Here is a 110347-nt window from a genome sequence, read left to right as displayed (position 1 = left end):
AAGAACCAAATAAACTGTTTAAAACTCAAAACAAAGTACAAATCCTGATGATTGACTGTCATTTCAATAACTGAACCGAATAACTGCCATGGAGATCATTCTTCTGAAGAACATCCTCTTTCAGCTTTTTGGTTGCACATATCAAGCACAATAAAAAGGATCTAATCTAAATCTAACCTGAAGTATACAAAACAAAGACCAGATTCCCCACTATTAACCAAAGATGAAGCCAAAATGGAAAAGGCTTCATGTGAAGCTCAACCCATAGGATCTCAAATAATTTAAGAAGGAAATCAGCAGCCAGGTGCCACTGATAAGATGGTCTTCATTAATCTATCACCATCAGTGTGTGCAGCTCTACAAAAGCAGGAGTTTTAATAGTTTGTCTGGAGCATTAAGGCATGTGTTAACACAATGCCAAGATGGAAACATATCAGCAATGACCCCTGAAAGGCAACTGTTGCTGTATCAGAGAATTTCTCAAACACCTAAGAGCTCCACCTCAGACTCTGCAGGCCTCAGTTATCTTATAAACAGCAAAGTTCATGACCAGACAGTTAGAAAAAGACGTATTAAGTATGGCTTCTTTGAAAGGGTTGAAGGAGAAAACCTCTTCTCTATAAAGAAAATGGCAGCGAGTTTGATTTGCAGTTTTTTATCTGAATGAAGCACAACTCAGCATATCTGTTCAAGCAACTCATACCAACTGTAAAGCATGGTGGTGGAGGGTTGATGGTTTGGCTTACTTTGACATAGGAACCTTACAGTTATTCAACCGACCACAAACCACTCTGTTTTTCCAACTTTCTAGAGTTTAACGGGAGGCCATCTGCAGCAGGACCTAAACAGGAGCCAACCACAGCAGCAGAACTACAACGGAATTAAGGTGTAGAAATGGCCTAGTCAAAGTCCGGACCTAAACCTTATTGAAACCTTAAAGAAAGTGAAGCAACATTGGACAGAAAAGTGCGCTAAAATGTCTCCACAATGATGCTAGAAACTGATAAAGAACTGCTAAGAGTTATTGGAGCTAAAGATGGTTCAACAGGTTGTTAAATCATGGGGCGTACATCACACACCATCACACCAAGCTCTTCCGGTTTGGTCTCATCTTTGTTTAATAAATGAAGACAGTGCTGAATCTGCTGTGTGTTGCGGGGTTAAATTTACATGATTTTAGAACCTGGAATAAAGAACAGGAAGTGAATGTTTTATATTGTCCCTATACGTAAAATCCTGGAAGTTCAACAAGCTGGTACTTTCTGTTTATGACTACATGTTATATATGTTCCACCCCCAATTCATTACAGATTGATGGAAGTGAGAAGAGACAATCTGTCAGCTGTAGGATGAACTGTCTAAGATTCTTATCATTATGAGGTTTCCAACAGCTGTAGAAATCTTAAAAAGGAAGTAAACCCATAGACCTCCTCAGATTGAGGTTTGCTGCACATATTTTGTTTAATCTTACAGTGATTATCTGACGTCCTTCTGCTGGATTTGCAGTACGAAAGTACAACCACAGACCATCTGTCCTCCATTCTGCAACAGATTAGCTGTCCAGCGGTGAAAAGGAAAAGTTGCAGAAAGTTTCAAAGCTCCTTGGACACCATCTAAATAAATCCCTGAAGACAAAGTTCTCTTTAACTGAGACACTATTTCACTGCCAACATCTGGGTGGTTTTGGTGTCAAAATATCTTCTTTCTGGATTCCATGTGCAAGAAAGAAAACGCCGACTATAACTACAATCCATGAGTAACCAAAACATATTTTATTCAGATTATATCTGGGGCTGACAGGCCTATGTGAACAGGACGTTAAAGACATAAACAGACAGGCAGAGCTCATCCAAACCATGTTCCATTTCAGACCCATTCCTAACATCTGTGCCAAGATGTTTAAAAGTAGATCTACAAATAATAAAATCGTCAAATGATTGTTTCACATGTGGTCATGGTGTCATCAGAGAACTTTAACCTGCAGTTTCTGTGTCAGATCGATCAAATCTTTCAGCAGATTCTTCAGCAAAGTTCTGCTCATTGCAAATTTGCTTCCTTTGCCTCGACTGTGGCTGTCGTGTCCAGCATGCATGTATAAGTTCACCTTGATCCGATACTCACACTTGATGCATGAAAAAGACAAATCTGATATGGGGCAAATAGAAATAAAGTTAAAAGGTCAGAAGAAAGGTTTAAAGTCATTAAGGAACATCCAGAAATATAAACAGTTAAATATAATCTCCTAGTGAGCTGGAATTATTAACATTGTTCCAGAAATAAGCATCACTGGGCTTTGCAGGCTTTAGAAAAAATAAAGCAATAGTAAAAATTGTAAAATATTCCTTAAAAGTCCAACTGAAAACACAAGTTTCTGTTTGTAGTTAAAAATAATTTGAATATTCTAAAGATTTAAGAAATTAAAATCTGTTCTGGCAACATAAGGATGAGGGTCCCTTATGTTGCCAACCTAAAGCGAAGCACAGGAGGATTTTGTTGGGCAAAAGTCTGTCAACTAGGAGGACTGACCTGCTTCTTTAGGCCTCTTTCACACCAGAACCAAACCACGCTACATGAGAAACCACCCAGAACAGGAATAGTATCTGAAAAGTCTTTTAGAGGACTTCATGGGTGCTTCAAGAATACATATCTATGCATATATAATCTCTCAAGCCTCAGGTTTTGCTCTGCAATTAAGATTCCTGCAACCTTCTGAAGAACTTTATCAAGTTAGACTTTTATTTTCAAAACTCTGCTCTTACACTCGGGAAAGTCCTGCTTGCTGACAGATACTCTCTATCAAAGCTTCTTGTGCTCGGATTTAATGCCTCTTGCACAAATTTTCACATTACAAAGCACGGTTATATCTAGTACGTTTCCCCCCGTCTGGGATGAACTCTGCTGTAAAACAAGAACACCACAAAGGAAGCAGTGGCGTCACAGTCGTAAACTGCAAAGCTATAAACTGGAACAGTTAGTAGGTGGAGATACCACCTTTTATAAACCTGCGCGGGGAGGATAGAAAAGGATGCAAACAAGAGGAGAGAAAATGTGTGCAAGATGTACGAAATCTGAGCACAGAAACAAAGTTTTGAGGGAGAGCAAAGTGCATCTGTAAGCAATAGGCAGTTTTTAGAGTGTAACAGCAGAGTTTTGAGGGAGAGCAGCACAATATTACAGACCAAAAAAAGAGAATCTTCTTACATTTAAAATGCATGTTCTTAAATTTTAAAAGAATATTTCCCTCACAATCTGCTGCAGTTCATTTCAAACCACCTTGACGTTTCAGGAAACCATAGAGTGGTCTTGGTAAGGTGTGAAGGCGGCCATGGATACTTTCTCTGCAGGACCTTCGTGGAGCAGAGGAGATGCCAAATAAATACGAGGACACTGTAGACAAGTCAAAAATAATAAACAAAATTTCCCAGCAGAGCAATGGTTAAATTATTTGCTGAGCAGATCTTTATCCAAACAAAAGGGAATGAAAATGTCTTTCAGCTGGAATTCAAAATGAATAAATATTTGTTTTAGTGGTGCAATAAACAGTAGACTTCTACAATTCCACTAACCATCGCTTTATGGCTTTGTTGTGAGTTTCCATGGAATTAACTAAAATGTAAATGTAGAGTCTGTGGGCTGCAAAGACAAGTGAGTCCTATAAACAAACCATGCAGTTGGTTTTATCCCAACTTAGAGGATACAAGGTTGACATCATTTAGATTCAGGTGGTGATTGGGTCAAGTTTGGGACTGGGGGAAGTAGCTGTGATGTTACCATGAGGATCTTCACAAATACTTAGGCAAAAAAAGCTATATATGAGAAGATTTGTGTCATGGAACATTCCTGGAAGACTGAGGTGGCATCTGAGGGGACAAACATCATCACATCAACAGAACCTGAGAGCTGTGGAGACCCTGGGAGAGAGCAGCAGCGCACACATTCAGACATTAACAACATTGTTCAGTATGAAGGACAGATATGTGGAAAATAAATCAAAGACCAAATCCAGTCAACAGCTTGATGTAAGAGAAGACTAGAGCAGATGAGCTCCGTTTTCAGCCCACAAGACCTCATTCATTAAAAACACAACAGATCTGTGCTTATGCATAACGTGAACAGGATTAGGATATGAAAACAACTAGATCAAAATGACATTCAAGTAGATTGTTCAGATATAAAAATAGAAGATGTAGCCTGTACAGTTCCTCAAAATCTGAGCGCTGTAATCTTTATGTTATGAATAGTTAAATTATATTTTAATGAATGAGGCCCCTGGGGAATCAAAGCTTTCTTTCACAAAACAGTTCAACAACATGGCTGCCAAGACAAGCCATTGTTTAAGCTACCTCTGGAAGTTCATAAATCCCTAAGTCCTGCAACACTGGGAGCTTCCTCTAAAGTACAGAGCACTGTGCAAGAAATGCGTGTCAGGAATATAATGGAGAAGATCATTATATTCCTTTCAAAACAACCCTCGCTGCACATGGCGCTGTACTTTGCGTCCGAGTGTTAGCTACTCAAGTGGGTCCATACATCAGCACAGCTCCTTTTCCAACAAAAGTCCCAGGATTTAAATATCCAGGATTTCTTGTTTGCTGGGTAAAAGGAACCCCAGCTAATTTATGTGCTTTCTGTTTCCTCTGCTCTGAAGGCAGTGGAAAATTAATTAAAATCTGCCTAACGACGGATGGGGGAGCTGTGAAGAAAACTGCAATACACTTCCAGTCCAGTGGGTGGTAATAAGATACCAAAGGCCAAACAATCCTGTCATTTGTTCACAAAAAAAGATGGAGAATGCACAACTGGCTTTTATGCTTGTGGAGTTATACCACATTATAGAAATGTGCGAAGGGCTTTCATAATCCAGGGGAATGGCTGAAAGTCCCTGCAGGGTGAAAGGGTCTTATGTTGCATATAAACGTGGCAGTCCCCTATTAGGCATTACAACCTATGGTGATTATTGGCAGTGTGAAGGTAAACTTAAAAATATTTATTAAAATACACGATGTGGCGGGAAATTCTCAAAAGATTCTCAGATTAACACTAAACATGAGTGAAACCATTTAATTTATTTCCATGTCCCTGGAGGGTATTTAATAATAGTTTTCATAGTATGGCTCCTGAATTCACTAAAAATACACAGTATGTCAAAAGAATCCCAAAATATCCTGACATGAACAACTCCATGTGTGAAACAATGTTTGTCACATGGCGTGGTACCTTCACTAAAGCGAGTGGATATTCATCAAAAAAGACAGAACATCTGCATAGTGCACCGTGACATTAGGTAATATTATCAGATCATTGTTGCAAAATCTGAGTAGCGCTTGCATAAAATCTGTAGCATTGGCTGTAATGGGAAAATATAAAACACACCCATTGTTTGTGAGTAACAGGATTGATTTAACTAAGTGTGTAGCTGTTTTATAGCATGTTACGGTGTGTTTTAATGGAGCTCTGCAAGGATAGTCTGGCATTTTGACCCCGAGGTCACGAAGAGGGGTTCGTTATATACAGGTCCTTCTCAAAATATTAGCATATTGTGATAAAGTTAATTATTTTCCATAATGTCATGATGAAAATTTAACATTCATATATTTTAGATTCATTGCACACTAACTGAAATATTTCAGGTCTTTTATTGTCTTAATACGGATGATTTTGGCATACAGCTCATGAAAACCCAAAATTCCTATCTCACAAAATTAGCATATCATTAAAAGGGTCTCTAAACGAGCTATGAACCTAATCATCTGAATCAACGAGTTAACTCTAAACACCTGCAAAAGATTCCTGAGGCCTTTAAAACTCCCAGCCTGGTTCATCACTCAAAACCCCAATCATGGGTAAGACTGCCGACCTGACTGCTGTCCAGAAGGCCACTATTGACACCCTCAAGCAAGAGGGTAAGACACAGAAAGACATTTCTGAACGAATAGGCTGTTCCCAGAGTGCTGTATCAAGGCACCTCAGTGGGAAGTCTGTGGGAAGGAAAAAGTGTGGCAGAAAACGCTGCACAACGAGAAGAGGTGACCGGACCCTGAGGAAGATTGTGGAGAAGGGCCGATTCCAGACCTTGGGGGACCTGCGGAAGCAGTGGACTGAGTCTGGAGTAGAAACATCCAGAGCCACCGTGCACAGGCGTGTGCAGGAAATGGGCTACAGGTGCCGCATTCCCCAGGTCAAGCCACTTTTGAACCAGAAACAGCGGCAGAAGCGTCTGACCTGGGCTACAGAGAAGCAGCACTGGACTGTTGCTCAGTGGTCCAAAGTACTTTTTTCGGATGAAAGCAAATTCTGCATGTCATTCGGAAATCAAGGTGCCAGAGTCTGGAGGAAGACTGGGGAGAAGGAAATGCCAAAATGCCAGAAGTCCAGTGTCAAGTACCCACAGTCAGTGATGGTCTGGGGTGCCGTGTCAGCTGCTGGTGTTGGTCCACTGTGTTTTATCAAGGGCAGGGTCAATGCAGCTAGCTATCAGGAGATTTTGGAGCACTTCATGCTTCAATCTGCTGAAAAGCTTTAAGGAGATGAAGATTTCATTTTTCAGCACGACCTGGCACCTGCTCACAGTGCCAAAACCACTGGTAAATGATTTACTGACCATGGTATCACTGTGCTCAATTGGCCTGCCAACTCTCCTGACCTGAACCCCATAGAGAATCTGTGGGATATTGTGAAGAGAACGTTGAGAGACTCAAGACCCAACACTCTGGATGAGCTAAAGGCCGCTATCGAAGCATCCTGGGCCTCCATAAGACCTCAGCAGTGCCACAGGCTGATTGCCTCCATGCCACGCCACATTGAAGCAGTAATTTCTGCCAAAGGATTCCCGACCAAGTATTGAGTGCATAACTGTACATGATTATTTGAAGGTTGACGTTTTTTGTATTAAAAACACTTTTCTTTTATTGGTCGGATGAAATATGCTAATTTTGTGAGATAGGAATTTTGGGTTTTCATGAGCTGTATGCCAAAATCATCCGTATTAAGACAATAAAAGACCTGAAATATTTCAGTTAGTGTGCAATGAATCTAAAATATATGAATGTTAAATTTTCATCATGACATTATGGCAAATAATGAACTTTATCACAATATGCTAATATTTTGAGAAGGACCTGTAGGTTAGGAGGACAGCTTGATCCTCCCAGATGCTAGAGAGAAACAAAGAATCAAAGACCTAGTTTCTTCCGTTTTATGTCTATTTCTTTGATTATGTTTTTAAATCTTGACGCTGACTGCTCCAACAAAACACCACAAAGATTAGACCCACCTGCTACAAAGCGGGCTCACACTTCCACAATTTGAATATGATGATGCTGAGACGTCTAGATCGGTGGTCCAGAGGCGTAACAGCAGTGGGAAGGCTTCGTCTCCTTCATTAGAAATCACAAAGAGACACCGAGAAGGTATTCCAGGTTGAGGTTGAAGTGTTTTGTGAAAGAAGCTATAGATTAAACATCGATATGGTGTGAGAAACCAAACCAGGAACCCAACATCAGCCGTGGTTTTTATGTCACATGTGATCCCAAATGAAGGTCGCAAGATTCAAACACAAACTGTAATGACCGTACTGCCATTAATTTATCTTCTGCTCTTTTCTTGTCTGGAACCATCAACGTTTTGAAAATTAGAACTGAACAGTATTGGTGCTGCTTCATCCATGGTTACTTTAAATGAATGTGTTGATGGCGCTGCTTGGAGACACAGCAAACCCAGGTGAATTTTCACCAACAAAGTGGAGAAACACTAACTTTATCACTGCCTTCTGTCTCGATTTCTGAGGACTGATAGGAGATAGTGGGCCCTGTTTCCACTTGCAGACAGACAGATAATTACAGTAGATAGGACAGGCAGAGAAGACATACAGATACAGCTTTTAGAAAAGAAAACCAACATGGAACAGTATGAGCTACGTTGTACCGTGCTATCAGCAATCAGTAACAGCCTTTAAGTTAAAGTGATGCTTGTGTATCCCCTACGTTAAAAAAATTCAGCCAATTTCAGTTCTCTGAAACAGTCAGTGACTGCATCTGGTCTAAAAGTGACTCAGGAAAAGACAAGACGAGTCCTTTTCCCAAATCGAATCAGTCCTGTCCGACGCATGAGTGAGCCGGGGTCAGTGTTTTGCTCTCCATCCAAACACAGCTGCTTGGTGGACAGTGTTGGAGTGAGGAAGAGGGGCCCCCACCTTCTGTCTGTGGCCCTGCCTCCTGTCCTTCCAGAGTTCATAGGTTTTAATCCCAAAAGATTTGTCACCGGGCTCATTTCTTCTTACTGGACTTCTCTGAGCGTTTTCCGTCCGACTTTCCTGCCCGCTCTGACTTCTCTGATCGTTCCCCTCTCTCCCTCTCCTTCTCTTTCTCCTTTTCCCTTTCCTTCTCTTTGTCCACCCGCTCTATCCGATCTCCACGATCGGAGCGCTCGCCGCCTCGTTCTGACCTGTTGTCCAGCTTGCTGCCATCTCGCCGAGTTCCTTCGTCGGTGGATGAGGTAGTTGGTTGGGGCTGACCCCATTTGGCAATCTCCTCATGTTCTGAAATACTGGTCGTGATGTTGTTCACCCATACTTTAAGGTCCTCCTGTTAGGAGAAGGGACAGATGACCAAAGGGTGCTGTTTGGATTCAAATATTAAAAGTCAACACTGAACAAAAAGTCTCACCTCATCCTTTGCATGAAACAAAAATTCACTGCCATCCTTCGTTCTGTAATGAGAGAAATAAAAACATAATTTTTCCAATAATGTAGACCAAGACTACTAACTAATACTTTTTTATGTTGATATGTTTAGAAGAATTCCTCATTCATTGAAATATCAGTTTTGAACTTTAATGAAGACTTTAATAACTTTCAGAATTCAAAAGCCTTCCTACACGTTTTCATGCCAATTTTCCAGAGTTCCCAGTCCCTTTAGCCCATTTTAAAGTAAAAACACAAAAGGTTGTAGATATGAAACTTAAAAAAGCTGATGGATGGATGGAAGGAAGGACAGACAGAAAGAGATAAGAAAGGATGTATGGAGGAATGAATACTTCTTACAGCCAGTAGGCTGTTTTCAAATCTATACATACTTCATTACTCATCGCTTGGTTGAAAGCTTTATACGTCCTAATGAGATTATTGTTAGGTCTCTGAGAAGGCCCATGTAGAAACTTACTGCTAATAAAAACTCTTTGGGAAAATAACCCTGCTGATGAAGTCCAAGTTTCAAATGCAGATTTGCTGATTTGAGTTTAAAGAATTTGGAGGAATTTTCCCTTTTTTTCTGGAAAAGAAACAGCTTCACAGCATGATGCTGCCACCACCATGCTTTACAGTCTGTAGAGTTCTCCTATGGTTGACTTGCTGGTACTGTCACATCATACATTGGATTTTGTGAGGAAATGTGTGTGCAGACCAAGACCTTTTGCCCATGCAGCAATAAACCATGGTTCACTTCACATCTGAGGAAGCTGTGCAGGAACAAGAAGGCTTACAGCAGTGGGGACCAGGCCCTGTAATACTAGGCCAGGAACAAACTGACTAAGGAGATCAGGGCAGCTAAGAAAAGCTACAGTGAGAAGCTAAAAAGCAGCTGCTTAACAGATGATCTAACATCAGTTTGGAATGGTCTGAAGGACATCACCAAGTAAAGGAGCCCATCCCCAAACCCAGAGCAGAACCCTTTGGCATACGACCTTAACAGCTTCTACTGCAGGTTTGAAAAACAGCCGTTCACACATACCACCAACCTCACTCTGACAAGAAAGCTCTCCACACACCAACCACCCTCCTCTCCTTAGATTCCCTACCTGGATTTAAGATCTCAGAGGAAGAGAATAGGCTCTTTTAGTGCCAGAAGACCAGGAAAGCGTCAGGACCTGATGGTATCTGTCTGAGAGCCTGTGCTGACTAACTGGCTCCCATCTTCACTCATCTTTTCTCAGAAGTCTCTGGAGCTGTGTGAGGTTTCCTACAGCTTCAAACATCCAACATCATCCCGGTCCCTAAGAAACGCATCATCACAGGGTGAAATGACCACAGAAATGTAGCCCTGATGTCTGTGGTCATGAAATCCTTTGAGCGACTAGCATTGAAGCATCTGAAGGACATCAGAGGTCCTCTGCACGGTAAGCAAAAAGCAGGGGTATTTGCTTACCATGCAAACAGGTCAGCTGTAAATTTGGGACTATACTTCATCCTAGACCACCTGGACCACGCAGGGGCGTACGCCAGGATCCTGTCTGTGGACTTCAACTCGACCTTCAACACCATCAACCCAGACTCCTCCACCAGAAGCTCATCCAGCTCACAGAACTGGTCAGTGGATCACAAGCTTCCTGACTGACCATCAGCAGAAAGTGAGGCAGGGGAGCATCCTCTTTGGTAAAAAAAAAACGAAGCTTGCAGGCCTCAACTGCAAAGTACGGTGGTGGCAACATCACGTATTGCCGGTGTTTTGCTGAGGATGTGCTACATAAAGTAGATAACATCATGAGGAAAGAACATTAAGATGAAAAACTGACAACATCTTAAGATATCAGCCAGGAAGTGAAAACCTGGGCTCAAATTAGTCTTCCAATCAAAACTAGTCAAAGCATGCTACTAGATTAATTACAAAGTAGCTTAAGGACGACAAAGTCAGTGTTTGTCAAGTTGCTCACATCTGCTGAACCTTAAGGCCACGTTTGCATAAATGAGATGCTGGAATGAAACAGATTTCACTCTCCATTAATAAAAAAAAAAGAAAACATCTCCTCACTTGAGCGTGAAGACATTCTTCTTCTTCTTGTATCCATTGGTGACATCGCAGTGGCAGTGGGAGAGGTTGAGCAGGGGCTCGTTGTTGTAGGGCGTGGTGGTGTTCTTGGCATCCTTGTAGAAACCCAGCTCCCCTTTGTTCAGCACGCAGTACAGGTTGACCCAGGACCTGCTGTGGTGTGGGCAGGCAGGGGGAAGGTGGAGGACGAGGGAGGAAGGGGAAGGTGAAAAGTGAGGAGCAAGGGGAGGGAGGGGCAGGTAGGAGGGGAGATTGGGAGGAGTCAGGAAGAGCTGCAGAGTCTCTGTTGCTAGGCTAACACCTGACTCACCTGACCAGAGCAGACAGGTAGGTAGGCGGGATGGACCAGCCCCAAGAAGGGAGGAGGATATACACTGCTGAACAAACACAAATGAACGGACGCACACACGGATGACCTGACGGAGGAGGTGGGGATGGAGGGATGGGGAGGGGAGGCTATGTATGTACGGCATGTGTGATCCTGGGTGTGACGCCTAAGTATGACTTACCTTAGAGGAGAACAGAGGGACAGCCGGAAGCACAACGGGAAAGAGACAAAAACACAAGGAGAAAAGTTTGGTTAAATGCAATTTTTACAGGAAAGCTCTGTTACATTCGTTAAAGTGACCACATACATGGAGCATATCCATTAAGAGGGGGCACTTAAAGGGAGTACTGTGCAAAGGTCTTAGGCATGTTAGATATTTGGTCTGATCCAGCTCTGAGATTCTCTGATTTTCCCAAAAGGCAACAGCCAAACAACCAGATGTATTAATAAAGAACATTTATTTGCAGAGGTGGTCTCAGTTTGACAGAGTCAGTCAGGATACAATGAAGACAGTAGAAACAGTGTCCTGACTTTAAAAAAGGAAGCTGAGGGCCTTCTTCAATGCATTTTATAAGTGCCTATAAGTTTAATGTAATTTCTATAGCATTCAAGGTGATAATAAACAAGCCTACCAACTTTTGTTTAAGATGAAACAACCATTTCCCAAGCTGCTTGCTTTTCAATGAGAAAATTAATGCTGTATTATAGAATAAATAAACTGCATAATCACTAGTGCCTTAAACGTGTGCACAGTACTTAAGGTAAACTAACTGTGCAGCTTAATATCCTGATAAACAGACCTGCAAATGGGTAAAAGAGAATCAAGAGGACAAAAACCTGCAGTGCATGTGAGAACATTGTGTTTATATTGAAATCTTGGTCCAAATATCTACTATAGAACGGTTCCAATTAATAAAAGATTTTGGTGAGCAAAGAGCATGAAGCCAAAAAGCTGTGTGTGAAAAACTAAGTACACCCTTGACATTTCCATAGTATTTAAGTGAGAAGCAGCCTGATGCTGCCAATTAAATGCAGTTGATTAACTGATCTTCTTCAGACTGAGTACCTTTATAAAACCAGTCTGAAACACACAGGTGTGTGTTAATACAACGGCAAGATGGAAAGACATCAGCAATGACCTTAGAGAAACAACTACTGCGGCCCATCATTCTGGAAATTATTTTAAGGTCATTTTCAAACAACTTGGCGCCTATCATGCTGCCATTAGTGAACCATATTCGCCCATAGGTCAGACCATGTAATACTCAGCGAAACTGCAAAAAACTAAATAACTCAATTTAATTAATCCCTATAGAGTCTGAGATGGTTATGACAGAACAGTTAGACAAAGAACCGCAAGCCTTTTGGAACAACAACCTTTGCACAGAAGGGACCTAAGTTAAGATGTATGGACAAAAACTCACATAAACCCAAACACAGCTTATCAGCTGTGGAGAAGTGATGATTATTGCTTGTTTTGCACCAACATGACCTGGGCACCTTGCAGTCACTAAGTCAACCTCTGTTCACCAAAGCTTTCTAGGGTCAAACATGGGACCATGGGTTTGACAGCTGAAGGTTGGACCAAACTGGGACATAAACAGGACAATGATCCCAAAACACAGCAGTAAATACATCCAAATACAAAAGAACAGCTAAAAAGGAAAGAATCAAGTTGTTGCAATGGCCCAGTCAAAGTTCAGACTTTAACTCGATTGTAATGTTGTGGTGAGGGTGTACTTACTTTTTTAAACACAGTTTCTATCTTTGTTTAATAATGACAGTATGCAATTGATTGGGTGGTTTTGTACACTTGAGGCTAAATTTTAACAATTTAAAAACCTTATTAAAAGCCGAATTTCTTCTATGTTCTGCCGTGTAAACTAAGGGTGCACCGATTGCAATTTTCTGGCCGATCATGATCTTTACAAAGCCTGATCTGCCAATTCCAATTTTCTTTACCCCTGACGCTATCAGGTGTTATAAGGTCACAAGACACCTTCAGTGTTCCAATCTTATGTTGACAACAGCTGTGAACCGCGCACCTGCAGACATGACCTAGTGGCCAGGCCTGTCAGTCAGCCTTCTTTCACAGCAGAGCATTAGGTGACTGTGGGTGATTTTCAGACCTTTTGCAGAGGTAGACAAGATCAGTTGATAAGATTGGTTTCACATGTAAGTATTGGGCGATTACTGATCACCCAAAATTAAGGAAATCTGGGCCGATCGATCGGCCGGCCAATCCAACGGTGCACCCCTAATGTGAACCCTTAGAACTAAAGAAAGGTGTAATTTCATTTTCCATGACTGCATATGAGTGAATTAAATTTAAATGGGTCAATTACATTTCAGAAACAACCTATATGCACCATAATCAGAAACACAGGTTTTGTGAGTTTCATCAGAATATTAATTTGCACAGAAACACAAAATAATAGTTTGTAGAGTCATGATGTAACAGTGACAGGTTGAATCTCAATGTTCTCCTCACGGGCCGACTGTTTCAATGAGCCCAACAAGGAGCAGTTTGGAGATTTCACTGGATTCAAGCCATTCACAGTTATGTTTTACCTTTCCATGTACATAACAGGGCATGTACATATGATCACATTCATCCACTGCTTTGAGTGGGCTCATGAGTGGGTCTCATCCATTGCTGGATGTGGATGAGCTTTTGGCTGTACGTGATCAGGTCAGCCACCAGAGGGCAGTGAAGAGAGGCACTGTCCCTGATGTCTCTCTGGAGGAAGGAGGGAGGTCGCCTGTGGATGGTCGGGTGGTATGAATGTGTGGGTGTGTGGGTTTGTGGGCATAGCCAGCAGATCAGTCCACTCTCACTGCATTCTTCATCCAGCCAGTTAGTCTGCGAGTGAACCAACCGCCTCAGCTGTGTTTTGTTCAGGAAGCAGATTAAGCCTCATGCATGAAGTTCTATCCTGCTGTGGGGTTTCTTGTTATTGGTTATTCATGTAACTGTTGTCCCCACATTTTAAATATAATAACATTTAATAAATGTTTAGATACTGGTATCAGAATAAAAATACACAGCACCCTTAACAGTAATTACTACCCCTGGTAAGCAGCATAATCTCACACAGGAAAAGTTCAGAACATTTTCTTTTAAGTCACTGGTGCCACAATCAAAGATCCTCCAAACAATTTCTTAAATCAAATGTAACTTCTGTATCAGTTATACTAATTAATCTGAGTGTCTCAGAAATTGTAACTAAAATCCTTAAGTTAAACATGACAGAGACTCAGCTTTCATCAAATCCACTCCTTAAAATGGGAAAGACAACAAACCATGCCGTTCAATTAGGGGAGATGTGTGTTAACCTTCATAGGCCAGGTAAGGGCTGCAAGAAAATAACTGCTTTCCCAAACTTACGTGTCAGACCAATAATTTAAAGGTTTGTAACAATTAGAAATGTTGCAATCTAGGCTGGACGAGGACCCATATTCATGATGCCATTACACACAGAGAGGAGGTCAAAAATCCTCCAAAGGTCACTGTTAGAGAACTGCAGCAAACAATGGCATCTTTGGTTCATCAAATGTATAAATAACAACTGTTGCACATCATCTACATAGAAGCATGCAAGGAAAAAGAAAACAAATTTTCTGTCCTACTATCACAAACAAAAGCCTGGGAATTTGTTGAAAATCAACTCATGCCTACTGCTAGGTATGGTGGCGGATCTGTCATGCTGTGGGCCTGATTACCATCACAACACCTTGTGAAAGATTTATTCATTTAAAAACTTTACTACACATTTTTACCAGGGGTAAAGTAAGTGTGGAGGGTGATGTAGCTACATGGTAATGACTCTTCAACATCTGCTTAAATATAAAAGAGAAACACTGAGCGCCAAACTCAAAAACTGGCAGAACTACTTAATTAGTGAACTTCAGTTCATTAAGCCAGCTTGAAATGTGACTTTAATGGAAAAAGGAAGACCTAACAAGTCTGCAGTAAGACGCTAATATCATCAAGTGACCGGTGCTACAGCTAAACTTTGATTTGGTTGCAGCTTGTAAGGACCACACATCAGCTGAGTCAGTGTCCATCATGCATCCTCCAACACATCAGATGCAGTTGCAGTCGTAACTCTGCATGCTTAATTTGCACCCCGTTGCCATTGATCAATTAATAAACACAACAGGGATTAATGACAGAAGATATTAAAAATATTGCCGAATTTTAACCAGTTTGTTTAAAATAAAATCAGTTTATAAGCAAAACTTTGAGAAACTCTAAGATATTGTGTAATTTAGTCATCAGATTTCCTTAATTTAGATCCTCATGACACCAGGGGGCATCCTCCGTCTTTAAGACCTCTGTCATTTACTCAAGGTACCCCTTATGACCCTGAAGACCCACCTATTGGTGCTTTTCTTCATGCTCTCGATGTCCAGCTTGCGGAAAAGGAAGCCCTCATGGTGTGCTGTGTGGGTTGGTGGTTGGGGGGTTGCTTGGCTGCTCTGAGCTGGAGCAGATCGGGACCTCCGCGTGGTCTCTCCTGGCTCTTTGGGACGTGGCCTTCGTCTTGGTTTGGGTCTGTCCCGGGCTCTGGGCCGGTCAAGGCGGGAAGACTTCTCTGGTAGACCGTTGGGCAAGCGGGGCACCTCACCACGAGCCTGAGGGAAACGAGGATGGGTTGCTTGTTGAATTTAGTTGATTTTATGAGATTACTTGAAACTACTGGGTAGTTTGCATGCAGTCAAATGTACTCCAAGCTCTTAAACAAGAGTTTTTGAGGCATTCTGAAGGTTTTTCTTTGGATGGATATTACCTCTTGTGTTGTAATACAGAACACTAAGCCCGATTCCCATTTCCAAGTAGACCCTTGATCTTGTTTATTTTTTACAGACAAGCCAACAGTTATCAGAATTTTTGTGGCCAGTTTCTATGGGGTAAGAACGCTGTCAAAAACAATGTGTATGTAAGGATGGAAATGTGTGCACATTAGTCAATAGTTGTGCAAAAGTAAAATCCAAAAGAGGTATTATATATTTTCTCTATAAGAATACAAAATAAAATGTTACAGCTTCAGGAAATTACAAACACAAAGTTCAAGTTCACAGTTGTGGTTTATTCTTTATGAATACAATATGCTATAACAGTTTGAGAATACGAATTTACATCAGCGACTTGGCGTCACGTGATCTCAGGCTGGTTAGTGGAGCACAGAGTTAGTCGATTCGCGTTGCACATGCGCTGTCACACTCCTCACCGACAGTAAACGTAGTGCCGGGATTGGATGACGGACAACGGTAATGGGAGATAATTCAATCTAAAAGGAATATTAGGAACAGAGTGGAGATAGGGGGGAAAATCAAGAGTATTCTAAATAAAGCATTATTCTTATTTTTATGAAATACAAAACTAAAATCAATCAAGAATCCCTCATGAGGACGAAAATATCGAGGCACGTGACGTCGCCCGGTACGGTGGAGCTGGGGTCCCACCCTGGAGCCAGGCCTGGGGTCGGGACTCGTCGGAGAGTGCCTGGTGGCCGGGTTGCTCCTCGTGGGACCCAGCCGGGCCAAGCCCGAACTAGAGACGTGAGGCCATCCCCCAGTGGGCCCACCACCTGCAGGGGGGAACCGTGAGGGACCGGTGCAAAGAGGATTGGGTGGCGGATGAAGGTGGAGACCTCAGCGGCCCGATCCCCGGATGCTTAGGCTGGCTTTAGGGATGTGGAATGTCACCTCGCTGGGGGGGGAAGGAGCCTTAGCTTATGCGGGAGGTCGAGAGATATCGACTAGAAATAGTCAGGCTTGTCTCCACGCACAGCGTGGGCTCAGGAACCCATCTCCTTGAGAGGGGCAGGACTCTCTTCTACTCTGGAGTGACCCACGGAGAGAGGCGGCGGGCTGGTGTGGGTTTGCTTGTTGCCCCCCAGCTCAGCCGTCTCGTGTTGGGGTTTACCCCAGTGGATGAGAGGGTCATATCCCTGCGCCTTTGGGATGGGGAGAGGTCTCTGACTGTCGTCTCGGCCTACGGGCCGAGTGGTAGTGCGGAGTACCCGGCCTTCTTGGTGTCCCTGTCGGGGGTGCTGGATAGTGCCCCTCCCGGGGACTCCATTATTCTGCTTGGGGACTTCAACGCCCACGTGGGGAACGACAGTGACACTTGGAGAGGCGTGATTGGGAGGAATGGCCTCCCCGATCTGAATCCGAGTGGTGTTTTGTTATTGGACTTCTGTTCTAGTCACGGATTGTCCATAAAGAACACCATGTTCAAACATAAGGGTGTCCATCAGTGCACTTGGCACCAGGACACCATAGGCAGGAGGTCAATGATCAACTTTGTTGTCGTATCATCGGACCTTCGGCCGCATGTTTTGGACACTCAGGTGAAGAGAGGGGCTGAGCTGTCCACTGATCATCACCTGGTGGTGAGTTGGATCCGCTGGAGGAGGAGAAAGCCGGACAGTGAGGGTCTGCTGGGAATGCCTGGTGGAGCCCTCGGCCAGGGATGTATTCAACTCCCACCTCCGGGAGAGCTTTGACCAGATCCCGGGGGATGTTGGAGACATAGAGTCCGAGTGGACCATGTTCTCCGCATCTATTGTCGATGCTGCTGCCTGTAGCTGCGGCCGTAAGGTCTGCGGTGCCTGTCGCGGCGGCAATCCCAGAACCTGGTGGTGGACACCGGCAGTAAGGGATGCTGTCAAGCTGAAGAAGGAGTCCTATTGGCTGTGGTTGGCTTGTGGGACTCCTGAGGCGGCTGACGGGTACCGTGAGGCCAAGCGTGCTGCGGCCCGGGCTGTGGCAGAGGCAAAAACTCGGGCCTGGGAGGAGTTTGGTGAGGCCATGGAGAAGGACTACCGGTTGGCCTCGAAGCGATTCTGGCAAACCGTCCGGCGCCTCAGGTGGTCCCCCTTCATAAGAAGGGTTCCAACTACAGGGGGATCACACTCCCCAGCCTCCATGGTAAGGCCTACGCCAGGGTATTGGAGAGGAGAGTCCGGCCGATAGTCGAACCCCGGCTTCAGGAGGAGCAGTGTGGTTTTCGTCCCGGCCGTGGAACACTGGACCAGCTCTATACCCTCTACAGGGTACTCGAGGGTTCATGGGAGTTTGCCCAACCGGTTCACATGTGTTTTGTGGACCTGGAGAAGGCATTCAACTGTGTCCCTCGTGATGCCCTGTGGGGGGTGCTCCAGGAGTATGGAATCGGGGCCCTTTATTAGGGGCCATCCGGTCCCTGTACGAGCGGAGCAGGAGTTTGGTCCGCATTGCCGGCACTAAGTCGGACCTGTTCCCGGTGCACGTTGGACTCCGGCAGGGCTACCCTTTGTCACCGGTCCTGTTCATAACTTTCTGGTTTGGGAGACCAGTGGATTTCGTCTCTTCGTTTTGCAGATGACGTGGTCCTGCTGGCCCCCTCTAGCCAAGACCTACAGCATGCACTGGGGCGGTTCGCAGCCGAGTGTGAAGCAGCTGGGATGAAGATCAGCTCCTCCAAGTCCGAGGCCATGGTACTCGACCAGAAAAGGGTGGTTTGTCCTCTTCAGGTTGGAGGGGAGTTCCTGCCTCAAGTGGAGGAGTTTAAGTATCTCGGGGTCTTGTTCACGAGTGAGGGAAAAATGGAACGGGAGATCGACAGACGGATCGGTGCGGCTGCCACAGTAATGGGGGCACTGTGCCGGTCCGTTGTGGTGAAGAGAGAGCTGAGCCGAAAAGCAAAGTCCTCAATTTACCGGTCGGTCTACGTTCCTACCCTCACCTATGGCCATGAACTTTGGGTCATGACCGAAAGAACGAGATCCTGGACACAAGAGGCTGAAATGAGCTTCCTTCGTAGGGTGGCCGGGCACTCCCTTAGAGATAGAGTGAGGAGCTCGGCCATCCGGGAGGGGCTCGGAGTAGAGCCGCTGCTCCTCCACATCGAGAGGAGCCAGTTGAGGTGGAGAGGGCATCTATACCGGACGCCTTCCTCGGGAGGTGTTCCAGGCACGTCCCACCGGGAGGAGGCCCAGGGGACGGCCCAGGACACGCTGGAGGGACTATGTCTCTCGGCTGGCCTGGGAACGCCTTGGGCTCCACCCGGAGGAGCTGGAGGAGGTGTCTGGGGAGAGGGACGTCTGGGCGACTCTGCTGAGTCTGCTGCCCCCGCAACCCGGTCCCGGATAAGTGGAAGACGACGAGTACGAGTACAAAACTAAAACATAGAATATAGTGGGTGGAGATATACAATGATGTACAGTAGGTGGCGGTATACACCTCTGAATTTGTTGCGTACCACCAGCAGAAGAAGAAAAAGCAGAAGCAGCACTATCACCAAGATAATGAACCAAGAGCATATATTAACGACATTAAGACGTATATAAACTTTTTAACATTACCTGGCTTTGTACCGTAGTTTCTTGGTCCGTCATCTTAGCGCTAGTGCTGCTGCTTCTTCTTCCCTTCTTCTGCTGGTGGTACGCAATAAATTCAGAGGTGCATACCGCCACCTACTGTACATCATTGTATATCTCCACCCACTTTATTTCCACTAATTTAGTTTTGTATTTCATAAAAATAAGAACAATGCTTTTTTTCATAATACTCTTGATTCCTCCCTATCTCCCCTCTGTTCCTAATATTCCTTTTAGACTGAATTACCTCCCATTCCGGCACTACTTTTAGTGGCGGTGAGGAGTGTGACAGCGCATGCACAACGCGAATCGACTAACTCTGTGCTCCACTAACCAGCCTGAGATCACGTGACGCCAAGTCGATGATGTAAATTCGTATTCTCATAGAAAAGAAATTGTATTCACAAGCTGTTATAGCAGTTTGTATTCATAAAGAATAAACCACAACTGTAAACTTGAACTTTGTGTTTGTAATTTCTTGAAGCTGTAACATTTTATTTTGTATTGTTATAGAGAAAATATACAATACCTCTTTTGGATTTTACTTATGCACAACTATTGACTAATATGCACACGTTTCCATCTTTACATACACATTGTTTTTGACAGCGTTCTTACCCCATATGTTTCCCATTAATTATTTGTAAAGCTAGAGCCAGATTTCTCTTTAAGGAATATAATGAACAACATACTTTTTACCTATTTTCTGCACTTATTAAAAATAACTGACAACATGGCATTTCAGCTGAGTCCTTAGAGATACAATTGGACTCTTTGATGTAATACATCCTGTGCCTTTTCTAGAATTAGCAGCCTGAATAAGCAACAGACATTCCTTTCTAGAAGCTTTCTGCACCTTCTCTACTTCCTCTAACTTCAGCTTGAAGATCTCATTCATACTGAAAATAGCAAAAGTTGTGGTTTTTTTCCTTCCGTAACAACTTCCACACCAAAGTAGTGTTTTTAGTGTAAACTGTTAGTATTTTGGTATGGTTTGTTCCATTGACCGATCATCGATCAGGGTCTGAATCTGAATCCGATACAGGTCAGCAGCCAGTCAATACTGGTCAGGCTCTCGATTACCTTCATGCAAACAGGTGTTTGGTTTCCATTAAAGGGGACATATCATGCAAAATCTACTTTTTTAGCCCTTAAATACATTTTGTTGTATACTTGGAGTCTGTAAAATTGCAGAAAAGTTGAATTTAGTCTCTAAATTTAGTTTTTAAGTTGGGCCAATTGGCTTTTTATGGTTGTTTGCAGCAAAGAGGAGAAACTTAAATGTCTCCAACACCTGGAAACATTTTCAGTGTTTGAACAGCTCTAGGTTTTAATATTCTTTAATTAAAAATAAATTTAGGAAATTACATATTATTTAACATTCCACAGATGCATAGTCCCACTTGTTGCCAAAAATTAATTAGAGAAAGAAACATATGTAATAATAATAAATGAATAATGATAAAGAAAGTAGAAAAAGAAAAAAAGGGGGTGTTTAGTTTTGTTTGAACAAAAAACAAAATACAACTGGGCCAAAATCTCCACACCTGTGCTGCTTCTCTTTCTTGAAGTTGCTCTACAATCTCTGCCATGGTGGTTCTCTTCTCTCTGTGGACAAAAATAACAATTATGATTAGAAATAGAAAAAATCTTATTTATAAAAAATGTGTTTTTGTTTGCAAAAGTCACAAATTTCCATGTCTCACCCTCCTGTGGAGCGTCTGTCTGAGTGCTCCCTCCCCATGTCGTTGTCACTGGACTCCTGCCTCTCCCCCCGGTGCCGGTCCCTTTCTCTCCGCCGGCCCTCGTGGCCCTCCTGTTCGCTGGATGTTTGCCTCTCCAGGGTCCGCCTCTCCCGCCTCTCTGCCTGTTCCCGCCACACCTCCTGAGGTAGCTCATCCCTGCGTGCCTGGATCAACTGCTCACTGGAGTGCTGCCGATGATACGTCTGGACCTGAGGCTCTGCATGGCCCAGAGGGTCGGTCCTGGATCCCCGAGGTCCTCTGGTGGGTTCACTGTGCAGACGCTCTCGAACCGGCTCCTGGAGCACCACCTCAGCCATCACCGCCACCTCTGCTTTTTCCATTCCCATCTCCCCCACTTTGTCCCTTTCTCTCCCCCTCTCCCTGACTCTCTCCAGTCGGCTAGCCACGATCAGAGGCGTCACAGCATCGTCCAAGTGTTTGATTTTGGGTTGCCGTAGATACGGCGAGGATTTCCCCTCCAGTTCCCTGCCTGCCTGCCCTGGCTGTAAGTAACTCATCGCTTTCGTGGCCTGGTCTCTTGTAGTGCTGGCACTTTCTCGCATCTGATTGGCCGACACCAACATGGCTGCCGTGGCAATAGAAGCAATCGAAGAGGGAGCTGGCTGGCCTAGTCCAGCTGCCACACCCACCATTCCACCGTGCCGCGTCTCCAGGGTGTGGCGGTAACCGGAGCCGTTCATCACCGGGGTGTAGCTGGCGACCGTCGACCCGAGCCGCCGAGCCACAGTCGATGGAGAGGGCGTTGGCGTGGCAGGTGAGGGAGACGGAGGAGAGCTGGCTTGATTCTGCTCGTAGATGGTCTGTCTCATGACGGGGGAGACCGGGAGGCGGGGGAGGGTTGTTGGACCGGATAATGCATCTTGCGGATCCAAGAAGACTTTACGGCCCAGGAGGGGTGTCGGTGGTAGTTTGCTTTGCTCTGCTTTCAGCTTTTCCACCTGCGAAAAATAAACAAATATGAAAAATCCACACGGTTGAGCAACCTGGCTGCATTAGTTTGTACAGAAATATTTCATTATTTAATCTTTGCTTGAAGTAATCAATAGGTATGCCACATCCTGACTTGGCAGTCATTACCCACTCTACCTCGTAAAAGACTGTGAGGACATCTCTTGTCTGCAGCTCTCCTCAGATGACCCCCCAAGACTGGACCCCACTATCAGATATAATTGTAGAATCTGGCCAGGCTTCTCCAGAACTTTCATTTTGTTCTGATAAACCCCTTCTTTTGTTGGTTTGGATGTTTTATTTTTAGGGTTGTAGCGGATGCCTGAGGGCTTTAGGTCAAAACTGACAAATCTGTATTTGGATCATTTGCTCCTTTAGCGTTGCTGTCAGGCTCTTTGCAGCCTTCCTGACCAGTAACTGTTTTCTAAAATCTTTACTGACTGCCTTCAATGTGTCATGGTGTGTTTATAATGCTGAGGAGGTTTTGCATCCTTCTTCTGACTGATACCTTTGCAAATGATATCATTTTGATCTTTTGTAACCTCTTTGCAAAAGACCAACTGTGAGGAAAATCCAACCAGAGGAGCTGAACTTTATTTGAGGTTAATCAGATTCACTATACAGGTCCTTCTCAAAATATTAGCATATTGTGATAAGGTCATTATTTTCCATAATGTCATGATGAAAATTTAACATTCATATATTTTAGATTCATTGCACACTAACTGAAATATTTCAGGTCTTTTATTGTCTTAATACGGATGATTGTGGCATACAGCTCATGAAAACCCAAAATTCCTATCTCATAAAATTAGCATATTTCATCCGACCAATAAAAGAAAAGTGTTTTTAATACAAAAAACGTCAACCTTCAAATAATCATGTACAGTTATGCACTCAATACTTGGTCGGGAATCCTTTTGCAGAAATGACTGCTTCAATGCGGCGTGGCATGGAGGCAATCAGCCTGTGGCACTGCTGAGGTCTTATGGAGGTCCAGGATGCTTCGATAGCGGCCTTTAGCTCATCCAGAGTGTTGGGTCTTGAGTCTCTCAACGTTCTCTTCACAATATCCCACAGATTCTCTATGGGGTTCAAGTCAGGAGAGTTGGCAGGCCAATTGAGCACAGTGATACCATGGTCAGTAAACCATTTACCAGTGGTTTTGGCACTGTGAGCAGGTGCCAGGTCGTGCTGAAAAATGAAATCTTCATCTCCATAAAGCTTTTCAGCAGATGGAAGCATGAAGTGCTCCAAAATCTCCTGATAGCTAGCTGCATTGACCCTGCCCTTGATAAAACACAGTGGACCAACACCAGCAGCTGACACGGCACCCCAGACCATCACTGACTGTGGGTACTTGACACTGGACTTCTGGCATTTTGGCATTTCCTTCTCTCCAGTCTTCCTCCAGACTCTGGCACCTTGATTTCTGAATGACATGCAGAATTTGCTTTCATCCGAAAAAAGTACTTTGGACCACTGAGCAACAGTCCAGTGCTGCTTCTCTGTAGCCCAGGTCAGGCGCTTCTGCCGCTGTTTCTGGTTCAAAAGTGGCTTGACCTGGGGAATGCGGCACCTGTAGCCCATTTCCTGCACACAGCCTGTGCACGGTGGCTCTGGATGTTTCTACTCCAGACTCAGTCCACTGCTTCCGCAGGTCCCCCAAGGTCTGGAATCGGCCCTTCTCCACAATCTTCCTCAGGGTCCGGTCACCTCTTCTCGTTGTGCAGCAGTTTTCTGCCACACTTTTTCCTTCCCACAGACTTCCCACTGAGGTGCCTTGATACTAGCACTCTGGGAACAGCCTATTCGTTCAGAAATTTCTTTCTGTGTCTTACCCTCTTGCTTGAGGGTGTCAATAGTGGCCTTCTGGACAGCAGTCAGGTCGGCAGTCTTACCCATGATTGGGGTTTTGAGTGATGAACCAGGCTGGGAGTTTTAAAGGCCTCAGGAATCTTTTGCAGGTGTTTAGAGTTAACTCGTTGATTCAGATGATTAGGTTCATAGCTCGTTTAGAGACCCTTTTAATGATATGCTAATTTTGTAAGATAGGAATTTTGGGTTTTCATGAGCTGTATGCCAAAATCATCCGTATTAAGACAATAAAAGACCTGAAATATTTCAGTTAGTGTGCAATGAATCTAAAATATATGAATGTTAAATTTTCATCATGACATTATGGAACATAATAAACTTTATCACAATATGCTAATATTTTGAGAAGGACCTGTAATTGGTGACAGCTGTGAACTCTAGAAAAGCCGCTGTAGATGCTGATGGCTATGGGCAGGAATGATCTTACAGCAGATCCGAAGATCTTTAGGGGTGTACATACTTGTGCAGCCAGGTTATTGTGACTTGTTTCTTTAGATTGTCCTGCTAGCTGATTTGATTGTTAGTTAAATTATACAGAATATTTGTCACATTAAATGGTGATTGATAATTTTTTACATCACAAAACCTGACCTCTGATTCACTGTCGCCTTCCACTGAACGTTTTCCACACGGTGCCTCGGCTTTTGTCAAACAGTTTCAGCATTTTTGAAACACATTGTGTTGATAGCAGATTTTACCGTAGTGAGACGCCGCAGTGAGCTGAATCTCTCCTCCCAGGTGGCGGCAGCTTTCCGGAAGGCTTCGTGTCGACGTATGAGCTGCTCCACCTCGTCCACGCTACCTCCCAGCTCCTTGCTGTTGATCAGCGGTTCCTGAGCGGTCAGCCAGGCCTCTGCCACCATCGCCTCCTGGGCAAACTGATGAACCTCCAACACTGATGGCAGAATCGAAGAAACAAGATGAATATTTGAGAACAAACACGTGATAACGTCTCCATTTATATGCTAAAGATGGGTGTGTACCCACATTGCTGTAGGACCTCCCAGTGCTTGTCCCACTTCTCAGAAAGCTCCCGCTGCTTAACAATCACCTTCTCCAGCTTCTCTTTGATCTAAAATTCGAAATCAGGAGCACAAGAATTAAAACATCTGTTTGATGAATGAAGGGAAATCTAGGTACAGTTGAAACCAAATGTTTACATACATTGTGATGATAACATATATTTTTTTTAGTTTTAGGTCAGCTAAGATTACCAAAAGTATTTCTATTTGTTAAAATTCAGAACAGTGAGACAGAGTTTCTTTAGAGAAATTATTAGCATTTTCTTCAAATTTAAAAGTTTGTACACCCTAAGACTGCTCATCAAAATCAAAAGAAATCCAGGAAGACATCAGGAGGAGAATGGTGGACCTCTAGAAGTCTGGCCCATCCATGGCTACAATTTCCAGAAGCCCGAAAGTGCCACGTTCATCTGTCTAAACAATTATATGCAAGTATTAATATCTTAGTACTTCACAAAGTACTTCATAAAGTTGATGACATCATGTGGAAATGTTAGAGGAAATGTCAACTTTTGAAACTAGACCAAGTACAAATATGGAAAATTTAATCTGATTTAATGTCAGACAGGGAGAAAAAACGTAATGTGTCTTTTTATATGTTGTATGTAAATATCTGGGTTCAACTGTACATTTTAGTTAAACAGTTAAAAAAAGCCCCTTGATGAAAGTTTTCATATAGATTTTATTACAATCCAGTTAAAGTCATGTTTACATTTATTTACGAGTTTTTTTCGGGAATAAATGCTATTGGGTGTCAACTATGTTTTACCACAGAGGTTAGAGTCAACCAGAAATTGTATTTAAAAAGCTTTTCTCAGTAAACCTGCAGATCATTTTCTCCCAATTCTGAAATCAGGCCAGTCTGAACGTCTTGACCGATGTCCACGTTTAATATTACAGCATCTTTGGGGTAATACTTGTTGAGAATTAAAATCATGTACTTTCCTGCTATTAGTTTAGTTTGCATGTGAGAACATTAAACTGAAATTTAACATGAGTGAACCTTGAGAAGAGAAGACAGATCACAGCAGGGGTCAGGATGACACATGGGTGAAACAGAGGTTAGAAAGTTTTCAACAGCTGCAAGCAGTAAAAGCTGGCTGTAGGGACAATAAAGCAATAAATGTCAACTTTTGGCCATGGTATAGATGCCACAAGGGAGATTGGCTGATTTACAACACCTGATGAAAAAAGGGAAGGCACAGTCAGTAAGCTTTGAAGTCAATAGTATAAAGATGTTCTGGAACTTGTAAATGACAGAGACATCGGGGTAAAGACAGCCATGCTTTGCTGAAATCTGCGATCTCTCTCCGTAAGGGCCATTATGTAATATTCTTTCCGTTATGTAATGTTCTTTCTTGTGTTATTTTGTATATTCATTTTGCATTAGAAATCATTGGACTTATTATCTTCCAAATTAAACTTGCGTTAATCTTAATTTCTTGCTCTTCATCTGTTCTTTCTCACAACATCCGGACTGGGAGAGGTTGAGGCCGCAAGAATATCAGTGATAGCATTATTTTACCTCAACATACTGATGCAAGATTGTGTTATTGTTATGTATGAGCTCATCTCACCTCCTCAGCTGCAGGGTTTCTAGCAGCCAGCAACATTTTTCCCATTTCGATACATTCCAGGGTGCTCTGGCTGCGGGCCTCCACTTCGCTCTTTAGGCTCTGGTGATAGTTCATCAGCACCTCCACTGAGGACACGTCCCTGCAGGTAAAGAGAATCCTGATAGGCCAACACCGACATCTAACTGGTTAAACCAGTCGGATGATTTGTTCTGAGTATTTTTCAGAACAAATAATTTTATCACAGTTATAAGTAAGGAGTATGTCGGACTCTGAACTAGCAGAAAACCAGACCTTTAACTTACAAGAGCAGACTTCCACAACGGACTACATCTAAATGATCATCAACAAACATGAACAAAAAGGAGGATGTTACTACCATAAGGTATGTTCTCATTATGCTACCCTGAACCTTCATCCTTACCGGAATCTAATTACCCTGAAACCTTAGTCTGTGTTGAGTGACTCAATGGCTGCCAGCAGGGATGTTCCTGGATCAGCTCCCAGTTTAACAGTGGAAAACTTGTAAATGAAGCAACCAAAACATTTAAACTTCTATCAAGCATCCAGCTTCATTCATCCGGGAAACGATATCGCCCCCTGCAGCAGCAACTCCAGAAGGCAACACAAAAAACTCAATCAGACCAACAAACTAACCCCTTAACCCAAAGCATATATCACAAATGGTGTCAGGGAGGTTATAGTCTGAAACATCAGTAAAAAAGACTCAAACTTTGTAAAAATCTGTAACTGTAATATGTCTTAAATAGATTACACAGATCCAGATGTCCTGTTTTCAGATGCCTGATTGAAGTAGAGAAATAAAAACAAGCTAGTTTGTGAATATGAAACCTGATATTCTACAGCAAGAAAACTATTTATCCACAGTGATAATATGTCATACCTTTTGAGGAGTCATATAGTGAGTTTTAAATGCATTTAACAGATGCATATTTCTACTTCGACTTGGATTTGAAGGTCTGATCCAGATCACAACCTGTAGTTCTAAAGCGATTAGCATTAAGCTATTATTCTTTTACAGTGACTTAATGAGTTAAAACTTCGATAACTAAAATATAATGCTGAAAGAAATTAACCAATCAGAAGTACTTAGCACCCTCCCGCGACAAAGCTCCACCCAGTAGCTTCAGGGAAGAACCAGACGTATTTGACCCCCTTCACCAGTGTCGTTCTCTGGGGTTAAGTTCTACCCTGATAATCAGCTTTTTGCTGGTAGATGCATTAGAAAAGCAGGCTGAAGAATAGCCCTGAAAAAAGTAACCTGGTTCTTAGAAAAAGGTTCTTGAAGTTGAAATGGACTTTTCATGGTTTCCAGGAGCTCTGTTCAGCACTAGCAATACAGGCAAGTTCCAAATATTTACTCTGCCAGCTGTTTTCACAAGGTCAATTATATAGAAGGAAAAAATATATTTAGAATTTCTACTCATCTAATTATCTAATTTATTATGATAACAAACCTTCACCTGTGGGAACATTTCTGTATTAATACCTGGGCTTTTCTCCTGTGCCTATCTGACAGATGATCGACTCCATCCACATGATCTGATCCCGGACCATGCTGAAGAACCTCAGCTTGTCCGTCTCGGTGGTGATCTGCAGCCGACACTCTTCGCAAGACGTCAGCAGCTCTTTCCAGTACTGCATAACTTCGTGCTCCTGACAAGCAATGGCTTCGGCCTTCTCGCCCGCGTACACCGTTCTCAGCTGGGCTGCACTCTCCTGCAGCTGACGCACCTGCCGGGTGGGGGAACAATGCATAAACAGCAAGAGTTTATTTTCCGCATGACGCACTGAACACAGCTGCTGGGCCTGCTGTGTTTAGGCAGGAGCTCATGACATTTTGGGATTCTGTTATCAAAGCTGCACAGAGCAGCTGTGGTTCTGCTTGGCTCTTCAGTAAAATTAACCACTTTTTTGTACTGCAAGTTCTTACAAAGTAATTTGGTAGTTTTGCCGGAACAAACTCAGACTCAAAAGACTCTAATGATCATTTAATAAAGTATATAAGTACTGCAGAAGTTCTATATAGAGAACTGCAGTATTTTAAAATTTTACTTCAAAGAAGCTCAACCTTGTTTCTCTTTAGGTTTGGGCTGGACTGAAAATCAGGGTTAAAAGGTCTAAAGGAAAACCTTCAGAAGGCCTGACAAACTCAATTAGTTTTCAGAAATAAAGCATAAATGACGGAATAAGACGAGCGGCAGTCAGGCAAAGCTCTGTCTCATCTGTTTATGTCCATGTAGCTGCTGTACCTGAGTGACCAGCAGCTGGATGTCCTGTTCGAAGCTCTGCAGGAGTCTCTGCAAGGTGCTGGTGTTGGAAGTGCTGCCCTGCCGAGCCCGGACTTCTGGTAGTCTGCGATGCTTGTCCTCAATCTGGGCCAAAACCTGGAAATTAATAAATTGCAAGGGATACATGTTACATGAATCTGCTGAAAAGAAAACAAACCGAGACCAAATACATTTCTATCATATAGCCAGAGTGCTTTGCAAGAACTGTAAAAAGGGTCCTTTATGAAATTATCATAAGGATAGCTGAGGCTGCAGCATCTCTTAAAGTCTATGTTATATTAATAATCTCAGCTCAGAGTCTTACTTCTTTGGAGTCAGAGAAGAACTTGTGCAGCTGGTGTGAAGCAGCGAGCATCTGCGCTCTGGTCTCCATCAGCTCCAGCAGGTCGGCCCAGGCCTCATTGACCCCATCCTTCCATTCAGCGATGGTGGCGGCCTCAGAGTGTCCATAGTCTATGAGCTCGTCCACCATCTGATTGACGGCCGTCACACGTTCCTGTCCCACACTTCCCGTCTCTGACGCAAACTCTGTAAACTTTTCTTGGAGGACCTGGAAGCATACCAGGTGAAGAGAAAACAAATATGAAACATTTAGTCATGTTATAGTTTGAAATAAACTACTGTTTTAATTATTCATGTGCTTCCTAGAGACTATTTACCAGGAGATGGCCTACAGAAGATAATTAGACATTTTTTGAAGAATGTTTTTGTTTTATTTTCACAGCAGCACAAAAAGAAAAGGTCAGCAAAGCATAACACAGATTTACATCATGGGTGGTGAAGTAGGCTGTGCACATGTGAATGTCAGAGGTGGTGGCATAACTTCATTCATAAAAAACAAATAAAGAAACAAACAAACAAAGTAATACGTAAATCAGCCAGAAAAATAAATAAATATTAACTAAAAGCTAGATAAATAAAAATAATCACAAATAAATAAATGCCGGAGAAATAATATCAAAGTCAGAAAATTAATAAATCAGCCACATAAAAAACCTGCCAACAAATAATCAATAAAATAGCTGGAGAAATGCAAGATCAATACAGCTATGGGGGACAAAAGCAATTCTAAGACCACAATCATCAGAAGTGACAAATCAGGTGTTTTAGTCATCTTACATTTCTGGAACATCTCTGGACCTCTAAAGGGCTAAAGCAGAACTCAAGATCCAATATGGGACTTCTCCCTGAGACCACATGAATTGGATCTGACTGTTTGATATTTTATCTGAAAAATCCCCCGACACTGAGGTCCCAAACAGTCGATCCCCTGCTGCCTCTCTGTTCTTTCACATGTTGAGTCTTCATACTCTCAGTGCATCGACAGATCTGAACAGTAAAAAGATCTCTCAAGAGGTTTCAAAGAGCACCAATGTTGGGACTCCAGCTTCCTGTCCTAATAGATATTACAGCCAGGTCCTGATGTCTTTCTGTCTACATGAGTGACTGTTGAAGAGCATCCCTGTTATACAAGAAGACATTTCGACATAAGCCACCCCTATTCAGAAAACGTATTGTATATCTTTTCTTGGGGATTTCAATGCTGACTTTCAAAGAGGTTCTCAAGATGAAATATATGAATGAGGAAGCTGCTGAGTCACTGGTTGCTATGGTGATCGCCTCCTTTCTGAGGGAGCTCAGGAGACGCAGAAGGTTGATGATGGAGAGAGTGCTGCGGTTGTTTTAGTTTAGTGTAAGAAAGTCACATTCCAAACATAACTTCTGCTTTTGTGTTTAAATATTCCATGTAGTATAAAATGTGGTCATGAATTTTTTTTAAATAAAAAGAAATGTCAAAACATTTCACTATTTCAAAATCTAGAGAGCTTGAATTTAAATATTTAAATTGCTCTTCTACAAAACAAACAAACTACTGATTTGGCTACCAAAACTCTGACGTCTTTAAAATGAAAACTAATTTGTATTGAGAGAAGTATAACTGAGAGGCCAACGGATGGCTGTTAATCATTGTTTTCTTTATAATTTGTTGCAAATTTTATCAGCCTGTACTGCAACACTAAGAGTTACAACACATTATTCCCAATTGAACCACATCGCAAATTATTATTTTTTTTTTTAGTATCCAAAAATACTGAAGGTAACAAAATAAGAGGTAGACAAAGCCCATAAGATATGTTGTTGGATTGTCAAAAATAAGCAAAAATATCCACTTTACCCACAAACATCTGAAAACAAACTTACAGAGACATGCTCAAAGTCTTGACCCAGTTCAGGCGAGCTGGCAACCACCTCCCTCTGGGCGATCCACTGCTCCAACTCGTCCACCTCCCTGTTGAGCTGATACAGCCAGTACTGTTGTTCCAGGCGGCTCTTTCTCTCCTCCACCAGGTCCTTCAGAGATACGTAGAGTCGGTCTATCTGTGACTGACGCTTGCTGATCTGCTCGCTGTGGAGAAAAACACAAAGATAGGAAAAAGGACAAATGACGGGAGACTCGCACTATATCTAAACCACTTCATACTCAGTGAAGTAATTACTAACTTTAAATTTTCTTATATTTTACAATATGTACCACAATAAGTAGAGGTGGAACATAGAAATCTGGTGACCGAAATAATGCAGTATTCATCTTGATCAATGCTCATGATGCTCAAGAACTCAATCTTTTTATGATCAGTGAACACATTGCGCCAAAGCACTACCATGTCAGATTGACAACACTTCTGTGTGGACGCTGTGACTGAGCTAAGTAGAGTAGAAGTTGGCCACACTCAGCAGCATCAGTGTTTAAAAATGAAGTCAGAAGAAGCACCAAAGGTATAAGAAGCTACTTAAAGGGAAATCGGATTTACTATGGCATGTCTGCAGTTCTTTAAGGCTACAAGGCAGCGAGAGAGAGCTGCATAATTAGTGGATAACATAAAGGCTAACCTAAAAACCAGATTCTTTTGGGTTTTCTAACCTCTGTCATGAAATAGGTTGGATTTAAAAATGCTGCTATCCTTTGGCACATCTCAGCATTAGGATACTAAGCTACATTTGCTAAAATATATAGAGACTGCTGTTTCAGTAATGCTAGCAGCATAAACCACACTGACATAAGATGCTAACGGTAGTTTAAATGGTCAACTCTGTAATCATTCAGTCTTTCTTTTAAAAGAAAACAACCTCTCTCTCACACACACACTTGAGTTTTTCTATCCTTATGGGGACTCATTTTTCATTCAGTTATATGGCCTAACCCTAAACTATGCATTACTAGTACATACCTAATCCTGAACCCTAACCTAAACTTAATTCACAACGTAACCCCTAACCCAACAACAGCATGTTCCTCCATAGGGACCAGGTGTTGGTTCCCACAAGGAGCAGTGGGTCCTCACAACGTAGTGTATTTTTAGAAAACGGGCCTCATCATGCAATAAAAACAAAGACACACACACACAGTGTGAAGTCGCCTCCGCTCCTCTGTTGTTATTTATGTGCCAGAGTTCCTATAAAACAAGTTTAGGATAAGGATGATGAATCAGTAGTATCATTACCAAATCCTTAATTATTAATTTTCATTTGGGATTATTGAATCAGTGCATAAGGAAGTTATTTTATTCTTTTTTTATAGGACTATCATGTCGATATTATGTTAATTAAGAGCACTTTGCTATATTTTCTTACTGATTGCTAATTCAGTAAATTGCTCTAATTGTTTGTGATGTGAGACAATCTGTCAGATTTAGAGCTCACCTGTTTGGATGTCCCATCTCCAGCAGCTGTCGACACTGTTGTGACAGAAGGCCGATGGTCTCAGCGTAATCCTCGATGGTTTGCTCCAGGAGCAAATGTTTCTTCAGCAGCTGCAGCGTGCTTGGCTCATCCTGTAGTTTAAATTGGTTGTTATTCACTGAAACATTCACAATGTTTTTTTATAAATAATTATCCCACATTAAAGCGATCAAACATTTTTATTTCCTTAAAATGTTCACCTTTCCCTTCTCCTCATTCATCATGTGCAGCTCCTGCTCACTCAGCCAGGCCTCGACCTCGGCTGTGTCGAAGTAATACTGCTGGGCCTGATACATGGCATCCAGAATCAGCTGCCTCCTCTCCGTCTCGGCCCACAGCAGAGCCCACAGCTGGGCCAGCTGGTCATGACCCGCCCTGACGCAGTCGGCTTCTGGGCTCCTTATGGAGGCAATGATCCCTGCCCTCTCTAGGACATCTTCAATTCTGCTCCTGTGGCCCTCAAGTTCCCTTTGAAGTGTCTGCATCAAGACAATAAACATTCAAATACGGCTTTAGGTATGCATTTGGATGAATGACAGCCTATCTTTGTGTAATTTACTGTGGCAAAAGGAATCTTATTTCTAAAGACTAGTGCTGTTTTTGATACACAATATAAGTTATTAAGTCTCCTGAATGTTGGTGGAAATTGTGACTCGGGGAGGACACAGAGAACTCAGCCAAATATCCGCTTTTACAAAAATAAGGCAGGAATTCAGCCAGATATCGTTGCTAAAATCTCTGTAATTCCTTCATAAATTGGTCAAAATGGTTCTTTTTTGGTACTTTAGATATTAAAACAATAAAGTTGCATATAATTTTAGAACATTTACCATTAGAGCTTTACATGTAAAAGTTAATAACCTGGACACAAAGTAATTAACTGTTCCTTAAGACAGAGTAAGATGTTTTATTGGATACCTCTCAGTATCATCTCCAGAGAATCTCTGTCAAAAAACTGTCAAAAAATCTGTCATACGCATTTGTGAGTGTGTGCTTGCACCAGGGATACCATTAGACCTATTTGCTTTGTAAATTAGAGGCACAAATGATGCACATCATTTACACTAAAGATGGGCCCAGCTCAGTGTTAGTGAATTATGCCTTTACTGTAGAATTACATGAGAAATTACATAATTAGTTAAAGTACAGTTTAAAAACATATCATGTCATGATCTATGTCATTTTAGAGTTTTGAGATGTAGACAAAGCATCACAGAGGCAGAGCTCCATGCAGTCACAATAATAAGTGCTAATGTATTCACCTGGTTCTTCTTCATAAGCTGCTGGACAGCTTGCAGCGATGAGCCATGCTCCTGGGACATGGCCAGAGGGAGGCGTTCCTGGACCCACAACTGCAGCAATCACAACAGAACACGCAGAAGTTAACATTCGTGTAGCAAAGGGAAAACCCAAAAAACGAACAAAAGGTCATGATAACAAAGATTTGATATTTAAAAGGCTATGAAATTAGCTTAAACTAATCTCAAGTGTGCAAAAACAGATTTTAGACAGATTATTTCTCAAACAAAAGTAAACTGAATAGGAAAAGGTGTTTGTAGAAAACTAAACGTACGCCAATGATTCAACAGCTTGTAGAAACTGAATGACTTTATCAGCCTCTTACTTTTTTGTTTCCAACCTTGCTCCAATGATTGCAGGGTCTAGTTTGGGCCACGCCTCAGCAGTCCAACAGATGGTCTTACATTGATTTTAGAATACTTTAGTATACAGACTCAGTTGGCCCTACCTTGGTATGTGGCTGCAAAACAGGCCCAAATCATAAAAAATCCCCACTTTGGTCTCATCTTTCCAGTGGACGTTGTTCCAGAAGTCCTGTGGTTCAATCGGATGGAGCTTTGCAATGTCATTTTGATGGCCAAACCCATGGCCACACTCCATTAAAGTCGGTAATTCCCTTATGCACTATTATTTATTCAAACACAACACCACTTTAGTTTGCAATAAAATGTTTATTGGTGGTTTAAATACATTTGTTGTATTTGTTAGTGCGCACTTTTAGTTGACTTATGTATTTTTCTCAACCCATGGTTCATCTTTGTTTGTGCTTCTGATTAATTCTTGTTTCTTTTACCAGTACTTACCTGCTGTGATCCCTGGGAGTTGCCTGACAAAAGATGCTGGCCAGATCTGAGCACACTTAAATACAAACGACTGATTGGACTGCACTGCATCACCAGTTCCTGCTGGAGAGGGGGGACTTGGAGTTTTTTAGTTAAACAAGCTTTTTCATTTAAGTTAATATTTGTATTTAAAGTCTGACTTTTGCTTTCTATTTTTTGGCGTTTAGTTTATTAACAAACTTAGGGTAATTCCTGTGACTCCTCCTGTTTTCAACTCGGTCCCCCACAGTCATGTTGCAAACAAACCATACTTGTCATGACGTGTCACATTTAACATGCTAACTGAGGCCTGTGGAGTCTGAGATGGAGCTCATGTATGCTCCAGAGCAGCAAACTGCTTTAATAGAGATGCTCACGCTGATAATGGTCAGTTAATCCTGCAAGGTTTAGGAGCTTTTTTTTTTGGATAATTCTGGACCATTATGAGGTCAGACACTGATGTCGTACTAAAAGGCTTGGATCACAGTACAGCTCCAATTCATCCAAAAGATGTTGCAGCAGCTTGAGATCAAGGCTAAGGCGAGTCACGTTCTTCCACACCATTACCTGCTCGTTCGTGTCTTTGTGGACTTTACTTCGTTGCTCCAGAGAACCTACCTCCACTGCGCTAGAGACCAAAGATGGATAGCTTTACACCTCTGCATTTGACACTTTGGCGCTGATTGAGCTGTAACATTTCATTTCCCTCTGGGATTAATAAAGTATTTTTAAATTGGATTGTCAGGTTTGGATGAAACTGACCTTTGAAGCCCATTCCATGATGCTCTCTACGCAGTGTTCTTGAGTTGATCTGAAGGCCACATAAAGTTTGGAGGTCTATAGCTATCAACTCTGCAGAACCTCTCCGACCTCTGCGCAGTGCGCAGATTGTGCTGACCCAGCTCTGTGATCCTACTTGGCCTACCACTTTGTTATAATACCACTAACAGCTGACTGTGAAATATTTAGTAGAGAGGAAATTTCAGGACAGTATGACCTATTTGTTTAACAAGTGCTTGTGGAAGCAGGCTGCATGCTTTATTTTACACACTTGTGGACACAGAAGTTACTGGAACACCTAATTTCAATGATTTGGATGGGTGACCAAATACATATGGCCATATATATTACATTGCTCAATAGAAGGTAGAATTGCCTTTTATTTCCACGCTAACACATTTCTGCACATTTTATTATAGTATAAATTTACTGTAATAATTATCACAAAGTGAAGGAGTTACAGGTTTAATTTTCTTCCCATGTCAGATATCTGTGCAAGTCTCTTTGTGTTGTGTCCAACTCACAATCTCGTCCTCCAGGTCTCGCCCCACTTGATGAACCTCCTTAGATGCCAGAAGAAGGCGCCGTCTCTCCTTCAGCGGCTCGATCAGTCGGGCCATCCTGGTCTCTACGGCGGTCTGTCGCTCCACCACCGTGCCCTGGATCTGCGTCTGCTGTGGGATGGAGGCCGCCTGAACCTGGAGCTGGCCCACCTCCCTATACCACTCCTCCATGTGAGTCTCCATAGTCTAACAGAGAGAGAGAGGAGGAGGAAGATGGTGGATGAGTTAGGGCAAAGAATGAAAGTTATCTAGAAATGTTATATTCACAGAAGTGTACCATTTTTGTTCCACTTTAACTTTAAATTTTAATCAAAACAACAGGAGATAATCCCACAACGTTTACAAGTTAAAAGTAAAAATGTAAGCAAAAAGAAATTAAAACCGTGAATCAACAAATAGCTGATTGACATGAGGTGTAATGAAGGTTACTGTACCCCTTGGCAGGATGGCTGTTGGGTAATGGAGTTTGTTTTGGAGTTAGGATGGTGTGGTGAAGCAGTGCTAATGTTGGGCGTGTCAGAGGAAGCTTTATGCAGCAGTGTGAGAGTACCAGAAAAGATAAAGAAAGAAAAAAAGAAGTTCTGCTTCTGCCAGAGTCCTCCAAACAATCAGTGTTGGAGATCTGGTAAAAGTAACAATTCAAATGCTAATATTTGTCTTAGCGGTTTGTGAACATCATCATGTATAGTTTATAGCTGTCACAATAAATCAAAATTGTTATGATGATAAGAGGTATTATGGTACAATAACTGTCCATCTGTAGTGGCGATGCTGTTCTTCAGCACCAGCAGTGAAGCTGGTCAGAGTTGATGGAAACACGGGAAGAAAACCTGTTAAGACGCTGGAGATTTAATTCTAGAATTGCCCTGCTCTTTGTGGAAGCCGGTTGGAGTGGCTCTGTTACTTTTTATTCTGATTAATTCGTATTATGAACTCAAACTCCTCTTGTTGTAGATAAATATATTTTTTGGACGATTATCCACTCTGGCTAGGCTGGTTTAAATCTTATCTGTCTGACAGATTCCAGTTTGTTCATGTAAATGATAAATCATCTTTAAACTCCAGGGTTAATTATGGAGTACCACAGGGTTCAGTACTTGGGACAATTCTCTTTACTATATATATGCTTCCAATAGGTCAAATTATCAGGCAGCATGGGATACATTTTCACTGTTACGCTGATGATACTCAGCTTTACTTATCCATAAATCCTGATGAGCCCAACCAGTTAGATAGACTACAAGCATGTCTTGAAGATATAAAAACTTGGATGACGTTAAATTTTCTGCTTCTAAATTCAGACAAGACAGAAGTTGTCGTCTTTGGACCGGAGTCTTTAAAAAAGAAACTGCTTAGTCAATCACTTAACCTGGATGGCATTAAATTGACCTCCGGTAATAAAGTAAAAAACCTTGGTGTTATTTTTGACCAGTACATGTCATTTAAATCCCATATTAAACAGGTTTCTAGGATTTCCTTCTTTCATCTCAGGAACATTACCAAAATTAGAAATATCCTATCCAGGAGTGACGCTGAAAAACTAGTCCATGCATTTGTTACTTCAAGGCTGGACTATTGTAATTCTTTACTATCAGGATGTCCACAAAATGCAGTTAAAATCCTTCAGCTGATTCAAAATGCTGCAGCAAGAGTTCTGATGAAAATTAAAAAGAGAGATCATATTTCTCCTATTTTAGCTTCCCTTCATTGGCTCCCTGTTAAATCCAGAATATAATTTAAACTTCTCCTCCTCACATATAAAGCCCTTAATGATCTAGCTCCATCATACATCAGAGATCTGATTGGTCCATATGTTCCTAACAGGGCACTTCGTTCTCAGGCTGCAGGTTTACTGGTGGTTCCTAGAGTCTCTAGAAGTAGAATGGGAGGCAGATCCTTTAGTTATCAGGCTCCTCTCCTGTGGAACCAGCTCCCAGTTTTAGTCCGTGAGGCAGACACCCTGTCTACTTTTAAGGCTAGGCTTAAAACTTTCCTTTTTGATAAAGTTTATAGTTAGAGTGGATTAGGTTATCCTGAGTTATCTTCCTTATTTTTTACCTCCGTCTTCTTCCCTCCCTGTTGGTTGGAGTAAGGGGGAGTCAGGTTTAGCCTAAACCGGCTCAGTTATGGTTGAGGTGCAAACACACCCTCCATTTCTGCTACCTGTATGACCCCTTCTCTTTTCCAATGGTTATAATCAGTCTGACAGAGGGAGGTATCCAAATCGTTGTGGTTTTTAGTATAACAATGACCATCATTGGGCTCTAGATGGACAAACTGTCTACTTTTAAGGCTAGGCTTAAAACTTTCCTTTTTCATAAAGCTTATTGTTAGAGCAGCTCAGGTTATCCTGAGCTATCTCTGTAGTTATGATGCTATAGGCTTAGGCTGCTGGAGGACATAATGACCACTTTCACCCTCTTCGCTACATTCTTACACTACTCTCCAATTTTGCATTATTTGCTGTTATTTCAGCTTTTAACCTTGTTCTCTCTATTCTCTTCCTAGAAGCTACACCTGGCCTGGCTCTCTGTCTACCTGTGGCACCTTTCTGGAGAGGGGAATCGTCCAAACTTCTGCTGGCAACAACTTAATGCTCACCCTCTACCGATGATCCACATGGCCCTGTCTTTCAGTGTTTAACCCTTTCTCTCTCCTAGACATGGAAATTGACTGAGCTTCTACTGTGAATAACTCTATGTGCTCTCTTTCAGACTCTAACCTTGAAAACTGGCTCAGAGTTTATCTGTTCTTTCTTTCTAGATGAAACGACTAACATTTACTTTTCCTTCCCATAGAAAGTACTCCTGGATCAGTGCTTCTTTGTTCTCTTTGTGTCTCTGCTCTGTTCTCTCAAACCCCCAGTCAGGGGTTCACAACCTTGTTTTTCTCTGCTCGAAATATAAGCCCCTTGTTCAGAGGCAACCTGTAATAAAGAGAACTGTGACAAGATGGTCAAAGGAAGCTGAAGAAGCCCTGCAAGGTTGCTTCTATATGTTTGCCTTCAACCATATCAGAAGATGGTGATGCTCCCTTTGCCTCCCCATTCCACCTGTGTGTCTCAATAAGTCAGATGAAGAGAAAACTAGAAAGACTGAACCGGAATAAGGCTGCAGGTCCAGATCATGTCAGCCCTAGAGTCCTGAAGGCCTGTGCAGAGCAGCTCTGTGGGCTTCTCCAGCACCTCTTCAACCTTAGCCTTCTTCACCCAGAAGAAGGTTCCAGTGTTGAGGAAGACCTCCTGTCTTGTTCCGGTACCAAAGAAAACTCACCCATCAGTCCTCAATAACTATAGGCCTGTTGCCCTGACATCACACATCATGAAGGTCCTAGAGAGACTCCTGTTGGCCCACCTGAGTAAGCAAACAGTAAACCATCAGGACCCCCTTCAGTTTGCTTATCACTGTGGAGTTGGAGTTGAAGATGCCATCATACACCTGCTTCAACAAACCCACTGTCATCTGGACAAAGCCAGCAGCACTGTGAGGATCATGTTCTTTGATTTCTCCAGAACATTTAATACAATCCAACCTGATTTGCTTTGTCAGAAACTCCAGAAGACTCAGGTGGAGGCCTCAACAATCTCCTGGATCAAAGACTACCTGACAAACAGACCACAGTTTGTGAGACTGAAGGGTAGCAGCATCAGAGGCAGGGACTTAAAAAGCTCAACAAGCTTAATAAAGAAGGCTGGCTTTGTTCTGGGGACTCCTCTGGAACCTCTGGAGATCATTGTGCAAAGAGGTATTCTTCATAAAATGAAGAACGAATAGAATGAAGTCTCTTCATGAGACTGTCATACAACAACAGAGTGTCTTCAGTCAGAGGCTTCTTCAGATCTGCTGTAAGACAGACCGCTACAGGAAAACACAGCCAGGAAACAAACTGTTTATATTTTACCTACTGGTTGGTGCTACAAACCAGTCACCACAGAGACAGTTTTTTCCCCCAGACTGTCTCTCTGATGAACACAGTCCAGAATCCATACCATGCATATTTGCACTAATTCAGGCATATCTTTCTTTATCAGTAAAAACACTGTATATGTACATACAAAAACTATATTTTTATTTACAGTTTTGTATATTTATATTTTAAACATCTTCACTAGGAGCAAAGTGGAACCAAAGTCAGATTCCTTGATTGTGTCAAAAACACGGTGAATAAAGCGGATTCTGATGTTAGACTGGGCTGGAACTTCACCTTCTAACAGAACAACGACCCTAAACATACAACCTGAGCTACAGAATGGTTTAGATCAAAAACATTCATGATTTAGAATGGCCCAGTCAAAGTCCAGACCTATATCCTACTGAGAATCTGTGGTAATACTTGAATATTGATGTTCACAGATGGTTGTTATTTAATCCGACTTAAGAGAAATTGGAAAAAAAAAGACAAAAAGGTCAGTCTCTAGATGTAAAAATCCAGTTACGACACACATTGTTCTACAAAGTATTGATTCAAAGAGCTGAACACAAAAAACAGCACACTTTTTAAATGTCCTAGGTAAAAAAAGACTATTTTCTTTTCCTTCCTTCACAGTTATGTGCTCCTGTAGAGTATGTTCCCAAATATTAATAAAAGAGGCAATCAAGTTCAAGGCAAAGTGCGTAACAGCTCAAACAGACCAGTATCAAGCACATATTGATAATGACAGTGCTGAGTTGTTCCACAGGAAGATTTTTCGGAGCTCAGATTAACTTTCTGAAGTAGCTACACCCTTGAGCTCATCTCAGCTTTCATAATACGTTAAAATTATTATTTTTTAATTTCCTTGTTAAAATGTAACTACATCATACTTCAACTTCACAGGAGCTACTAACAAGAAACACAAACTAAAGGAATCACCAGACTGTAGAAGACGTTTTTAAAAGCCGACTCAATTACTTCCAAACATTTTTCAAGTCATCTTTGGATGAATCTCCAGTTGGAGCTACATGAACGATGACGACTTCGCCTCAAACCATCAAGAGAAGTTAAATGAACGCATTAGAAATTTATGGTGGTGAAAAGCTGAACTAAAAGCTTTGCAGAAACACAGAAACATTGTTTTTGTTCAGTTAAACATTAACAACGTTGATTTTTTTCTGAATCTGTGTGAGATACTTCAACATGTAAACAGAAGCAGAAGGTGGGCCAAAACTGGAAAATCATACAAATTCAAAAAGTGTCAGAACCTGACAAATTATGTTAAAGTTAAGAAGATCTCTTTAGCTTCCTGTTTCCTAAAAAAAGTCATCATTTTAGACTAGATTGTGTTAAATATGTGTTCAATTTCTGTCCTCTACACTTCAAAAGAAATACTCTTTCATTTAATTAAAAAACTATTTAGCCAACTGAGAATAGGACAAACATTCAGGTTTCCAGGAGAAGAGAACACAAAGTTAAACCAGCAGGAACCCATAAAGGTTCGCGTACTTGTAGTTTCTTGAGGTGTTTGTTGACGGTGGTGAGATCCTGTCCCTGGTCCACGTAGACCAGCTGACCCTCTAGCTGGCCCAGCCTCTGGTCAAGGCTTTCGTAACTTTGCACCAGCAGGTCGGCCTTGTTAGCCTCGAAGAGCTGGCGAGCTTTGGCCTGAGTGGTGCTCTCCAGATCCAGCCAGCACTCCCTGATCTCCTCCAGCTTCTTCCGGACCACCGGGCTCAGTTCCGGCTTCTCCTTAATCAGCTGCTGGCCTTCCTGGATGGACAAGGGAACGAGGAGGAGGAATGAGGCTTTTTAAGATTTAAAAACAAGCAGAAACTAAAGGGTTAATTTTAATTTATTTATTATTGTTACCTATATTTAATCTAATAAAAATTAAACATTTCTGGGTTGTTTTGCACTCATTCTGGGATAACAACTGCAAAAATAATCATGTTCAGTCGAGGTCGAGGACATAAAAAGATGAGTAGACCAGAACCATGTTTTAATTTCATCATTAATTTCAATCTTTCCCTCTATGTCATTTTAGCAGAATGACCTGCAGCTGGGTTAGGAAGGGGTGTGCATGTCTGTGTCTGTGTGTGTAAACACATTAATCTACATAGGCATAAATAACTCATTAATAACTTCAGGTGCCTCAGCCCCCACGTTTTTCATATTTCTTCCTCCTTTTAAACCCCTTCCCTATTCAGACCCCCCTACTGGACAAACAGATGGACCATCATTCTTTACGTTCACCTGCTCCACTTCATTTATTTTTCATTCGACCCCCTTCACACTAAAACTCTTGAATAGGCACTTCTCCTGTTTAATTCAGACCGATCCAGCAGAGGCCTTGTGTTTTTAAAGGAAATATCGCCCATTTATTACAGAATGTAAGGTGTAGCCTGGATACTCGTGTAGGAAACCTAAAAAACAAGAAAAGTAAAACATGTCTTTATAATACATTAAACTCATAAGCAATTCAGGATTTTATCTTTAACCATAAAGTAGTAGAAACCATGAAAATAAATTGTGAAATGAGAAGGAAACTTGTCTGCAACCATCTTTACTTTTCATCATGTGAAGTCTTGATTTCCTTCTGTTTGAATGTTCTCAGCTTTACTGTTTATGTTTGTTTAGGTTCTCTTTTATTTTTACCTTCTTTCTGCCTTTTAATTGAATTTCCACAGAAACAGAAGGACACTAAAGGCACCACAAATATAATTTTTAACAATTTTTCTTGTCATCAGTGTTATGATTCTGGCCCGTCTGCCTGCTCTGCTCTCACTCATGCAATCAACTCATCTGCTTCACCTGTCTGTTGCTGCGCTGCTGCACAATCACCGTCATGCCACACGCCCGTGGAGCTGCAGTTATATACAGCCATCTGACAGGCAGCTGGTGCCAGATTTTCGAAAACATTTGTGAGTAGTTATCCAGCGTTCCTTCCTGACTGATCTTGTTCTCTGACCTTGCCTTGCCTCACGGATTTTGTCTTCCTGCCTGCCCCTTGTCGACGCCTCTAGCCCTGGAATTCGACCCCGTTTCTGTCCTTGGATTTACGCCTCAGCCTAACCACTGGTTTATTCAGCTTGAGCCCGACTGGCTCTCAAGTCCGTCTGGAATTATTGTCAAAAGGACAATCACAGCTCTCTGTGTTCCTGTCACACCTTCAGCTGATTTCTCGGAGGATTTGGATCAGTCGGCAATCCGACTTCAGTCTGTTGGACGCTTCCTCATTAACTTGTCTGGATCACTTCCTCCTCTGGATTCTGTGCCTCATCCCCAGACTGAGAAGTTTAGTGGCTTTATCTAACTGCTTGCAAATCCTGAGTTTTATTCAGCCACTAACTAGTCTCTCTGTCCTCAGTGGTTCCTGGAAGCTGACTGCTGTTCTCCTGCTCTCTGATCCTGAGTTTCTGAATAAACCTTTTAACTTATCACTTTGTTTGGCTGAATTTGGGTTCTCTGTCTCTGGTTGTGATAATCAGGTTGGAAACTATTTATTTCCTCTATTTTACATCATTATAATGCCAACATCCCATAGCAGAAAATGTTTCAATCCTCTTTTTGCAAAAGCGTTTTGTTTTCATTTTAAAACTTAAAAATTGAAACAAAAAGATGGTTCTTTAAACATGACAAATTTCCTCTAGTAGCTGGACTGAGGGCAAAAATGGCTCTTTGGATTGCAAAGGTCACAGAACTACTTCAGAATCCGTCTCAGATTGTACTTTAGAAACAATTAGATTTAGGATATTGAAAAAAAGGAAAACTGAACTGTAAACGCTCAACTAATCAAACTGTATCGATTAGAGTTTGTAAATCAATCTTAAATTTGCTGTTATTTCTTTCAACAAATTTCCTTAAAGTTTTCTCGAATCGTTTCAACGTATGCGTAAACTTTAAATTAAGTGAATATGCTTGAAAGAGTAGGAAGGGGTTGTAAAGAGGCATGATGAGAATACGTAGGATAAAAGGAGAGTAGTTAAAGATGGATAAGTGGGATGAAAAAAGGTCAAATGAGGGCGAGTGGAATATAAAGGGATTGAAAACAGGGGTAAGGAGGATGATTGGGATGAAAGGGGGTTGTAAACAATTAGGATGAGAATACATTTTTGCAAAAAGATGAGGGTAGGTGGGAAGAAACAGTGATTGGAAAGTACAGGAAGGATGAGAGGGACAAGAATGGGGTGTGGTGCGGATGAGCAAAATGAAAAGGAGGTGTAATGGTGGATGGGGAGAATGAGTGGGAATAATGGGGGGGGGGGTTGTAAAAATGGTTAATGAGCAGGATTTAAAAAGAGAGAAATGATGAGGCAGATTGGGTTGTAAATGATGATGTCATAATGAAAACGTTTTCTAAAGAGGGGTGGTGAGGATGAGTGGGGTGGAAAGGGGTTCACTTTTTGTCTTGCTTTTATTGCTGTTTATTTGCTACTGTTGTTTCCTAAATGTGTCTTATTTCTGGTTTTATTTGCTGCTCTGCCAGGAACGTTGTCTTTAACTTATGTTTAAATGGTTGCTACGTAAATAAATTTCAAATAGTCATTAATTTCACTGGCAAAGAAAAACCTCCAACATTTGGAGCTCAGCAGGGGGGTAATTTCAGACTTGACCAGCAAACTCTCCACGCACAGTGACTCATCTTCCACAGAGGACCACACCCTCCCTGACTCACTTATATCCACACTACAGCACTGCTCTATCATTGCAAACTGCTGGTAACTAATGTGATGAGAGCCTAATCAGTCGCAACATTAGCGTTAGGTGGGAGGAAATTTACCCAAACATAGATCTAAAGAATGAATACCAGTGTGATCAAACCCCTAAAGCTTAAAATACTTGATGAGAAGACAAAAAGTCCATGTATTTGTGCAAAACAACATGAAACTTGCAGTGTCTCTCTGGTGGAAGCACAAGCACCCCACACTACATCACTGTAATTCCCAGTGTAAGTGGGTTACGTCAGCATTCATTCTGGTGTTGTGCTTTTTGCAGCTGGAGATGTGTGCCATCCACTGCAGCGAGTGGGAGAGCTGCGTGGGCTCGAGCAGCTTCACCCACAAGCTAAGAGCTGCTTCTGTAACACTCAGTCTGCACTTCAAAGAGGGCCGTGATCTTCTACTGCAGATGCAGATATCATCTGCACAGATCCCACAGTGAAGAGGAAAATCCTTGTTCTTCTTTCGAGGTTAAACTGACTGCAGGACCCAGGTGTTTGAGTATCTAGACATTTTCCTGCTGAACAATTATATTAGCTTAGAAACAGACTTAGCATTTTATCCAAAAAGACAAATGAAGACATGAGGTTTCATTTTGGGAATAAAAAGATCAAGTTGTTCTTCTTCACTGACTGCTGTATTTATTGTACTATACTGGGTCTTGTACAAGTCCAGATGTTTTGAGAAGAAAACACAACTATTTAAAAAGCTGTGGATTTGGTATTGTTTGCAAATATATGACATTGTAAAGGAAAAGTAGATTCTGGAAAGCTGTTATTGACCTTAATTCATATTTAAAGAGCACATGTGATCCACGAACCAACCAAGAGAAAGGTAAAAACCTATAGGACAGGAGGAAGCAACTCCTGACAGAACTCTGATGCTAACAGTAACTGATGGCTTATCCTCACTGCGCTGTCTGCATCTCACAGCGGACATCTGCTGGTCAGTGTGTCTGTCACACTCAGGCCACAGCAGCTACTGTGTCAATATTTACTAAAAACGGCTCTGTTTCCCAGTAACTTGGCTTCCTGTTTCATTTTCTTGAAAAATTTCATTTTCACGTCAATTTTATTCATGTCCATCAGCCCTGGTTTGTGTTTTGTTGATTGCATTTAAATCCTCTCTCAATTCTAGAGTTTTGCAGACGCCAAAATAAAATTATTTGGTCTTTACCACCATCTAAAAGGTGGTAAAGATTTAAATCTTACCTGAAGGCTTTAAAAACACACAACAGATTCAAAACAGTCATTCAGAGTGGATGCATAACAAGCCCAAATCATCGAGCTCCCACTGGTGTGCTTGACATGGTGTTGTGCATTATGGCCAACAATCCTCATTTCAGTCTCCGCTGTTCTGAGGACAATCAGTTCATTAAGATTGAAATTTGCAAGTTATGCTGTCATATTCTTCTCAGAGAGAAAAGCCTTTCTCCCAGCAAACCTTCCCAACAAGTCTGATTCAGTCCTTTTCTGTTTGTCCTCATGACCTTCAGCATTTAGCATGCTAACTGAAGCCTGTAGCCTCTGAGTTGGAGCTCTCGACTTTGTTGCAGTTTTTCTCAGCATTACATGATCTAAGTTTAGGTCGAAATGACTTTCTTTCCAGGAGTGGACATCTGTCCTAAATGTTTCCTATTTGTAGATAAGCAACAATTACTAAGGTCTTTGCTGATGTCTTTCCACCTTGGCATTGTGCTAACACACACACCTGTATGCTGCAGAACAGCAAAACCTATGTTTTTATAGATGTGATCACACTGATGACAATCAATTCATTAAATGCATTTGATCAGCAGCACTTGAGTACATAATATTCTCTTAAATCCAATACAAACACCAAGGGTGTACTTACTTTCTGCCACAATAATCCTGAAAACTTTATTAATGACTGCATTTGCAGCAGGAACCGTTTGCTACCTCTCTGAATAAAAAAAATAAATAAAAAGTGAATAAAAGTGATAGAAAGGGAGTAAAAGCAAACTCAGTAAGAAGAAGCAGATCTCGTCCTTTTGAAAGTTAATGAGGTCAGTTAATTATCAGCAGACTGAGCGAGAATCCGAACCCCAGTGGATTTAGGCTTAAAATTGCACAGAGCAAAGTGCATTATCACAGTGCACTCATGTACGTTTCATCAGGCTCACATATAAAATCCCCTGAAGAGGTTCACCTTTAAAAGCTTCTGTTGGGGCTTTCTTTTCACACACTTCACAGAGTGACTCCCTTTACAACCAAAATACCTTCTGAAGGCATTTAGAAAAACACTTCTGTGATTTCTAGCTCTGCAAATATACCAATAGCTCAACAAAGCATCTTCTGCAATATTATTCTCTCTTTATGATTCATTCATAAAAATGTCATAAATCACATGTGGGATTTGAACCCTACCTATCCAGATTAGTGTCTTGGACTCAACGAGGAAGTCCAGTCATCCTGCAGCAACAGATCACCACTTATTGATGAAACACCGCATTAAGCATTCAGAACAATGCAAACGTCAGCGTATAGATCCGGATCCCTGTACTACAGTAACACCTACTACTGTGGGCGCTTTGCTTCTTTTACTTCACTGCCTGTTCATCGTCTCTTTGACCACGTTTCTTCACACATATAGGAGCCAACTCAAGTTTTTCTATCGTGCCACAACAGGACTGCAACTAAAATTATTTTAACAGTTGATTAATCTATTAATTATTTTATTGATGAATCAAGATTATGTTTCTATGATTTTCATCATTACTTTCTGAGACTGAAACTGACACTTCAGTCTCTTGTAAAAATGTCTTAACTCACTTTTTCTAGTCAGCACACCTATGAATGTCCCTTCATTGCCGTTCTCCTTTATTCAACACTTTTACAAACAGTAATATTTAACTATTTTTAACAAAACTATTTTCAACTGCTAAAACACAGAATAGAGATCCAAATGTATTTAAAAACGATCTTCAAACCTTTAACAACGCTTCATACAAGGATTTTAAATTTGTGTGAAACGGTGAGGAAGAGAGGTGAACGAATTACTGATTTCCACAGATGGTCTCCCTTTAATCTCAGCCAAACCGAACTGAAATACCAAATGAAACACTGAAATAAATGAAACATTCACTATCAGATATCATTTAACTGAATTAAATCTGTTTAACTTTCAGTCATTGAGAAAAGGCAGAGAGTTTTTAAAAGGATGTGCCCCGGGAGTCTGGTGTTCTCTGCAGGTTTAGTGCGCCTCGACTACCTGGTGACAGCTGGTGGGCTAGCTGGCTGTAAGGGCACCGAGAACTAACCAGCACTTTTACAATTCAGCCATATCTTTATTAACCAAGCAAATATTTCAGCTTTACACAGCTACATTCTTGCCTACAAATATCGCAAAAGTTAATTTTGTTGCTTTCTGTTGCTCTCCTCCGCCATTGCTGGTTGTCATACTTGCTTATGTTTTTGTTATTTTACCTGGTCTAGTCTCTTGTTTTCTGTCTCCCTGCACCCCAAGCCCACAACTGTTCTGTGTTTTCCCCTGATTGTCTTGTCACGTTTGTCATTGGTTCCCCTGCTGTTCAGTTTTGTAATTCAGCCCGTTTGTTTCCGTTGTTCCCCGCTGGTTCCTTATGTTATGTGTATGTGCGAAATCGTGTGTTGGCTACCCTGTCTGTGTCCTGCCATGGATAATAAAGACTCATCTTCCCTGAAAACCTCGAGCTTCAGGAGTTCTTCCCTGCATTTTGGTCCATCAAAAACCCACTTTATGACGCTGGTTTGACTTGCAATGAATCATGTTTGGTTATATTGTTTTAAATTACGCATCAATGCATCCAATGTTTTGCATAATCAATGTAATCGATTACGATTTCAGCAGTGATCTTCTAGTTTTTGAAGAAATCGACCAGGTTCTGCAGCAGGTGGAAGTCTGATTGATTCTTTCATTCAGTTGTCTCTCAAGGAAAGACTGAAAACACTTGAAAACACCTAAATTAAATTCCCTACACTTCAAGATTGTGTAGGATCCCCGTGAGACTGAATGGGCGAATGAGATTACAATACTTGTTTTCTAACCAAAATGGTTACACATCTTTAAAGACCTTTTGCCAACTGCCACAACATACCTTGTGAAAATAAAGTCTTTAAGTCTCTGAAGACATGCAGTTGTTTATAAATGGCAGGTTGTGAAAAACATCTTGAAATGATCCAAAATTACACAATTACACAATATTCTAAGGATACGCCTCCAGTCCATTTAACCGATGCTTCCAGATTTCAGATACACACACCCAGTATTCCTGTTTCTGACAAACACTCTGCTTTGGACTTAAAGGTCGGAGGAATTACAAAAAGTTTTTGACGCATATCTGATCTTATCTCCAACATATCGCATCAATCAATATAATTTAGCAATAAATATGTTCCAACATCAGCAGAGAGATATTAACCTTAATGGCTGTTAGAGCCTGATAATACAATTCCTCAAAGGATGCCTCTATATTTCTAGACTAAAAACATCTCTAGAATAAATCTAAGTAGCCGGAAAATCCTAGATGACAGCTGATCTTAATCAGATTCTGAGTCTTGAATTGAAGACTGGGAAGAACTTGAATGGAAACCACTGAGGATGACGCAAAGAGTCGGAGGGAAACACGAAGTGGGGAAAAAGATGGGATGGAGGAATGACCTTCATGCATGATCTGCACACTGACAGAAAGGGGGACAGGAAGGAGGTTGATAAAGCTGATTGGGCAGCTGCTGCCTGGCAACCATCACAATCACATGAAACAGAAGACATGTTGCTCCAGTCAACGTTTACCGTCACCAGGAGCTGACACGTCTAGAAAAGGTGAATCATGATTATCGAATCATTTCTCTGCCTGGCTGTCCTCCCTCACTGATCCAGAACAACCATCGCTCAAGCTACCTTTGTGTGATTTTTTCCCCACATTGTATTCTGCTTTAAGTCTCACAGAGCTCACTTTTCTATTATGAGTGTCACGTAAACTGTACAATAAAATGGTAGAAGTGAAACAGTACAAACTTGATGTTAATTTTTCCAAACAACAAAAAGCTATGACATTACATTGCACTGACAACAGCAGTGTTCTAGAGTTGTACATAGCTTTCCGAGATTAGCCCATTAACTGGCGGCTTGTTTAGAATAAATGTTTACAATTACTTTGTAGAATCATCATGCAGTCAGTTTTGATTTCTAAAACAAATACCTGCACAAGTCTAATTCTGCAAACAAGTCTCCAGTTAATAGAGAGAGATGTTCCAGCTGCCTGGTAGACAGGAAACATGGCCCCTGGTCAGCTGAAACAATGGAAAGGATTGGAAAACTCCTTCAAGAAGTAAACATTAAGTCAGACACAGGCATTCAGGCTAGTCTCCAGGAAAGATAGATCAGCTCACTGACTCAAAGTCCAGATCTCAGTCGATCTAGAAATGAACTCTGAAAACTTTAAGAAACAGACAAGGCTCGCTCGTGCAAAGCTGATCCATCAGCGGCTACACAGGAACGTTGAAAGATGTTGTATAAGCAATAAGACTACACACAGATATACAAATTCGCAAAAACTTCCTGAGGGCTAAAGCTGTTCTAAAATCTGGAGCAGTTCCTTCACAATAGAGTAACGTTTTACATCTACAGAAACAGACTCTCAGAGGACACCAGCAGAGAGACACAACCAGGACATGACATGTTAAAATCAGAAGAATAACAATGAAGAGCATGACCTATATTCCAGCTCAGTTCCAGAATTCTCTTTAACTGTTTCACCTTGTTCTAATCTCTGGAAAATAGCTAGATAGAGATTTACATGCACTGTAAAAAAGACAAAAACCTTTTCACTGGAATGAGCAAAATTATTTTATTTATTTATTTTATTACAATTTATTATTTAAATTTTTCCATTTGCTTAATCCCACAATAATGATTATATTTTTAATTTAATTTTTTTAGAAACCCTATTTTTGTTATGATTTGGGTTTGTTTGGTTTTTTGGTTTCGGGTTTTTTCTTTATGTTTTTCACAGTTAAAGTTTTGAATCGTTCTTCTGTTTATTATTATTATTATTATTGTTAGATTTTTTGAATCATGTTTCTGTTTATTTTCCTGGTCATGCTTTAGTTTTGTCGTCTTGTTCATGTTTTGTCAAGTTTGGTTTTCGGATCTGGTTATGCTTTTTGTTTCATATTTTTTCTAGTTTCTGTTAGTTTGTGTTCAAGAGTCTGTTTTGCTCCAGCCACGTTTTGTTCTTCTGACAATTAAGTTTATTCGGATCACCTGCACCTATTAATCTGTCTTCTTGTTTCACCTGGTCACACTCCATTAATACACACCTGTTCAGTTATTCAATTTCAAATCATGCTCATGTCTAGTTTTCAGATCTTGCTCATGTCTTGTTTTTCGGGTCATGCCATGTCTGTCTTGCCAGCCCATTTATTGTTTTGTTTCTGCCTCTTCTGAGAGTGAGTTTTTGTTTTTTATTAAATCGTTTTTCACCTATCGTCATGCTGCCTGCTAGTCTGCATTCTGGGTTCCTACATTGCTCAAGTCCTGACAATATTACTTAATTGAAAATCAAAAGTTTAAAAACACTAAGACTTTTATGTCCTTAAACAGTTTGGAAGGAAAGATAATGATAGGTCCACAATGCTTTAGTGGCACAAATGTGGATGTATTTTAAGGCAACAAGTCAAACAAACTGTTTCCTTGAGTGATATAGTTATATGCAAGTGTATCACAATCTTCTGTAACTCAGATATGAAAGTTTGTTAGAGTGAAAAATGTTTATTAATCTCAGAACAAAACAAAACAACCCTGTAAAGATGCTGCCTGAAGATGGTAAAAAGGCCACTCTGCGAGGAAGGCAACAAAACAGCTAAAATATAGTTTGCAACTACATTCAGGTACAAGGACATTAACCTTTGAAGATCACGTCTTCTAAAAATGAAGAAGCCTGCAAGTCTAAGGGCACCAACTGTGAAGTACAGGGTGGCAGCATCATGGTGCAAGAGTGTCACGCTGCAGGAGGGACTGGTGCACTTCAGCAAATAATGGCATCATGAGGAAAAAACATTATTTGGATATATCAAAGCAATATCTCAAGACATCAGCCAGGAGGTTACAGCTTGGACACGAATGGGTCTTCCAAATGGCCAATGACACTCAGCATACCGACCTGTCCAGGGTATACCCTGCCTCTCGCCCTTAGACTGCTGGAGATAGACATCAGCTCCTCCATGACCCACTATGGAATAAGCGAATAAGAAGATGAATAAATGAAGTCAGCATAACGCATACCGTAAATTAGTTACAAAGCGGCTTAAGGACAACAACGTCAATGTTTTTGAGTGGTCATCATAAAGCCCTGACCTCAGAATCATAGAAAATTAGCGGCAGCACTGAAAAAGTGTGTGTAATAGCTGTATAGCTGCTGCAAGCTACAAATGCTAAAGTTAGCATTTCACCTAGAAATCCACCTAGAAATCCAAAATGCTTACACTTTGTGTAAACTTTGAGCTGAATTATTCTTGCAAAGTCCTTAAAACAAGATTTTCTTTAAAACTCTTAATCTATTTTTAAAAGCCTGAATTTAATGCCTTTTCTTAGGTAATACGCCTAGAGCAGAAGCTAGCATAAAATTATCAGCTTACGAAACCCCGCTAAAGTTAAGGGCAGTTTCATTATTTTCTAATGCATCTGGAAATTATTGAAACATCTGAGTTCAAAATTCCTAACCTTAAATAAATTTGTCTATACTGAAGAGATTTATTAAGACGCAATTTGTGAAAACCTAAGAAAACTGATTTTACTGCTTGTTTGTCAGTAAATCCGCTTTAGATAAAAAAACAGGAGTAGACTATTGAGAAAACTCAAACCTTGACTGAATTATTCTGCTTACATATATTTTAAATACAATTTATTCATTATATTTTTAGAATGGTTTCAAAGGCTTATTTACCCTGAAGAAACAATGAGTTACCATGCATTAAGCAGTTTTCAATACAGTACTAAACTGAAGGGCTGTTTCAGAGTTGTAAAGAAATTGGAAGTCTGTCTTCAAACCCTGAACTGGCTTATTCTTTCCTAAACATAGATTTTTTAAGACACAGCTTGTGATCAGTGTAGTCTTTCTGTAAAAACCCAGCAATTACACAGCTGTCTCTGGTGTAAGAAAACCAGAGAAGTCAAACCAAGATGTAATTTGTTCTGACTGCTGAGCCTTTAAAACACAGTTTAGAATTTGTAAACCCTGTATTTATATTACAAAACATTCTGCAGGAGAGGGAAACCCCCATCATAAAACAATCAGGCTGGAAAAGTTAAAAAAAATATTTAAGCATGAACTTAGATGGATATTTAAATCAAAGAACCTCAATGGTAAGCATGTTGAGGAAAAACGACACAACACTTCAGGTGGGGTGATCAGTATGCAAGCATTACACAAGAAATAACTCAACCGCCGGGAAACTTTCATAAAAGGGAAACTGTGAAAATATGACTCCTAAACCAAAAAGTAAAAATTAGTGTAAAGGACAAAAAGAACAAAATCTAAGTGTGACATTTTTAAAAATATGCCCCTAAACAGTATTTGTGATCCTGAAAATAAACGAATAAACGAATGTATATCAACACTTCAAATAAACAGAGAAAATTACAGACTGATATCAGTGCAGGTTGCTAGGCAACCCCCAGGGAGAGGGCAGGTGGGGTTAACATGGCTGCCACGTATGACTTCAGAAGCTCAACACTGTCATTGTGCCAAAAAGCCAGGCGGCCTGTTGTGACTACAGTCTGCTGCTCAAGAGCAGGAACTGGGACCAGTTCCAAAATAACAACTAACACTTATATACTGGGGTGGATCAGGTTGGCCTAATGGGTCACTAACAAAACATCTCGACATTTCAGTGTGATCTCTAAAATGTAAGACACTTTAACTAATTTGATAAAATGCTGAAACATTTTCATTTATTTGTTCTTGGATAGAGTATGCAGTTTCCAATGCTAGGTTCCAAAAATATTCTCCTGTTGGTTGTATGTGAAGACATGAAATAGATTAATAAAAATCCAACCAAGAAACATCCAGCTTGACCTCCAGCTGTGTCATTTCTTTATTATCTCTCAGGAAAAAACAAATAATAAAAGGAGGTTTTCTAGTAACCCTACTCTTTTGCACATGAGCATAACCTCTGAGTGCATTACGGAAACATCCAGGTGCCCTAAGCGTGATATAACCTTATATCACTGTATAACTTACACGTAGCTCTACTCAAAGCTGATAAGTTTATTATTCAACATTCACTTCAATTATTTTAACAAGAAATGCATCCACAGACTCTTGCCCGTAGACTACTGGAGATAGCCACCTGCGCCCCAGTACGGAAGAAGAGGGTACAGAAAATGGATGAATGGATGGATCCATCCACAGGTTTAATTTTATTAAATGTTAAACGTCCTTTAACACATTTTGGGTTGCCATCAACGAGCTTCTGGCATCATTCAGGCTGGATATTTAAATGCTCCTCTTAGCAGAAATAGTGCAGAGTAGAGGGTCTCGAGTGTGCAGAAAATAGCAGGAATACATGTTTGCAGAGATGCAGCCACACTGGTCATGTAGAGCATGGCTAGTGCATCATGAAGAAGATGCAGTCAAACATTGTGAAATGTCACAGCAACTATTTAAATGAACTATCAGCACCTTTCTAAATTTTTCACAGAAGATAAGTACTTTATCCCTTTGAACCTTCAAGAAAGGAATCATTGATTTGTTTGAAACAGCTGAATGATAAACCTACCTAGTAGTATTTAAGGGTGGATTTTAAACAGGCACTTTGTATGTGTCTGTTTATTGATAGGATCTGTGTCTTTATTCAGCCTCTTGTCTGAAACTGACACAGATGTAATTGGGTTACTTAGTACTTCCCCAGCCTGTCTACAAAAGGATGACTTTGTAACGTGTTCTCACCTCTGACTGGCTGCTGTGACATTGATCTGACTGTTTAAAATCATTAGTACTATGTACAGCAGGAGATTTGTGCCACATTTCTGAAGGAATCCTTTTGTTATTCCTGATTTGCGGACCTTTTCTACAGAGTTTATCTTCTGATGAGGAGAAAAGGTGACCTTTGCATGCAGAACTACTCTTCTTTCTATGCGATCCATGGCTATCCAGTTCCCGGGATTAATTTCCTCGCCTCAAATCCCCAGGAGATTTTTTTTTTATGTTGACTGTCCCAGAGAATTAAGCACATGGTCATTGGAAACAAAGGTGTGGAAGGTGCTGCAGCAGCTCCCGATGCATGAGAGAGGATAGACATGTTCTATTTACATTATAAAATGCTGGATAAACAACAAAAAAGTGCATTTGAAGTGTATGTTTAAACTGCAATTATTATTAAGTTTTATTGAATTTCAGCACATAATAGATTTTGTCAGTCCTCCATGACATAAGGAAATCTAGCTACAGTAACAGAAGTTTACACAAGTCATGTACAGGCTTGTATTGTATTTATAATATATAATATGCATAAAGGCAGGATCTTTACGAGGAAACCAACCTACTAGTGGGAGAATACCCACGTCAAGCTTACTGATGGCTCCAAAAAGTATGTGGTATGTGGTTAGTGGTGGTGATTGATGCCAGCTTGTAGTTTCTTTTTGCCAGAGTAAAAAGACAACACAGTTTTGCAGCAAATTCCCACAACCTTCCTACTATGTAAATCTATGATCAAACTTCTTTCTGGGACTGGACATAATGTAGCTGAGCGACAATGATGGCGCCACACTGGCACCAGGCTACAGCCACGGTTCTGAGCTAGGTTGTATCCATAACCTTGTCACAATCTGTGGAATTTCACCCTGTGGAGTTTCTGCACTCCTACAATCAGTTTCAGCCTTATTGTTGAACATGAAGCACCATCAGCATTTAGAAATGGTCATTAGCTTGAAACCCACAACATCTTGACAAGATGGCCGTAGCCTTGCTGAGCAGGAGAAGGTACAGAAGGTGGAGATGCTGGGCTGTACCAAACGGTATTTGTAGTTTTAAGTGCATGGCGAGAACTTGGCTTATAGTGAAAGCAGTGGGAGGATCTGTGACCACCTTGTCCTGTCCTACTGCAAATTGTCAAGTCAAGTTTATTTATATAGCGCTTTTCAGCAACAAGGCACTGAAGGACATAAGGAAAAACCGTACAATGATACAGAAAATCAAACAACAGAACTAATTAAAAAAATAAAGAGAATAGAATGATGGATAAGAAAATGAAAGGAAAATTGGACTGAAAACTTAAGTAATAATGTTTAGATGGCCCAGTCAAAGGCCACTCTAAAAAAATAAGTTTTTAATCTTGATTTAAAGCAACTTAGGGTTTCGGCGCTTTTACAGTTTTCTGGCAGTTTATTCCAGATTAGTGGAGTATAAGAACTAAAAGCTGCTTCTCCATGTTTGGTTCTGGTTCTGGTTCTGCAGAGTAGATTTGAGCCAGAAGACCTGAGAGGTCTGGCTGGTTGATCCACTGACAACAAGTCTGTAATGTATTTTGGTGCTAAGCCATTCAGTGATTTATAGACTAACAGAAGTATTTTAAAGTCTATTCTCTGAGCTACAGGGAGCCAGTGTAAGGACTTTAGAACCGGGGTGATGTGCTCCACTTTCTTAGTTCTAGTGAGGACGCGGGCAGCAGCGTTCTGGATCAACTGCAACTGTCTGATCGGCTTTTTAGGCAGACCTGTGAAGACACCGTTGCAGTAATCAATTCTACTAAAGATGAACGCATGAGTTAGTTTTTCAAGGTTCTGCTGAGACATTAGTCCTTTAATCCTGGAGATGTTCTTTAGGTGATAGAAGGCTGACCTTGTTACTGTCTTTATGTGTCTCTGAAGGTTCAGGTCAGTGACCCTTAAACACCATTGTGTGTGGAGCCCCACATCATTCAGATCTACTGCAACTGCTGCTACCATGCTCCAGTCAGGACACCAATACACACAATGAAAATAAATGACCACAGCCTCACTAGGGAAGTTTTGTGGAAGCTCATAAACATCCACTAGCTGAGGAGTCCACGACATTTCTAATCCGGCTTTGAATACTTCCCCAAGGTCATGAAGAGACCATCTTGGACCATGTCTAGCATGATATTCATCCGGAATGAGAGGGGTATCAGAAACATTTTGCCATAAAATCCATGCATTTATGCATGGTATGTTCATAGAATTGATATCTGCCGTATATGCCAGCACTGATGTGAACATTTGCTCTAATTTTATTCTCTTCAGACTGAGTGGGAAAGTTTTATTTCGCAAATGACTGACTGTAACAAAACAAAGATTTTTCATTTACATTTTATTGTCTGACATATAAAAAGGGTTTTGTAGAGAATTTATTAAGATCCAAGTGAAAAGTCTCTAAATAAGGTCTTTAATTCTCTGTCCTAAAAGCTTTCTGTGGTTTTAAGAATCATGGTAAACTTTCCAAGAACTACTCCAACCTCTGCTGCCAGGCTTCCTTCATTGAGCCAACAGCTGAGGGAGAATGCACTCAACAGCAGAGTGACCCAAAAATCCTTCGCTCCAGGCAGGAAAGCTGCATTATCTGAACAATCTGAACAGGCAGCACTCACCTTTTCAATTTTATCCAGCCATTCCCTGTTCTGGGCTAGCTCGGCCATGAAAGCCTGGTGCTTCTGCCATTTCTTGTGAAGCTTCTGGGTATCGTCTCGGCTGCTGTCTCTCGCCATCAGCATCTTCTCGTACACCCAGTCCCCCAGCTGGGGAGAGAAGAGGACAGAGAGAGGTTTAGATGTTGGAGAAATATTGAAAAATGACGTTCAGAAAGGAGATTTCTGAATGATCAAACACTCTTAAATGCATGACAAATCTATACATTTTTTAAATTGTTTAATATATTCTGTGCTAAGGAGATTCAAACCTTCAGGTTACCATACATTAAACATGTTTTGCATGTTGACCTAATATCATTTTATGCAAAAAGCGTGAGTTTTCAGGTTGAAACACAAGGTCACACAGACATTAATGGTTAATGACGCACAGCAGTCACATGTAGCTCGACACACGTGTAACAACAAGCATGGCTGCAGGAATTCACTTGTGCCCACAACATAACGGCGTACAGTATCCCCCACCTGAACACCCACCCACGCAACGAGCAACCCACCCCACCTACGAAACACAAACACACCCCCGCTCCCAGTCAGGGTATGATTCGCACATTTTACTCATGAAGAAAAACGTCGAAATATGGGCAAAGTATATTCAAGTCAACATCAGCAGCCTCCCTGATCATCAACATCAATGCGTGCACCATCTTTATCCCCAACCCGTTTCCCTTCTCTCCTCTCACTCAGCTGGGAAATAGAAAACCCGTTTACCAGCGGCGATTAACGGGAGCAGCCCGCGGGGTTTTGGCAGCTGCAGGCAGCCACCGATGTCCGCATCCTCGTTCTTTTGCCGACACACACATGCAAAGATGCTCCTAGATGCTTCACCGCAGAGCTGGGTGGAAAGAAAAGACGGAGCAGAGAGAAAGTAAAAATGAAAAGGAGAGGTGCCGAACACGAGCCGCTGACTCAAAGCGGAGAGGAAAATGGTAAATAATGATAAGAACAGTGAAGAGAAGAGGATGAGGCTGTGCTACTCTCCCTCCTTGCTCTGATGCTAAGGACTCACTGTTCACTCAGCCAGGAGAGGATGGAGGGATGGGGTGGATCAGTGATGAAAGTGAGAATGAGGATGACTGAGAGAAGAGGGGAAAAACACCCTCCTCCCAAAAACAACAATAAAATGGCACTGAGCCCAGCTGGCCCAGAGGAGCCCCTCCCCTGCATCGCTCCCTCAGCGATTGAGCGAGATGCTGGGCTGTTTGGAAGAGAGATGGAGGTGGGGAGGAGAGAAGTGGGAGGAGCAAGGAGCCCTGGACTATATTTTTGGGGGGCAGGGGGTGTAGGTAATGCCTTCGGGCTCACCGGTCATGGCTGATGAAGCTGAGAGGAGGTGGATGGTGGGAGGCTTAGGTTGAAACAGTGTAAGGAGAGAAAAGATTTATGTAATTTATTTTATTTTCTTCTTCCAAAGTTTTCAAGCTCAAAACTCTTCCACAGCTGCTTTTGTTTGATATTCCCCCTCCTGCCCTGCATGCTGTCTCCCTCTTTGCAGCTGTACTCAGTTTTCAGCCCGCCTGACGCTGCTGCAGTGGTGAAGCAGATAGAAAAGACAGAAGAGAGAAAGAGCAGAGGAGGCGAAGACGGTTTAGCAGATTTCCTGATTTTATGAATTGGGGCTGGTTTTCACACATCATCACCTCTTCTTGGAGTCATCACACTCTGTCTTTGCACTGTGCAGACATGTCAAGAAAAAGCACTAAACATGGGCTTACACCTTCAGAGGGTGACAAGTGTGCACGCACGGCTGCATATAAGGGTTGCACGAACACAGCACAGGTCTCATGACTGCAAGAGTCATGGAGGTTCACGGTCTGATAGGAGGGTAAAGAGCTGAGGAGGAGGAGACAGAGTTGCTTTTAATAAAAGAAGATGCATAGGAAGAGAGGATGAGGGTCAAAGGAGGACTCATGTTTCATCATCATGTTGGTTTACAAGGTTCAATCCAAACAAACGACAGAAAAAAATGCCAATCGTGACAAAATCTGAAGCACAAAGATGATCTTTGTCAAATTTATCTATGCGTTAAAACTGCAGTGCAGTGAAAAACAGATGACTGATTTAATCTGTTTTTACTTTTTGTCACTTTTATTCACAACCGGAGAAAGTATGGAACAATGGAGAACCCTTCTAGAAGTGGATGATCTACCAAAAGTATTTCCAGATCGCATCAACAACTCATCCAGGAGGCCACAGAAGAACCCAGAACCACATCTAAAGCACTGCAGGCCTCACCTCCTTCGTTAAGGTCAGAGGTCATGGTATGGTCAGGTATTCAACAATAAGAAAGAGACAAGGCTGGGAGAAAAAGGCATCCATGGGAGAAGTCCAAGGCCAGAACCACTACTGACCCAAAAAGAACAAAAAAGTCCCGTCTCACATTTACCAAAAACATCTCGATGATCCCCAAGACCTTTGGGAAAATATTCTGTGGACCGACGACACAAAAGAGGAACATTTTGAAATAGGTGCACCTCATTAGATTTGGTGTAAAACTGACACCATTTCAGAAAAAGATAATCACGCAAACAGTCAAACATGGTGGTGGTAATGTGGTGATCTGAGAATATTCTGCTGCTTCAGGACCAGGATGACCTGCTGTAATTATTGGAACCATTAATCCTCCTCTCTATCATAAAATCTACAAGGACAAAGACATGTTTGTGCAGACCAAGATCTTTCACACATACAACAACAATAAACCATGGTTCACTTCACATCTGAAGGCCAAATATAAGCAAGGCTCCACTTGGCCTGCTTTGCAAGCGTTTCCATTACTATTTTTTCCTTTTTTGGTCCTTGCTCCTGAGCAGGTACCACCGGGGCTGAGTAGGGACTACATGTGACGTGAACAGACTGCTGTTCAATGATTGTCCACGGGACCCGGAGAAATGAGAAGGTTTTCAAAGAGGTAGTTCAGGGAAAAGTTAATGAAAGTCAAGAGTGACTACGGTAATATTAAGGACCACAGTGGCCGGAGCGGGTCAAACCCAAATATAATTTTACTATTTACAAATCATAAACCTTGCCTGAAGGCTGAAAGAAAAGATAAAGGACACATCAGCATTCTGAATGACACATAGGTAGGGGGCGCTGTATTCGATAACATCTTGAACCAGCTGATCACACATAAAATCAGCTGTTCAGACGGACAAACATTTCCCCCAAAACACACAAAGCAATACCACCAACACCGTGTTTGATGGTTCTTAGGCGAATCAGTGTCTGCAGGAAGAGAGAGCAGCGGCCCGTAATCAGACTGCCTGCACCGGATCAAACGGGAGGAAAACCCTGCTGAATCCGCAGAGCATGAATATCCAACCTAAAACTAACTTCGCCACGGTCAGAAGTTGTACTTTAAAGTCCTTGTCCTCGTTACTGAGACAAGAACTTCCTCAAAAAGCCCAGAATGTTAATTTCTACATGCAAACTTTGGAGCTTCACCAGTCCAGCACCTCTCCTCTGTGCTTCTCCCGCCACTCCCCCTCACATCAGAACCCCTGAGCCTTTATTTTATACGTTCTGGCTGGGTTGTGGTCCAAATAATTAATCATCCTAGTGGATCATTTTAGACATGACAAAACACATATGACACATCCTTACATATGGGATAATACAAACATTATTTGCATTTTATTTATGACCCTGGTCGCCAGTCCATCGCAGGGCGACATAGAGACACACAGGACAAACAACCATGCATACCTAAAGGCAATTTAGAGAGACCAATTAACCTAACAGTCATGTTTTTGGAGTGTCTGAGGTAGCCGGAGTACCCGGTGAGAACCCACACCTGCTAATGTAAACATATTTCTACAGAGAGCTCAAACATAGTAGATTATTCTTTTTAAAGTTTTCTCACATATGGATGCCTGAAACTGTAAAAACAAAGGGCGGAGTTACTGAATGACTGACACATTCATATTTGTGCGAAGTGAAGTACTGTAGACTCTTCCTCTTTTGAATTAGTGATGAGAGATCATGTTGCTGAATTATTTAAGTGAACCAGAGAAAGAAAGTTGCTGAAACCGAACAAGGCAGTGACTCTGCAGGCTGTAAAAAACCTGCAGGAGTACAAAATCAGTGAGCCTGAGGGTCCACACCAGCAGGGGGCCCTCAAGAGTAACTGTGCTTCAGACAGCAATCAGGCTGCAAACATTCCCTCCTGTTGGAAAAGAGCTCTAAGTTTGCTACCTTATATAGAAATTACATATATCTTTAATTTTTATGGAAGGCCATTGTTAATATGAAGATATTGATAAATTAAAAATAAAACTTCTTTGTGTGTCCCTGCTTAAAATAAGGACCTGATCCCACAAAACACAACTAGAACTGTGGCTCTCACAGATTATTTCGATATTGATATGGCACACAATCAATCAATCAATTGCAATCAATTATTCAATCAGAATCAATCAATTAATCAAACAAACAATCAACTGCAGATAACCCTGACCTTAACTCGTCCTGCAAGCACATCTCACAGAATCCGTTTTTTTTTTTTTTGCATTTTAAACTCTGTTTATGATCTGAAGACAGCTGGGACCAACAAGAACGCAGTGGTAACACGCCCCATCATGAAAGATTTAACCTTGCTACCCTTTTCTATAGACGGCTTAATGCATAGGCCTGGTTTTAGTGTGCTGGTAAACACCTGAATGATTGAGACAAAGCTTGGGAGAAAGTGCTGGTACCGTGGGTGGGTTCTTCAGTATGGCAAAACCCCAAAACAACATTGGAGTGGCCAGAAATGAATAACATAGGACCAATAGTAGCCTGTCCAGTTGCCAGAGTTCCGAATTAGTGTAAAAATAAATTGAATTGAATTCATGTATAAAACAACAAATCACAACAATTATGGTATCAAGGCACTTTACAATATAAGTCAATTAAATCCAATTATACAGACAAATTAAAAGTCAATTAAACACTTTCCAATTGATCCTAGTAGCTACGGAAGATCAATCCTGCTTTAATTAAGAATACATACAAGAATAAATAAAATGCCTCAGTAAAATAATTACTGGACCAAAATGTAGCTAGACATATAAATTAGTGTGCCATTACATGCAACAAAATAATAAAATGAAGAGATTTATTCAACAACTGCTCAATTAATTAGATATAAACACATATGCATATAAACAAAAGGAAAAGTGTTCAAGTTGAAGACAAAAAGTATGTTTGATATTTGTTGGTTAAAATATTAAATAAGAGATCAATTATAACAGCAAAAGATTAGGATTATATTATTGTATCTGATAAATTGAGCAATTATTGACTTAATCTCTTCTTTTTATAATTTTGCTGCATTTAATAACACTCTAATTTATATTTATAGCTACCTTTTTGCCCAGTACCATATTTTCCGCACTATAAGACGCACCGGATTATAAGGCGCACCTTCAATGAATGGCCTATTTTAGAACTTTTTTCATATATAGGGCGCACCGGATTATAAGGCGCATAGAATAGAAGCTACTGCAGTCAAACGTTTGACTGGAGTTGCGTTATGCATCCACTAGATGGAGCTGTGCTAAAGAGAATGTCAACAAAACAGTCAGATAAGTCAGTCAGTCAAACTTTATTAATACACTACAAACCAGCGTTCTGATAACTCCATTCATTCTCATGGTAAGGTCTCCTCTACATAGAATTCTATTGAATAGAACCAACCGCACGTTAGGAATGCATTGGAGTCTATGAAGTTGAAGTTGAAATCAAACGTTAGTTAAAACGTGAAAGGGAACTTTTCCCTGATTCAGTAAACACGTAAAAGAAACAGTTTGATGCACTAAATCAAACATTAGTACTGTTAACCTTTCCTGTTTCTGTCCCCTGACCGTAGTCTGATGACACAGGGGAGACGCTTTCTCCAGGACCGAAGTTACTAGTTTCCTCGGGGTTAACTCCCTCACTCATACGTTGCTGAGTTGAGCATGAAGAAACAGCATCAAAACACTGAGTTGTTGACGAGATTCGGGGTTCTTTTTAATGACTTTGCAGCACGTAAAAACACAGGGCTTACAGACTCATACACCGCTGCTCCGGTCGCCGTCTCTACCCACCCCACACGCACAATAATACCGACGTCACTCCTTCACTCTTGATTCTCAGCTACGGCAGCACACAGCGCCACCTCTGTCCGGAGGAGTAATGTCAACATCTTCCATACACACACACGAAACATACACCCCACACACTGAGCTTCTAATCACATATAGTTCAGGCAATTCCTGCAACAGTACATTCAAACATTATACACACACAAGTGGTGTTGGACTAGGAGTAAGCACAGTACAGGTGTTTACCGCTACTACTTCGGCGACACCCCTGACTACGGTAGCCGTAATGCTGCAAGCGGTGCGGCTTTGTAGTTTACCAGTCGTACTGAAACATTTTGACAGAGCGCCGTGTACAACCAGTATGGATCAACCAATTAACCAATTGATCCATATATAAGGCGCTCCAGATTACAAGGCGCACTGTCATTTTTTGAGAAAATTAAAGGTTTTTAAGTGCGCCTTATAGTGCGGAAAATACGGTAATTATTTTATTGAGTCATTTATTCATTTTTGTATATATTCTTAATTTTGGCAGGATTGGTCCTCCATTGAATAAAACAATGCAGTGAACTTTGGTTAAACAGTTTTTTATCTAAGGAAACCCAGCAGATTGCTTCCAGTCAGTGACTTGCAGCATTCACTCCTCCTGGATGAGCATGTAGAGACAGTGGACAGTCACTGGCGTTGACTTTGCAGCGCGTTTTTCCATCTGTCTAACCACCAGCTCTTCCTCTACATACTCTGTCTGAAACAGGGATCCTATATGGTGCTGCTTTCTTGCCAGGTCCCTCTTGGAAAAGAGATTTTAAATCTCAGGGAGGTTTTATCTGGATAAATAAAGACCTCTGTGTTCTCTGTGGACATCACATAAGTTAGTCCTAGTTAATCTGAGATCAGATCAAGGGAACTGTCATATTCAGGAAATCATATTTTGTGCCGTCTAAGTGGATACAACTACACAAAGAAATCCAGAAAGGTTCCTACCGCATGACAGTCTTGGAGAAATATCTGAAGTTCCCACTGGTCATTTAGTTTTTCCAGCCACTGCTGGGCCAGCTCCCTGTTCTGGTTTCCCCTGAAAGAGAAGAAGGATTTAAATCTATGTTGACAGAACTTCTCACAGAAAGAAGCTATTTAGATGCTGAAATATATGGAAAGGAATGCAGACATGAACTGTCAGCAAAACAACGCTGCCCCAATTTGCTTCGATATATGGAGGTCAGATTATGGAACTACATCACATCCAACATGGTCATGTTTCAGATGTAAATCAAAAAACCATAAAGGGGTTGATATCTGTTGTGCTCAGTGACCATGCTAGCTTTTATTGGAGTTACACAGCATTTCCTGCAACCAAACACTGCAGCAACACTGTTGAGTGATAGACATAGTCTGGGCCAGTGGCACATGGCTGTACCACTGGCCCAGACTGACAGATGTTCCTGATTGTATGGTTTAATACAGGAGCTACCGACACATTTTATATTTGAGCAAACCATATATATGTTGAGTTTGAAGCTGGTGTAGAAAACCTTAGTTGGAGTTTGAACTTTGGACGATTTACTGTTGCTTTTCTTCAAGTCTCACAGCAATAATTCAGCAGGGATCAAGAAGCAAAACCAACAGAAACATTTCAAAAAAACAAGTTCACAGTATGCAGCAACAATTACACCCACCTTTTTGAAACGAGACAAACTGAACACAGGAGGGAATAATTATGACTGAAGGTAACCATAAGAGAAAAACAAAACATGACATAAAAATAAACCCAACAAAAACCCATAGATTATGACATAAGTTCATAAAAGTATCTTTAATACATGCCTCATAAAGCTAAACCGAAGCACCGTCAGGCTAATTCCCAAAGCAATGCAATCTGCATCATGTTTTGCACTTTTACTGCTGGTGTTTTGCACTAGATTTGCAAGGCAAGTTGTTCTACTAACTAACTAAGAAGATGCAAACACACACATACAGTCCAACAGATAGCAGCAATTGAAACCCGTTTTTGTACTCAGGTGTTCTGAACAATCCACTCCAGCAGTGATCAAATAGATAAACATTTCCTCACAGCAAGCTAAAGGTCCTACTAGATCTTTAGATCTTTAGCATCTCTTTCTTCAGATGGGTGTTTCTAAATCAATGTGTTGTGTTTTAATACACTGCTGCAGATTATAAAAGATGAATTCCTGCCTTTAAGTCAAGTCAAGTTTATTTATATAGCGCTTTTCAGCAACAAGGCACTCAAAGTGCTGTACATGAGGAAAAACATTACAATGATACAGAAAAACAAATCAAATGACCCTAATAATCCTTGGGAGTAATAATAATTAATAATCCTTCCGGGTTTACTGGTAGAAATTGGTTCCAATCCACTCCTAATAATAAAGCATCTTATGCTAAAAGAAGATGGTAATATTAATAGTCTCATCATTCCACTGAATTCTAACTAAGGAAGCTGAGTCACTGGTACAAAACAGCTTTAATCCACATTTTCAGGTGCTAATAATATATTGATTTTACTGGTGCTGAAGTTGAACTAAGTAATAACAATCCATTTTAGTCTAATTAAGAAAGCTGGGTCATTGGTGTAAGAGCAGCTAAAGTCCAAATTTAACCAATTTACTGTAGACAAAGTAAATATTGACCATGATTACAACTTGTTATTTTCACATTATAAATGAAAAAAGGATCTTCTGGTTTGTATTCTGAACTTTAAAAAAAGTAACACAATGATTTAGTAGCCAGTTCAGTCAACTTATTTAAGTCAGATGTAAAGGCAGATCTGCTCCAACAAGAAGTCTAATTAGCAAATAGAGTCTCTGTGGGCTAATGTGGATTGATGGCCTTTAAACACAGTATAATGCAAGCATTTAGGGTAAAGTTCAATCATATTAATGGATATCTATGTAAATTGCAGGCAGAAGATAGCTCTGCAAGCTCAGAAACCAGATCTGTTTGGGTAATGATGCATGGAAATACCGTATGCTGAAAGCTGGAGGTAATTTTGGTGCAAGATAAGACGAAAAGACAAAAAGGCCAACCTGCTGTGCAGTTGGCTTTACAAAAAACAAGGTCACAGAAGGAAATTCGAGTCAATTCAAAAATACCTTATAAATCCCAAAGAGATTAATCGTTTCCTCCAGTGATCCAATAAATTATTATTATCCTAACTGCATTTAAATAAGGACATCAAATGAGGAGAAGTGGTGGCCCAATCCCCTTTATTCTATTTTTAAATGGAATACACAAGATGTTCTTTCTTATTCTGATACAATTACAAGTTATTAAAGTATATCTGGAGAGCCTGAATAATTTTACAATCTGACACATTTTGAACTTCAATCAGTTTTTTGTTTCTGAAGGAATCAGCCTATTGTGATGCATCCTTTCACTGAGTTTTACCATCAGCATCATCTCTATCAAACAATTGGGAAACAACTTTCTGATGCGGCTGCTGTTTTTCTTAAATATTTGAGGAACGTCTCTTCGGGTCAGGACTTAGACCAGGATCTTTTCTGCTAATGAAAATATTAATAAAACAGAAGAATATTTTTCTCTGTTTCTTCAGCGCCTGCAGCATTTATGGCTGAAGAGGGGCTAACTACAACCTGCCATAAAAATTGGTGCAAATTGCTTTTATCTGCTGGACTATATGGGCGTGTTTGCATGTATTTGGTGTGATCAGCTTAAATAATCTGGTGCAGAAATAGAGAAAAAAGCATGTTTAAAATAATTGCAAAAAATGAAGGACATTGTACTCTTTCATGAATTGACGAACAACGATGGTTAGCCAGGGTCAAAGCCATTTACCCTGGCTGTAATTACCAGTAATATACATAAATATGGGTGGATTTAGTGCTAATACATAATACCTCATATGAATGTGGGCAAATTGCATCAGCAAACATGATGCTTATTGGTCGGGCAAGCTGTTTTAGCTTAGTTTGAAAATTAAAAGGACAAGCAAACTCTGCTTTGTACATATTTAGAACACGCAAACACTTTCATGTATTTGCCGCCAGTGTTTTCATTCTTGTTAATCTAATACAAAAAGCATATGGCTCTCTTCTTAGTTTTCACCCTCCTCTCAGCTGTCAGACAGATTTCATGGTCAGGTGTCTGCTTGTGGACCAAACAGATCCTTATTGTTGTCTCTTTGCCTCATTGTGAGTCTCTCTGCTTTATAACCTTAAGATCCCATTGTTCTCTTAACTATTGTTGTGTTTTACCAGCTGCTTAGAGTTTTGAGATTGTTGCACCCAGGGTGGTGTGCAGAGTTTAAATATGAAACCCTTAGTTAAACTGATCCAGTTTTTAATGCAGGGAATTATCCTATCAGCTAATTACAGGATGAAAACATTCTTCTAGTTTAAACCTGAAGTCATAATATATGGACAGTTTATCACTATGTTATAGAGGTTTTTTCTACTCACTGCATATTCTTTTTATTAGTTGTGTTTTAGCTGAAAATCGTTCAACGAAGCAAAAACATAGCAACCTAAAACCTCTATCTGTCCATAATATTAATGTTCTCAGGTGTTGGCATGGAAATGGTCTTTCCATCTTCTTCCAGCACTTTTTTTTACTTTGACACTGTAACTATTTTCCATACCTGCTGGCGAGGGTGTCGATGCGCTCCCTGATGCGCTCAGAGTAGATGTTGTTCTGGCTGATCAGGCTTTCTCCTGCCTCGATCACAGCTTTGATCCTGTGCAGATTTAGCTCCATGGTGGTGGTGAAGTCCTTGTGTTTCTTTATAGCACCTTCGACCATTTCTACCGTGGTGGGAAGCTCCACATGAGCGAGCGCTGATTCCTAAAAGATGAACCCGTGACGTTGGTTAAAATCAAGCAAAGTCAGTGAAACAACAATAAAAAGGGTAGAGACTTTTCTAAGGTTATTGCTGTTGTCTTTCCGGTTTGGTATTGTGCTAGCTCCATTTATTAAGTTAATGGAAATATTGATAATCAGCGATAAGTTAAAAAACACAATTCCCACAAACTTGTGTTTGTTCTGTGTGCCTCACCTGGTTGTTCAGGAAGGACTCTGCTTGTTTGACATCTCGCAGGAACAGGTGAAAAATGTGAGCTTGGACCAGAACTTCCCTCCTGCTCTCCCACATCTCGAGCAGCTTGTTCCAGCCAACATCGAGTTTCTGTAGCCACTGCTGCAGGGCGGCCTGAGGCAGAGGGGCATCTTCGGACTCTAGAAGCTCATTCATGGCTTGCAGACGCTCGTAGTCCTCCTCGTACCTGCATCCGGACCAACAATCAGGTTATGTAAAACACAGCAACAAGGGAGCCTTGTTGTACCGCAGCCACCTACCGTCCAATCTCCTCTTTGAGAGCAGCATGTTTGTTGATGAGTTTCTCTGCCTCCTCCAGGTCGTTGGGGAGCTGGTCGGAAGCAGCAGCCGTCTGGGTCTGGACCAGCCAGGTAAGGAAGGAGTCCAGGTCCTGAGAGGACATGACATTGGTCTCATTTCATAGCTGCTGTTGTTAGATGAAGTTCTAGAACGTTAGACATGAATTAAAAAAGAAAATCACAGTGAAGCTTGTGGGGCCCCCTTTAGCAGCAAGAACTCTCTTTCTATGTGACTTGATCAGTCTCTCACAACAGGATGGAGGAATTCTTGACAACATTGCTTCAGTTCATTGAGGCTTGCGGACATTATTTGCTGCACAGCTCTCAGAAGGTCCTGCAACAGCATTTCAGTCAAGCTGAGCCCTGGACTTTGACTGGGCCACTGTAACAACTGGATTATTTTAGTTGTGGATTTACTGCTGAATTTGAGATTCGTATCCTGTTGATGAACCAGGTTGAGTCAAGCTTCAGCTGGTGGACAGCTGGCTTCACATTTGACTTAGAATACTTTGATATGCAGAGGAGTTCCTGGTGAACTCAGTAACAGCAGGGTTCCGAGAGCCTGTCCCTGCAGAGCAAGCCCAGATCATCACTCCTCTACCACCCTGCTTCAGATGTTTAAGCTAATATGTTGGGTTTAATTTTCTGAGAACATGCCACTGTGCATTATGGCCAAATATCTCTACATTGGTCCCAACTGTCCAATGGACAGAAGTCCTGTAGGTTACTGGATCGTGTTTCTACTTAGTTAGTTCACTGGTGGAGTTATAATATATGTCAGAACACAGCAGTTTGTTATCCTTTATTTCACCAGTTTTATCATATGTTATTTTATTTATGTGTACCTGGATGAAGCTCTGCAGCCTGCTGGCCACCATCAGTGAGTCTTCACATCCCTGCAGGGTCCTTTTAAGTTCCTCCCATTCGACGCTGATACCATCAAACGGCACGAGAATCTCCATGGTTCGACTGGGATGAGCAGTGGCCAGATACTCTGCTTCTTCCTGCATTAGCAAAAAGAGAATAACTATTTCTTCAGCTACTCTCGTCTGTAACTGTTGTCTTTTGCAGCTAACTTGATGAGCATGAGCCTTTAAAACATTAATAAAAAACCACAACAATAAACATACACTGTTATAATTATCTGAATCTGAAGGAGCAGGTCTGATTTAACGAGAAGGTTAAGATCAGCAGCAGTAACATTTGTCTGCAGGACTCATTTACCTGTAGATGCAGCAGTTTGGGCTCCAGGACAGACAGGGCTCCCTCCATGGTAGAGAGCCGTCTCTGCAAGGCGAGGACCCCTCCCAAATCGCTGCCCATGTACTGCGTGGCGTCAATGGCTTTCCTCTTGTCCTGGATCTGGGACTTGATCTCAGCACACTCTAGCAGGTAATTCTGCAGGCGTAACATGGACTCCAGCTGATCTTTCTTCTGTTCCACAAGCTCTACAATGCTGTTCCACCTGGTGCCAGCAGGGCAGAGATATGTACAGAGATTTGCTTAAGTAAAAAAAAAACACTACAGGATTACCAGGATTTACTATTAGCTTTCCTTTGACACACATAAACAATTACAGGACCATTTCAAAATGGGAGGACATTTTGTGTCAAACCCATACAATTACAAATAATCTACTTGTTATACTTGTCCAGGGACAAAATATGTCCCAAAATATTATTTAAAACCTCCAAAACATCAGAAGTACTCCCTAAAATGGCATTTTTCTCTCGTTCTGCCTTCTTGATGACAAATTTGCAAATTGTAAAAATATTTATTACAGGTCCTTCTCAAAATATTAGCATATTGTAATAAAGTTCATTATTTTCCATAATGTCATGATGAAAATTTAACATTCATATATTTTAGATTCATTGCACACTAACTGAAATATTTCAGGTCTTTTATTGTCTTAATACGGATGATTGTGGCATACAGCTCATGAAAACCCAAAATTCCTATCTCACAAAATTAGCATATTTCATCCGACCAATAAAAGAAAAGTGTTTTTAATACAAAAAACGTCAACCTTCAAATAATCATGTACAGTTATGCACTCAATACTTGGTTGGGAATCCTTTTGCAGAAATGACTGCTTCAATGCGGCGTGGCATGGAGGCAATCAGCCTGTGGCACTGCTGAGGTCTTATGGAGGCCCAGGATGCTTCGATAGCGGCCTTTAGCTCATCCAGAGTGTTGGGTCTTGAGTCTCTCAACGTTCTCTTCACAATATCCCACAGATTCTCTATGGGGTTCAGGTCAGGAGAGTTGGCAGGCCAATTGAGCACAGTGATACCATGGTCAGTAAACCATTTACCAGTGGTTTTGGCACTGTGAGCAGGTGCCAGGTCGTGCTGAAAAATGAAATCTTCATCTCCATAAAGCTTTTCAGCAGATGGAAGCATGAAGTGCTCCAAAATCTCCTGATAGCTAGCTGCATTGACCCTGCCCTTGATAAAACACAGTGGACCAACACCAGCAGCTGACACGGCACCCCAGACCATCACTGACTGTGGGTACTTGACACTGGACTTCTGGCATTTTGGCATTTCCTTCTCCCCAGTCTTCCTCCAGACTCTGGCACCTTGATTTCCGAATGACATGCAGAATTTGCTTTCATCCGAAAAAAGTACTTTGGACCACTGAGCAACAGTCCAGTGCTGCTTCTCTGTAGCCCAGGTCAGGCGCTTCTGCCGCTGTTTCTGGTTCAAAAGTGACTTGACCTGGGGAATGTGGCACCTGTAGCCCATTTCCTGCACACGCCTGTGCACGGTGGCTCTGGATGTTTCTACTCCAGACTCAGTCCACTGCTTCCGCAGGTCCCACAAGGTCTGGAATCGGCCCTTCTCCACAATCTTCCTCAGGGTCCGGTCACCTCTTCTCGTTGTGCAGCGTTTTCTGCCACACTTTTTCCTTCCCACAGACTTCCCACTGAGGTGCCTTGATACAGCACTCTGGGAACAGCCTATTCGTTCAGAAATTTCCTTCTGTGTCTTACCCTCTTGCTTGAGGGTGTCAATAGTGGCCTTCTGGACAGCAGTTAGGTCGGCAGTCTTACCCATGATTGGGGTTTTGAGTGATGAACCAGGTTGGGAGTTTTAAAGGCCTCAAGAATCTTTTGCAGGTGTTTAGAGTTAACTCGTTGATTCAGATGATTAGGTTCATAGCTCGTTTAGAGACCCTTTTAATGATATGCTAATTTTGTGAGATAGGAATTTTGGGTTTTCATGAGCTGTATGCCAAAATCATCCGTATTAAGACAATAAAAGACCTGAAATATTTCAGTTAGTGTGCAATGAATCTAAAATATATGAATGTTAAATTTTCATCATGACATTATGGAAAATAATGAACTTTATCACAATATGCTAATATTTTGAGAAGGACCTGTATATGATTTTATTGAAATGTGTAATTATTAAAATTGTTTAATTGTTAACATATGTTAAAAGATACTAATGATGCATTGAAGTTGTATCTTTTCAGGATTGGCTGAGTGTGTCACTCTGACTGGTGCAACCCTGTAACTCATAGTATCAGAATATTTAATTTAAAAAATATTTTTCTTTATGAATATAACTCATGTTATGCACTCACAACTCCATGCAGAAAGGCCCCAGTCAGGATTACCAGGACCTACTGCTCCAAGACAACAGTGCAAACTGTATGTATATACACAAAAACTGTATCCCAAGAAGTAACAATCCTTCATTCCAACAACTAGGACAGCTGAAACTAGGCGCAGCCTGGAGGTGTGCGCCGCCCCAAGTAAAATAAATTAGATCTGTTTAAAAGACTTAAAGTATTTCTCATATCGTAAAGAGCTACATTTAAATGTTGAATTCCACAGATTTTCGCATGACATTGACTGATGTTTCTGAAAATAAAGGTTTTGTTCTGGTTATTGTTTTATTAGGAATGTCTCTGCCTTAAAGATCTTCAAGAGAGTTTCTTCAAAGCAGTAGAAAGCAGTCAGAGTGATCTCCGTTTGGAGAATCGCGGGAGTCAAGCTAAACTCTAAATTAGGCTAACTGTTAAGCTAACAGTCATTTACAAAAGCAGCACATCTTCAATATCTAATTTCTACAGTCTACATCTAATTCACCTCCAGCTTTAATCTCATGCAGTTTTAGTCATGTCTACACTTCAAAACGTTTGCATGAAATTAACATTTTAATAGTCACAGCATTTGTCAACTAAGCAACATTAGTGTTGAGGCTGTTGTTCACTGGAAGCAGCAACTTATCACATCCTATAAGACAATTTTTGTAACTCTGAGGTTGGTGCCTGCTGAGCATCACTACCTCATTACCGTCACAGCGAGATGCAACAGTTCTCTGCACCTGCCTATAAATTGCAATAAAATAAAAGTATAAATTTATGCTTTCCTTTTAGAAATTGATCAGAGTGTGATTAGTCCAATTAGGTGCAATGACTCCCTGTTTCACTTGGGTAGAAATATGACATGTAGTAACACAAAGGACCACATTCTGAATATTTAAAAAAAGCAACTCATTCCCATTGTAAGTATGGTGGAGGATCTGTGATGCTGTGGGTCGGTTTGTCTTCCAAAGGTCCTGGGAACCTTGTTAGAGTGCATGAACTCTTTGAAATACCAGGAAACCTTAAATTAAAGGTAATTTATGATAAAAACAGCAGTTATGGCAACATTATGCTAAACTTGTTGTTCAAACCTGTTACAGTCTAAAACATCAGCTCTGTTAAGTCAAACTGTGCCCACCCTGCCTTGGTTTCAGGTCACTTCAGCAGGTCTGAGTATACACACCCATTCAGCCCACAGGAACCCAACCCCTCAGACGGTAATGAGGTAATGATGCTCAGCAGCCACCGACCTCAGAATTAGAAACATTGCCTTATAGGAAGTGATCAGTTGCTGCTTGAAGACCAGTGAGCAAAACGTTTTATTCTTCATTTGGACGTCCCATTTAAACTGTAAATCAGAATAACATAATAACACATGAAGAGGTGATATTTAAATCATATCTTTAGTGTTGGTTTGATATTTTTGGACATGTGACGTGAGCTAACTTCATCCTGGGAGAGAAAAGCAGCACAGATGGTCACCCTGAGACAACAAGAGGAGCCAAGGTAACAAGACTCTGCTCCTGCCATAAAATGAAGCAGTCAATGAATGTAAGTGGACGCACACACTCACTCTCAAAGGAAATTTTGAGAGACTAATTAAGGTAACATTAAGGCTCCACAATATATTATACATATAAAGTTATTGTTGTTGCACCATCCATAGCATCAATGTAATATGCATAAAGCGAAGAGATATTATCTAAATACAATGTTTTCAGGCTCTTCTGTGTAATACAAATTTGTGTGGCTTAAGGTTCAACACAATTACTGGCCTCATATCACCAATTAAAAGCAGTTTCATCTGTTTCTTTACCATTTGTAGCAGTAAACGTATGGCAGAGCCTTGAATTATGAAGCAAAGTATCTCAGCATTAGCAGTTATAAACTGATGCTGTGTACCTGGAGTTGAGGTGATCCTGACAACCTCTGACTTCTGCAGAAGATGGATGACCTCCATCCAGGAGCTGCTGTACTATCTGATTAACATCCAGGATTCGTCCCATTAGGCTGTTCATCTCCTGGTCCAAGCTTTCAAATCTAAATTAAAGACATGGGTGGATTCAGAAACATTAGAGCAGTCATGGTTTTATTTTTCTTATACAGGCCTTCAAGTCCTTCTTACCTGTGTGCCACTACTTCCACATCCTCCAGTTTTTCAGGGATCTCCATCTTCTCCAGCCACTGCTCCTTCTCATCAATCCAGAGTTCGCAGGCATTGACCTCACTGAACATGCCGTACACAGCGAGCGCGTCGTGAAGCCACTGCTGTCTGAGTATGGCGACCTCAGCGACCTCTGTGTACAGCTGCTCCACTTCGCCCAGACGCGCCTGCACCTCCTGCAGACAGGGAAGGAAACAGTCGGGAATTATTAAAAAGATAAAAAATATATAGACCCTGATTGCAATTAAAGGTTTTAGTATCATTACACAGATAAGGTTATAACACACCTCCTGCTCTCGGTATTGCAAAGGCAGCACCACCATGTGTTTGCGTAGCGCAACTACATGTAATCTGTGTTTATCGATCGCCTCCGTGACCCCTTTGTGTTTCTTCAGCAGGGACTGAGTGGAGTACTCATCGTGACCAAAGTCCTCGCTGGAGACCAGACGGTAGGCATCCTGCAGCCAGGCCGCCTGGTCATCTGTCTCCGTGGAGAACTGGAAGAAGTTGAGCGCCTCCTGCAGGTGGGTTAGATGCTGTGCGGCCTGGTCCTCCAGATTTTTCCACTCGTCTTTAACTTCCATGATGCGTTCCTGGATTCCTGCCGTGCCAAAGCTCTTTTCACTCAGAATCTGCTTCCCTCGCTTTATGGTGTTCTGGAGAAGAAGGCAGAAAAACTCCTGAAGTGTTAGACATAGATTTTGGAAATAGGTAATGTGGAAGATTACTAAACAATGTGGAACTCTGTATTAAATTACTACTAGGGATGCTCCGATATAAATATTTGGGCCAATATGATATGCGATATTAATGTTGCTGTTATGGCCGATAACCAATATTTACCTACAGTATTTATATTTCCCATGAAAGAAAACGACCACACCTCTGACATTGCTTCTCTGCTTTGGTTAAACACCTCATAATCCAGCGCAGCATCACTATCATTGTCACATGACTAAACAAATCCCACATGACCAACCTCCTCCTCTTCCAGAAACATATAAACAGCAACAAGAGGAAAATAAACATTGGGTATTAACATGGGCCCAGTTTTACTTATCAGATCGATACTGATATGTTAAAAAATAGCTAACATCTGCAGATACTGTTAATGTTAATACCGATGTATGGTGCATCCCTAATTAATGTTCTTCAGAAACAATGACTGCAACTCTGTCCCTGCAGATTTAATCTAACAATGTAGAGATGTTCATTCTTTTCATGCATGAGACCTCATCTACCAGTTGAAAAAGCAAAAATAAAACCTAACTGATGATGAACTGACAGTTTTTAATACACAAATAATCATTGAAAATCAAACATCAGATCTTATGAGTCTAGGTACAGTCAGTGTTCATAGTGCAGACCCCATTAAACCAAAACCTAAAACACACACCTGCAGCAGTGAGCGGTGAGCCAGCAGCTCCCCGGCCAGAGTCTTGTGCTTCTGAAGTAACCTCAGCACACTGCTCAGGTCCTTCCCATATCCCTGAGAGGCCAGGATGGAGCTTTTCTCCCGAATCCAGGCCTCTGATTCTTCCAGCTCCTATCAAAGTGGCGATTTCAGGTTGAAAAGAAAATCTACAGTTTGTTATTACAAAAAGAGCTACAAATAATAGGACTTTTTAACCTTAGACTAAAAAATACAAACATTTGGTTTAGTTCCCTATGAGATTTGTGAGGGGCAGCTGTTATCAGGTATAAATCTGTATAAATCTTGTGTCTTTGTGATGGAAATTGTGTGAAAGACGACTCATTTATCTACAAACTGGTTTAGAAGGTTATGCCTGAAGGGGTAAACAGTGGATGCTGTTACATTAAAAAGAAATAAATATATATTTATCAATTAAAATGAACTGATCATGATGAAAATGTTGCATCTGATAAAACTCATACAAGTCATCCTGTCAAGGACCCATTAGTGGATGAGAAGGAAGAGTAACAAAAGAGCCAACGGGTTAACTGTTAACTCACCAAATTAATCTGCAATGTAGAACATTTAGATTTTCATGAATAAGTTTAAGTTAATTTTGATAACAAAACCCTAGACTCTGTTATAATCTATGTATGATGAAAAACACATGAAGGGATGAAATTCAACTGAAATTGAGGTGTTACCTTTAATAAAGCAGTTTACTATCTCTACCTGCCAGTTAACGCAGCTATAAGACGTTACACAGTCGCTGCACAGCCCAAAATCCAACTTGATCCAACTATAATAAATGTTTTACAGTGCATTTAGATTTTAATGGGAGGCCGCGACATTTGCATTCATGGAAAAAGAAACTGCATTTCTTGTTCAGTTCTAAAGAATCACCTTTCAGGACTAAATAAGAATTAAAAAAAGGATCTGTTCCTTATCGGGTTCTTCATAAAGCTAAAAGGTTTGCACATATCAAACTGAAGCAGATGCCCAGGTCTGACGAGGAAAAATTGACCTTTCTCAGAAACCCAGGCCAGATTTTTTCAGCAATGTTTCGCTAACGTACCTTGATTTGCCCGATGAAGGTCTGTAAACAAAATGCTTCACAATAAATTCTTCAACTTTAAAAGTGTAAAGGAGTTTTGTTCCTCAAATATACAGAAACACAGCAACAATTCCAGATGTCATTATGTTTAAACACAAATCAAGCCAACATGAAAAACCTGTGTGTGGAAAAACTAAGTACACCCCATGATCCAGCAGCATGTGGAAGCACCTTAAGCATGAGTTACTCTTTATCAGTCTCTCACACCATTGTGGATAAGAAGTCCTACTCTCCTTTACCATGTTGCTTCATTTCATTCAGGTTCACAGACATTTGATTCTGCGCAGCTCTCTGAAGGTCCCACCACAGAATTTCAATCAGTTTGCGGTCTGGACTTTGACTAGGCCATTGCAGCACCTTGATTTTCTGTTTCAGTCATTCTGTTGTAGATTTGCTGCTGTGATTGGGACAACCCTGTTTTGGCCAAGCTTCAACTGTTCCACTCAGTGACAGCAAGGTACCGAGGTCCTATGGCTGCAGAACAAGCCCAAATCATAACCCATCCACCACCATGCTTAATAGTAGGTATGAGGTGATTGTAATAATATGCCAGCCATTTCTACTTTGATGTCTTGAGGTACATTTAAATACACATTTAGACAGTGAGGCTGTGCTGCCATATTCCTTTAAGAACGGTGCTTTTTCTGTATTCCTGTTCTTTTCCTTTTTTTCACCTCTTTCTACATATTTTTGGTCCTGAACTTTAACACTTAAGATGCTAACTGAGGCCTGCAGTCTGAGACGGAGCTCTGAGGTGTTTTTTAAATTTATCTCTGCAATGCACATGCTGTTGAATTTGTTGTACATTTGCTTCAATATCCACATTTTAGCTTCATCCTTGTTAAATTAAGAGTGTGGAACAGTGTGGAATCTGTGGTGTGTTTTTGTTCACTTGAGTGGGGATTTAAAGGATCTTAGACCCTACTAAAGAGCAAATCGTTCTTGTTATTTCCTGATCTGTCCTAAAGAAGTAGTTCTCATGTTTTTGAAGTATCCTATATGCAACATAGATGCATACAACACATCCCACCTGAAAAAAGGCCCACAGCTGTCTCGACTCCTCAAGCTCAGCCCGTCGTTTAGCCGCTAGCTGTTTCAGTTCCTCCAGACAGGAAGAGACGTGGTTCACACGGTTACAGATCACCTGCGGGTCACACGGCTGGTACCCTGGAAGTCAAAATAAATCGATTAATGAACCTGGAGTAAGGCTGGTGTGAATCACACACTGTGCTCCAGAAATCCGTCTACATCAATGATAAACTAAGATTAACTTACAATAACAATGAATGATTCCCTTTGTTTGATTTAGTGACTGAATGAAAACCTGCCGTTCAAGAGTCCTGGGGCTGCCTGGTTGGATGTTTGTGGGCTTCTTCAACCAAACTGGTTCCAGTGCTAAATGGGTCCAACTTCTGTCTGTTTCCACTACTGTAAATGTTTTGTCTAAACCACGGTTCTGCAACCAGCGGCTCCAGAACCACATGTGGCTCTTTGGCCCATCCCAAAAAGAGATATTTTTAATTATAAATTATATATTCCACCTGTAACCGGTGGATTGCTGGTCCGAACCCCCCGCTCTGTCTGTCGTTGTGTCCTTGTGCAAGACACTTCACCTGGTTGGACTGCTGATGGTGGTCAGAAGGCCCGGTGGCGCCGATTGTATGGCAGCCTCCCTTCTGTCAGTCTGTGCAGGGCAGCTGTGGCTACACTGTATGTGTGAAGGAATGGGTGGATGACTGATTGTAGTGTAAAGCGCTTTGGGGTCTCTGAGGTCTTGATAAAGAGCTTTACAAGTGCAGGCCATTTACCATATATAGGAAACAAGAAAGGGTGGTTTTAGCAGTTTTTCTGTATGCTTTTATGCAAGATCTGACAAGAATATCTACAATACAAAGGCACCAATTGTTCAAGACATTTAAAAGTAATTTAATGTTTTTTAGCCTTATAATATACGTGTTATATCTTTAAGAGGGTTACATATCTTTCTTGACTTTCCATGTTTATGGACAGGCTCAAAACTGAAAACAGAAATACATGTTAGTTCAATTTCCTTAGCTATCAAACTAAAACATTTAATTTTGTACATGTTTAAAATCTATCTGTTTTTCCAGGTAAAGATACATTTTATTTTGTAGCAGCGGGGCAAAAGTGGCTCTTTAAATTGAAAAGGTTGCTGACCGCTGGTTTAGGACCAGGCGCGGACTTAAACATTGAAAATGTTTAAAATGTAGGTGCTTTTTATGTCTTTAATTGAATGTAAGAACAAAACTATAAAAGCACAGTGGAGACAAATCCTCATGAGGATGAAGAGAAAAGGTTTTTCAATGGTCAAAGGTCAAGCTGATGAGCTCAGACTGACTGATTTCAGGTAACTGTCTCAAATGTGCATCTCAGAAAACTCATTGTCTCAATAAGAACAAGCCTAACATCTGATCCTCAATCTTTTTCTGAAAAATAAAATATGTTGATTATTTTCCCAATTACAAGAAAATCTAAATTCTTTTTGGTGATTTTACATGCATGCATGAACAAATGTGTAGACGCACGAGTGCGTATACGTCCACATCCACAGGTGTGCACACAAGCTTGACGGTGGGTAAGAGGACACATCTTATTTGTCCAGGTTGGGAACCAGAAACTCTTTGTCTCTCCTGTGTGTGTATGTGTACCCTCTATTGTGGTGAATTTGAGCGCGGCAGCGTTGAGCGTCTCCACTCTCTCAGCCTGTACAGAAATATCAGCTTCCTGCAGGGTGTGCTTCTGCAGCAAGTCGTCCACTTCCAGAAGATGCTTCCTGAAGTCCTTCGACAGCAGCTGAGCCTGAGAGGATTGGGGCGATGGATAGGAAGGAGGCAGGGTGAGCAAAACAGAAGGAGAATGGAAAAAAGAAAGACCCCTTTTACCTTTTAACACATTATAAACTATCCCTTTTACAAGATGTGTAAAAACAGCAGCATGTTCTTTCACTGACAGAGAGAAATTTTGAATATTTAGCTTTTATTCTGAGTAGATTTGATGCTAACAGGAAAGTTTTCATATTTATGTTTCTTTTGTCCTGCTGAAAATTGTGGAGGCCAACAGATTTTTATTAAAATGTCCTGGCCTTTGTCAGAGGTCACAATGCCATGCACAATGCCATAACTAGCTTTGCAGGGCCTTGGAGATGCCCACAGCATCACAGATCCTCCACCATACTAAACTATGGACATGATGTGCCTCCTAAGCAAATTAGCCTGGCAGGTTTTTATGTTTTTTATGTAGACAGCAACTAATGGTTGTTAAAGTCAGTAGATGACCCCCGATATGCCAGTAACATCCCTTCCCACCGTTCTCTCTGTACTTGGTGAAAGGATAAACTCAGGTTCTTGTCCAGCCTTCAGCTTCAGTTGTTTTCAGCTTTTTATTTATTGCTCTGACTGTAGACATTGGCTATTCAGCTGACTTATGAAGGTAAACACACATCTACCCCACCTCAATGGCATGTTCTCTTGTTTTTCTCATTTGGAAGGGCAGCTAAGAAAAGTAGGTCACATCTACCATATTCCCGTCTTGACTCCTTTAAAAAGTAGCTGAGGAAATTCTAATTCAAATGTGCTTTTCCTTAAGATCATTTTAAATACTTTGTATATTTGTTTTTGATTGTCGGCACAATCTGTTGTCTGTTTCTGTGAACGGTGCTTTAGATTTAAAATTGGCGTAGTTTGTGGTGGTGAAGGACCAAAGTGGCAGCAGGACATTGGAAAGGGCATGGTAGATGGATACATTTAATTAAACAAAGACTAAACTTACTGGAAACTCAGGAACCAGGGATAAACAAAAGCATGAACAGGAGGATTAACAGACAACCCGACAATAAGGAAACAGAAAACACGGACTTAAACACAACAGGATTAACAGAAATCAGGTGAGTGCAATCAAACAGAAACAGAACAGGTACAGATCATGACATAGATGTACTGACTTTATACAGTGCAGACCAAAGGTTTGGACACACCTTCTCCTTCAAAGAGTTTTCTTTATTTTCATGACTATGAATATTGTAGCTTCACATTGAAGGCATCAAAACTATGAATTAACACATGGAATTATATACTGAACAGAAAAGTGTGAAACAACTGAAAATATGTCTTATATTCTAGGTTCTTCAAAGTAGCCACCTTTTGCTTTGATTACTGCTCCGCACACTCTTGGCATTCTGTTGATGAGCTTCAAGAGGTAGTCACCTGAAATGGTTTTCCAACAGTCTTGAAGGAGTTCCCAGAGATGCTTAGCACTTGTTGGCCCTTTTGCCTTCACTCTGCGGTCCAGCTCAACCCAAACCATCTCGATTGGGTTCAGGTCCGGTGACTGTAGAGGCCAGGTCATCTGGCGCAGCACCCCATCACTCTCCTTCTTGGTCAAATAGCCCTTACACAGCCTGGAGGTGTGTTTGGGGTCATTGTCCTGTTGAAAAATAAATGATGGTCCAACTAAACGCAAACCGGATGGAATAGCATGCCGCTGCAAGATGCTGTGGTAGCCATGCTGGTTCAGTATGCCTTTAATTTTGAATAAATCCCCAACAGTGTCACCAGCAAAGCACCCCCACACCATCACACCTCCTCCTCCATGCTTCACGGTGGGAACCAGGCATGTAGAGTCCATCCGTTCACCTCTTCTGCGCCGCACAAAGACACGGTGGTTGGAACCAAAGATCTCAAACTTGGACTCATCAGACCAAAGCACAGATTTCCACTGGTCTAATGTCCATTCCTTGTGTTCTTTAGCCCAAACAAGTCTCTTCTGCTTGTTGCCTGTCCTCAGCAGTGGTTTGCTAGCAGCTATTTTACCATGAAGACCTGATTCACACAGTCTCCTCTTAACAGTTGTTCTAGAGATGTGTCTGCTGCTAGAACTCTGTGTGGCATTGACCTGTTCTCTAATCTGAGCTGCTGTTAACCTGCGATTTCTGAGGCTGGTGACTCGGATGAACTTATCGTCTGCAGCAGAGGTGACTCTTGGTCTTCCTTTCCTGGGGCGGTCCTCATGTGAGCCAGTTTCTTTGTAGCGCTTGATGGTTTTTGCGACTGCACTTGGGGACACTTTCAAAGTTTTCCCAAATGTTCAGACTGACTGACCTTCATTTCTTAAAGTAATGATGGCCACTCGTTTTTCTTTACTTAGCTGCTTTTTTCTGGCCATAATACAAATTCTAACAGTCTATTCAGTAGGACTATCAGCTGTGTACTGTATCCACCTCCTGCACAACACAACTGATGGTCCCAACCCCATTTATAAGGCTTGAAATCCCACTTATTAAACCTGACAGGGCACACCTGTGAAGTGAAAACCATTTCAGGTGACTACCTCTTGAAGCTCATCAACAGAATACCAAGAGTGTGCGGAGCAGTAATCAAAGCAAAAGGTGGCTACTTTGAAGAACCTAGAATATAAGACATATTTTCAGTTGTTTCACACTTTTTTGTTCAGTATATAATTCCACATGTTAATTCATAGTTTTGATGCCTTCAGTGTGAAGCTACAATATTCAGTCATGAAAATAAAGAAAACTCTTTGAATGAGAAGGTGTGTCCAAACCTTTGGTCTGCACTGTATAAAGTCAGTACATCTATGTCATGATCTGTACCTGTTCTGTTTCTGTTTGATTGCACTCACCTGATTTCTGTTAATCCTGTTGTGTTTAAGTCCGTGTTTTCTGTTTCCTTATTGTCGGGTTGTCTGTTAATCCTCCTGTTCATGCTTTTGTTTATCCCTGGTTCCTGAGTTTCCAGTAAGTTTAGTCTTTGTTTAATTAAATGTATCCATCTGCCATGCCCTTTCCAATGTCCTGCTGCCACTTTGGTCCTTCACCAAACTTTTGGTCTGTACTGTATATCCCACTCAACCAGGAGACTATAGATGAACTACCTAAAACGTCTTTCAATTTAAAAATGCTTCATGCTACGCTCATTTTACACTACTTTTTGGCAGGAATTGTTGATTGTACAAAATGTAACTATTCCTTAATATCAGATTGTTTTTACCCACTGAATAAATTTTCATAATTTATATAGTAGGATTTTTCAAAATTCTTCATTTTGAGTGAAAATAACTATTTATTTTAGGGCTTTTTGCCATTTCCTTAATAACATCACCAACAATAATCATGGATTTCACTGTAAATGTTTCTTCTGGATCTTCTCAGAATAAAATCACACCCCTCAGTACCTGTGTGTCCTCCATCCAGTCGATCATGTACACCATGTCCTGAAATGTCTTCTGCAAAGCCAGGTTCTTCTCTAAGCGGGTCCTCCTTCCAGCCACCAGCTCCTTCAGTAGACTCCACTGGCCCAGGATGTTCTCCTTGCGCGCCAGGATGCGTCGGATGTCATAGTATCCTTCCTTCTCCATCTCTGAGGACAGCTCCATAACCACGCCGATCCTCTCTTCATACGAGGCTATGTCCGCCTCGATGGCCTCGTGTTTCTTCATCGCTGCCTCAACTGCAGGTAGATCGTAGCCAAAATTGTCCTACAGGCAGAGGAAAGAAGTATGAAGTTTAAGAAATTAAGGAGAAGTCAAGATAATGCTAAAGCAGACTTTATTGATGCCTTTTTAGGTCTTCCTGATGTATTTTCTACCAGGCTGAATTTTTACTTGTGCAAAAAGCATTCACTCATATTTTTGTTTTTGAAGCCAGCAGCAGCAGAAGTGTCTCCTGCCAGAGGTACAGTGTGCAGAAACTTACAGGGGCTGATCTGCACCTACCTGCGATACGAGTCTCTGGTTCTCGTTGAGCCACGCCTGCCTCATGGTCGTTTTGTGGTCGAAGCGTTGAGCCAACAGCTCCAGTTTCTCCTGACGAATCAGCTCCTTGCGCAGAGCCACGCCCCTCTCGTGCTCTGCCTTCTCCAGATGCTCCCAGGCCTGGATGATAAACGGCAAGAGAAAAGGAATTGAATGAGAAGGTAAGGTAGAAAAAATGAAGTGATGTCATTTAAAGAACCGCTGCTGACCTTGTTGATATCTGAGATAAGCTTCCCGTCTTGAGGCACGTAGGGTTTCTGGTTATTGGCTCTGAGTTTGCTTTGGATGGTGAACAGAAGGACCTCAAGATTTCCTTTTTCCTGAAACCTGGACAAAAAAGGGAAACCTCTGTTATCTTTTCCTTTCACAGGATCCCCCTGTTTTTAGCGATAATTATCAGCACTCATCAAAGCATATTGACCTTCTGTCAATAGAAGTATAAAGACAGACTCAGGATGATGCTCCACATCAAGCACATATTCAGGATCTTGACCAGGGACACTTATACTCTGACATTGGGTTGTTTCTGCACTTTTTGTGTTCACTTCAGCAGCTGGCAGGAACACAAGTGAAAGTATCACTTTGAATTTTATAGATTAGGTTGAGAAATAGTTTGCTGACTATAGAAACAGTGAAATAACTGCGACTCTATGCCAGACTAGGATGTTTTTATTCCTGCAGACTCTTAAAGCTCCCAAATTTGTTAAACTTATGGCTTTAAAATTTCTAATATTTTCTTCTACAGTCCTCTGCCCTCCCTAGTAGACATCACCACCTCCTACTGTCTTAGCAGGGCTAGGAAGATCCATTCAGACGCCTCAACCCCAGGGTGGTGTCTCTTCCATCTTCCTACCTTCCTGTGCAATATGGTGTTTAATGTGGTGTTATTTGATTTGATTTGTTATTGTTTTTCTTTCTTAATATCTCCTTTATTTACTATAAACCTATTTCTGTCTATCTAATTTATTTGTGCATCGATCAGAAAGTTTCTGACCAATTTCTACCTCATCTTTTATTAAATGACAGTAAAGACTATTCTATTCTATTCTATTCTATTCTATTCTATCTTCCAGAGCTACAGCTGTTAGATACTTTAACTTCCCTGCATGTTTTATTTTTATACACCCTTAGGTACTGCGAAGTATCATTTCAAGATTGTTTCAAAATTGATCAATTAATGCAGAACCAATGAATTGTGATAGTATATTTATCATGGGCTGTGGATCTGGGGTCCTTTCTGAGCCCCTAATAATACACTAGTTACTATTTCACTGGATCAAGTTTTTTCCGCTGCAATCAGAGACGTTCAAACAACAGAACAGATATATCGGTCTCCAGAGTGTTTATTTGGACCGCACTCTATTTGTTTTCATTTCTGAAATGACCTCACGTGACATTAATATGTCAATATGGCGTTTTAAAATCAGCGCACATACTTGATGGGCTTCTCTATAGTGCAGTAGGTGGTGAAAGCCTGCAGCTGCTGCTGAACTCCAGTCAGTGAGTTGGCAAATTTCTGGTTGCTGATGATGCCGATGGTCTTCTCGATCCAGTCCAGAAGGTCTGATGCTAAAGCGTCATAGCGGTTAATGATCGTTTCCGTCTCGATACAGTTGTCCAACACCTAAGCCCGAAAAATAAAATAAAAACAGAGGAGATAAATATGAACATTAGGAGCAAAGGCCTAATAAAATACAGAGAACACTTTAAAATAAATTCAATAATCCTCTCTGCACCACAAAAAAGTATTCATGAGGAAACGATCAATAACATATTTAGGAAGTAGGTACAGAAATACTGTAAAAACAGATGCTGAAAAAATATTACATATTCAATAAACACCTTTTTGACCATTATTTTCCATAACTGCAACATTTCCATTGGTGTTTGCAGACTAAAAGTCAGAGAGAAAAGCAAAACAAAACAAAAATAGTTCAGACAAGCAAAGGTAGCAATAACATAAATATAAAAAGGAGAGGTGAAAAAAAAACGTAGGAGGAAGTAAAAAAAACAAAAAAACTTTTCATAAAAACAATAAATAAAAAAATGAAGATAAATGTTGATTTTTATAGGTTGTTTCTACATCTCCAAGTTTATTTTTACTTTTTTGTTACATTCCAACTTTCACACTGTTTCTGTATATTTTTCATTATTTTTTTCTTTTTCATTTTCAGATTTAAGTACATTTGAAAACAGATATTTACATACACCCTTTTATTTTTTCTTTACTGTCTGACAATAAATCAGACTATATCTTTCCCTCTTTAGCTCAGTTAGGATAATCTAAGTTTGATCTAAATTCCATTTCCTAAATTCCAGAAAAAGTATAGAAAAAAAATGATTTGAGGATTTATTTTGATAGTTATGATTCATAATTTATAGTGAAAACAGATTGAAAAGCAGACCCTGGTCAAAATAGGATGGAATAACAACACTGAGTGCAAAAAGGAAGAAATAACACAGAACTCTATTATATAACGGCTGAACATTCAGGCTAATTAGCATCACACTATTTAAATAAATCAAGTGGTGAAAAACCAAAAACCATCCTAATTAGTACTTTGTAGCACCTCCTCTGGCTTTAATGACATCTTGCTTCAGGAGTATTTATTCAGATGTTGTATCACTGTTTAAAAAGGTGTATCTGTTACCTTGCCAACCCTCTTCCCCTCCACAATAAGAGCCTTCATCTTGGAGAAGTAGTGGTAGTAGGAGACCACATACGTAATGATGGACTTTTCATCTGGGTTCTCGGTGTTCACATCTGAATGAAAGAAACAAGACATCTGCTCAGCTGTCAGTTCAAATACACGGGATCAATGAGCGGTTTAAAGGTACACTAATATCCTGGTTCAGTAAGTACCTCGGTTTTAGAGTCTCGGTTCGGGACGTTTTGAGGAAGAGAAACGTGTATGTTTATTCTCTTTCATTTATTCAGCAGTGAAAACGGAATTTTTCACATGAAGAATAGTTTGATTTTATTATGTTTTAGAACGTCAAAGAACCCCTAGTAAAGATATAACTGAAGATTTGGTTTGGTTATTTTCAATTATTTAAGGATAATCACGTACAGCCATTACCTGGATAAATTATACAACAATAAAACCACCTGGAAATGGTCAAGGCTGTTATTTAGAAAATTATGAATAAGGCGGCATTGATATTTGAGAATAAAAAACGTTTAAATCACTTTGCGGGCGCGGCGCTGGTGTAGGGGTTAAGCGCGCGACCATATGCAGAGGCTACAGTCCTCGAAGCGGCTGTCCCGGGTTCGAGTCCCGGACCTGGCGACATTTATCTCCCCCTCTTTCCTGTCTACCTACTGTCAAAAATAAATAAATAAATAAAGGCCACTAGTGCCGAAAAAATATCTTTTTAAAAAAAAAATCACTTTGGAGTTGTTCTGATATATGGACGATCCAGAGTACGACTTGTCCCTGAATGCACCTTAAATGTTCAGCTCTCCTCGGAGGAGATCCTGCCAACATGTCTGCTGCTGTGAATGCTACTAATGGCAGCAGGATTTGGACCTAATTTCTCTCCAGTACCAGTGGTGTTTACATTTGGTTTGAAGTTGTTTCAAGTGAGTGATTAAGTTCAGTGTTGAAAAATGCTGACAAAACCTTTGATTTGGTCTTTCTTTCTTTCAGCATCTTTACTGTAGCTGAATAAGAAGCTGTAACTTTCCTTACATTGTTGACTTAAATTGTGTCTAAAATCAGGGGCTGCATCCTTCGTAGGCCGGGTCTTTTAAAGGATGCAGCCCCTGAATCTGGACACAGCTTTAGTGATAGCTGGGAGTCCACCCGGTTCGTCTTGGTGTCATGTTCTGTGCACTTAGTTCTGCACATAAACATTCTGCACATGTTGAGCTTTAAAACTCTGTATTCATTGGTACATCTGTGTGCCAAATTGACAGGGCAGTGCCGAATATTCTGAGTACATATTCATGTGGTGTTACAGCCCTGGGATTTATCTGAGTGAGGTCTAAATCGTTCCCCATAAAGCTATATATAACGTGGTTTGAATGACCTCAGTGTGATAACTGATACGCATTCTCACCCTCAGGATCCAGAAGTTTGGTGAGACCCAGGTGGTGCTCAGCAACGTTAAAGGCTTGCTGGAGGTTGTGGGTCGCATTGGAGCGTGTCAGCTTGTGGAACTCTATTAGGTCAGGTCTGCAGGGTAGAAACATGGAAACCCTCGTAAGTATGGCTGCAAAATACTGGAAATGTGTTCACATCAAAAATAAATGTACAATATCTGTCCTAAAAATACTACCCAGGCTGTGTAGACAAGTGTTACCTGTGTCTGTGTATGAGGGCGTTGAAGGCAAGACCGTCTCTCCAGCAGGTGGTGAAGTTCTGAATGTTTACCTCAGGGTACCTGGAGCAAAATGTACGTCACAGAGGAGCACAACCCATTTAAAATGAAGAAATCTTTGTTTAAAGCTTAAACCAGGCTGGGTTTCATGTGTTTTTGCATCACTGCTCACCCTGCAGTCTTCATCTGGCACCAGAGCAGCAGCGCGTCCTTAGCGGAGCGGGTTTCTCTGTTGTCCGCTGTATTTATTTTGATCACCTGGATCTGAACAAGAACACATGAGGCAGGATGTTAGTGTTTTTCTGACACGTTGTCCATCTGTTCTCAGACATAAAGTCTTAGGATTTGTTCATTTACAATCATATTTTTGGTTTAATTAACTTACTGTAAACTGAATAATGTTCTCCTATTTGCTCACAATCACATTATCTGAACACACAAGCTCAAATATAAACACAAAACCTCATCAATACAAGAAAAGCTCAGAAAATGTGAATAGCAACAGATAATGAAAACTCAAAATTCAGTGTCTCAGGAAATTAGAAGATTAATAAAAAAGGATATTTTAAATAGAAATGTCAGACTTTTAACAAGTATGTTCATTTCTATGGGGCTTCTCTTTAATGAATTACTGCATCAGTGCGGCGTGGCATGGAGGAGATCAGCCTGTGGTTCTGCAAAGGTGTAATGGAAGCCCAGGTTGCATTGATAGCGGCCTTCAGGTCATCTGCATTGTTGGTTCTGGTGTCTCTCATCCTACTCTCGACAGAACAGACTCTCTATGGGTTTCAGGTCAGGCCAGTTTGCTGGCCAATCAAGAACAATACCACCAGGGTCACTGAACCAGCTTCTGGTACCACCGGCAGTGTGGGTTAATACTAAGTCCTGCTGGAAGATAAAATCAGCAAAGCTTGTCAGTGTACCTTTGGCAGTGTGGGTCGGTACCAAGTTCAGCTGGATAATGAAATCGGCAACTCCATAAAACTTGTCAGCAGAAGGAAGCATGAAGTCCTCTAAAATGTATTGGTAGATGGCTGTATTAACTGTGGACTTCAGAAACATAGTGGACCAGAACCTGCAGATGACATGGCTCTTCAATCATCAAATCATCACTGACTGTGGAAACTTCACACTGGACTTCAAGCAACATGGATTCTGTGCCTCTCCACTCTTCGTCCAGACTCTGGGACCTTGATTTCCTTGTGAAGCTCCCCCAAATTCTTGAATGGATTTTGCTTGACAATCGTCTCAAGGCTGTGAATCCTCTGTCACGCCCCATCCCCCCAACCACACACATCCAAGCATATATGGACTGACCGCTGCTCTACCTCTCAGCAACATGGTGTCCCTTCGTCTTCTTAAAAGATTTAGGTGAGTTCATGTAAATGTGATGCTCTATATGACATTTTTACTCTGTGTGAATTGTTTTTAAAGAGCACTGCGGTTATATGCCGTTTCATCATCCGACCCTGGAAAAAAGAAGTACATGTTCATTTCTCAAGCAACTATGATTTGTTAAAAATGTATTAAAATAAATACATGGCTATAAAGGCTTGATTTGTTGTACATAAAAAGATATGTGAAAATCGGAATTTAAAGCAAAAGCATTAAAAGTGTTATTTATTATTTCGCAGTTGGTAGCACTGTTGCCTTGCAGCAAGAAGGTCCTGGGTTCGAATCCCAGCCTGGGGTCTTTCTGCATGGAGTTTGCATGTTCTCCCCGTGCATGCGTGGGTTCTCACCGGGTACTCCGGCTTCCTCCCGCAGTCCAAAGACATGACTGTTAGGTTAATTGGTCACTCTAAATTGCCCTTAGGTGTATGAATGAGTGTGTGCATGGTTGTTTGTGTGTTGCCCTGCGATGGACTAGCGACCTGTCCAGGGTGTACCCCGCCTCTCGCCCATAGACTGCTGGAGATAGGCACCAGCTCCCCCACGACCCACTATGGAATAAATAACTGACTGATTTATTATTTTGGACTAATACATCCAGAGGGAATAGACACTAAGCTATTCAAAGCAGTGCACCATGTGCCTCCTGAGAAGAACATGATAAAGCCTAATATGCCAGTGACAGTGAGAACCATTCAACAAATCATTTCACAGTGACATGATACAAGGTAATTGGGGACATGACATCCTAAAACCAGCTGCTGCCTCCGAACAAGAGACACACAAATCCACACTCACATTAAAGGACACATAAACCAACAACATGAATGGGTCGCATGAAGTAGTATACACATAAAAACAAGCTTTATGATTTAGTTTAAACAATCAGTCTTGTTTAATATTTTGAAAATCTGTCATTTTTAGAAGCAGCTAGGAGCACATGTGCGGTAAAAACAAGGCATTAATAGTAAAGACATTTGGAAAAAAAAAAAAAAAAATACCACAATTTAAACAGACGTTTAGCATTTTACTCACTTTTTAAAAAGACGGGAGTTTTTTATGCAAGTAAAGCAGATGTATGCATCGCAAATAAATAAAAATGACAATTAGCCAACCATTTGCAACTTTATTTGAATCTATTGCAAATAATTACAGGCGGTTATTATTTGCAGTTCTGTAGATATGTTAGGTTTACCTCTTCCTTTTCTATCAATCCTCTCCCTCTCTATCTCACCCTGTTTCTGTCTCTGTGCAGTCACTGCAGTGCTTTGGCCCTATCTGCTGACCTGGCAAAGCAAACTCGGTTTCACCTCAGAGGCAGGAGGGAAAGGAGAAAAGAGATGGAGATGAGGAGACAAAGTGTACCAAGAAAAGCCAGATGGACAGCTGAAATCTAGTCTTCCTATCGTTGTTTAGGTGTATTTGTATAGAAATATTTTGTTCTTTTTAACCCAGGGATATTGAACTATAATGGCATTATGAAACCTTAAATGCAAGAACATAAAAACCTAAGAACATTCATTTTAATTTTTTTATTGCATCATAGTTGGTTCTGTTCAAGGCTTTGCTAACATTACAGCTAATATTGGAACCAGAAAAGGTTTCAGTAGGTTAAGAGAATCATGAACCCATACTGGTAAATAAACACAAGCACACATAGAAATTAGTGCGCAAGTTTAAAGTTTCCTGCATGAAACGATTCAAGAGGCTGAGAAATCACAGCAGAACTAGTCAAAGAAAAGATACTAGCATGACTCGCATGTAGCTAACAGTAGTGTAGCAGAATCTTGAGAAGCAACAGATCTTTAGCTTTACTCCTCACTTAGGCCAACAGCATATAATTTTCATAATGACAAACAAAACTGCTTAGAAGAACATATTTAATGTCAAACATCTGTTCATTTAAGCTAATTAAGTTAATTTAAAATTTAAGCTAGCTAATATTGTTGCTAATTGTAATTCCATGTGACTAATAAATTTTTAATCCCCATACAATACTAAAGTGAACAAAAAATGCAATATTTCTATCAGTGGGTTCTTTCCGGGTACTCCGGCTTCCTCTAATAGTCCATGACTATTAGGCCAATTGGTCTCTCTAAATTGCCCTAAGGTATGAGTGTTTGCAATGTTGTCTGTCCTGTGTGTTTCTGTGATAGACTGGCAACCTGTCCAAGGTTTACCCTGCCTCTCACCTACTGATAGTTGGAGATAAGCACCAGATCTCCCACCCTACCCCCCTTGACCCTGCAAAAATAAGTAGGTTTAGATGATGGGTGGACGGATTAATTTTCCAAAAATGTTTCAGTAAGGGTCATTTTGAACCTTACTGATGGATCACGTACAGCCCATACAGACCATTCATCTCTCTTTCTCGGTCCTCTGGGTTACAGAGGTAACACACATTACACAATAATTCTCTTAGCAGCTCTGTTAGATGTGCTTCGTGGCAAGTAGCTTGGCTGAGTATGGCAATACTGTGTCCCTAGAGACGGTCCATGCCCTGTGAAATCTACGGAAGGGGCTGAACATTGCTATGTATGCATTGAGGACTAAAGCAACACTGTAGCATGGAAACAAATTTAAGAGAAGCTGTAGGCTTGTTGTACTTACATGAGCTGAACCGATCCTGTAATGCTGCTGCTAGGGGCCCAGAAAATGTGCAAGCTATGAGGATGTGCAAGAGTGTAGATGTGTCTGAGAACCAGACTGTGTAAGAATGCCTGTTTGTTTGTGTGTGTGGTGATATATTGTTGTCAAAGAGCGAACCAGAAGGCGACTGCTGCAGTACCTCTGGGCTCCTGAGTGACATTCAGAATATCAGACAGACAAGGCTGCCGCTGTCGCAGAAAGGTGACGCAGCAACTGTGATAGTTTTCTCAAAACTGGACACTGAGCCAATTGTAAATAATGTTGTTGCTGATTATATACCAACATCTCACCGCAGCCAGACTCAGATATCTGATCATTTATCCTGAATGCAAATGTGCTGAGCATCTAAGAAAACCACAAAGACTTTTTACATGACCTCACTGCACCTGGCTCATCCAAATCTCACCAACAATGACACAATCAATCATGTACTTGCAACAATATCTTTGTAATCATATCTAAATTATTGTTATTGTTTACATTCACCTGTAGGAACGGAGTTAGCTGAAACTAACCGAATGACATTATTTTTCCAACACTGAGAATCTGGAGCCTTTAGGCTCTTTTGGCAATGCCACCTCTTTCCATCTAAGTGTCTTGCTGTGAGTGAGCAGTTTAATTGTCTCAGGGCCAACACACGCATTTTATCGATGTTCCAGAAATCCATACCCGCATATAGCCAGTCAGCTATCCAGTAATTCCTTCTGCTAACTCAAAATCATATCATGGAGGGAAACCTAGAAATTGCTCTGCCCAGTAACACTCCGCTTCCTCAGGGCAGATACAAAGGTTCTCCCAGGCCAATAATTTAGGTCTCCCAGGATCCCCTCCTAGTGGGTGGTTCCCTAAAAATCTCCTTAGGAAGGTGACCAAGAGACATCCTAATCAGCTGTTTAAGCCACCTCAGCTGACTCCCAGAAGCTCCACTTTAAGCTCTTTTCCTTATGTCTAGGACGGAGCTTGGCCACCATACTGTGGAGGCTCAGTTGTATTTGTGGTCTGGCTCTTTTGGGCATGATCCATATCTTAGGACTACCAGTGCTGATATAAGAGAATAGATGGACCAGTAACACAAGAGCTTTTGCTTTCGTTTGATCTTCTTATTAGTAGATGATGCACTCGGCTGTGAACCAGCTGACACTGTAGGTCAAAAAGATGCCAACAGAGTCTATTCCAAAAAAGCAACATTGAGAGCCTGAGGCTAGCAAATGTCTACATGTTGAGATCCTGTCCATTAACCCCAGAACCAAATTAAATTACAACTACTGGCCATGGCAGAGTCCAACAACCAGAAAGGAGCTCAATCTCCTTCCCAAAACTCTGGAGTAAGATTCACCAAGAAGAAAAAAAGAGTGGTTTCATTTTACTTTATTTTTGAAACACCACCTCAATGTGCCATTCTGGATGCTTTGCCCCAGTTCTACATGGATCCCTGAACAGGAATATCAACCATGACTTTCCTGAATTAAGTTAAAAAAAGGATAAACTTTGAGAGTATTAAAATTTACCTGAAAACGAAGTATGATAGTCCAGATGAGGCCCAGCGTGAGGCGGTGGTTTCCATCCACAATGTCATGAGACCCAACGTTTTCCAGATGAACTCTCTGCTCTTTCAGGAACTGCAATGCTTTGTCAACATTTTCCAGGCAGTGGATCCGCATTCGACCCCTCGTAGGTCTCGGCTTAGAAAGAACAGAAGGATTTATCACCATTTACTTTAATGTAACTTGGACTTTGATTACAGCAATCAGCGTCATGACTAAATCCTATAGCGAGGCTGATGTTAAGACATTTCATCCAAATATTTGCAGCCAACAGATATGTGTGTTAAAATAAAGTATACATTTTAATCTGACCAGAAAAGGTTTAGCATGAATATATAATTATGAAGCCCCTCTGAGAGAGACTGTCTTCTTACCAGGAGCTCCCCACTGAGAACTTCCAGCAGTCTGGTGAGCATGTAGCCATCCCTCAGGTCGTTGTAGAGGTCAGATATGCGACAGGACACTCTGGCCAGGTGGGAGTTGACCCACTTTGTGAAGGTTTTCTTCTGCACTGCATCTCGTTCATCTAATGAATGAGAGAGGAACTTGTCATTGGGACAGGGCTTGGAAGGAAGAATTTGATTTTTAATAGAAATCACTATTCTCACACAAGTCTTGTTTTCAATAATTGAATATTAAGCTTAACATTAATAAACTACAATACAATAATAATTAGAACAAAAATACATAAATAACAAGTTAAATACACCTCAGAAAAAATCTATTAACTTTTAACAATGTCTTCATTTCTTTCAGGAAAACTAAACTAGCACACAGACTCAGTGGAAATAAAACACGTTATCATCCAACAGCTTGAAGAGCCACCATAAGCAGCTGTTATGTCCAGTGATCCTGCTCTGCATGACAGTATCAGTCTATTAGATAGTTTGGAGTTGTTTCTGCATTTCAATAAGCTTTAGTTTCGGACTTTGACTAGGCCATTACAACATCATGATTCTTTTACCTTTTAGCCGTACTGCTATAGATTTACTGGTGTGTTGGGGATCAATGTCCGTTGATGACCCAGTATAGGTCAAGAACTTCATGGCTGACTCCATAACTGCAAGGTATCCAGGTGCTGTGGCTGTAAAACAGGCCCATGCCATCATCCCTCCACCGCTGTGCTTAACAGTTGATATGTGTAATAATTAGGGGTTGTTTGGTTTTTGGTTTCTGGTTTTTTCATATGTTTTTCACTGCTCAAGTTTTGAATCATGCTTTTGTTTATTATTTTTCTGGTCATGTTTTAGTCTTCATGTTTTGTCAAGTTTTGTTTGTATATTAGAGTCTCTGTTTTTGCTGCAGCCACATTTTGTTCTGTCTGTCAATTAAGTTTATTCGGTTCACCTGCACCATGTTAATCAGTTTTGTTTTCCACCTGTACCATGCTCCATTTATACACACCTGTTCAGTTAGTCAGCGCGGAAACATCTCTTATTCTCATGTCTTGTCTTCATGCTCAAGTCTTGTTTTTGATCATGCCATGCCTGTCTTGCCTGCCCGTTTGTTTTGTCCCTGCCTCCTGTAGTGAGTGAGTTTTCGTTATTAAGTCTTTTGCACTTACCGTCATGCTGCCTTCTGGTCTGCATTCTGGGGTCCTATATCTCACAAACCGTAACAATATGAGGTGTAAGTGCCAATATGCTTATTGGTTTACCCCAAACACGGCCCGGTGCAATACGGCCTAAAATCTCTACTTTGGTCTCACTAACTGCTTCTCTAAGGCTGTGCCTGATGTCTTTCCTTTTTGACATTTTCTTAACATACACCTGAACTCTGCAGAGTAGCAAACTGTTTAAACTTACGGCTCAGATTTTATTATACGAATGATACCTTTTTCTAATTAAGTGAATGATAATAAGACTGGGCTATGATCAGATAATTTATAGATCATTACATTTGAATGTTTTTGATGTGTCAGCACTGGACGCATGTACACTGATGAGTGTGTTTGACCACTGACCTGCCAGAGCCTTGATGCGGGAACACTCGAACAGTTTGGAGCTTGTGCACTCGGTCTCCCAGAACCCAGAGCTGATTGGTCGGTTGTTGTTGTTGAGCTGGCGCTGGGCTTCTGCATTGTCCAGGTCTGGAGAGGCATTAGCCATCGCGCATGAAACCCTGCAACACATGAAACGTTGTTAGAAAATTGTACTCGTACTCGTAGTCTTCTGCTTATCTGGGGCCGGGTCGCGGGGGCAGCAGACTCAGCAGAGACGCCCAGACGTCCCTCTCCCCAGACACCTCCTCCAGCTCCTCCGGGTGGAGCCCAAGGCGTTCCCAGGCCAGCCGAGAGACATAGTCCCTCCAGCGTGTCCTGGGCCGTCCCCTGGGCCTCCTCCCGGTGGGACGTGCCTGGAACACCTCCCGAGGAAGGCGTCCAGGAGGCATCCGGTATACAGGTCCTTCTCAAAAAATTAGCATATTGTGATAAAGTTCATTATTTTCCATAATGTCATGATGAAATTTTAACATTCATATATTTTAGATTCATTGCACACTAACTGAAATATTTCAGGTCTTTTATTGTCTTAATACGGATGATTTTGGCATACAGCTCTTGAAAACCCAAAATTCCTATCTCACAAAATTAGCATATTATTAAAAGGGTCTCTAAACGAGCTATGAACCTAATCATCTGAATCAACGAGTTAACTCTAAACACCTGCAAAAGATTCCTGAGGCCTTTAAAACTCCCAGCCTGGTTCATCACTCAAAACCCCAATCATGGGTAAGACTGCCGACCTGACTGCTGTCCAGAAGGCCTCTATTGACACCCTCAAGCAAGAGGGTAAGACACAGAAATAAATTTCTGAACGAATAGGCTGTTCCCAGAGTGCTGTATCAAGGCACCTCAGTAGGAAGTCTGTGGGAAGGAAAAAGTGTGGCAGAAAATGCTGCACAACGAGAAGAGGTGACCGGACCCTGAGGAAGATTGTGGAGAAGGGCCGATTCCAGACCTTGGGGGACCTGCAGAAGCAGTGGACTGAGTCTGGAGTTGAAACATCCAGAGCCACCGTGCACAGGCGTGTGCAGGAAATGGCCTACAGGTGCCGCATTCCCCAGTCCTGGGCTACAGAGAAGTAGCACTGGACTGTTGCTCAGTGGTCCAAAGTACTTCTTTCGGATGAAAGCAAATTCTGCATGTCATTCGGAAATCAAGGTGCCAGAGTCTGGAGGAAGACTGGGGAGAAGGAAATGCCAAAATGCCAGAAGTCCAGTGTCAAGTACCCACAGTCAGTGATGGTCTGGGGTGCCGTGTCAGCTGCTGGTGTTGGTCCACTGTGTTTTATCAAGGGCAGGGTCAATGCAGCTAGCTATCAGGAGATTTTGGAGCACTTCATGCTTCCATCTGCTGAAGAGCTTTATGGAGATGAAGATTTCATTTTTCAGCACGACCTGGCACCTGCTCACAGTGCCAAAACCACTGGTAAATGGTTTACTGACCATGGTATCACTGTGCTCAATTGGCCTGCCAACTCTCCTGACCTGAACCCCATAGAGAATCTGTGGGATATTGTGAAGAGAACGTTGAGAGACTCAAGACCCAACACTCTGGATGAGCTAAAGGCCGCTATCGAAGCATCCTGGGCCTCCATAAGACCTCAGCAGTGCCACAGGCTGATTGCCTCCATGCCACGCCGCATTGAAGCAGTCATTTCTGCCAAAGGATTCCCGACCAAGTATTGAGTGCATAACAGTACATGATTATTTGAAGGTTGACGTTGTTTGTATTAAAAACACTTTTCTTTTATTGGTCGGATGAAATATGCTAATTTTGTGAGATAGGAATTTTGGGTTTTCATGAGCTGTATGCCAAAATCATCCGTATTAAGACAATAAAAGACCTGAAATATTTCAGTTAGTGTGCAATGAATCTAAAATATATGACTGTTAAATTTTCATCATTACATTATAAAAAATAATGAACTTTATCACAATATGCTAATTTTTTTAGAAGGACCTGTAGATGCCCGAGCCACCTCAACTGGCTCCTCTCAATGTGGAGGAGCAGCGGCTCTACTCCGAGCCCCTCCCGGATGGCCGAGCTCCTCACCCTATCTCTAAGGGAGTGCCCGGCCACCCTACGGAGGAAGCTCATTTCAGTCGCTTGTATCCGGGATCTCGTTCTTTCGGTCATGACCCAAAGCTCATGGCCATAGGTGAGGGTAGGAACGTAGACCAACCGGTAAATGGAGAGCTTTGCTTTTTGGCTCAGCTCTCTCTTCACCACAACGGACCGGCACAGTGCCCCCATTACTGTGGCAGCCGCACCGATCCGTCTGTCGATCTCCCGCTCCATTCTTCCCTCACTCGTGAACAAGACCCCGAGATACTTAAACTCCTCTACTTGAGGCAGGAACTCCCCTCCAACCTGAAGAGGACAAGCCACCCTTTTCCGGTCGAGAACCATGGCCTCGGACTTGGAGGAGCCGATCTTCATCCCAGCCGCTTCACACTCGGCTGCGAACTGCCACAGCGCATGCTGTTGGTCTTGGCTAGAGGGGGCCAGCAGGACCACGTCATCTGCAAAAAGAAGAGACGAAATCCTCTGGTCCCCAAACCAGACACCCTCCGGCCCTTGGCTGCGCCTAGAAATCCTGTCCATAAAAGTTATGAACAGGACCGGTGACAAAGGGCAGCCCTGCCGGAGTCCAACATGCACCGGGAAAAGGTCCGACTTAGTGCCGGCAATGCGGACCAAACTCCTGCTCCGCTCGTACAGGGACCGGATGGCCCCTAATAAAGGACCCCCATTCCATACTCCTGGAGCACATGCCCCCACAGGGCATCATGAGGGACACAGTCGAATGCCTTCTCCAGGTCCACAAAACACATGTGAACCGGTTGGGCAAACTCCCATGAATCCTCGAGCACCCTGTAGAGGGTATAGAGCTGGTGTAGTGTTCCACGACCGGGACCAAAACCACACTGCTCCTCCTGAAGCCGAGGTTCGACTATCGGCCAGACTCTCCTCTCCAATACCCTGGCGTAGGCCTTACCAAGGAGGCTGAGGAGTGTGATCCCTCTGTAGTTGGAAGACACCCTCCGGTCCCCCTTCTTATGAAGGGGGACCACCACCCCAGTCTGCCAATCCAGAGGCACTGTCCCCAACCGCCACGCAATGTTGAAGAGGCGTGTCAACCATGACAGCCCAACAACATCCAGAGATTTGAGGTATTCAGGGCGGATCTCATCCACCCCTGAAACCTTGCCACCATGGAGCTTTTTAACCACCTCGGTGACTTCAGCCTGGGTGATGAAAGAGTCCAACCCTGAGTCACCAGCCTCTGTTTCCACCAGGGAATGCGTGATGGCAGGATTGAGGAGATCCTCGAAGTACTCCTTCCACCGCCCGATAATGTCCTCAGTCGAGGTCAGCAGCCTCCCACCCCCACTATAAACAGTGTTGGCGAAGCACTGCTTCCCCCTCCTGAGGCGCCAGACGGTTTGCCAGAATCGCTTTGAGGCCAACCGGTAGTCCTTCTCCATGGCCTCACCGAACCCCTCCCAGGCCCGGGTTTTTGCCTCTGCCACAGCCCGGGCTGCAGCACGCTTGGCCTCACGGTACCCGTCAGCCGCCTCAGGAGTCCCACAAGCCAACCACAGCCGATAGGACTCCTTCAGCTTGACAGCATCCCTTACTGCTGGTGTCCACCACCGCGACAGGCACCGCAGACCTTACGGCCGCAGCTACGGGCACCAGCATCGACAATAGATGTGGAGAACATGGTCCACTCTGACTCTATGTCTCCAACATCCCCCGGGATCTGGTCAAAGCTCTCCCGGAGGTGGGAGTTGAATACAACCCTGGCCGAGGGCTCCGCCAGACGTTCCCAGCAGACCCTCACTATGCGCTTGGGCCTGCCAAGTCTGTCCGGCTTTCTCCTCCTCCAGCGGATCCAACTCACCACCAGGTGGTGATCAGTGGACAGCTCAGCCCCTCTCTTCACCCGAGTGTCCAAAACATGCAGCCGAAGGTCTGATGATAGGACAACAAATTCAATCATTGGCCTCCTGCCTAGGGTGTCCTGGTGCCAAGTGCACTGATGGACACCCTTATGTTTGAACATGGTCTTCATTATGGACAATCCATGACTAGAACAGAAGTCCAATAACAAAACACCACTCGGATTCACATCGGGGAGGCCATTCCTCCCGATCACGCCTCTCCAGGTGTCACAGTCCTTTCCCACGTGGGCGTTGAAGTCCCCCAGCAGAATAATGGAGTCCCCGCGGGAGGGGCACTATCCAGCACCCCCGACAGGGACACCAAGAAGGTCGGGTACTCCGCACTACCACTCGGCCCGTAGGCTGAGACGACAGTCAGAGACCTCTCCCCAACCCGAAGGCGCAGGGATATGACCCTCTCATCCACTGGGGTAAACCCCAACACGAGACGGCTGAGCTGGAGGCAACAAGCAAACTCACACCAGCCCGCCGCCTCTCCCCGTGGGCCATTCCAGAGTAGAAGAGAGTCCAACCCCTCTCAAGGAGATGGGTTCCAGAGCCCATGCTGTGCGTGGAGGTGAGCCTGACTATTTCTAGTCAATATCTCTCGTCCTCCCGCACAAGCTCAGGCTCCTTCCCCCCCAGCGAGGTGACATTCCACGTCCCTAGAGCCAGCCTAAGCATCAGGGGATCGGGCCGCTGAGGTCTCCACCTTCGTCCGCCACCCAATCCTCTTTACACCGGTGCCTCACGGTTCCCCCTGCAGGTGGTGGACCCACTGGGGGAGAAAATTGTTCAGCTTGCAATTAAAGCATGAAAGCATTTTGGCCAAATATCAAATAGTTTTAAGTACATTTACATTAAAATGATCTTTACTCAAAGTTGCTTGAGACATTCCAAAAACCCATGATATTCAAGAACAATGAAGAAGAATCTTAATGTATTAAACACAAAACACCCATTTTGCTCCAACCAGCTTCACTAACAGAAGATAAATAAACTGAAAAAGTCACTGATAATTCCCAGTTTAATGATTAGTCTTAAAAATGAACAAATAATATGACTCACTGTCACAAACCCTAATATAAAAGGTACTTGTCCTCCATTAAGATTGCAGCACTTCTACATGCAAGCAAAGACATTTCACAATAGCTTTTCTAAAAATAAAATCTCTCTGATGTTCATTAAAAAACATGGAGGGGCATGATGAGTCCTCTCTTCTATTTGTTCCTTTGACAGCTAAAAACAGAGGGATGAAAATAACTTCACCAAAAAGATAATCGTCAGCTTGAGCTGCATCATCATGTAAAGCTTAACTCTAAATTTTAAAGCAAGGATTATGGAAAAATAAAGCCTTACAGCCTTTACAAGCCTAATCACTGAAGCTTCAGTTAAAATTTTGAAAATAGAGAACCTAGTTTTAAAACGTAAACTAACCACTGACTGTTTTTTTGTGGATTTGTTCAACTCTTCACCAAACTCAGTGCATAATATGACTGGATAAGCCCAACTATATGCCACATGGAGGGGAGAGGGGGGCTGGGGGTGGTTAGGATTGTTGGAGTCCAGGAGTCCCTCACCAAGTCGGGAAACCACTCCCGCACGTATGGACTCCAGAGCAGAACACAGCACAGAGCGCAAGCGAACAAGGCCCATGAATTTATGTTATGTTATGTTATGAATTTATGTTATGTTATGTTTATAATATGTCCAGGGCTTGACATTAACTTTTTTTGCTCACCAGCCACTGTGGCTAGTGGTTTTCCAAAGTTTCATCCACTCAGCATTTTCACCAGCCACAATGTTGTTGTTGAGAATTTATGATTAATATGATTAAAGCTGACTATAGCGTGCTAAAGTTTACTTGAACTAGATTTACAACATTTTTAAATGTAAATGACCCTTTTACAAAATCCTATTAAGACTACATAAAATATTTATATGCTTCAGGTCATTATCAAGCATTCAGCTCCGATAAGGTTCTGTGCAGGGGCGTTTTTAGGGCCTAAAAACATTGGGGGCTTTAGCCCAAATCCAAAATATTTATATTTCCATAAAACAGTTTACAAGTAATTTAAAGTTAAAATAACAAAAGACATATTGTACCAGTTCTCTGTCTCGGCTGGTTTTAGACTGAATGTAAATTATTGTGAATCAAACAAAAAAGGTTTGCAATAATTTTACTTTTTATTTTTGTTAGAAGCTGAATGAAGGACAAGGAGAAACAGAGTTTAGGCCTGATGAAAAATCATTTGGCTGAAGCAAATAATGACACATTTTGAGCTATTTAGAAAAGAACTTAATCTGAATTTTTGATGACAAAAGTTTTTCTTATACTCAGAGATGTTTACTTTGGGTCAGATAAATGTGCTTCTTTTGTCATCTACATAAATTACCTTTTTAAACGTTACATTCTCATCAAAGTGTTGCCCTCCTGAGGCTCCATTGTTTTAATTTCTTACATTTCAAAAAAGGAAACTGGTATAAAGTAGATTTTTATAAAATCTTAGTTAGATGGTAAAATCCTAAAACACATTTATTTATTTTAATTATGACGAGAGCTTTCAAAACATTTTACTAAAATTGTTCCTTCTTTTATGAACCTGTTATCTTTTATCTCCATCTTTTCAGCCCTTCATTCCACTTCTGAAGAAATTTGGCTGCCAAAAATAATAAATGAAACATTTTACAACACAGTCTTTTGTTCTGACTGAGCATGTGAGACATTAATGCAGTTCTTCCTATTAAACACTTACTGAGAGGAAAGGGTGTTAAGTTGTGCTGTTTAAAATAGAGCATAGAGCCTCATCCTGGACCTTATCAGTACTAATATTACAGTTATCAATAACTGTATACAGTTAACCTTCAGTAAAACTATGTCCTTGTTTAATTAGTTTAGTTTATATAATATTACATATGTAATTCAGAAAAATAAAATAGTTAATTAATCAATGGTCCAATCAATGGTGATTAATTGCTATGATTTATTTCTTAATTATCCTGCATCTTTAAACCCAGAGCTGCATGTTTAGAATCAGCACAGAAAATATGAAAGAGGTTTACTTTTGAACTTTCTACTACATCTTACTGGAACCAGGAGATATTTTCCTGGTTTATTGAGCAACACTTTTTTCTGTCTACATGTAGAACTAGACTATAAGACTGGCTGCAGCAATGAGATGTAATGTGATGATCTGAAGGACCTTTTAATGTGTTCAGCATTTAGGATTAAATGCTTTTATTTTGACTGAAGTAAAGGACCAGATATTTTCACATTATGATGCAAATCCAACATGTGTAGATTTACCGCTATCTTCAGCCTGGGTTCAGCCTCTGCTTCCACCTGTTTCTGAACACACACCCACCAGGCTCCAACTCTCCGGTTGGCTCCACGGTTGCTCTGAAATGATCTCTGTTGAGGCGCTCAGTGTAACTTTTCAGATAATGAAGGAGGCAGGTCGACCTGGAGTGAACTGCTGTTCTGGACTTCTCCAGAATGGAGTCCATCTCTGGCTGTGCGGGTCGTTGCGCAAATAAGTATTTTTTGTTTCTCCTTTTAACTCATTGTAGGTTAGGTGGAGTGGGCTGTGATTATATGGAACACAGTTGAAAATAAACCTGTTTGTTTTTAAATGAAAATGTGAAGTCCAATACCATTTTGTGGTTGCATCTTTTTAATACTTCTAAATTTCTTCTATCAAGAAGCTGTTCAGAAAACCTCTGGGTCTAACGACGCGCCTGGTTCTGTGTAAAGCTCCATATATATGAAAATGTGTAGTGTACAAAGTAGAAACATGATGTTTCTACTTTGTAAACTGCGGTAATGTTTCAAAAATTACCACCACATTTCCACTCCCACCGCGACACAACTGTGTTCTCCATAAGGGACCGAACCAGAGAGCAAACACTGTACGCAGGCGGGGCTCATGGGAGTTGTAGTGTCGTAGAGTCGCCTTTCAACTTGCTTATTATTTCAGATTCCATTTGAGAAAACTACAATTAAAAACTGTATATATAATTGAACCCGCCAAAGCGGCTAGTCGGAGTGGCTGTGTTACCCGCCACTGCTAAACTTCACCCGCATTTGGCGGGTGTTAATGTGAAGCCCTGATAAATGTCCCAATAAGTATGGAGGTTGCCATTAAATCTCAATGTAAATTTGTGAAGATAAAATAAAATGGAAGTTATTAAAGTTTCAAAAGTCCCTTCTAATTATTTCTCTTTTTTTTATTCTTTGAGAAGAGCTGATGTGCTCGAAGGACCCTAAAATATGCCATCTGGTGTTCTTCTCCAAGCTACTTCCATAGGGGGAGAACACGTGTTTTATGCATGGGGGGCCCCACTGGGAATCAGATGCTGTATTTTGACCAAGCTTTGTCAGATGTAGGCCAAAGGGAGGAGATCATTTGAAATGCAAAAACTGAACACAAATCACCTTCTGACATGGTGCAATTAAAGCTTTCTTATCCCACAAGACGTTTTCTGGTCATCCTTCTTGCACCAAATGCAGCAAGCACATTAATGTTCACCCCCATCATTGAAAAGGCTCAAAAAGATGGCTTTCCTTTCTTCATTTCCAGAGTAAAAAGAAAATATAAAATTCCCTATGTTCACCGTTGTTGCATCCCTTAAAACCCAGAAGAACCCCACAGCCCAGTGAGTAAATGTCAGCGTGGTGGGTAAGACACAGAGAGGAGGGGCAGTTGTGCACTTAGCCTTCCTCCCCGGGGAGAGTCCCAGCAAGCATTACGGAGCTTTCTATCTGATGATCAAGCAGACGAGGGACTGCAGCAAACTCCAGTGAAAGAAAACACGATGAGATATTAGTTGCCTACTGTGTTGTGATGAAATCTATGGTTAGGAGTATAACAGAAATGCTATTTCTTTAGTTTCAGTTGAAGATTTAAAACATTTTAAAATACTTTTTACATAAAATCCTATAAACTGCTGATTATGTCCAAGTATAAACAGATTCTCGATTCCAAGATTAGAATATAATAAATTTTCAAGATGCTTTCTTTACCTCTAATTTTTTGAATATGTTTCTTGTTTGTAGTATTTTGATTTGCTTTGATTTCTTAAAAACACACCCTTTTACTTTTTTCATTTATATTTTAGGGCTTATTTCCGAATGCTATTTACTTTACCCAGCTAAATGTGTTTTAATTACCTCTGAATTTTTATTGTTCTTTGTAATTTTTTTCATTTACTTTGTCTAAATACAGTATCCACCATTTAACTAAAATGTCCTTTATTTTACTGGATTTTAATTCTATATTTCTAACTTCTGCTATTATTTAACATTTTATCTGAGAACTTGTGGATGTAAACAATACAATAATATCAGACAACAAAAAAGATACATGAATAAAGTTAAAATACAGTTCATTCTAAATTATATATTTAGATAAAACAAAATTTAACAAACAAACATCTGTTTTCATACTAATGAGAAGAAATTAGGCTTTGACAGTTTGACAAAAATCTATAAATAATTCTTATTTTGAATTCAATTTTCAGCTAAATTTAAATTTATAGTAAATGTGTATTAAATAACTATATATTTTTAATAGTATACATTTTAAAGCTTTCATTTTGGTAGCTTAATACAGTTCATTAAGAAAGTATTCACAGCATGTCATCTTATTCAGATTTTATTGTGTACAACTTTATTCCATCAACGGTTTAAATTCCTTTTCACCTTAAATTTCTACAAACAACTCATATTTCTGTAGATTTACAAAATAAAACAATAACAGAAAAAAAAAATGATCTTAAATGCAAATGCAGTGTAACGGATGACTCCGAGGACCCAAAATTTTAACCGGACACAACAGGTAAGGTTCAAAAAGTTTATTAAAAGCTCTGGATATCGTCAGGCAGGACACCCCTAGCAGCAGACTCAGGAACCTCAGAAGGACAGATGGGTTAGTGGCTGGGCAGAGAACTGGGAATAATGTTAAACAGAGGGGAAACCACCTTCTCAGAATCCGTAACAGAATAAGGAAACTGATCTTTAGCTCCTCAGAGTGAAGACGAGGCAACAGCTGGGAACTGAGCAGGTTGCGGTTGATCAGGGGACAGAAACTAGGTCAGAGCTGTGAGAACACATAAGGGCAACAGGACCGAGGGAGAAGCTTGAATCTGAGTCCAGGGTATAAAAACGAAGTCATGCACGGGCAGACAGATACAGGCTGACAGATCCAGGGGTTAGGCAGGGCGAGTTGGTCAGGAGGCAGAAACAAGGTCGTTGTCCAGAAAGCTAAAGCCAGTGAGGTATCCAACGTGGGCAAGGCAGGGCAGAGCAGGATCAAGATCAGGAAGGCAAACAAGGAAGGAACGCTGGACAACTACTCACACAAAGGCTTTCCATAATCTGGCTTGGAGAGAGAATAACCATCCTGAAAGTCAAACATTCCTAAAGCATCAAGGTCACGTCCTAATGGTGGAATGGCCAGACAGACACGGCAGGCCTCTAGATTTAGCAGAAACACACCATCAGACCAGGAGAAACATAATTCGTTTGGTCTGATAAAACCAAAATGAAACCTTTTAGTCTAAACTCCAAACTTCATGTTTGGACAAACACAAACAGTGCTCATCACCTAGCTAACACCATCCCTGCTGTGAGGCATAATAGTGGCAGAATCATGCTGTGATGATGTTTTTCTGCAGCAGGAACTGGTCAAGCAGGATGCATAGGTGGTAGCATGAAAGCAGACAGATTTAAATGGATTCTTCAAGAAAGCCTGATAAAAGATGTCTAATGGTATTATCAAGGATGTTGTACATTAATGCTCTGCTCATCATCTCTAAATCTCAGAGCGTTTCTCACCCTTACCGTCTAGGTCAGTAAAGCGTTTCTCTAGATGTGTGGAAAACAAAGGTAGTTCTACAAGCTGTCGAATCATGGGGTGTACTTAGTTTTGTTAATGAGTTGAGCCAATCAGTACAACTGATGCTGTCCTTCAGTTTAATGAGATTTGCAGACATTTGTTTCTGCACAGCTCCCTTAAGATACCACCATCTTAAATGGAATAATCTTCCTGCCTTTATAAGTTTGGTAAATACCTTATAACCCTTCCCAGACTGATGGGCACCAACTATGGTCACTGTTGACCTATTGTATCCTCAGAGTAACAAAAATCCTTCTTCTTTGCTGTATCAGATTGCAATATTATTGTCACAACATGCAAAGATAATCAGAAAAGGCATTCAAAAATGCATACAAAGTTGTTCACTAACCCTCTCTCAGCCGCCACCACAATGTAAAACACCAAGAACAGACAGAGAGCGTATAATATAAAAATATTACCCTGAAGAAAACATCCAATTACATAAATGGATTAAAACGATGAAATAATGCTTGAACTATGACATCAGTTAAGTTGTGACTTAACTTAACTTAATTTGCTTCACATTAGTGTGTATTTTTGTCCTTTTCAAAGGAATAAATGTTTTTTTAGTACATGCATGTAAATAACCAGAGATGGTTCTTCTGTGCTGGGAGAGGGAGCAAAACTGATTTTCAGACGTAGAGTCAACTCCTGCCTGAGGCCAACTGATTCCTCCACAGCTGAGTCCAATAATTAAAGGGAATAACACACACACACACACACACAAAACCAGAGCAGTCCTCTGAGCGGTGAGTCTGAATGAGTGATGGACATGTGGTGATGGTTCAGCGAGGAACAAGGCCGATAACTGAGGGTATCCACAATAAAACACACACACACCCAAACACACACACACACACACACTATTCATGTTCTGTATGGAGATGCCTCATAATTTATCTTAAGGGAAAAAATCCTGAAGGTTGGAGATTAAAACTAATCAAGAAATACAAGAGACCAAATGGTAGTTTTTACCTTAAATATAGATCATATTAAAAAAAGAAGTGATGATTGTCTTTCAATGAGCTTTGATAAGCTCTAAAAGTGGCAAATTAGTTGCAAACAACACAGACCAACAATTTTAACATATTTGCAGGAATACACAATATACTTTTTATTCTAGTGTTTTCAACATCTGTAGCAGAGATAAGACTGCTTTAACTGAAGAACCAACAGTACCACTAACAGTGGCAGCAATTTTTCCAAATAAGAATAGTTATAATCCAAACATGTTTACCAAACAGGTGCAATATTTGAACATCCTGTTTCTGCAGACATTGGAGTAGTTAAAGCCAGTTCTTTTGAAAATCAAGTGAACTTAAGCGTTGAATTAAAGCTTTAAATAGATATAATTGCCAGAATGTGGCATTGTAATTTTCTTCCCCGCAGATTAAAAATAATGTAATAAACTCAGATTTAGTTCATTTAATTTTCACATGTGAGTAAGATTTTTAAAAATGCTTAGTTCCAGATGTTTTGTCATTTACCGACTCCACTAACCCCACAGCTGGGTCTGGCATAGAAATAAGGAGGAAATGGTGGGAAATGGATCTCAGGCTGCCTGTTCAGCACAGTGGAGGATCTGTGATGCAGTGGGTCTTTTTCTCTTCCCTGTGAAGGCCATGTGATCAGTGCTTCATGAACTCTGAAATAATTGTAGATGGAAATCAGGTGGAGTCTGCCAGAAAACCACACACAGCATTAAGAGCAGGGCTGCCACTGTTTGTGCCAACACAGATAATAAAAAAATAAACAATTCTACTCAAATTAAAGACTGTATTTTTCTACAATCTTCAGCTTGAGACTGCAATAAAATAAATATTAATCCTAAAACTTGTCATAAATCTTTACCATGGGTGCTGATTAGTGTGGAGGACTCTGTAACAGATAACTAAGAGGAGCCAGCTTTAAACTGGATCTTTAGGTATGTCGCCCAGCAGCCTATCACAAACACACTTTGTTCTCGTTCCTTTAGCCAAATCTATGAAAAACACCAGATATCAGAAACACGGAGAGGAAATATGCTGGAATTAGGAGGACAACTCATTGTCTGGCAATGTAAAGCTGTTCTGCATTTCCCTCGGATTTGTTGAATTGAAATTGAATGAAACATGTCATAAGACACTGATACTTGTGAACCTTCTTGGTTGTTATTTTTTCAGGTATTTACAGACTAAATTTGCTTTAGAGGTTAAAGGCAAATAGTTGCAGCCCTCAATACAGTCAGTAAGACTGAATACATTCTGAATAGTCAGTAAGACTGTTTAGCTGAAAGTATGGAGACACATCTGAAGTGCAATCATGCAAACCCACTCAAACCACTTTGGGGGAAAACAAAGTGCTTCTTCTGAGTAAACATTTATTTTAAGGCACTGTCCTACAAACCAGAGAGAGCTTAGACATGGTGCTCACCTGGAGAAAAATATAAAACGTCTCATGGTTCTGAATCTTTCCAATATGAAGAGGCAGAGGAGACCCAAAGTACTACACTTTCTGGTTCAGACAGTATGAGGGGAACATGAGTGTTCTGCCAATCAGACAAAATACAAGATCTACTCATGTTCTACTCATGTTCCAAGTCAGTATAATGTATGTGGAGATCATACAACCCTCTCTCTCTCTCACACACACACACACACACACACACACACACACACATACATGCCGTGTGATCATACAGGATGCTGCAGTTTAAATGTCTGATATCGCTGGGTTTCCGTAGTTGACTCTCTGTCCTGGGCTGACAGAAACATGAACTTAACAACATGTGGTCTCTAACCCTGCATGTCCATCACTGTGATTTGCATCCCTGCTGTTTATACTTTGTACAACCAACTTCTCAATGCAGGACAGAACTTCTCTGGATCTCCTCCTGCAACATTTCATAAGTTTGGAATCTTTGATCAAGCTCTTAGAGTCCTGGTTCCTCTCTTGTGCTCTTTTTGGTTCAGTTCACCCCACATGTGTAGGATTTAGATCTGGGGAATTAAATGCTTATGGGAGAAGGTTGATTTTCTTTCTGGTGAACCATTTCTGAATTGATTTGGACATTATCCTCCCTCATCCTAGTAGCAGACATCACAGCAAATGTAGGATCTTTATGCTGTAGAAAAACTAGATTATCACCCGTTTTAGTTTTCCGGAAGAAGCCACACATTTTTTCATAATGGGTTCGTGGTTCCCTGCATTCTATTAATGGTCTCAGGAGCTTTGGAAGAGAAACAGACCCACAGCATCACAGATCCTCCACCATATTCACATTTCTGCATTTATTTGGCCAATGTTGTGGATCTTAACTTCCTCAAAGTCCCATAGATGACCAATTTTCAGTCTTGTGGCAGATGATTAGGATTAGGTTCCAGATTTATATTTAAAATGCTTTGATATTCTAAAGAGTTCATGTACTGTAACAAGGTTCCCAACAGTCACACAGCGTCACAGACCTCTACCATACTGACCAGTAAGAGCAAGAGGTGCCTCTGTTTTTAATATTTTATCTAACAGATCTGCACAACTATTTTCACCATTTCCTGACCTAAGATCTACCCACATCTGACTTTCTGTTGAATTTCATGTTCTCTCCAATTTCCCTTTTTGATAAGAGAGTAAGAAAAATGCATCT

At 41.3% G+C, this 110347-nt stretch overlaps 1 protein-coding gene across 2 annotated transcripts; it reads right to left on the bottom strand.

The window, feature by feature from the left end:
• Window positions 1–7024: 7024 nt before the first annotated feature.
• Window positions 7025–84289, bottom strand: LOC124884416 (spectrin beta chain, non-erythrocytic 4-like). 2 transcript variants are annotated; one of them, XM_047392338.1, is made up of 33 exons: window positions 84179–84289; window positions 83931–84089; window positions 83391–83693; window positions 79853–80003; window positions 78214–78350; window positions 76052–76201; window positions 74943–75311; window positions 74617–74831; window positions 74394–74531; window positions 70113–70353; window positions 69734–69892; window positions 68850–68980; window positions 68551–68776; window positions 68137–68339; window positions 64506–64596; window positions 57400–57546; window positions 41583–41846; window positions 36123–36347; window positions 33961–34050; window positions 32899–33177; window positions 32660–32790; window positions 31160–31364; window positions 29262–29507; window positions 28919–29053; window positions 28156–28400; window positions 26649–26787; window positions 25037–25121; window positions 24748–24944; window positions 21164–22161; window positions 21005–21065; window positions 15470–15726; window positions 11270–13850; window positions 10772–10913 (listed from the first exon to the last, which is right to left on the bottom strand). In XM_047392338.1, the coding sequence occupies exons 2-32, from the start codon at window positions 83973–83975 to the stop codon at window positions 13700–13702; spliced, it is 6414 nt and encodes a 2137-aa protein (XP_047248294.1). In that variant the 5' UTR covers window positions 83976–84089; window positions 84179–84289; the 3' UTR covers window positions 10772–10913; window positions 11270–13699. The 2 variants fall into 2 exon arrangements, with proteins under 2 accessions (XP_047248295.1, XP_047248294.1); XM_047392339.1 differs by lacking the exons at window positions 11270–13850; window positions 64506–64596; window positions 68137–68339; ... (11 more) ...; window positions 83931–84089; window positions 84179–84289 and adding exons at window positions 7025–8582; window positions 8664–8706; window positions 58168–58550 and having other exon boundaries at window positions 10743–10913.
• Between the last annotated feature and the right edge of the window lie 26058 nt (window positions 84290–110347).

This window comes from Girardinichthys multiradiatus, chromosome 18, assembly GCF_021462225.1.
Source record: "Girardinichthys multiradiatus isolate DD_20200921_A chromosome 18, DD_fGirMul_XY1, whole genome shotgun sequence".
NCBI lineage: Eukaryota > Metazoa > Chordata > Actinopteri > Cyprinodontiformes > Goodeidae > Girardinichthys > Girardinichthys multiradiatus.
Note: the sequence above shows the minus strand (reverse complement) of the source record. Positions and strands in the feature narration are given on the sequence as shown.

Excerpts from the sequence above, each read along its gene's own strand:
- LOC124884416 (XM_047392338.1), bottom strand. The coding sequence starts at position 83,975 with ATGAGGCAGGCGTGGCTCAACGAGAACCAGAGACTCGTATCGCAG. Across the intron at positions 75,312-76,051 it reads CTCACCGCTCACTGCTGCAG|AACACCATAAAGCGAGGGAA; the intron begins GTGTGTGTTTTA and ends CTTCTTCTCCAG. Across the intron at positions 22,162-24,747 it reads CACTGCGGCGTCTCACTACG|GTGGAAAAGCTGAAAGCAGA; the intron begins GTAAAATCTGCT and ends TATTTTTCGCAG.